General features: G+C 44.5%; 1 protein-coding gene, 2 non-coding genes and 1 pseudogene across 4 annotated transcripts; 2 read left to right on the top strand and 2 right to left on the bottom strand.

Annotated features, from left to right (window-relative positions):
- The first annotated feature begins 28,653 nt into the window (after positions 1-28,653).
- Positions 28,654-116,224, top strand: MTMR12 (myotubularin related protein 12). 2 transcript variants are annotated; one of them, XM_030813950.1, is made up of 17 exons: positions 28,654-28,905; positions 65,789-65,849; positions 68,418-68,560; positions 70,641-70,713; positions 71,600-71,730; positions 73,947-74,040; positions 79,797-79,926; positions 87,800-87,875; positions 94,347-94,453; positions 95,088-95,212; positions 99,592-99,670; positions 101,063-101,133; positions 104,215-104,387; positions 108,236-108,403; positions 109,427-109,588; positions 110,307-110,366; positions 112,984-116,224. In XM_030813950.1, the coding sequence occupies exons 1-17, from the start codon at positions 28,825-28,827 to the stop codon at positions 113,551-113,553; spliced, it is 2,304 nt and encodes a 767-aa protein (XP_030669810.1). In that variant the 5' UTR covers positions 28,654-28,824; the 3' UTR covers positions 113,554-116,224. The 2 variants fall into 2 exon arrangements, with proteins under 2 accessions (XP_030669810.1, XP_030669811.1); XM_030813951.1 differs by lacking the exon at positions 110,307-110,366.
- Positions 32,191-32,297, bottom strand: LOC115835814. Its single transcript, XR_004030823.1, has one exon. It is a non-coding gene; the product is annotated as a U6 spliceosomal RNA (small nuclear RNA).
- On the top strand, positions 108,485-108,595 carry LOC115835593. Its single transcript, XR_004030634.1, has one exon. It is a non-coding gene; the product is annotated as a U6 spliceosomal RNA (small nuclear RNA).
- A 5,041-nt stretch (positions 116,225-121,265) lies between the features above and the next one.
- On the bottom strand, positions 121,266-125,620 carry LOC100579773 (annotated as a pseudogene).
- Between the last annotated feature and the right edge of the window lie 18,559 nt (positions 125,621-144,179).

Raw genomic sequence — 144,179 nt, 5'->3', positions numbered from 1 at the left:
CCGGGGGGCGGAGCCTGCAGTGAGCCGAGATTGCGCCACTGCACTCCAGCCTGGGTGAAAGAGCGAGACTTCGTCTCAAAAAAAAAAAAAAAAAAAAAAAGAGTATTTTGTCATCAGCCAAATCGTGTATATATAGTTATCAGTATGTTAATTGGAATATTAAGCAAATCATAATATCCTCATTCCGTAAAGAATTTTTTTTTAATACTTTAAGTTTTAGGGTACATGTGCACAACATACAGGTTTGTTACATATATATACATGTGCCATGTTGATGTGCTGGGCCCATTAACTCGTCATTTAACATTAGGTATATCTCCTAATACTATCCCTCCTCCCTCCCCCCACCCCACAACAGGCCCTGGTGAATTTTATTGATTACCTGTAGTCTAGGTAATTTTAGTCTTCCTTTATCTTGCTTAGTGTAATAATATTGGGTGTAAAATAAAATCTGGAAATATGAAACAGTTATATTACTAACTTAAAGCCTGAATTTTTTTTTTTTTTTTTGAGACAGAGTTTTGCTCTGTCCCCCAAGCTGGAGTGCAGTGGCGCAATCATGGCTCACTGCAACCTCTACCTCCCAGGTTCAAGCCTTTCTCCTGCTTCAGCCTCCTGAGTAGCTGGAATTACAGGCAAGTGCCACCACACCTGGCTAATTTTTGTATTTTTAGTAGAGACAGGGTTTCACCATGTTGTCCAGGCTGCTCTCCATTTCCTGACCTCAAGTGATCCGCCAGCCTCGGCCTCCCGAAGTGCTGGGATTACAGGTGTGAACCACTGCACCTGGCCTGAAAAATATTTTTTAACATTAATTAAGCTGATTCTATGTTAAATACAAAGCTAATATATTCACCTCATTCTAATATAATCCCAAGTGAGACATGCTATTTAATATTAAAGAAATTGGGTCTTTAAAAGAGTTTGGAAAGGACTATTCAGTTTAGCAACAAACCTAATGTGAAAGCCTTTTTCTAAAAAGAAGCAACCTATTGAATAAAAGTATGAAAAGGTGATTAAATTGATTGTAGGAACTGATTACTCTAAAAATACATGAAGATTAAGAGTTCAGGCTGAGTACAGTGGCTCACGCCTGTAATCCCAACACTTTGGGAGGCCCCAGTGGGCAGATCACCTGAGGTCAGGAGTTCCAGAACAGCCTGGCCAACATGGTGAAACCCTGTCTCTACTGAAAATACAAAAATTAGCCAGTGTGATGGTGCATGCCTGTAGGCCCAGCTACTCGGGATGCTGAGGGAAGAGAATTTCTTGAACCTAGGAGGTGGTGATTGCAGTGAGCCAAGATCATGCCACTGCACTCCAGCCTGGGCAACAGAGCAAGACTCCATCTCAAAAAAAGAAAAAGAAAAATGAGAAAACTTGATGACACAGGGCTTGTGTTTTGACATGGTAACAATTAGCTAAAGCTGAGAGTAGGGGCCACTCCCTTTAGAAGATAAATTTTAGGCATAACCTGTTCTGAGCAGTTTACCACAGCCTCCATCATTTCCTATTTGTCTACCAGGCTAGCCCTGTTGGCAGTTGATTTTATTATATCTCAGACCCCAGACATTTTACCTATGTATTCTTCCAACTTTAACATGGAACCATATCTGCTAAGCTTCGGAAAAATCTCTAGTTATTTTCTATTCTAAATTTTTAAATTCTGTAATCAGGCATTTCCTATACATTAGGATATTTAATCCTCCTCTACTTAATGTAACAGACAACCACAGAGAAACACTTGTGCTTTCTTCACTGATTTTTTTCAAAAGAAATATCAGGAAGAAGGCCTGAAATTTAAGCAAGCTACAGCCTTAAGAAAATCCATCCTTTCATTGGAGAGACCAAATCCATTTACCTTCTTAAAATCTCAGTCACATTGGAGTAGCGTGCCTGTCATCCTGTCTGCTCTCTGGACTAAAAGAAAGAGGTAGAAGAAAGGGCATTGGGAGTTAAAGAAGAAGAAAACATAGATGAGCTAAAAGGAAAATAAGATATTTCTAGATGACAAAATTTTTAATTGTATTGTTACTGGAAAGGGGTCCCAATTTCTTGGATCTCACTCAAGAAAGAATTCAGGGCAAGTCCATAGAGTAAGGTGAAAACAAGTTTATTAGGAAAGTAAAGGAATAAAGAATGGCTACTCCATAGGCAGAGCAGCAGCCTGGGCTGCTCAACTGCTTATACTTATTGTTACTTCTTGATTATATGCTAAACAAAGGGTGGATTATTCATGAGTTTTCTGGGAAAGGGGTGGGCAATTCCTGGAACTGAGGGTTTCTCCCCTTTTTAGACCATGTAGGGCAACTTCCTGACATTGCCATGGCATTTGTAAACTGCCGTGGTGCTGGTAGGAGTGTCTTTTAGCATGCTAATGAATTATAATTAATGTATAATGAGCAGTGAGGATGACCAAAGGTCACTTTCATCACCATCTTTGTTTTGGTAGGATTTGGCCAGCTTCTTTACTGCATGCTGTTTTATCAGCAAGGTCTTTGTTACCTGTATCTTGTGCCAACCTCCTAACTCTTCCTGTGACTACAAATACCTAACCTCCTGAAAATGCAGGCCCGTAGGTCTCAGCCTTATTTTACTCAGCTTCTATTCAAGATGGAGTTGCTCTGGTTTGAATGCCTCTGACATATTTTCCCCCTGCCTTTTATAAGAAAACCCTTAATCCTGAGTTCTAGAGGGACAAAGATCCATCTTCTGTAACTTCAGGGTGAATAAGGGCAATGATATTCCTGCCTAACAAAGTAGGGTCTCTTATATTTGTGGTAGAGAGGCACTCAGTAAGAAAGCATCAGTATGGTGAGGGCCATTCATAACTTTGAGTTCCAACAAAAGGTAATATCTAGAAGATATTAATAAGTGTTCAATTTAAGAAAACATTCAGTAAGCTTATCCTGCATTCCTACACAAAGAGTACAACAGCAATATATTCCACAACAGTAAAGCAAAATAAGTAAAATTATCCCAAGTAAACTAAATAGAAGACTTTCCATGAACTGGGCAACTGTTGGAACCAAGCTGATACAGGGTTGCCAGCTGATTCCAATATGTGCCTAGAATTAGAATACTTATCCAGACTTTTTTCACAGTACCCATTCATCTCTTGTTTTTTCTAAGCTGTAGCCAAAGATCACTGGTTGGTTCACAGGAATAAGCAGTTGGTCTAAATTGCAGAATTAAAAAAAACTTAAAAACTACTGATGAGACTAGAATCTAATCACAGGTGTATTATAGTTCTTGAAACCTGATTTTTTCTCTTTCCAGTCTCCCATTTTTACTAAACACAAATCATACTAAGACCGATTTGCTTGCAAAAATAAGCTTTTTTTGAAAAGATAAATCAGGTAGAGAGAAAACAAATATAGTCCAAATTTTGTTCACAGGAATATACTTTACACAATTGTTAAAAGCTGTAAATAGCTCAAAAGAAAAGTTGTCTTGACTCTGAAAAACAAAACAAAGGATTAGCAATATTTTAAGCAAAAGGTCAAAAAAGATTACTTCAGTCTTCTATTAGTTCAGTCCATGCAGTTAACTCCTGTTGATATTCGTGAACATTTCAACTCTCCATGAGAGTCCTGAAAGTTTTTTCCTCTATTCTAATGTCACAGTCTTCAAAGTTGTCAGAAACCTGCATTCAACAGCACTTGTCAAAGTCCTATAGCTAATATACACCACCTTTTGAAGAGGATTAAAACAAAACAACAATAGTCTGTGGATGACAAAAACTCTTAGACCAGACATTATTTAAGCCACAATAGATTAGGAATTTTGGTTACCTCTATGGCACACAATAACTTTACATAACATAAGTATTAATAACACACACTAAGTCATATCAGAATTATAGAAGTTTCCCATAATTTTGGAACACATACCAATAATGTATTTATACAAATACAGTGCAAAGAAAGCCACCATTTCATATTTGGCAATGCTTCCTGTATGATTTTTATACCAAATAAGCCAGTCTCACCTTTGCATTAATGTACTATTAATGTTAAACCCAATTCTTAATAAAACCTTGGCTGGGTGCGGGGGCTCACGCCTGTAATCCCAGCACTTTGGGAGGCCGAGGCAGGCGGATCAACTGAGGTCAGGAGTTCGAGACTAGCTTGGCCAACATGGTGAAACCCCGTCTTTACTAAAAATAGAAAAAAGTTAGCCGGGCGTGGTGGCAGGCGCCTGTAATCCCAGCTACTCAGGAGGCTGAGACAAGAGAATCGCTTGAACCCGGGAGGCAGAGGTTACGGTGAGCCAAGATCACGCCATTGCACTCCAGCCTGGGCAACAAGAGTGAAACTCTGTCTCAAAAAACAAACAAACAAAAAACAAAAACAAAAAAACCATTAATTTTTCACAAACCTTCAGCTTTATCCTAACTTGAAACAATCATTTAACCCTTTAAGCAAAAAAAAATCCCACATTCCCATGCCTTCTTAAAATATTTTACTTGGGGCGGGTGCAGTGGCTCATGCCTATAATCCCAGCACTTTGGGAGGCTGAGGTGGGCGGCTCACGAGGTCAGGAGATCAAGACCATCCTGGCTAACACAGTAAAACCCCATCTCTACTAAAAATACAAAAAATTAGCCAGGCGTGGTGGCAAGCGCCTGTAGACCCAGCTACTTGGGAGGCTGAGGCAGGAGAATGGTGTGAACCCGGGAGGCGGAGTTTGCAGTGAGCCGAGATCACGCCACTGCACTCCAGCCTGGGCCTGGGTGACAGAGCAAGACTCAGTCTCAAAAAAAAAAAAAAAAAAAAAAAAATATATATATATATATATAAAAACCAAAAACACATTTCACTTTTCTTACACACCTTGCATGTAAAACTGTTTTTACTTCCCCAAAATTACTTAAGTCACATGAACTAAAAGACATTGCACCTTTTACTTTTCTGACAAAATATTTGAATTAAGCTCTCATTTTATAAGCCAATTAATCAGAGCTCTTTCATACATAAACAACACACACAGCACATATAAATAGGCAGACAGAAGAAGATCCAGTAGTTGTAAGATTTTTCATTTGCCAGTTTCTTTTCTTTCTTTTTTTTTGAGATGGAGTCTCGCTCTGTCACCAGGCTAGAGTGCAACAGCACGATCTTGGCATACTGCAACCTCCACCTCCCAGGTTCAAGCGATTCTCCTGTCTCAGCCTCTGAGTAGCTGGGATTAGAGGCACATGCCAACATGCCCAGCTAATTCTTGTATTTTTAGTAGAGATGGGTTTCACCATGTTGGCCAGGATGATCTTGATCTTTTGACCTCATGATCTGCCCACCTTGGCCATCCATAGAGCTGGGATTACAGGTGTGAGCCACTGCGGTTGACCTTTTTTTCTTTTTTTTTGAGACAGAGTCCTGCTCTGTCACCAGGCTGGAAAGCAGTAGTGTGATCTCAGCTTACTGCAACCTCCACCTCCTGGGTTCAAGCAATTCTCCTGCCTTAGCCTCCCAAGTAGCTGGGACTACAGGCATGCGCCACTACGCCCAGCTAATTTTTGTATTTTTAGTAGAGACGGGGTTTCACCATGTTGGCCAGGCTGGTCTCAATCTCCTGACCTCATGACCTGCCCCTGCCTCAGCCTCCCAAAGTGCTGGGATTATAGTCTTGAGCCACTGCGCCCAGCCAATTTTTTGTATTTTTAGTAGAGACAAGGTTTCACCATGTTGGCCAAGCTGGTCTCAAACTCCTGGCCTTAAATGATACACGTGCCTTGGCCTCCCAAAGTGCTAGGATTACAGGTATAAGCCACCTCGCCCAGCCTCATTTGCCAGTTTCTTAATTGGATTATGGGCTTCAGGGTAGAGCCCTTGGAGGGAAAGACCAGGAAAGCATACAGTTTCTATGACAGGCACAGCTGGAAGACAAAAACAGACCCCCAAAATGAAGGGTACCATTTTTATACTGAATCCTGGATCCCCAAAAGAGAAACACAACAGAACAAGACAGTGCAGATATTTTACCATGCATTTCTTTGAGTCTCACTCTGTTGCCGAGGCTGGAGTGCAGTGGCACAACTTCGGCTCACTGCTACCTCCACCTCCCAGGTTCAAGCAATTCTCATGCCTTAGTAACCGAGACTACAGGCACGCACCACCATGCCTGGCTAATTTTTGTGTTTTTAGTAGAGATGGCGTTTTACCATGTTGGCCAGGCTGGTCTCCAGCTCTTGACCTCAAGCAATCTGCCTGCCTTGGCTTCCCAAAATGCTATAATTAACAGGCGTGAGCCACCATGCCTGGCAACTTACATTTCATTGCAAAACAATCTGAAGCCAATTAGCCCATTCCCCATGGGAGTCTTATCTCTCAGTGTTGGGGTTGGGATATTGCCCTACCTTCCACGTGGCCAAGAGCATGCTTCTCTAATCCAAACGTACAAAGAGCTGAGTATCCTCCCATAACTGCCATTAGCCATCCCCAAAGTATATTTCCTACCTAGCTATTACACATCAAAGCACTCTCATTAAGTAAAATAATTTCTGAGGCCCAGCGCAGTGGCTCACACCTGTAATCCTAACACTTTGGGAGGCCGAGGTGGGCGGATCACCTGAGGTCAGGAGTTCGAGACCAGCCTGACCAACATGGAGAAACCCCGTCTCTACTAAAAATACAAAGTTAGCCAGGCGTGGAGGCACATGCCTGTAATCCCAGTTACTCAGGAGGCTGAGGCAGGAGAATCACTTGAACCCAGGAGGTGGAGGTTGAGGTGAGCCGAGATCGCGCCATTGCATTCCAGCCTGGGCAACAAGAGCGAAAACTCTGTCGCAAAATAATAATAATAATAATAATAATAATAATTTATGATACCCCCCAAAATAAAAACCGACAGATAACGCAAAGCAAAACAGAACAGAGCCTTAGATTTTGAGAAGGATCTATTCACTTCTAATTCCTGGGATTTCATGAGGAAAAAAGATGTTTTTCCCAAAATGGTCTGTAGCGCCTCCTCTGTTTTTCTCAAGGAGTCCCAGACTGTTACAGCTTGAATAAGCTGACTTTTATCCATAGAGCTCTTAAAAAAAAAAACAAGAAAGAAAAAGAAAAAGTCCTCTTTAATCTCTTATTGCCTGACTTTAGCCAGGCCAAACTGCCAATATTTCTGGCTATTGGATTTTACCAAAAGTAACCTCACAGGTTACAGCATTGGGCAGTTTCCATTGCTCTTCCCAGAAGGGGCTTAGAGCAGCCAATTTTGAGCTTGCAATGACTTTTAACTGCTCAAGATAATCTTTAGAGCTTACTATGACATGAATTCCAAATTTGTGGTCCACTGAATGGCAGAGACCAAAAGAAAGTACTGCCACATGGTTACAAACTCAAGCCACTCAGAGTGGGGTGGAATGATCTTCTGACCAGGAATTTCAGCATGTGGTCTCTGGGCAAGATCAAAGAGTGGACAATTGCCCTCAGTAATAGAAAAAAATGGAGAAAGGGAAAAAAGCATTGCTTGCAGCAGGATGGGGAAGGCAAGGTCAGAGAAACACTCACCCACTGCAGCAATGCTGAATCAAAAGTCAGACAGCCACTTGTCACTAGCAAAGAGATCTTCTCCAGCATCACATTAGCTCTCAAGTTTCCCCCTTTGGGAAGAAAAAGGTTCTCTATGTCCCATGATCCTGTACATGCCTAGTCCCATCACCCATAGGTGTCACTTCCCATTTTTGTCTATAAATCTTCCACCACTTGGCTGTGCTGGAGTCTCTCTGAATCTGCTGTTATTCTGGGGGCTGCTTGATTCGTGAATCATTCATTGCTCAATTAAACTCCCTTAAATTTAATTTGGCTGAATTTTTTCTTTTAACAGATAGTACAAGAAGTGGGTAATTACTTGGCTTGGATCCAGTGAGATGCCCCTTACAACTGACTGAATCAGAAAGAAACTGGTGGTAAACAGTAATATTACAGGGGGTGTAAGATTTGACTTTTAAAAATTCATGGGGATGTTTGTGTTCTACCCCTTTGTTTCATTTTTCTTATATGCTTAGGTAGGAAAAAAAATCATTGAATAAGTTAATCAAGGGCACCTGAGAGTAAAGCCAATATTTTAGATAAAAGTGGGATCCTTAATTTCTGGAAAACTGAGCTCCTTCTGACTTATACGTTAAACACAAAAAATAGCATAGTCTTACAGAAACGATGAAATCTTACTAAAGGTAACTTACAGTGGAACGTTCTGAATGAACCACAACAGACTGAAGTACATTTAAAAATAAAGACTCCCAAAAATTAAAATCTGCTAACCTTTTAACTTAGTTACTATCCCCATCTAAAGGAAATAGACTACAGCACCAACTGACTGACTTTGAATAAGTAATAGGGTACATTTTACCTGAGTAAAGGATGGCATCGGGTTAGAGGCCCTCCCCTCAGTAAAGTCCCTCTTGGTTAAAAATGGTTTAAAGATGACAGAGCCCCACCGGGGCAAGTTTGAGCCTTGCCAGTTTAATATTTGGTGCCTCCATGCAGCCAGCTGGGTGGCAACTTGCAAAATTGAGAGGCTTTTGCCTGTGGTTCCATGAGACAGAAAAATATTATTTTCCTTTGTGTTGCAGCTTGGCCCCCAGGGCTGTGGTGCAGCCAGCAGGTCACTAGGGCCACTTGGGGAAAGGGAACCCAGAAGCCTGACATGTCAGCAAAAGAGTAAAAATTTCTCACCAGTCAGACTTCTGCCTGTCTCTCCCTGTACGAACTGGTTGAATGAATGATAAAAATCATTATCTCCTGTGAAGTTTTGATTAATGAAAAAAAAGGATTTATGAGGCTATTTTTGAACTATAGCCAATCTGGTAAGCTTTATGTGTCTTCCTATATCGTTCTGTCATAAAAAGGAGTTCTTTAGGATAGAACATGGGCTTAAAACCCCATAAGCCCGCTGCTCAAGATGGCTCAACAAACTGGTTAATAACAAACCTTACTGAAACAAACAAACAAGAAAACTGGATGAGGTCTCCATCTTGTTTTATGTCCTTGGGAACTTGACCTTGTGACAACATGGCGGTACTTTCTCTTGGTCTCCACCTTCCAAGGAAGAAGAATTTTAAAGTTCATGTCATAGTTAACTCTAAAAATTACCCTAAGTAGTTAAAAGCCATTACAAGCTCAAAATTAACTACTCTAGACTCCTTCTGGAAAAGGCAATATAAACCACCCAGTGCTGTAACTCAGTAACTAAGATTTTGTCCTTTCACAGTGACAGCCCAGGTTCAATTCCTGACTTAGAAAATAAGTCCTTTCTTGTTTAATATCTGCATAGCCATTACCATTTGTTGATTGTCTTCCCCTTCTGTAACCATCTTGAATTTTCCTTTCTCAGAACACCTGTAAGGTTACTTGGTAAAGTTTAAAAGTCAGAAATATTGGCCATTTGATCTGGCTAAAGTAGGGTAATTTAAAAGAAATTTAAAAAGATTTTTTAAAAAGAGCACTATTTTTAAAAGTCAGCTTAATTAAAAACAGATATTCAAGCCCTAACAGCCTGAGACCCTTTGGGAAAAACAGGAGATGCTAGAGAGCCCGTTTTTGGAAAAACCTGTTTTCTTCATGAAATCCCCAAAATTGAAAGTGGATAGACTCCTTTCAAAATCTAAGTCTCTGATCTGTTTTGTATTACATTATCCACCATTTTTTACTTTTGGGGTTATCAGAAACTACTTTACATTATAAGAGAGATTTAGTGTGTAATAACTAGGTAGAAAATATATTTTTAGGGGTGTCTAATGACAGTTACGGGGAAACACTCAGCTCTACACATTTGTATCAGAGAAACATACTCTTGGCCACCCTTAAGAAGCATGGAGATGTCTCCAACCCCAGTGAGAATGAGACTCTCATGGGAGATGGACTAATTACAAAATGGATTGATTGGCTTTAGTTTGCCATATAATGAAATACATAGTAGTAACATTACACTGTCTTCTCCAGTAGGATTTCCCTTTGTAGGGGGATCCAGGATACAATATGAAAATGAGCCCCTTGGCATCCTGGCTAACACAGTGAAACCCCGTCTCTACTAAAAATACAAAAAAAATTAGCCGGCCGATGTGGTGGGCGCCTGTAGTCCCAGCTACTCCGGAGGCTGAGGCAGGAGAATGGCGTGAACCCCGGGGGGCGGAGCCTGCAGTGAGCCGAGATCGCGCCACTGCACTCCAGCCTGGGAGACAGTGAGACTCTGTCTCAAAAAAAAAAAAAAAAAGAAAAAAAAGAAAATGAGCCCCTTGGCCAGGCACAGTGGCTCACACCTGTAATACCAGCATGTTGGGAGGCTGAGGTGGGAGAATCACGAGGTCAGGAGTTCAAGACCAACCTGACCAACATGGTGAAACCCCATCTCTACTAAAAATACAAAATATTTATCTGGGTGTAGTGGTGGGCACCTGTAATCCCAGCTACTTGGGAGACTGGGGCAGGAGAAATGCTTGTACCTGGGAGGCAGAGGTTGCAGTGAGCCCAGATTGCGCCACTGCACTCTAGCCCAGGTGACAGAGTGAGACTCCATCTCAAAAAAAAAAAAAAAAGAGACCCTTAATTTTGGGGATTTGTTTTTGCCCTCCATCTGTGCCTACTTATTAGGCCGCAGAAACTACATGCTTCCGTAGCTGTTTCTTCCAAGGACTCTACCCAAAAGCCAATAATCCAATTAAGAAACTTAAAAATGTAAATTAAAAATATTACAGCTACTTAATCTTCTTCTGTGTAGTTACATATGTGTTGTGTGTATAATGTTTATGTAAAAGAGCTCTAATTAATTGGCTTAAAGAAAAATAAGTGCTTAAATCAAATATTTTGAAAAAAATAAAAACTGTAATGTCTTTTAGTTCACGTAACTTTAGTGCTCTTTGGGAAATAAAAACAGCTTTAAAGATTATTGACAAAATAAAAACATTTTGTCTAAATTATACAGATTGGATATTAGGTTTACTAAATGCTTTAAGGTCATAAACTGCTTCCTTGACTTTTAAAAATTGTTCAATTTGTTTTGGAGCTTTAGATTCTACATAAGGCCTGCAAACGTGGAATTAACAGTGCCCCCTAACTATACAAAGAAGGTTATAAAGAAAAGAGATTTTATATAAGAAAGACCTTGTATAATAAATTCTTGTCCTAAAATAAAATAACTGGTTATTTAAAAAGAGAGATGTTCAAGACAAGTCAAAGTCCAAACATGTCATAGATGGTCTGTGTAAGTCGTGAAAGGATTCATGAAAGGAAATTTATGCACCAAAAGTAAAAGTTGTTAAGAGTTATCAATAAAACATGTAATTGAGACTACTGGAGAAATAGGTTCATGTACAAGGTGTGAGAGGAAAGTAAAATATGTTTTTGGTAAAAGATTATAAAAAGGCATGAGAATGTAAATTTTTGCCTAATTTAAAGGATGAAAGGATTTTTAAATTAGATAACATAAGTCTAAAAGTTGAAGCAAATTGTGGAAAAATTAATCTTGTAAAAAAAAATTCTGTGTGTGGCCAGGCACGGTGGCGCACACCTGTAATCCCAGCACTTTGGGAGGCTTAGGTGGGTGGATCACGAGGTCAGAAGATCGAGATCATCCTGGCTAACACGGTGAAACCTTGTCTCTACTAAAAATACAAAAAATTAGCTGAGCATGGTGGCAGCTGCCAGTAGTCCCAGCTACTTGGGTGGCTGAGGCAGGCCAATGGCATGAATCCAGGAGGCAGAGCTTGCAGTGAGCTGGGATCATGCTGCTGCACTCCAGCCTGGGCAACAGAGCAAGACTCTGTCTCAAAAAAACAAAAAAATTTGTGTGTGAACATACTGACTAAATTTAAAGGTTATTATTTGGTTTTCCATAAATTGAACATTGAAAAAAAAACACAACAGGGTTTTCTTAAAAACCTGATTTACTCAGCTGGGCGCAATGGCTCATGCCTGTAATCCCAGCACTTTGGGAGGCCAAGACAGGCAGATCACCTGAGGTTGGGAGTTTGAGACCAGCCTGACCAACATGGAGAAACCCCATCTCTACTAAAAATACAAAATTAGCCAAGTGCGATGGCATATGCCTGTAATCCCAGCTACTCGGGAGGCTGAGGCAGGAGAATCGCTTGAACCTGGGAGGCGGAGGTTGTGGTGAGCCCAGATGGCACCAATTGCACTCCAGCCTGGGCAACAAAAGCAAAACTCCATCTCAAAAAAATCTTTCACAAAAATTGTAAAGGATTACAAAAGGTTTATAAAAATCTCACCTCATGGTCAAACTGATTAAGCATAATATTAAGTGTTTTAAACTTTTAACATCTTTAACAGACTCCCTCAAATCCAATTTCCTGCTTTCTCTCTGAGTTCAGCCTCACAGACCTTTGTGAGATGCTTCTTCTCTGACTGAGTGTGACAGTCTTTCCTCTGGGATGGGGAAAGTTGTTGTCCTGATGACATGAAGAGACCAGTAAAAAAGGAGAACGGAGCTTTCTAAAAATGAATGGATTACTTCTCTGCCCTTATGTGGTTCCAAACTGAGTTTCTCTTGTTATTTTCTTTTCAGCTGATGTACCACTGCACTCCAGCCTGGGTGACAGAGTGAGGCCCCATATATATATAGTATGTATATATACTATATATAGTATAGTATGTATATATACTATATATAGTATGTTTATATACTACATATAGTATAGTATGTATATATACTACATATAGTATAGTATGTATATATACTACATATAGTATAGTATGTATATATACTACATATAGTATAGTATGTATATATGCTATATATAGTATAGTATATATATGCTATATATAGTATAGTATATATATGCTATATATAGTATAGTATATATATACCATATATATAATATATATAGTATATATATATATACACTGAAGCATTATTGGCAAGTGTGCAACATTAAAAACAATTGAAATTGTCCCATAAGGACTTTAGTGAAATACAGCCCAATCACCTAAATTAATATATAGAACAGTAAGTCAAAAGGAGAGTGCTGGCTGGGTGTGGTGGCTCACACCTGTAATCCCAGCACTTTGGGAGACTAAGGCAGGAGGATCGCTTGAGCCCAGGAGTTCAAGACCAGCCTGGGGGCACAGTGAGATGTCATCTCTGCAAAAATTTTAAAAGTTATCTGGGCATGGGGGTATGAACATGTAGTCCTGGTTACTGGGGGACTGAGGTGTGAGGATCCCTTGAGCCCGAGAGGTCGGGGCTGCAGTGAGCCATGATTGTACCACTGCACTCCAGCCTGGGTGACAGAGTGAGGCCCCTTATATTAATTAATTAATTAATTAAAGGGGAGTGCCTCATTTTTAAATATTATTCCTTTTTCAATCCCTGTTACTCGAGAGATGTCAACTCCTCAGGAATGTTAGGTCAGGAAAAGACAAAATAACTATGTAGGCGAATAACATATGAAGAAATCTACTTTATAATGTTTGGTGAAAAAAAATCAGGTCATAAAACCAAGTGTAGGCTGGGCGTGGTGGCTCTTGCCTGTAATCCCAGCACTTTGGGAGGCCGAGGTGGGTGGATTGCTTGAGGTCAGGAGTTTAAGATCAGCCTGGCCAACATGGCGAACCCCATCTCTATTAAAAATTAAAAAATTAGCCTGGCATGGTGGCACACACCTGTAATCCCAGCTACTTGGGAGGCTGAGGCAGGAGAACTGCTTGAACCTGGGAGGCAGAGGTTGCAGTGAGCCAAGCTCGCACCACTGCACTCCAGCCTGTGTGGCAGAGCCAGACTCCATCTCAAAACAAACAAACAAACAAAAAAAAGGTGTAAATCGTTATTCTTTTTTGTTTGAATAGATATGAATATACATATAGACCATTATTCCCCAAAATGTTCTCGTGGTTACCCTGTGTAGTATGATTATGGCTTGTTTTGTTTGGGGTTTTGATTTCTATTTGATTAAAATTGCTAATATCTAGTTTCTAGTATTTCTGTAATTATTTTTCCTGCTTAATAGTGAATTAATTAATAATTCTTAAATAATGATGACTTAATAATTCTCTTTTTTTTAAAGCTGTAAGCTGGGCACGGTAGTGCATGCCTATAAGTCCCAGCCACTCGGAAGCTTGAGGCAGGAGGATGGCTTGAGGCCAGGAGTTCAAGACCAGTCTGGGCAACACAGTGAGACATTGTCTCAAAATAAAATATAACATAAAATTTAAATTTAAAAGGCGTAAAAATTACCCTAAGGGTAAATTGCAACATGCTTAAGGATAAATTGCAAACTTTTTAGCACGGTATTCAAAGCCCCACCAACTGTGGCTCCAACCTGTCCTTCTCGTCTTGTCTTTGACTTCTCCCTGTGTTATAACCAACAGTAACCTCCAGAGCAAAGTCCTTGCTCTCACCTCCCCACATATATGCATGTCCTGCTTTCTCTCTGAGTTCAGCCTCACAGACCTTTGTGAGATGCTTCTTCTCTGACCGAGTGTGACAGTCTTTCCTCTGCGATGGGGAAAGTTGTTGTCCTGATGACATGAAGAGACCATTAAAAAAGGAGAACGGAGCTTTCTAAAAATGAATGGATTACTTCTCTGCCCTTATGTGGTTCCAAACTGAGTTTCTCTTGTTATTTTCTTTTCAGTTGATGTCGTCCTACATGGGGTGAGAAAATAAATGGACTCCCCCCGCCACTCCTCCCCCTTTCTGGGCTCCCAGTTCAGCTAACCCATAAAACTTCTTTTCAGACAACTTAAACGTGTGTAAGACATTTGCGGCATCTGAGGTTGCCTTGTTTGGTGCTGTACTTGGCTGCTTTCAGAACCCATTCCAGAGGCCAGGTGAATGAATGGTGAATAGACTCCAGTGTTCTGGAGGGAGGTAGGGGGATAGGGAAACGGCTGATCATGAACAATGCCCAAGCAGAAAAGTTACTCTGTAAAATACAGAGATGTTTCTTTGCAGCTTAACAATTTCTATTGCTTATGTTCTCTTTTTTACCTTTGGACAAAAAGGATTTTTAAAAAATTTGTTTGATTACATTTTAACCCTGAGGCAGATGACCTTTACAAATATTAAACAGTGGGCCTTTCACAACCTCTGGTTTCTTTTACAGCCACCTGAACAATAAGCCTTTCAGCTCTTCAGTGAGTGGGAACGGTTAGCCAAGCCCAAAACAGGTCTGACTGCACTTTGAGCAAAGATCAAATATCCCAGCAGGGAGGCACACCTAGCCTGTTTTTATTTGAGAAGGTTCCCCCAGCCCCTAAGTCAGCAACAGCTTCCTTCTAAGATCATTAGGCTCCAAACACCAGCAGCCCTCCCCTGTGGAAAAGAGGTGTCTTCTCATTGTTCTTCCAGATTTTCAAACCCTATTCAGCCCTGAACAAAACTTGGAAGGAAGAGAAGATTGTCTCAGTGTCATCTTCCTTCAGCTTAAAGAACAGACAGGCTGGTTGTTCTCACCCTTCCCTGATCAGCTCAGCCCAACCAGAAATTCTCAGATCTAAACTTAATGCTTTGATCTCAGATAAAATCCAGAAGGGAGAACACATTATTTTTATTTGTGATGTGCAGCCTTTGTTTGATTGAATGACATGTAAAGCATTTAATTGTGTCAATCTTAATAATTTGAGACATCAACAAGCTTCTTCATTCCTCCCTCCTGGATGGAGATCATCCCTAAATCAGATGCCTGAACTTGACCTCTATTATCCTGGAATGAGTCAAGAGAAATTTAAATGGGGAACACAACAGGTTTTTCTAGCTGCTACTTCCCTCTTCCACACCCCAACTCTCCTTCCCTCCCAACATGACTGCGCACACATACACATACACACGCCATGATGGCTCTGAGCCAGGAGAGAGACAGGTCTGGAAAGAGCAGAGGGAGAAGGAGGTAGTGTCATTCCACTTATCGCCTCCCTACAGTTTGCCTGTCATTTGGGGGATGTAAGAGAAGAATGGGCCTGAGCCCTGCACCTCTGTCTGCGAGTTTTGTAGCTGGTAGACCTCCTGACCAACTCCCTCGACCCTGCCACACACGCACGCACACACATACTTGCATGCACACACACACACATGCACACATGTGCACACATGCACACGCATGGTATGGAGTGGTTGAAATGGAGCCATGGCCTTTCCAGGTGCTGCAGAGCTTGTCTCTATGTCTCCCAAGTTTTCCACGGCCCTCAAGTGAGACACAGCAAGTAATTAGGAGAGAGAGCCAAGGTGCAACTGGGAGGCCACCCAGCAGAGGAAATGAGCACACTGGTTCAAGGACATGGCATAAGCCAGCCAAAGGGTGAGAAAGGACTTAGCTGCATCTCTGAGGAAGCACCGAGCCAGCGAGCTGCACAGGAGCAGGAAGGAGTGACGGCAGGCCTGAGTTGGCACCCTCTGAGCCAAGCACCTTCCCTGCCAAGGAACGGACAAGCCCAGCCCTGGGACCCAAGTCAGGGAGATGGGCAACCCCACCCATCCCACCTCAGATAGAGGCTCTGTGCACTCCTAGAGCCTTCAATTCAGCCCAGAGGGGAGAGGGAGGAAAACAGAGAGAGGAGCTGGAAATGAACTGTGACTGGCTCATAAGGCCCGGATTGACAAAGAAAAAGCTCACAAATAACCGCATTCAGGCCGGGCGCAGTGGCTCATGCCTGTAATCCCAGCACTTTGGGAGGCCGAGGTGGGCGGATCACAAGGTCAGGAGATCGAGACCATCCTGGCTAACATGGTGAAACCCCATCTCTACTAAAAATACAAAAAATTAGCCGGGCATGGTGGCGGGCACCTGTAGTCCCAGCTACTCGGGAGGCTGAAGCAGGAGAATGGCGTGAACCCAGGAGGCGGAGTTTGCAATGAGCCAAGATCGCGCCACCGTACTCCAGCCCGGGCAACAGAGCGAAACTCCGTCTCAAAAAAATAAAATAAAATAAAATAACCGCATTCAGTTGCCTGCATCAGACCACTTGGCTTAGAATCAGGGTTAAGAAGTTACATGGTCAGAGTAAGTGTCAGGATGGCACTGACCAGCACTGTGATCCTGGGCGAGTTGTTTTACTTCTCCGGGCCCTGTGACCCCGCCTTCAAAATGAGTTTTCTCCCAGCCCTGGGAGTTACAGTTCTATAGCCCCCAGGTGGCCTGCAGCTCAAGCTGAGCTTCTACTCCATGCCTGATGTGGTTGTGGGCCCAGTAAGTGTGCCCAGAGGAGGCCTGGTGACAGAGGGAAGGGAAGAACCAGGCCCAGCCTCCTTTGTCATCTTCCTTTATCCTGTGCAGCTACGTGGGAGAATTTCCCAGTCTGTGCTGAGAATACCTTTCTTGTCACCACTTTTGAAATCGTCCTGTAGAGGGCACAGTGTCCTCGTCCCCGCGGCTCCCATGGTTCAGTCAAGTCCTGAAGGCTTTTCTGTCCATCTGTTGATCTACTCAAAGCACTGAGGATGTCACTTTGGTAACAGGGCATATCGGGCAGCGCAGGAGAGGCCTTTGACCGTGAGGAGCTCGCAGTAGCTCTCAAGAAGAAAAGACATGGACCTATTCCAGTCAATCCGAGACATATTCACGAGGACAGACTAAGATAGCAAACAGATTCTAGATGCTTAATAATTCAGAAAGAGGCCGGGTATAGTGGCTCAGGCCTGTAATCCCAGCACTTTGAGAGGCTGAGGCGGGCAGATCACCTGAGGTCAGGAGTTCAAGACCAGCCTAGCCAACATGGTAAAACCCTGTCTCCACAAAAATACAAAAATTAGGCATGATGGCAGGTGCCTGTAATCCCAGCTACTCGGGAGGCTGAGGCAGGAGAATCGCTTGAACCAGGGAGGCAGAGGTTGCAGTGAGCTGAGATCACGTCACTGCACTCCAGCCTGGGTGACAGAACACAACTCCATCTCAAAAAAAAAAAAAAAAAAAGAATTCAGAAAGAAGGTGGGGTGCGGTGGCTCACGCCTGTAATCCCAGCACTTTGGGAGGCTGTGGCGGGTGGATAGCTTGAGGCCAGGAGTTCAAGACCAGCCTGGCCAACATGGCGAAACCCTGTGTCTACTAAAAATACAAAAAGTAGCCAGGTGTGGTGGCACATATCTGTAATTCCAGCTACTTGGGAGGCTGAGATGGGAGAATCACTTAAACCTGGGAGGCGGAGGTTGCAGTGAGCCGAGATCATGCCACTGCACTCTAGCCTGGGCAACAGAGCAAGGCTCCATCTCCAAAAAAAAAAAAAAAAAAGGATTCAGAAAGAGTCTAACTCTAGATCACTTCCAACAGTATCTAAGGAAGATATTAAAAGAGGTGGTAGCATTGAGAGCAGACATTTGGATGGGATGACTTGGTGACCCACACCAAGACAGGCAGAAACAGAAAATGGTGAAGTTCTTGGTAAAGGCTCATGTTTTTATGTTAAAATTTAGATTATTTTAATTCCTACTATAAAATGGCTAATATTATCTTATACGACTTTCACCTCAGTTAAAAAAAGCTACATTGAGACAGCAAAAAAAACTAATTTATTTATTGTTGGGGCTAGGAAATAATTCTCCTGGCTCAAAATCCAAAAGTTTAAAAAGGGCATTTTTTTCCCAATAATTTCTCCAAATACCCAGTTTCCTTTTGTTTGTCTGTTTATTTATTTGTTTTGAGAGAGAGGCCTACTCTATCACCCAGGCTGGAGTGCAGTAGTGTGATCTAAGCTCATTGCAACCTCTACCTCCTGGGCTCAAGCAATCCTCCTGCCTCAGCCTCCCAAGTAGCTAGGACTACAAGCATGTGCCACCATGCCAGGCTAATTTTTGTATGTTTTGTAGAGACAGGGTTTCACAATGTTGCCCAGACTAGTCTTGAACTTCTTGAGCTCAAGCAATCCACCCATCTCAGCCTCCCAAAGTGTTGGGATTACAGGCGTGAGCCGCCGTGGCTGGCCCAGTTTCCCTTTCTTTTTTTTTTTTTTTTTTTTTTTTGAGACAGAGTCTCACTCTATCACCCAGGCTGGAGTGCATTGACACGATCTTGGCTCACTGCAAGCTCTGCCTCCTGGGTTCACACCATTCTCCTACCTCAGCCTCCCGAGTAGCTGGGACTACAGGCACCCGCCACCATGCCCAGCTAATTTTTTGTATTTGTAGTAGAGACGGGTTTTCACTGTGTTAGCCAGGGTGGTCTTGATCTCCTGACCTCGTGATCCACCTACCTCAGCCTCCCAAAGTGCTGGGATTACAGGTGTGAGCCACCACACCCAGCCCCAATTTCCCTTTCTAAAAGCAATGAATGTTATAGTTCCCTTTGTATCTATCCAAAGATGTTCTATGCAACTATAAAGAGATAGGTACCACTGTGGGAGGCCGAGGGGGGAGGATCACCTGAGGTCGGGAGCTCAAGACCAGCCTGGCCAACATGGTGAAACCCCGTCTCTACTGAAAAACACAAAAATTAGCTGGGCATGGTGGCATGTGCCTGTAATCCCAGCTACTCGGAAGGCTGAAACAGGAGAATCATTTGAACCCAGGAGGTGGAGGTTGCAGTGAGCCAAGATCGTGCCATTGCACTCCAGCCTGGGCAACAGAGTGAGAATCTATCTCAAAAAAAAAAAAAGAAAAAGAAAAAAAGAGATACATGTAGTCTATAATCCACCCATTTTTACAGACCCATACTGCTCTGCACCTTGCTTTAATCACTCACTATATCTTGGCTGTCATATAATATATGTCAACACTCTAAACACTTTATATTTATTAACTCATTCAACCCTGTGAGGTAGTTGCCATTATCATCCTCACAACCATCATTTTTGTAGGTGAGAAAATTGAGGTCCAAGAAGATAAATGCATCATTAAGGGTCACATATTTAGTAATTGGTGGAGGCAGGACTTGAACCTAGGCAGTCTGAGTCCAGAATATCTGCCTTCAACCATGAAACTTTACAACCTTTACACATGTATATCTGTAGGCTAAACTTTTAGAAGTCAAGGCCCTGAGACGATTTATTTATTTATTTATTTTGGAGACAGAGTCTTGCTCTGTCACCCAGGCTGGAGTGCAGTGGCCCAATCTCAGCTCACTACACCCTCAGCCTCCTGGGTTCAAGCAATTCTCCTGCCTCAGCCTTCCAAGTACCTGGGATTACAGGCACACGCCACCACACCTGGCTAATTTTTATGTTGTCCAGGCTGGTCTCAAACTCCTGACCTCAAGTGATCCCCCCAGCCTTGGCCTCCTGAAGTGCCGGTATTACAGGCATGAGCCACTGTACCGGGCTGTGAGACAATTTTTGATGTACATTGCAAAATTACCTTTCCTGTTGCCCCGTCAGTTGACACTCACACCCTAATGGGTGAGAGTCCTCATTTCTCCAGTCCTCACGGAGGACTCACTTAATATTGTAGTGTCAGTGGTTGGTTAGGTGCTCGTGATAAAGGAGACCATCCCTGCTCTTGTGAACTTCCAGTCTTATTAGGAGAGGCTAAGAGGTGAGTCACAGTGACCACTGGTAACCCCTACTTGATGAATACACCAACCAGGTCATTAACTTGTGCTTTGAAGAAGGCAGAATACAGATCACAAAGAGGAGGCTCCTCAGGTCTCCCACCGTGCGACTAGCTTAGGTTGTGTGTTTTGTGGGCCATCTGGAGCAGCCGCTGCCATCACACCAGCTGGGACTGGGGGCAGTACAGGCAGTGGCGGCAGGAATGGCTATGAGAGTGGCAGTGGTGGCAGCAGGACCCCTGTGTCCCTGAGGCAGCCGACTGCGCTCCCCCACCCTCATACAGCCAGGCAGAACCCACTCCCAGGCTCGGAGCCTCCACTTCTCTGGCCCCTGGCCCCGTGTTGCCACTCTCACCTGCCACCACCACGGGGAGGGTGTGGGGAGGAGGCAGACAGTTCCCAAAGCCCACCCCTCGGAGCACCCACCAGCGCCGGAGCCTGCTGCCCACTGGCTGGGGAGCAGCATGGTGAGGCACAGAGGGGCAGGCAGAGAGGGGCCCTAAGGCAGAGCTGGGCCTGGGGTTGTACTGCACTCTAGGGAGCTGGCAGGAGCCAGAAGCAGGCAGAAGCCCCACCCTCCCAGGAGTGGCTGCAGCCTCCCAGGTTGTGGCTGCGGACCCAGGCATCTCTGCACTTTTGGCGGGCCCAGGAAGGCCCCCCTTACCCCTGCAGGTGTCTGCTCCTGCTTCCTGGCCTCTTCCTGTTGTTGGCACACCCTCTGATCATGGGGTGGAGTTGAGGCTGAGCATGGGTGCTGTCACAGCCCAGCTGGGTGTGCACAGTCTTGAAGCAGCACTGACACACCAGCCCCTGCCACCTTGGCCCCCTCCAGACTTTGGGTACTGACAAGCATGGGAAAGAGGCCAAGGGGGTGCTGAGGACAGGCCCAGCACTGGCCTGCAGGCGCCCCTTGGCATGAATAGCCTGGGTGCCATGAACAGCAGCAGGAGGCAGGCAGGCTCCTGCGCAGAAGGGGTCTGGTCCCTGGTGAAGCCCCACCTTCAAACCAGGGAGGGCCTGAAGTCTGGGGGCTGGGCCACCAGGCCCCTGGACCAGAGGGGGAACTTGTAGTGCTTTTTCCTGGGCCCGCCCATGGCCTACCATGGACCAGTCAGCATGCACTTCCTCTCCTCTGAGGCCCATAAAGATGCCTGGACTCAGCCAGAGTCTAACAGAGGATGGAGAAATTATGGAAAACGACAAGGTGACCAGCTGCAGAGAGAAGTTATTCTCTCTGCTGACAGCAGGACACTTGTCAGGACGATCTGCACAGCAGAGAAGAGCTGTCCTGTCTGCTGAGAGCTAAACACTCATCGGGACACCCTGACTATGGAGAAGAGCTGCCCACTGAGGATCTCCTCTGAGCTATTTTATTGCTCAATAAAGCTTCTCTTCATCTTGCTCACCCTCCACTTGTCTGCGTACCTCATTCTTCCCGGATGCAGGACAAGAACCTGGGACCTGCCAAATGGTGGCGCTAAAATAGCAGTAACACAAACAAGGCTGAAACATGCCCCTTACCATATTGTGGGCCACAAGGAGGAGAGAAGAGAGAAGGAGAGAAGAGCTGTGGCCCTTCAGGGAGTCTAGACCTGGGAGCTACCCGAGCCAGGGCTGTGACTCCTGCTTTGGGGCCAGTGGTTCCTGGAGCCTCCAAGCTTCCAGGCACCGCCGCATTCCCTGGTGCTAGCTATGGAAGCTGCTTGCAGTGCACCTGGTTCAGCTGCAGCCTCACAGTGAGCTGGCACCTGGAGCTGCCTGCCGCACTGCAGCAGCCAGCATGCCTGACTGTGCACAGTGGCTGGATCCCGTGCTTGCTCACTCACACGCCCCTAGCCACTCTGCTCCAGACTTTTTGAAGGCATGGGATCGAGGCTGGTAGTGCAGGCCTTGAACCGCCTGCCAGGATGAGTGGGCCCAGGGGGCCCAAACCAAACTCAGGCAAAGGTGCCACCAGCCACAGAGGCTTCTGGCCAGAAAAGCAACATGCCCAAGGATCCCATAATAGTGTCAAGTTATCGGAATCATCACATTGCAAACTAACCTGACCACAAATGGATACTGAAAGTCAGGATAAAGTAATTATATGACACAGGATGATTTGAAAGATGGGAAATTTGGTGTCATGAACTAGAAATTTGAAATCTAGGGCGGGCCATGGTGGCTTACACCTGTAATCCCGGCACTTTGCAAGGCAGAGGCAAGAGGATCACTTGAGCCCAGGAGTTTGAGACCAGCCTGGGCAACACAGTGAGACCTCATCTCTACAAAAAACAAAACAAAACAAAAATTAGCTGGGCGTGGTGGCATGTGCCTATAGTCCCAGCTACTTGAGAGACTGAGATGGGAGGATCTTTACCTGAGCGCAGGAGGCTGATGCTGCAGTGAGCGATGATTGTACCACTGCACTCTAGCGGGGGCAATAGAGTAAGACCTTGTCTCAAAAACAAAAACAGGCTGGGCATCGTGGCTCATGCCTGTAATCCCAGCACTTTGGGAGGCCGAGGCAGGTGGATCATGAGGTCAGGAGATTGAGACCATCCTGGCTAACACGGTGAAACCCTGTTTCTACTAAAAATACAAAAAATTAGCCAGGCGTGGTGGCGGGCGCCTGTAGTCCCAGCTATTCATGAGGCTGAGGCAGGAGAATGGCATGAACCTGGGAGGCGGAGCTTGCAGTGAGCCGAGATCGTGCCACTGCACTCCAGCCTGGGTGACAGAGTGAGACTCTGTCTCAAAAAAAAAAAAAACAAAAAAAACAAAACACCAAACAAAACTATGAAGTTAAAAATCTAGTCTAAGGTTTGGGCCAGAAGTTAAAGACAAAGACAAACAATCAAACTTCTTTCTTTAACCAAGTCCCATAATTAATTAGCAGGGAGGAGTCACTTTGCTTTTCCTTCTGTAATCCCTGAAACTGAGTAAGTTATGTTCTACTTGGTGAGATCCTATAGAGCATAGCTATCACCTATTTAGTTCTTGCTGTGTACCAGACATCACCTGAATCAACTTGTTTAATCTTCCCAACAGTCCCTGTGATGGTTAACACTGAGTGTCAACTTGATTGGATTGAAGGATACAAAGTATTGATCCTGGGTGTGTCTGTGAGGATGTTGCCAAAGGAGACAACATTTGAGTCAGTGGGCTGGGAAAGACAGTCCCACCCTTAATCTGGATGGGCGAAATCTAGTCAGCTGCCAGCACAGCTAGAATATAAGCAGGCAGAAAAATGTGAAAAGAGAGACTGGCCAAGCCTCCTAGCGTACATCCTTCTCCCGTGCTGGATGCTTCCTGCCCTAGAACATCGAACTCCAAGTTCTTCAGTTTTGGAGCTCGGACTGGCTCTCCTTGCTCCTCAGCCTGCAGACGGCCTATTGTGGGACCTTGTGATTGTGTGAGTTAATACTTAATAAATGCCCTTTATATATATATATATATATATATATATATATATATATATATTGCATTAGTTCTGTCCCCCTAGAGAACCTGACTAATACAGTCCCCTAACCACCGTGAAGTAGTTATTATTGTTGTTGTCACCCTCATTTTGAGGTGAGGAAATAGAGGCACAGAGAGAGGAAGTACTTTGCCCAAAGACACAGAGATAAGACAGGGAATAGGCTGGGCTGGCTGCATCATTTGCAGGGCCAAGCACAAAATGAGAATGTGGGGCTCTGGCCAGGGAGTGGGGAAGTCAACCCCCCTTCTCATAGTGGATGGGTGACCCCTAAGGGACAGCTGCCTCTGCCACCCATGCCATATTTGGCAACTGGACGGGGGTGGGCAGAAGCCCCTGCCAGTCGCTGAGGCACTGCCAACCTAGGGCAGAGATAGCTGCCGCCTTAACCCGGAGACACCAGAGAGGGTCGGGGAGCTGTGCCTCACCCTGATCCTCTGTGAGACAGTGCCCAGGCACCTACCGGGAGGACGGATGGCAACGGCAGCACAGGAGGTTCCACCCGCCCACACCTCTGGGCAATGAGGCCTGGTTGCTGCCCTGGGTAGAAGTGAGCAGCAGTGTGGAGTTGGCTAGGCAGAACCACAGTGCAATGGGGTAGCAGGCACCCAGGAGGATAGAGGAGGGGCTGGTAGGTGGGGCTGTGTATGAGCTGAGGCGCCAAGACCCCTTGTGTGTGCCCCATTGCTCATCAACTGTTAACCTTCACTTAAAACACAAACTCAAAGATAAAATTACTAAGAAGCTCAAGGCTGGCCAGGCGTGGTGGCTCACACCTGAAATCCCAGCACTTTGGGAGGATGAGGTGGGTGGATCACAAGGTCAGAAGTTCAAGACCAGCCTGGCCGAGATGGTGCAACCCCGTCTCTACTAAAAATACAAAAATTAGCCAGGCACAGTAGCAGGTGCCTGTAATCCCATCTACTCAGGAGGCTGAGGCAGGAGGATCACTTGAACCCAGGTGGCAGAGGTTGCAGTGAGCTGAGATCACGCCACTGCACTCCAGCCTGGGCAACTGAGTGAGACTCCGTTTCCCCTGCCGCCAAAAAAAAAAAAAAAAAAGCTCGAGGCCAAAACTGCAAAGGATTAAACCCCAAGCCCCCTGCCCCCTGCCCTTTTTTTTTTTTTTTCTTGAGGCAGGGGCTTGCTCTGTCACCCAGGCTGGAGTGAGTGGCATAATCATGGGTCACTGCTGCCTCCAGGGCTCAAGTGATCCTCCCACCTCAGCCATTCAAGTAGCTGAGACTGGGACTACAGGTGCACACCACCATGCCAGGCTAATTCTTTGTATTTTTTGTAGAGACCGAGTCTCCCTATGTTGCCCAGTCTGGCTTCAAACTCCTGGACTCAAGCGATCTGCCTCTTTTGACCTCCCAAAGTGCTGAGATTACAGGTGTAATCCCACTGCACCTGGCCTCCGAGCCTTCTTAAGTATGAGATTCTGTGTGACTGCACTAGTTTCATGTCCAAAGAAGCCAGCCTTGGACATAGTCACATTTACTAACAACTATGGTGAAAGGTCATGGAAATTCAAAATACTTTGAAAAGTGAGAAAGGAAACATTTTCTCAGTGTCTAAAAATCTGCCCTGCCATTCTACTTAGAAAAGTGAAGACTGCTGCAAAATATAGTGATATTAGTCTTGACAAAGAAACGTATACTTTAACACTCCCATGAGGAATATCTTTTTTTATGAAGCCTTATTTTGTAACCATAATAGGTTTGTTGCCCAATGCACTGGACAAGTCAATACACCAAGACACCAGGTTACAGCAGTGAAAGAGGTTTAATTGTAGGGCTGCAAGATGAGGAGACAGGATTCTCTCATCAAATTCGTCTCCCTGAGGAGTCAAGGACTTTGGGGCTAGGGTTTTTTTTGGGGGTGGGGTGGGGGTTGAGACAGGATTTTGCTTTGTCACCTAGGCTGGAGTACAGTGACGTATCAGCTCACCGTAACCTCAAACTCCTGGGCTCAAACAATTTTTCCACCTCAACCTCCTGAGTACCTTGGACTACAGGCTTGCACCACCATGCCCGACTAATTTTTTAATGTTTCATAGAGACAGGGCCTCACTATGTTGTCTGGTCTGGTCTTGAACTCCTGAACTCAAGTGAGCCTCCTACTTTGGCCTTTAAAAGTACTGGGATTACAGGTGTGAGCTACTGCACCCTGCCTGGGGCTAGGGTATTTAAGGGTTTTGAAGTGGACCAAAGTGTGGAGATCATCAATTGGTTGAAAAGTGCAGGGCGAAGTCATGAGACAGAGAGATGAAGAAATTGTATTCTCACACTGATTCGGTTCGTGTGTGTGTGTGTGTGTGTGTGTGTGTGTGTGTGTGTGTGTGTTGGGGCGGGGGGCGGTCTTTAAACTGGTTGATGTCGGCTATTCTGCTGGAACTTAGGATCTGCCTAAGCAATTCTTAAATAAAACCCTTATGATTCCAGAGCCAGAAATCCTACCTATTGAAACAACAGGGATGCAAATGGTCAGTACCTAGTGTTACCTGAAGTTGAGTTATCAATACACAGAAGCAGGCCGAACTGCAGCCTGATTAATGCTTAGTTATAACTCTATTTCTGTGCAGAATTCTTCTCAACCTTGTAAGGATGGCCTCAACTTGGACTCCCCAAATAGAATTGACCACACTTTCATTGCGCTCCTTTCTAATTTGTATAATTATAATGCTAAGAACTTGGGATTTCGAATGAGACAAACCTGGGTTGAAATCCCAGCTCTCTCGGTGACTAGTTGTTGAGACCTGGCCAAATTACTTGCATCTCTGTTTTGTCACCTGGAAACAGGGACAAGGAAACTCAGTGGCGGCTGCAGCACAGCTATACCAAATAGGCTTACAGGTGGCAATCTAGCTGGAAACAGAGCTGCAGGACTTGTGTTGAAACTATGTTTGCAAAAGCAAGCACATTTGTTTTCACTAAGATTTTATATTTACTTGGAGTGTATTTGGGAAGGGGGAGCACATGGAGATTAAGAGGGTAAAAATCAAGGTCACCAATGAGAGTACTTAGCACAGTGCCTAATGCCTAAAAAATTAACTGCAAATATTTATCAGTTTTTTTCCACTAGATTGAATTTCTTAAGAGCTGGATTCTATCTTATTTATCTGCAACTAACAACGCTTGGCACCAAATGTAGAACTGAAATGAATTTTCTTTGCAATCTTGACTAAAAAACGAGGGTTTTAGCAATAACTTCGTAGAGTAAATAAAAATCTCTTAAGGGCTCTTGATATTCTTCCTGTTGGAAACACAAAGAAGGGAAAAGGTTTGGAAAAATGAAGTTGACAAAGTCTTTTATTATCAAACACTCAAACTTATTCCTTACTGCCTTGTTAACACTTGATTTGACACTTTTTTTTTTTTTTTCTGTTTGAGACAGAGTCTTGCTCTGCCGCCCAGGCTGGAGTGCAGTGGTGCGATCCTGGCTCACTGCAACCTTGGTTCAAGTGATTTCTCATGCCTCAGCCTCCCGAGTAGCTGGGATTACAGGTGCCCGCCACCATGCCAGGCTAATTTTTGTATTTTTAGTGGAGATAGGGTTTCTCCATGTTGGCCAGGCTGGTCTCGAACTCCTGGCCTCAAGAAATCCACCCGTCTCGGCCTCCCAAAGTGCTGGGATTAGAGGCGTGAGTCACTGTTTGTCTCATTTTTGTTTACATTTAAAATAATAAACCTTGAGGTCGGGCATGGTGGCTCACGCCTGTAATCCCAGCACTTCGGTAGGCCGAGGCAGGTGGATCATCTGAAGTCAGGAGTTTGAGACCAGCCTGGTCAACATGGTGAAACCCCCTTCTCTATTAAAAATACAAAAATTAGCGGCATGGCGAGTTGGCTCATGCCTCTAATCCCAACACTTCGGGAGGCCAAGGCGGGCGGATCACGAGGTTAGGGGTTTGAGACCAGCCTGGCCAACGTGGTGAAACCCCGTCTCTACTAAAAATACAAAAATTAGCCAGGTGTGATGGCAGGCGCCTATAATCCCAGCTACTCGGGAGGCTGAGGCAGGAGAATCGCTTGAATCCGGGAGGCGGAGGTTGCAGTGAGCCTCTATTACGCCATTGCACTCAAGCCTGGGCGACAGAACGACACACACACACACACACACACACACACAAAATTAGCTTTATGTAGTGGCGGGCGCCTGTAATCCCAGCTACTCGGGAGGCTGAGGCAAGAGAATCGCTTAAACCTGGGAGACGGAGGTTGCAATGAGCCGAGATCGCGCCATTGCACTCCAGCCTGGACGACAAGAGCAAAACTCCGTCTCAAAAGTAAAAAAAAAAAAAAAAAAACAAAAAAAAACCTTGAACCTCATCGATGTAAGTTGGGAACTCCTATAGCAAGATTCCATACATCCCATTTTTGGGCGTTTTATTCCAAAGACACAAGCAAAAGGAAGAAAACCACTGCCTTGAACCGCTGCTAACAACTTGGTGACTGCACGATCATTGGACGACGGTTTTATCCTCGCCATCCAATCGTCAGAAAGTCCGGAGAGAACGCTCTCTGGATTGGTTGGAGGAAACATCTCTCCAAGTGCACTCAAGAAGGGGTTGGGAGCCGGGGGTTCGGCCGGCAACGCCTCTGACCAATCAGAGAAAGCATGAGGGCGGGCTTTGCCGCAGGAAAGTGGTGAATCTCGGCGGGTCAGGCCCTCCTGCCGTGATGGGGGGCGTGGCCTCCAGTTGCGGTCTCCCGGCTCTCAGGGCCAGCGCGCGGGGTGGGCGGGGCCTACGGGCCTGGGCGGGGCGAGCGGTGTCAGCGGCGGAGCCGGATGCGGGCGGCACCGCGGCGGTCGCGGCCCTGGGGATGGGCGGAGCCCCAGCCGCTAGTGCTGGTGGCCGCCGCTGCTGCCCCAGCTGGCGCCCGAGCCGCCGCTTCTGCGTCCGCGCGTCGCTGCTTCCCAGGGCGGCGGTATGCTGGGGAAAGGAGTAGTCGGCGGTGGCGGCGGCACCAAGGCCCCCAAGCCCTCCTTCGTGTCGTATGTACGCCCTGAGGTGAGGGGGCGCCGCGCAGGCGGGGCGTCGGGCAGGGGCGGCCCGTGCGAGGGGCGCCGGGAGCCCCTTCCCTGCCGCGGGGAGTGCCGCGGAGCGCTTCCTGCCCTTGTGCCGGGCGATGGAGCAGCCAGGCGGGCTGAGGCCGCAGGAGCACGCTGGGGCCTCCGCGCGGGCCGGAGTGAGGACCCTGGCGCAGGCAGGCAGGTGCCCGAGCGCAGGGCCCTGTCGCTGAAGGCTGGCGGAGGGGCCCGAGCCGAGAAGGGATTCCCCGACCCGGAACGACCCTGGGGATTCTGGAGAGGACCTGGGGTTGTGGGCATTGCTGGGAGGGGTAGGGCCGGGGGTCGGAGCCCCCAACGGGGCCTGCTCGGATCCCGCGTGGGTCCGTCCTGCCTCTGGACTTTCTCAGTGAGCGCAGGAGCCCGCCGGCCTCCGCTGCCTGCGTCTGAGTGCCTCGGCTGCCGCTGGCGGGATGCCCTGCACCTACGTCCGCCTCCCGTCAGCGCTGCGGGAAGAAACGGGGGTCGGCCTGGCCTCAGCCGGTCTCTGCCTCTCCCTGGGGAGTTCTCCGCTGTCGCTTCTTTCTCCTCATCTCCTCACCATCATCCTTTCCACCCACTTCTTACTGTTCTGAATCTTCAGGTCAAGAAGTTTGTTCATTCATTCAGAAAATACTTCTTGAGCTCCTACTGTGTGTCAGGCACTAAGCGCTTGTGATAGACGTCAGTGAACAGGACAGAGATCTCTGCTCTCCTCGAGCTTATTTGAGGGGGAGAGGAGAAACAGGGTGAATTATAGATATTTAAGTAAATTATACGGTGTAGTAGGAGGTGATAAATATCGTGGGAAAGAAAAGAAATCTTTTTCCTCCTCGCAAAGGTGGCATTTTGAGCCGAGACTTGAAGATACGAGGGGTCTGAGAGAAGAGTCGTCCAGGTAGAGGGAACAGCCCCTGGGAAGGTCGTGAGGTGGGAGTGTGTCTGAAGGGTTGGCGGAACGTCAAGGAAGCCAGCATGGCAGAGGCCCATGGACAAGGGGGCAGTCATAGGAGAGGAGGTTAGAGAGATCAGAACTTGTAGGCCTTGCTCAGGGCTTCTTGAGCAATAGTTCTTAATCCAAATGCCTAATGAGATGCCTTCTCATTTTGGATCTGTGAAGGTTTTTTTCTGCCCTTCTCTCCAGCAGAAGTGCAGAAGCACCACCAAATTTGTTGCAGATGTCTTCCCACCTCTGTAATGCAGAAGCACGTGGGCTGTGGATGAGAGATCTGATCAGGGACTCCTTCTGTAAAGACCACCTGGGGCCTGAGGCATTTGCATATGTATCTTTAAATTCAAGATATGTGTGTTTTCTCCAGGGGAGAGTGCTGTTAAAATGGTTCTTATTTTTAGTCGTAGTTGTAAAATAACATTTCCTCTGTTAGCACTTGATGTGGAGTCAGGGTCATCTTAAAGTTTCAGCAGGCTTCCCTTGTAGTATCACATTTAAGCAATATGGTCAATTTCTCTTTGTGTCTTTTTAAAACATTTAAAAATTTAAAAAGGCCGGGCGCGGTGGCTCACGCTTGTAATCCCAGCACTTTGGGAGGCTGAGGCGGGCGGATCACGAGGTCAGGAGATCGAGACCACGGTGAAACCCCGTCTCTACTAAAAATACAAAAAATTAGCCGGGCGTGGTGGCGGGCGCCTGTAGTCCCAGCTACTCGGAGAGGCTGAGGCAGGAGAATGGCGTGAACCCGGGAGGCGGAGCTTGCAGTGAGCCGAGATCGCGCCACTGCACTCCAGCCTGGGTGACAGAGCGAGACTCCGTCTCAAAAAAAAAAAAAAAAAAAAAAATTTAAAAAATTTTTGTGGATATAGTAGGTGTATATATTTAATGGGATACATGAAATATTTGGGCTGGGCCTGGTGGCTGACACCTGTAATCCCAGCACTTTGGGCAGGCTGAGGTGGGTGGATCACCTGAGGTCAGAAGTTGGAGAACAGCCTGGCCAACATGGTGAAACCCTAAAATTAGCCAGGCATGGTGGTGCACACCTGAAATCCCAGCTACTCGGGAGGCTGAGGCAGGAGAATCACTTGAACCCTGGAGGCAGAGGCTGCAGTGAGCCGAGATCGCACCACTGCACTACAGCTTGGGCGACAGAGCAAGACTCCATCTCAAAAAAAAAAAAAAAAAAAGAAATCTTTGGAGACAGGCATACAATGCACGAATGGGGTATCCATCACTGCAAGCATTTATCCTTCGTTTATGTTACACACTATCCAATTATACCCTTTAAGTTATTTTAAAATATACAATAAATTATTGTTGACTGTAGTCACCCTGTTGTGCTATCACTTACTAGATCTTATTCTAACTATGTTTTTGTACCCATTAAACATCCCCACTTCCCTTTCCCCTGCTACCCTTCCCAGCTTTTGGCAACCATCATTCTGTCTCCATGAGTTCAAATGTTTTAATTTTTAGCTCCCACAAATAAATGAGGACATGCAAAGTTTGTCTTTCTATGCCTGGCGTAGTTCACTTAACATAATGACCTCCAGTTCTATTCATTGTTGCAAATGACAGGATCTTATTCTTTTCTATGGCTGAATAGTACTCGTGTGTGTGTACATTTTCTTTACCTATTTATGTGTTGATGATGGACACTTTGGTTGCTTCCAAATCTTGGCTATGGTGAATAGTGTTGTAATAAACATGGGAGTGCAGATTTCCATATACTGATTTCCTTTCTTTCTTCCTTCCTTTTTTAGAGACAGGATCTTGCTTTGTCGCTTAGGTTGAAGTACAGTGGTATGATCACAGCTCACTGTAGCCTCCACCTCCCGTACTCAAACTATTTTCCCAAGTAGCTGGGACTACAGGTGCATCCCAGAGCACCTGGCTAATTTTGAAATTTTTAGTAGAGGTGATGTCTTGCTGCCTTGCCCAGGCTGCTCTCAAACTCCTGGGCTCAAGCAATCCTCTTGCCTTAGCCTCCCAAAGTGCTGGGATTGTAGGCGTAAGCCACTGCGCCTGGCCCTGATTTCCTTTCTTTTGGGTATATACCTAGCAGTGGGCTTGCCGGATCATATGGTAGCTCTATTTTTAGTTTTTGAGGAACCTCCGTACTGTTCTCCACAGTGGTTGTATTGATTTATGTTCCCACCAACAGTGTATGAGGGTTCCCTTCTCTCCACATCCTTACCAACATTCGTTATTGCTTACCTTTTTTGGATATAAGCCATTTTAACTGGGATGAGATGATATCTCATACTTTTTTTTAACATTTAAAGATTTGTTAAAAATACGAAATGCTTCACAAATTTGCATGTCATCCTTGCACAGGGGCCATGCTAATCTTCTCTGTATCCTTCCAATTTTAGTATATGTGATGCCGAAGCGAGCACTCATTGTAGTTTTGATTTGTATTTCTCTGGTGATCAATGATGTTAAGCACGTTTTCATATACCTTTTTTTGCCATTTTTGTATCTTCTTTTGAGAAATGTGTATTCAGATCTTTTGTCCATTTTTAAGTGGATTATTAGATTTTTTTCCTATTGAGTTGTTTGAGCTTCTTACATATTCTTGCTATCCCCTGTCAGATAGATAGTTTGTAAATATTTTCTCCCATTCAGTGGGTTATCTCTTCATTTTGTTGATAGTTTCCTTTGCTGTGCAGAAGCTTTTTAACTTGATGTGATCCCATTTGTCCATTTTTGCTTTGGTTTCCTATGCTTGTTGGGTATTCTTTGTGTCTTTTTTTGATAGAGCCCTGGTTGAAGGCAACTGGTCTTTAAACTTTTCTCTTCAGTGAAATTAAATTACAAGTGGAAAGTCTTTGAAATGTGGCCAGAGTTCAAGAATGTTCAAATTCTTCATCCACCAAGTGCACATGTTGTAATTAGACATGTTTCTCTCTTTGCCCACAGTGCCTGATATATTTCCTTTGAGGGATAATTAGGGAAGGGGAGTGGTTCAGCCTCAAAATAAGCCTGAAGTGGTCACATTTTTCAGATCCTTATAGTTGGCAGTTTTGTTTTCTTGCATTAAAATAATGCTGTGCAAACACTATGCCTCTTTGTTGTAGTAGACTCTAAACATGTTTTGTAACAGAGGATAAGGCTCTGTTCTAAATTGTGGATGGTTTTTTAAAAGATAAGGGTAAGGCCGGGCATGGTGGCTCACGCCTGTAATCCCAGCACTTTGGGAGGCTGAGGTGGGTGGATCACAAGGCCAAGAGATCGAGACTATCCTGGCCAACATGGTGAAACCCCGTCTCTACTAAAAATACAAAAATTAGCTGGGCGTGGTAGTGCGTGCCTGTAGTTAGTTCCAGTTACTTGGGAGGCTCAGGCAGGAGAATCGCTTGAACCCGGGAGGCAGAGGTTGCAGTGAGCCAAGATCGCGCCACTGCATTTCAGCCTGGCGACAGAGTGAGAGACTCTATCTCAAAAAAAAAAAAAAAAAGGTAAGGGTAGGAAGGGGTAAAAAGGCAATGTATTTTTAAGTATATAGGTTTTGCCAGGTAATCATATTATGGGAAATGCAGGTGAGCAGCATTGAGGCATGGCTTATGTGCTTCTGAGAGCTCTGGGTCTGGTAACCTTCTCTTGGCTTACCCAGTGGGAGGAGTTCCTCAGGACACTTTTCTGAACTGTTCTCCTATTTCTACCCTGCTTTCCCTCATGTTGCCTTTCTGTGAACTGCCTTGGTGTATGTCATGCTGTTGCTTCTTTTTTTTTTTTTTTTTGAGATGGAGCCTCGTTCTGTCACCCAGGCTGGAGTGCAGTGGCATGATCTCGGCCCATTGCAACTTCCGCCTCGCAGGTTCAGGCTGTTCTCCTGCCTCAGCCTCCCGAGTAGCTGGGACTACAGACCCACACCACCACGCCCAACTAATTTTTGTATTTTTAGTAGAGATGGGGTTTCACCATATTGGCCAGGCCAGTCTCGAACTCCTGATCTCGTGACCCGCCCGCCTCAGCCTTCCAAAGTGCTGGGATTACAGGCATGAGCCACCCCACCCGGCCAACTGTTGCTTATTTCTTTGTATGGGTTTTGGTAGCTGGGAAATCTCAGTTTCTTAGACACCTGTTTGTTGGTAGATGACTGAGCTGCCAGAACAACCTTTATACCTAATGGTGTAATGATACCTGTACCTGGTGATAAGCTTGTTCTTGGCTGATCAGATAGGTTCAGCAGTGGTGGCCTTCAGTATGCCAGAGAATCTGTCAAGAGTCAGCACTTTGTGTTGGAAACAAAAGTGCTTGACTGGATAAAGTATTTTAAGATTATGCTTTTAAACATAGTAAGCTTATTTTTTTTCCTCATGATCAGAAAGGACTGTCATCGGACAGCGTAAAATGAGGACCAGTAGTTAACTCTGACTTTTAAAATTGGATTGCTGCCAGAGTAAAATGGATTCTTCTATCCTTGATTATTCTAAATCAATGAATGTGACAGTTAATACCATAATTTTGTATATAGGACCATAATTTAGGACCTTTGATTATGTTTTGAAAACTCTGCTCAGAGGGTTACAAGTTGGTAAAGCTAGTTAAGTGGGCAGCTGTTGGCTCTGAAAGTTGAGATGAACAGGAAGGAGAGATCTGGGGCCATCTTGATGGTACCTGATGGCTGGTACCTAAAAACATCGCAGCACCCCCACCCCAGCCCAGCCCCAGACACAGAGTGCAGAGGATGTCGGTGCCTCTGTGGGGGGACCTGCTCTAGGGAGGGATATGGTTATAGTTTGGGTACCAAATCCATCTTTCTTGTTAAATAAAACACCTGTTTGAATTATTTCATAAGCATTCTTTGTAGAAAAATAAGGTACAGATAAGCGAAAACATTTTTTAAAGAAAGATTATAAATATAAACAGCTCGGAGTGTATTCTGTACACTTTAAGCAGATATATGTGTAGGTATATATATTTTTTAACCAAATTGGGATTAACATTGCTGATCGTATTTTGTAATCTGCCATTTTCACCAAAAATGTATATTGTAAACATCTTTCCATGTCAGTTGCTATCCCACAATGTCATTTAAAATTAGATCTTTGAAACTAGCCAGGCAAAATTTAGCTTTCAGAGGATGGCTGTACTTGTACCCATTTTGTGGGTATTCCAAATAGGGCTAAAATATACTTTCTAAGAGTTTAGGTCAGTGTTTGACCTGAATGAACTAATAATAGTTAACGGGCACTTATTTGTGGATTTTTAGCTTTGGAAGAGAATTTAAAGATAATATACTCTGTCTCCATTATACTCATCCTCCATCATACAGATGTGGAAACTGAGGCCCTGTAAAGTTTAATGTCTTGCCCATGGACACAGTGTTATTGCAGAACAGAGATAAAAACTCTCTCCTACTAGCCAGCAGTGCCAGTGCTAAACCAGGGTCACGTGAGCTCAGGAAAGGTTTTATATAGATGTGGGAAGAAAAATCAAGAGAGATGAAGATTGAGAAGAGTAAAAAAAATATATATATATGGTGTTAATAGCTAATTTTTTATTTTTTCATTTATCCCTCAGGAAAAAATGCATTCTGTTGCCTAGTTCTTATTTAAGGCCATTTCTTTTGGTCAGGAGAAGTGAATATATGATCCTGTAGTCTTCCCAGAGATATGACTGTGGGTATATACAAAATAAAAATGAATAATTACTAGTATTTATTAGGCACTTCTGTGTTCCAGGAACTATGCATATCTCATTTTCCCCTTTCAACAAGTTTCATGAAGGGAATACTATTATTACCCATCTTTTTTGTTTTTAGATATGGAAACTGAGACTCAGAGAAGTTGAGTACCTGTTTAAGGTCATGGAGTTTGTGCCAGGGTTTAAACTAGAGCAGTCTGACCTCAGGTCCCATTCTCTTATTCTTACATTTATGAACGTAAGGAATATTACTAGTGAAACATGCTTATATCATGATTAGCCTTTGCACACTAGAGTACTTCCTTAGTAGTGTTCTCTAGTAGCAATTTCTTTTTTGGCTTTTGCTAGATTGTCAACCAGGTAACTGCCGAGCAGATACAGGGATCTCTTGGTTGTTTTCGTCTCTAGAGCTGGTGTTTTCGAAAGATAGAATTAATTAGTTCGGCACATATTTACTCAGCACTTGTGGTATCCCAGATTTTTTTTTTTTTTTTTTTGAGACGGAGTTTCGCTCTTGTTGCCCAGGCTGGAGTGCAATGGCCCAATCTTGGCTCACCACAACCTCCGCCTCCCGGGTTCAAGCGATTCTCCTGCTTAGCCTCCCAAGTAGCTGGGATTAGAGGCATGCGCCACCACGCCCTGCTAATTTTGTATTTCAAGTAGAGACAGGGTTTTTCCATGTTGGTCAGGCTGGTCTCGGACTCCCAACCTCAGGTGATCCACCTGCCTTGGCCTCCCAAAGTGCTGGGATTACAGGCGTGAGCCACCACGCCTGGCCACGGTATCCCAGATATTGTTCTAGGTATTGAGTGGGGATACATCAATTTACAGAACAGATGAAATTACTGGGATGATTTTTGTTGGACCACTAACTTTGATGTCTTTGGCGGATAGATGATAACAAGAAGAGATTGGCTTGTCTTAAACAGACCTCCTGCCTTAGTCCTAGCAGTAAAAATAACTTCAAAAACAAAGTCTAGATCCTTTGCCTTCTTTTTTTTAAGAATTCATAACGTGGCCAGGAGCGGTGCCTCACGCATAATCTCATCACTTTGGGAGGCCGAGGCGGGTGGATCACAAGGTCAGGAGTTTGAGACCAGCCTGGCCAATATGGTGAAACCGCATCTCTACTAAAAATACAAAAATTAGCCAGGTGTGGTGGCGGACGCCTGTAATTCCAGCTACTCAGGAGGCTGAGGCAGGAGAATCGCTTGAACCCAGGAGGCAGAGGTTGCAGTGAGCCGAGATCGCGCCACTGCATTCCAGCCTGGGCGACAGAGCAAGACCCCGTCTCAAAAAAAAAAAAAAAAAAGAATTCATAACCTTTTCTCCATTCTCAGCTAATTTTTTTAAATCTCCCAGAACTCACCCAGCTAATTTCTTAATTGCAGAATTTTCTCTTTGAGCGTGGAGGTCATTGGTAGGCCATCAGAAGACATTAAAAGTCCCTCCAGAGATGGTCACTTTCTTAGCTGTGGCTTTAGCCTGATAGTCTGTCCAAAGCTTCTGCTTTTTCTCTCCTGCCTGTGCTTCCTGCAGCATCTCCCTGAGTCTTATCCAACACCACACAACTTCTGCAGATGGAGCCTCAGAAAGCGTCATGACGCTCTCTCAAGCAGCACTTCCTGCAGCCTGATCAAACAGCTGCCACATGGACAGCCACTGTCTAAGAGCAGATACTTCTGCACCCTACTTCCAGCTCGAACGTTAAAATCAGGGCTACCATCAGAATTTTAGGCTGTGGGGACCCCATACTTAGAAGTTTAAAGTTCTGGATCTTTCTCTAAACATCTTAAACAGGATGTTGGGTGTTCTTCCACATTAAACCACCCTTTGTGATGGTGTGCTTTAGAGGAAATTCCATTATCATAAGGGCTAAAAAACTTCCTATTGCTACAAAAAAAATGTATACCTTATTATGATAAAGACAATATAGTAAAGTTGCAGAGTTTGGAAGTTAGAAAAATAAAATTACCAATGATGGTACCTTAACCAAAGCAATGATTCCATTTGTAAGTATGTCTGTGTTTTGTTCGTGAGTGTGTATCTCATATGGCTGCATTTATTTTCTTTCTGTTTTTTTTTTTTTTTTTTTTTGGAGACGGAGTCTCACTCTGTCGCCCAGGCTGGGGTGTGATGGCGCGATCTCGGCTCACTGCAACCTCTGCCTCCTGGGTTCAAGTGATTCTCCTGCCTCAGTCTCCCGAGTAGCTGGGACTACAGGCACGTGCCACCACGCCTGGCTAATTTTTGCATTTTTTAGTAGAGACGGGGTTTCACCGTGTTAGTCAGGATGGTCTTGATCTCCTGACCTCATGATCCGCCCACCTCGGCTCCCAAAGTGCTGGGATTACAGGCGTGAGCTACTGCACCCGGCTTATGGTTGCATTTGTAATTGTGTAAAAATTTATAGCCTACATGTGGTTGTCATATGTAAAGATATTATGCTTGATCCATATTGATACATTATATAGGTTAAGTTTTTCCAGTTAATACCCACTCTCAGTTTCTCATCAAGTTGTGCTTGTGACTTCTGATGTGTTGTGTTTTTTTTTTTTTGAGATGACAAAGCGGGCAGTGGGTTTGTAGCCATTGACAAGAGAACATGCAGGTTCTGAAAAGGGCTCAAGCTGAGATCTTGGCTTTGTTAGGATGATGCCCACGGTAGCCACCTGTGGGGGCCTACGTGAGGTTTATAAAAAAGCAGTGGTAGACATCCCTGGTAGATGGAGTTTTGATCAACTACAAATTCAGCAACATTGATAAGCCAAAGTTGTCTCAGCCTAGCACCCTGAGTTTATTCTCACTGAATCAAGTTTATGATGGATGAGTGCTATGTAAAAATGTCTTCTAAGCTTTCAAAATGAATCATTTGAAATAAACCTCTTGAGATTGGGAGGCAGGATTGAACTGAAATAATTCTTTTAACCTCTAATCTCCTGTTGGCTTTGGGAGGAAGAATAGGGGAGTTGGAAATAGAGAGGGATTCTGGGAGGGAGTACAGTGCTGGGAGAGATGGAAAGGCCCCAGGGCCTCACCCTTCCTTTATTCCCCTTTGCTTACCTCCTGTATCGCAACTCTAAGGAAAGCAAGAGTCAGTAGCTCTTCATACTAGCTGTAATGCCAGTTCCTTTAAGCTTCAGTTATATTTCCACCTCGCAAATGGGAATAATGATATGTCCATGTTATATAATAGACATGTATGAACATTTATTAATATCAAATGCCATTATGCATGTAAAGCCCTTAGCACAGGATACTTAGCATGTAGTTAACCTTTAAGAGATGTGGGCCATTATTGTTGTTATTCAGAAGTTTCGTCAGAGCCATTTGGATGGTTTCAGAAAGTGCTTAATCGTTAATCTTAAGAGTGCATAAATCTTTCCCAGCTAAGGTATTAATAAAAGGGGAGTATTTTGTTGTGATTGTTGCCATGTTGTCATGCCAGGAAAGTTCCCTGTGTGGTAACTCTTTCTTAGAAAATTTTTTGCTATCTCTAAAAGTTTCTTTTCCTGGTTCCTTTATACATTTACGAATGATTTGGTTTATTTAAAATTCCAACGTAATGAGAACACTTAGTTGTTGACTTTTTTCATTATTAACATTTGGCCTTTGACATTTTGCTAGTTTCATTGTGTGGACTTATTTTTCTTCCCTCTTCCCTAATTTTTTTTTTTTTTTTTTTAATACAGAGTCTTGCTCTGTTGCCTGGACTGGAGTGCAATGGCGCGATCTTGGCTCACTGCAACCTCCGCCTGCCGGGTTCAAGCGATTCTCCTGTCTCAGCCTCCCAAGTAGCTGGGATTACAGGCTTGTGCCACCATGCCCGGCTAATTTTTGTATTTTTAGTAGAGACGGGGTTTCACCATGTTGGTCAGGCTGGTCTCGAACTCCTGACCTTGTGATCCACGCACCTTGGCCTCCCAAAGTGCTGGGATTACAGGCATGAGCCACCGTACCCGGCCCCTCTTTCCTAATTTCTAATGGTCTCTCTTCAAAGATTAAATTTTGTCCATTTATCACATCTCTTTAGTGGTTCATTTAAGAGATGAGTAAATCAAATCAAGTACAATCATAACTAGCGTAAATAAAATCAAATTGTCTCTGAAACTAATACTCTCTGTATTTCAAAGGCAGTTGTAAAACCATGCTGTTTTGATTTCACATTTAAATGCTTTTCCTAAAATAATAGCCATCGCTTTTCCCTCTTGTACCCTGTCCTTCATTTCCTATAGTCCTGGCTGGTGCACAGGCTTTCAGAGGTGGCATGTGAAACCTCAGTTGTTTTGGGAAGGGAGGGATTTCAGCCGTAAGATAGGGCTTATGTATAAGTGGGGGCAAGGGAAGCCCTGGCCACAATGGTGAAATATGTTGAAGATGACCTTCCTCTTGTGACAGATTGCCAGCTCCTGTTTCAATGTTTTTTGTTTTTTGTTTATGTTTTTGTTTTTGTTTTTTTGCTTTTGCTAAGAGTTTTTTTGTTTGTTGTTTTTTATTTTTTGTTTATTTTTATTTTTATTCTTTTTTTTTGAGATGGAGTACGCTCTGTCACCCAGGCTGGAATGCTGTGGCACAATCTCCGCCTCCCAGTTTCAAGCGATTCTTGTGGTGTCTCAGCCTCCTGAGTAGCTAGGGTTACAGGCGTGTGCCACCACGCCTGGCTAATTTTTGTATTTTTAGTAGAGACGGGGTTTCACCATGTTGGCCAGACTGGTCTCAAACTCCTGCCCTCAGGTGATCCACCCACCTCGGCCTCCCAAAGTGCTGGGATTACAGGCATGAGCCACCACGCCCGGCCTTTGCTAAGAGTATTGAAATACTTGAGAATACTTGAAGTGAATGAGTCCTGTTTTTCAAATAAAAAAATCTGTGTTCCTCCAGACATAACATTGCATCCCTTGAGATCAACTTCGCAATGTGTCCCTGTCCTCGGAAGAAGTAATGATTCTCTTTCACTCTTGGTCTCCCCATGAATATTTGCCTCCTGTCTGTGCAAACCACTGGGAATAGCACTTTCCCTAGGGAGTCCGTCAGTCTGTGGTATGGGGTATCTTGTTAGTTAAAGAAATGACTCTGGGGCTCAGATCCCAGGGATGAGATGTTTGGCATCAGCAGGTGCTCCTGTTTTATCTCTGAGGGACTCCTGGGCTGGCCTCAGTGTTTATACTTTGTGCCTTCTCCTTTGATGCCCAAACGTATTCTCTTGGCCCCTCTTTTTTCACTCTTTACCCCTCTTTTTTCACTCTTTACCTACCTACCTACCTGTCATCTGTCTGCAGCCCCCAGCCCCACCCCAGCTTGCCTAGTTTAGCTTCAAGTTCACTTGCCCTACAAATCTTTTTCTTTCTTTCTTTCTTTTTTTCTTTGAGATGGAGTCTTGCTCTGTTACCCAGCCACAGTGCAGTGGCGAGATCTCGGCTCACCGCATCCTCCACCTCCCAGGCTCAAGTGATTCTCCTGCCTCAGCCTCCTGAGTAGTTGGGACTGCAGGCGCACGCCACCACACCTGGCTAATTTTTGTATTTTTAGTAGAGATAGGGTTTCACCATGTTGGCCAAGCTAATCTTGAACTTCTGACCTCAGGTGGTCTACCTGTCTTGGCCTCCCAGAGTGCTGGGATTACAAATGTGAGCCACTGTGCCTGGCCCTTACAAATCTCTTTATGCAGCTTTACCTTCTGCAGAAGAGAAGGGGCTGCTTTTTCTCTTTTTGTTTTAATGATCACTTTCTGCTACCTGCTGAATAAAGATGATCCATGCTAAAAGGGTAACAGGAAGGACCTGGTATACCTATAAGTAGTGCTCGAGGAACGCAGTAAGTATGGCAGATGTAATCTGGGTGGCAGACAGAGAGGGTATGGGAGCTCTGGGGTGCATGAGAGAGGCCCTCAGTGTGGTGTGGGTGTGACTGTCTCTGTGTCTGGTCCTATTACAGAGGAGCAACTGAGGAATAAACCAACTGCAGTAGGAGTTTGGGGATGGGAGCAAGGTGCCATAGCATTGTGGAAGAGACTTTGATTTTGGAAAGTTCTGATCCAGGCTCAGCCACTTGACGGTGACCTTAGACATGTAACTTCGCCTATCCGAGACTTCCTTTACTTACCTGTAACGTGAATAGGTGTCTTCCCTGCAGGCTTATTTAGAGGATGAGAAGAAATAAACCATATAAACCCAGCTAAAGACCTGACACATGGCAGATACTCAACAACTGCTAGATGCTGTTATTATTAATAACTTGAACTGGAAGATTTGTTATTTAAGCAACATTTTTATGTATCTACCATTTGCTAAGCACTATTAAAATTAGGAATGCAAAGAAACAGTCTGTGCACTCAGGAGCTTCACATTCTCTTGGGGAGATGGCTGGTCACCAGGGTTCTCTGCACAGAGGTCAGAGCTGCCTACTTATGAGGGAGGCATGCCCAGGTGCTCTGGGGGCACAGAGCAAAACCCACTGCAGAACCCGAGGCAACATCCAGTCTTATGCAAAAGCTGTGTAGGACTTGGAAAGGTCGACATTAAAGCAGGATTTGGTGTGGGGAGGAGGGGGATAATGTAGCAAGCAGGCAAGAGGGGTGTGAAAGGCTCATAGCTGTGTTGGGACTGGGTGACATCTTTCCTCATCCCTTATGTAAGGTGTGTGCACACGTGTGTGATAGTGAGAGAGAAGTCTTGAGGAATAGAATCCAAGGGGCGCTGCTAGGACCTGCAGGAGTATCTCCAAGATTCTATTGAGGAGTCCTTCTTTCTGTGACATGCTGCTGTACCATAGGTCAGTCTGGACCTTAGTGAGCCTGTGGACACCTCTCATCTGTCCCTGGTTCCTCTTGCCTTCTTCCTGCTCCAAGCCTTTTAACTTCTCCCAGCCCTTCCCCTAACTTAATGTTTATAGAGCAGTTTTGGAGGCAGTGGTAGAAGGGGAGGCACAGATGGCAGTGCCATGTGTCTCTGCAGCTGCTGTCAGTCACATCCATTAGCTTAAATCATAAAGCAATGACAGCCCCATAACTGCCACCTGACACCTTTTTTCTGCCACTTGTACATATCCCAACACAACAGTCTTTACTTTCAGTATAATGTGGTAGTTAAGAGCATGGCTTTGGTGTCACACAGGGCTTTCTACTTGCTAATGGTGAATTTGGGCTGGGTGTTTAACTTCTCTGAGCCTCAGTTTTCTGATCTGTTAGATGGGAATAAAATAAAAGTAGCCCATAAGGTTGCTGTTAGTCTTAAGTGATGCAATCTATGGAAAGCTGTTTATACAGTACCTGGCATGTAGTGAACATTTATTAAATGTTATTTAGTTGCTATTATTCCTCACCACCCCAGAAGCTGCAGCTGTGTGTGTGTGTGTATGCGTGTGTGCGCATTCATGTGTGTGTTCTTTGGGCCACCAGTGCAGGTCCTGATTGTGGCAAGACTTGACCTCATTTCCTTCCAGCATTGTTCTTCTCTGGCACTCTAAGTGTGTGTCTGGAGCCAGGCATGCTGTCTCTCTTATAGGACTGTGCCATACCCACCATGGGTACCTTTACAGTCTACCTAGAGGGCCTCCCTTCCTGCACAGTTTTCTTTTTCAGTGAGTCGTTTCCTGTAACAGTATCTTCGTCTGTCTCAAGGGCTTCTAGGAGGACTTGGGGTTTGGGCAGCATGTTAAGTCTAGAGCTTGATACCTGCAATTCAGCTTGGCTTCCCTCTCCTTTCAAGTGAGCCTTCCCAGCTTCTGCCAACAGCACCCTTCTTTCCCTAATCACTCATATGCCAAACCAGTCACAGCCCCCACTGTGCCCTTTGTGGGGCCCTCTGTGGTGATCCATCTGTATTTCCATGGCCACCTTCTGTGTAGCATCTCCTGGTGCGTGCAACCACCTACCACAAGAGCTTGACTGGCCTCTCCACTTCCCACTGCTCCCCATCTGCACCACCCCCAGATGCCCACACACCACAGCCAGCCTTCTGCTGAACGCGGCCTTCATGTTGTCATCTTCCCATTTAAGAGCCCTCCACGCTTCTTACCCCTTCCACTGATCCAAATCCTAACCAGCTTTCAAGGCACAGCTAAGATCCTGCCTGTTTCTGGTTCTGTTGAAGGAGCATTAGCTTGGATTTGGGAGGCCTCTGGCTCTAGCCATTTCTTTTCTGTGTGACCTTTTGCTTCCTGAGGCAGGTCCTTATCCCATCAAGCTTGCCAACCCTCTTTGGGTGTGGTTCACAGATAATAAGAGAACCAAGCCAGTTAACTGTTTGGTGAGATCAGGTCTGTGGGGTCTGAGGCTTATACTGGTATTTGGGTCCTAACATTTATTTTCTAATGTAAGTTTTATTTATTTATTTCTTTATTAGGGAGAGTTTAATGAGGTGTTGGGATTGTTTAAAGGCCTAGTGAATGCCTGGTGAGAGTGATCCTTGCTGAGAATTATAAATGAGTAATGTTTTCACTGCACTTCAAGAAATGATGAGCTGTCAAAACAGAGTGAGGAATTTAGTTTGCATCTTAATGAGCAGATACTCTCTTCCTTCAAAAAAAAAAAAAAAAACATGAGGTCAGGAAAAAAACAGTGTCTAAATGTGAAGAAAAGGATTTAGAATGGCCAAGTGAATTAGTATTGCTTAGCTGTTGGGGGTAATGAGTTGTCCAAGGTCATTGCCTGTTCCCCTGCCCTGGAGACTTGTTACAACTGAAAGGACATTTGTAGGTATTACTTTGTAATAGGAAAAAAGTTGAAGATTTGTGGTTGCCTAGGGTTAGGGGTACAATGTAAACAGAGGGATTAAGTGGGGAATAACAGGTCAGCTTTGGTATGAGGTGCTTTGCCTTAGAATATTCCTTTTGGGGTGATGAAAATGATCTAAAATTGCTTGTGGTGATGATTGTACAACTAAATATACTGAAAACCATTTCAACACTTTATATTGTTAAACATTAAATACTTTGGTGAATTACATGGTTGATAAATTATATCTTTTTTTTTTTTTTTTGAGACAGAGTCTCGCTCTGTCACCCAGGCTGGAGTGCAGTGGTGCAATCTCAACTCACTGCAAGCTCCGCCTCCCGGGCTCATGCCATTCTCCTGCCTCAGCCTCCTGAATAGCTGGGACTACCGGCGCCCGCCACCACGCCCAGCTAAATTTTTGTATTTTTTAGTAGAGACGGGGTTTCACCATGTTAGCCAGGATGGTTTTGATCTCCTGACCTCGTGATCCGCCCACCTTGGCCTCCCAAAGTGATGGGATTACAGGCATGAGCCACCACGCCCGGCCTTTTTTTTTTTTTTTTTAAGAGACAATGTTTTCCTCTGTCATCCAGGCTGGAGTGCAGTAACGTGATCATAGCTCACTGCAACCTTCAACCCCTGGGCTCAAGGGATCCTCCCACCTCAGCCTACTGAGTAGCTGAGACTACAGGCACGTGTCACTGTCCCTAAGTTTTTTTTTTTTGGTAGGGACAGGTTTTACTAAGTTGCCCAGGCTAGTCTCAAACTCCTGGCCTCAAGCAATCCCCACTCCCCCACCACCTCACCCTTCCAAAGTACTGGGATTACGGGCAAAGTGTAAATCGCCATGCCCAGCCAATTATACCTTTTTTTTTTTTTTTTTTTTCATTTCTTTTTTTGGAGACAAGGTCTTGCTCTGTTGCCCAGACTGGAATGCAGTGGTGTGATCTCAGCTCACTCCAGCCTCAACCTCCTGGGCTGAAGCAATCTTCCTACCTTAGCCTCCCAAGTAGCTGGGACTACAGGTACACACAACATGCCCAGGTAATTTTGTTCATTTTTTGTAGAAACAAGGTCTCACTATGTTACCCAGGCTGATCTCGAACTCCTGGGCTCAAGAGATCCTCCTGTCCTCGGCCTCCCAAAGTGTTGGGATTACAGACATTAGCCACTGTGTCTGACCTCAATTATATCTTAATAAAGTTTTCTTTTTTTTGAGACAGAGTCTTGCCTCGTCATCCAGACTGGAATGCAATGGCGTGATCTCAGCTAACTGTAGTCTCCACCTCCTGGGTTCAAGCAATTCTCCTGCCTCAGCCTCCCCAGTAGCTGGGATTACAGGCGTGTGCCACCATGCCCGGCTAATTTTTTTTTGTATTTTTAGTAGAGATGGGGTTTCACCATATTGGCCAGGCTGGTCTCAAACTCCTGACCTCAGGTGATCTGCCCACCTTGGCCTCCCAAAATGCTGGGATTACAGGAATGAGCCACCATGCCCGGCCTTGATAAAGCTTTTACAAAGACAGAGTTTAAAGTTCAAAAGTACTAAGCTTGGTGTCAGAATTGATACTGAGTTCTGGCTTTACCATCTAGTTCTGTGAACCTGGGTTCATTATTTAAACCCTTAGCGCTTCATTGGCCTTATCTGTAAAGTGGGGATGAAAATACCATACAGATTGTTGTTAAGATAAGTGACATAGGACATTGAAAGTGGACATAGTAAACTCCAATGACATATTTTTATGTGTTTAATTTAGGCATATATCATTGTGGATAAAAGATGCTTAGTCTGAAATGCTCTGTCGAGTTTCCAGATAGCCCTCTGAAATGAATATAGGTTGAGTATTTCTAATCTGAAAATCCAAAATCCCTTCCTTTGAGTGTCATGTTTGGATTAAGAACATTTAACCTGTCCATTTTAGGGCTGAGAACTGATTTGCATACCGCGTAAACAGCAGAATACTGAAAGACCAGGTACCCGGTTAGGTTTGTGTATGTGGTTTGTTACCTTGAGACCAGACGTTGTCAGCTAGCCTCTTACTGCATGTCTGCCTCCCTGGCTTCAGATGCTGTTCTCTTGGTTCGTTGTCAGAGTAATTGTTGCTTGTAACTGCCAAAAGTATATAGCTGGTGGAATAGAGCTGTGGTTAGCAGCAAAGCTGCCTCCTGTCATGCTTTCAGAAGCATGGGGAATGAGCCTGCTAGTCAGGCCTGCTCAGAGGGAGCTAAGCCCTCTGGCCAGGAGTGGGATACCAGCAGCCCTGGGAATCAGCTTCAGGAAATAAATCCTGTTTTGGTTTTTAGCTTCCTACAGCAGGATAGTGGATGGATTCATTCAGTCTTTAGTCTGTATTCTCAGTGAGAAAGCTCCAAATTAAAAGTCTGACCTTGACTATGCCCCTACTCTATTTGTGAGACCAGAATGTATTTCTGGAAGCCAGCTAAGGGAAGAATGTGACAATAGTTCAGTGATACTTGGCACTAATACACTTAGGTAGGAATTTTTAATAGAGCAGTTTCTTTAATTTCACAAGAGCTACGCATAGGATTGAAGAATATTATCAGGATCAAGAATTATTGTCTCTTTGTATGTTTTCATGTGCCCATTCTTTCAGCAGACTTACTGACAATTTACTGTCTTGTCAGGAATTATATGCTAGGAGTTGAGGCTAAAAATCCGTAAAGGTATAGCCTCAGCCCTCAGTTTGTATCATTGGTTGGCAAGACAGACAAGGTAAGAGACTCTTGCAGTTCAGCGTGAAAAGTACTATGCTTGGCCAGGTGTGGTGGCTCACACCTGTAATCCCAGCACTTTGGGAGGCCAAGGTGGGCAGATTACTGGAGGTAAGGAGTTCAAGACCAGCCTAGCCAACGTGGTGAAACCCCGTCTCTACTAAAAAAAAAAAAAATTAACCAGATGTGATGGTGGCCACCAGTAATCCCAGCTACTAAGGAGGCTGAGGAATGAGACTCTCTTGAACCTGGGAGGCAGAAGTTGCAGTGAGTCAAGATCATACCACCGAGCTCCTGCATGGGTGACAGAGGGAGACTCTGTCTTTAAAAAAAAAAGGAAAAGTGCTGTTCTGGAGGCATATACAGAGTGTGGTTTGGGTATCTAGCAATGGGGCACCTCAGTGTTCTGTTGGAGAGAGTTTTGACCACAGAAAGCCTCACAGGACCTGAACTGTGTGGACAGTGGATTTGACAGTGAGTTGGATGGACAGGAGTGGAGACAGTGGGTTGGGTGGTCCCAGTGGATGCAGTAGGGGCCAGTTGGAGGCAGTGCAACTGGCAGTCAGGAGCATGCGAGCTAGGAAATAATGGTGGCCCAAAGTCAGAGCGACAACAGGGATGGATAGACGTGGGCAATTTGGAGCAGAGCACAGGGTGTTAGAGGCAGGGAGTAGGTAAGAGTGACTCCCAGGTTTCTGGTGTGGCCAGCTGGGTGGCTGGTCCTGAACCAGAGCTCAGAGGAACAGATTTGGCAAGGGATGGTGATGAGCTGATTTTGAAATGTCAATTGAAGGATCTGAGGGACATTCTGGTGTGGGCAGCCAGAGGCTGTTGAGGTGTCCAGGCCTGGGGCTCTGAAGGCAGATCTGGAGTGAAGTACCACTTAGGGGTCATCAGCCTATATTGTTGAAACACTTTTGAGTGAGAGAGCTCATCCAGGGAAGACAGGGTTTGTGAGGAAGTAAGAGGACCCTGCCCAGAAAGGAGACTTGACCAACAAGAGCCTGAGAAAGTGAGTGTTGGCCTGTATTAGGATTCCCTGGAGGGACAGAACTAATAGGATATATATATATTTCTCTCCTATGTATATCTGGAGTTTATTAAGTATTAACTTACATGATCACAAGGTCCCACAATAGGCTGTCTGCAAGTCTGAGGAGCAAGGAGAGCCAGTCAGAGTCTCAAAACTGAAGAACTTGGAGTCCGATGTTTCAGGGCACGAAGCATCCAGCATGGGAGAAAGATGTAGGCTGGGAGGATAGGCCAGTCTCGCCTTTTCACCTTTTTTTTTGCCTGCTTTATATTCACTAGTAGCTGATTAGATTGTGCCCACCAGATTAAGAGTGGGTCTGCCTTTCCCAGCCCACTGACTCAAATGTTAATTTCCTTTGGCAACACCCTCACAACCACACCCAAGATCAATATTTTGTATCCTTCAATTCAATCAAGTTGACACTCAGTATTAACCATCACAAGTCTACCCCTTGTCAACTTGAACCCATACACATCTCCTGAGATCATACATAATCTTCAAATAAAGACAATAATAAGGTCATAATTATGCCTAACATAGTACAACTATCCTTCATACAACTGGAAACTCACCAATCCCCAACCCAAATACCATTACATAAAGTTAACAATACTTAAATGCTGATATGAAGTCAATAAATCTTATGTCATATGATAAAGGGAAAGGAAATAAAACAAATGTATATATGCACAAACATGTTTTAACAAAAGAAGGAGGAAATACTCATGACAAAGTTCTCATTTCTGCAGCTGGTCATGTGGTCATAGCTGGTATTGATGACTACCTTCTTCTACTACTTATTCTGTATTTCCCTTTCCTTCAGCAAACACCTCAGCAGGTCGTGGTTTTTTCCCTAGTGGAGTGACCCAAACCTTTATTCCTGTGGGGTCTGGACCATTTGTAGTCCTGCCTGGATTGGGCTGTTGTTGTTTCCCATTGACCTTAATCACAGGGCATGGTAATACTAAGAGACACCCTAATGGATCTCCTGTATTCCATGCATACTCTTCCTTACCTCCATTATGGAGAGTAGACTGATTTCATTTTGATAGTCCGGGTCAATCACCCTGGCCAACACTGTAACTCTCTTCTTAGCCTATTGACTTAAAGGTAGAAGGAGCCCAAAGTGTCCAGGTAGCAATCTTAACTTCCAGTTTAATGGAATTGTTGTGTCTCCTGGTGGCAGTGTTCCTCCCTCTGGAACTAAGACCTCTAGACCAGCACAACATAATGTCGCAGGAACAGGAAGCAAAAATTTTGCTAGTGGATCACTAGGGGTGATGGTGAGTGGTGCCACTTCCATTTCCACCCTTTAATTCCTGGACCCGTGAATTCTGGCTATGGGAGAAACAGTACCATATATTGAACGCTAATTCAGAGCATACATGGCCTTCTAGAGAACTTTGCCCCAGCCCTGCAAATTATTGTCACCTAGTTGGCATTGTAATTGTGACTTCAAAAGGCCATTACACCATTCTATCAATCCAGCTGCTTCAGGATGATGGGGAACATGATAAGACCAGTGAATTCCATGAGTATGAACCCACTGCCGCACTTCTTTAGCCGCAAAGTGAGTGCCTTGGTCAGAGGCAATGCTGTGTGGAATACCATGATGGTGGATGAGGCATTTGTGAGTCCACGGATGGTAGTCTTGGCAGAAGCATTGTGTGCAGGATAGGCAAACCCATATCCGGAGTGTGTATTGCAGTAAAGACAAACCTCTGCCCTTTCAATGATAGAAGAGGTCCAATATAATCAACCAGCCACCAGGTAGCTGGCTGATCGCCCTGAGAGGAATGGTGCCATATCGAGGGCTCAGTGTTGGTCACTGCTGCTGGCAAACTGGGCACTCAACAGTGGTCGTAGCCAGGTCAGCCTTGGTGAGTGGAAGTCCATGTTGCTGAGCCCATGCATAACCTCCATCCTTGCCACCAGGGCCATTTTGTTTATGGGCCCATTGGGTGATGACAGAGGTGGCTGAAGAAAGAGGCTGAGTGATGTCCACAGAACAAGTCATCCTATCTACTTGATTATTAAAATGCTCCTCTGCTGAGGTCACCCATTGGTGAGCACTCACATGAAGATAACAAATATCTTCACAGTTTTTGACCACTCAGAGAGGACCATCCACATAACTCTTCCCCAAATTTCTTTGTCACCAATTTTCCAATCATGCTTCTTCCAAGTCCCTGAACATCCAGCCAAACCATTGGCTACAGCGTATGCATCAGTATATAATCTCACATCTGGCCATTTCTCCTTCCATGCAAAGTGCACAACCAGGTGCACTGCTCAAAGCTCTGCCCACTGGGAAGGTTTCCCTTCGCTGCTGTCCTTGAGGGATGTCCTAGAAAGGATCTGTAGTGCTACAGCTGTCCACTTTCGGTGGTGCCTGCATATGGTGCAGAACCATCTGTGAACCTGGCCCTAGTTTTCTGTTCCTGCCAGCTGATCATAGGGAACTCCCCATGAGGTTATTTGTGCAGGCTGGGGAAGAGAAGGTAGGGTGGCAGGTGTGGAGATCATGGGCATTTCAGCCACTTCCTCATGTAACTTGTGCCTTCAGGACCTGCTCGAGCCCAATCACATATATACCACTTCCATTTGATGATGGAATGCTGCTGTGCACGACCCACTTTATGGCTAGATGGTCAGAAAGTGCCCAATTCATGATGGGCAGTTCAGGTCGCATGGTGACTTGACCCATAGTCAAACATTCAGTTTCTACCAAAGCCCAGTAACGGGCCAAGAGCTGTCTTTCAAAAGGAGAGTCGTTATCTGCAGAAGATGGCAGGGCCTTGCTCCAAAATCCTGGAGGCCTCCACTGTGATTCACCTATGGGGGCCTGCCAAAGGCTCCAAACAGCATCCCTATCTGCCATTGACACCTCAAGCACAATTGGATCATCTGGGTTTTGTGGCCCAAGTGGCAGAGCAGCTTGCACGGCAGCCTGGACTTGTTACAGAGCCATCTCCTTTTCTGGACCCTACTCAAAACTTTCAGCCTTTTGGGTCACTCAATAAATGGGCTGGAGTAACACACTCAAATGAGGAATATGTTGCCTCCAAAATCCACATAGGCCCACTAGGCATTGTGCCTCTTTCTTGGTTGTAGGAGGGGCCAGATGTAGCAATTTATCCTTCATCTTAGAAGGAGTATCTCGACAGGCCCCGCACCACTGGACCCCTAAAAATTTTACTGAGGTAGAAGTTCCCTAAATTTTAGTTGGATTTATTTCCCATCTTCTGGCACGAAAATGTCTCACCAGTAAGTCCAGTGTGTTTGTTACTTCTTGGATAATGTCATCAATATAATGGACCAGTGTGATACCTTGTAGAAGCAAAAAGCGATCAAGGTCTCTTCGAATAAGATTATGACACAAAGCCGGAGAGTTGATATGTCCCTGAGGTAGGACAGTGAAGGTATATTGTTGGTCTTGCCAGCTGAAGGCAAATTGCTTCAGGTGGGCCTTATGGACAGGAATGGAGAAAAAGGGATTTGCCAAGTCAATGGCTGTATACCAGGTACCAAGAGATGTGTTAATTTGCTAAAGCAATGAAATCACATCTGGTACAGCAGCTGCAACTGGAGTCACCTCTTGGTTAGGCTTACGAGAATCTACTGTCATTCTGCAAGATCCATCTTCTTCTGCACAGGCCAAATAGGAGAGTTCAACAGGGATGTGGGAGTCACCACTCCTGCCTTTCAAGTCCTTGATGGTGGCATTAATCTCTGCAGTCCCTCCAAGGATGTGATATTGTTTTCGATTTACTATTTTTCTAGGTAGAGGCAGCTCTAATGGCTTCTGTTTAGCCTTTTCCACCATAATAGCCCTCACCCTACCAGTCAGGGAGCCAGTGTGGGGGTTCTGCCAGCTGCTAAGTATGTCTATGCCAATTATGCATTCCACCACTGGGGAAATAACAGGATGAGTCTGGGGACCCACTGGACCCACTGTAAGTCAGACCTGAGCTAAAACTCCATTAATTACCTGACCTCCATAAGCCCCTACTTTAACTGGAGGACCACAGTGACACTTTGGGTACCCTGGAATCATTGTCAGCTCAGAACCAGTGTCCATTAGTCCCTGAAATGTCTGATCATTTCCCTTTTCCCAATGCACACTTACCCTGGTAAAATGTCAGAGGTCTCCTTGGGGAAGGATGAGAGAAAGATCCACTGCGTAAATTGTCGGTAATGTAGTGGGTCCTTCCTGAAGGGGACCCGGCCTCCCCTTCCTTCAGGGGGTTCTGGGTCTGTAAACGGGCTCAAGTCTGGAAATTGATTGAGAGGCCGTGATTCTCTGTTTTTATAATTCAAACTAGTCTTTTGTCCATTCGACCTGGAAGTTTTCTGTTTATATAAATTAGGTAGGAATGCAGTAGGCTTTCTATCAGTTTCACTTCTAGGAACAGCATGATTAATTAGCCAATGCCAGAGCTCTGCATGAGTCAGACTATTCTGATTGCTGCTTTATCTCTACCGTCCATTACAGTAGCTACGAACACCTTGTCTTTGACAGTTGAGTGCTGCCACTTGGCCCCTGCCACCCAGGGATCCAGTTATTCCCATTGTATTTATATTTTGTAGTGGAGTGATTGCAGTTCCCACTGTTAGATCTGACATACAGAGAAGAGCAATTACAGGGCTCTTCAATGTTGCAGGTGCTGCCCTCACAGATCTGTTTTGCAAAGCATTGATCAAGGATATATCTTCTGGACCCTCCCAGCTGGGATGAGTAGGTCTAAAGTGACTAATCCACTCCACCATCCCAATCTCCCTAAGCCTTTGGATCCCTTACTCTACATTAAACCAAGGGAGATCAGGCATTTCTAGCTCACTCATAGTGGGCCATCTTTTAATCCACATTTCAGCTAACCAAGCACATAAACCGTTAGAACCTTTTTTAACTCCCTGAGCTGCAACATTAAAAGCAGAGTCCCTACTTAGTGGGCTCAAATCAATAGATTTAGCCTGATCCAACTCTGTGTTCCTTCTACCATTATTCCATAGCCTTAATATCCATTCCCATGCCTATTCTCCAGATTTCTGTTTATAAACTCAAGCAGTTCTTTTTCAAGTGTAGCGTACCTCGTCACGGGTCACAATCTCAACCTCACCTCACCCACTGGGACTTTAGTCTAGTTATAGGTCTAGAAGCAAACAGGGGTGTTGGGGGTGGCTCCTGAGGAGAATCAGCATTATCTTACCTGGCAGCTGCCCCAGGGGAGGCCATCAGTGTTGCCTCAGGCAATGCAGAGTTTATCTCAGACAAAGGTGGAAAGGCTGATGGCAGTATGGGTCAGGGAGGGGATGTTGCCACTACTGGGGATGGGGAAGCTGTTCCTTCTGGCAAAAAAAGTTCATCAGAGTTTGCAAGCTCGGTGTCCCCAACTTCATCAGGGTCCTCCCACACATTCCCATTCCAAGTTGCAGGGTCCCATTCTTTTCCCATGAATGCCTTCACTTTAACAAAAGACACCTGGCGAGGCTGTGCATGCTCCTTTCGTTGCAGGTCAGCCACTCGCATGATAAGAGCTTGTATCTGTTTTTCCACAATTTCAGCTCTTTCTCTGCCAGAGATAAGACTCTCACTCAGGACAGTCTTAGCAGATTTGAGGCTCAGTATCTGCTTCTGAAGGCAGGAGATAGAATCCCTGAGTTCGTCATTTTCTTTCATCACTTTGTCCACTGAACTTAGGAGCAACCAACCAGCTTCATTATGTTCCTTGGTTCTTCACATATGGTCAAAGGTATTATATATAGAGTCACTAAACTCCTTGCCTCTCATGAGCGATGAATCAGGAGTGTCAAATGCGTTTGTTTTGCATATCTTTCTAAACAGTTCATGTCAAGGACTATCAGTGTTCTCTACTTCCATTAGCAGTAGAGTCCTTGGCATTTTTGGGTCTAATCATATTAAGCAGCCAACTCCACGACGAATGAAAGAACGCCATCCTTAATATTCTGTACCTCTAGAACCACTCCTGGCACCAAAATCCGTATTAGGGTTCCCAGGTGGACAGAACTAACAGGATGTATGTATGTATGTGTGTGTGTGTGTGTGTGTGTGTATATATATATTTTTTTTTTTTTTTTTTTTTTTTTTTTTTTTTTTTTTTTTTTTTTTTTTTTTTTTTGTTTTGTGTTATATATATATATATAAAGGGGAGTTTATTAAGTATTATATGATCACAAGGTCCCACACTAAGCTGTCTGCAAGCTTGAGGAACAAGGAGAGCCAGTCGAAGTCTCAAAACTGAAGAACTTGGAGTCTGATGTTTGAGGCCAGGAAACATCCAGCACAGGAGAAAGATGTAGGCTGGGAGGCTAGGCCAGTCTCACCTTTTCATGTTTTTCTGCCTGCTTTATATTCACTGGTAGCTGATTATATTGTGCCCACTCGATTAAGGCTGGGTCTGCCTTCCCCAGCCCACTGACTCAAATGTTAATCTCCTTTGGCAACACCCTCACAGCCACACCCAAGATCAATATTTTGCATCCTTTAATCAAGTTGACATTCAGTATTAACCATCACATGGCCATTCTGTCTGTAACTAATTTCTGCTCATTTTCAGGTCTCAGTATAAATGACACTTCCTGAGTGCAGCAGTCTTCTTTGACCCTTTCTGAATGTAGTTCAGTGTTTCTAAGTGTTCCCATTGTACCCTATATTTCCTCTAACATAGCACATTTCTACCAAGGCTGTCAGACTCCTGTGTTCTCTGGGGACTTAGGTGCTGTGTGTTGTGTTCATTCCTGTGTTTGCTGTGTGTGGAAGAGAGCAGGTGCATAAGAGATGATCATTCAGTAAATGAAAGAGCATGTGAACTCAAGGAGTGGAGCAGTGCCCAGGAGGAGGAGGCATGGTAGGCTGGGGGAGGCAGGTTGGATTGTGGTTGAGAGTATAACCCTCATCAGATAAACCCTTGTCAGGTAAAGCGTTTCAGGTAAAGGCTTGAGACCCACTTCTCTTAACCTGGCTTAGTCTCATTTTCATCTCTAAAATGAAACAATAATAGTAGTTAACTAAGCTCTGAAGAATAAATGAGATGATGTGTAGAAATAGAGATAGAATCTTTTATAGGCTTCTGGCCCTTACAGCACCCATTACTTAGCATTCTAGTTATTTTTTGTCATCTGAATTTCATGAGGGCAAAAGTCAGTCCTTTTTTTTTTTTTTTTTTTTTTTTGAGACAGGGTCTCACTTTGTCGCCCAGGCTGGAGTACAGTGGCACAATCACGGCTCCCTGCAGCCTCAACTTTCAACCAGTCCTCCCATGTCAGCCCCCTGAGTAACTGGGATAAGTGCATGCCACCATGCCTGGCTAATAAAAGTCAATTATTGTTCATCATTTTATTATTTATTTTTTGGAGACAGAGTCTTCCTCTGTCACCCACACTGGAGTGCAGTGGCATAATTATAGCTCACTGCAGCCTCCACCTGCTCCGGTTCAAGGTGATCCTCCTACCTCAGCCTCCTGAGTAGCTGGGACTACAGGTACATGCCACCATGCCCTGCTAATTTTTATATTTTTTATAGAAACAAGGCTTTGCCATGTTGCCCAACCTGGTCTCGAACTCTTGGGCTCAAGTGAGCCACTTGCCCTGGGCCTCCTAGAGTGCTGGGATTATAGACATGAGCCACTGTGCCTGGCCTTACTCATCATTTTATCCTTAGCGTTTGGTACTTAACATGTTCAGGAGCTATTTGTTGAAATGAATTAGTATATATTAGAGATGGGTCATTTTGCAACTCTGAGTAACCAGATGCACAACTTAAATATTGACTCTGGCCCATTGGAACCCTGTGATTTTGGGCCACTCCTCAGAAACATAGTTCTGAGAAGAGATCAGGTTGGCAACTCTTTTGATGCTGGACCAGCTGTGTGATACGGGTTCCAGTAGGTGTGTCTCCTTTGGGCTATAAGCTTGCTAAAGAATGGGTGGCAGTTCTCAAATTCTCATCTCTTGTCTGGCATAGACATTGCCAGAATGGGAGTGCTTCTGGCTCAGCATGGGTGAGGTTCTTAGATAATGTGGGGATAGTCACAGCTGTGGGTTCTGGGAATTGCTGATACTTGCAATGGGATCCAGAACAGATGTAGCCAGTTTCTTTTGATCTGTGGGAGAAAACTTGCGGAAACTGGAAGACTTATTTTTCATGTCTGCCTCTTTTTTACAAAATTAAAATAAATAAAAAGTAGCCATAACATTGGAGTAAATGTTGAAATAAGGAATTAACAGTGGCCGGGCAGGGGGTTCACACCTATAATCCCAGCACTTTGGGAGGCCAAGGCAGAAGGATCACTTGAGGCTGTCATGCTTCCCTCTTTTTTTTTTTTGAAATGGAATCTTGCTCTGTCACCCAGGCTGAAGTGCAGTGGCACGTTCTTGGCTCACTGCAACCTCCATCTCCCAGGTTCAAGCAATTCTCCTGCCTCAGCCTCCCAAGTAGCTGGGATTACAGGCGTGTGCCACCACACCTGGCTAATTTTTGTATTTTTAGTAGAGATGGGGTTTCACCATGTTGGCCAGGCTGGTCTCGAACTCCTGACCTCAAGTGATCCGTGCTGGGATTACAGGCATGAGCCACTGTGCCCTGCCCATGCTTCTGTTCTAATTGAATTTAAGCCCCACTGAGATATTCTAGTTTAGAAAACCTGGACGTGCTGTGATCCTGGTGCCAGCAGTTTTTGCCTTTCCTTTGTGCCATAATGGCAAGCTTTGTTGAAATTCAAATGGAGCAGCAAGAGGTGCTATGCAAAACACATAGACCATTTTTAACTGATGCATTTGTTGAAAATTTGCATAATTTTCAGAGTTAGTTTTTTAAGAAAAGTCTGTCAGCCTAACCAGTAGAACCAGTTCTGCTTGAGTATTAAAGAACTATACCTTTTCTGCCTTTCTGCTGCACAGTGAACGTGATAGTTAATGGAATCAGTGAGGGATGTTACCTCATGTTTCACAGCTGCAGAAGTAAGGTTGTCAACATCCACTAACTAGGCAGTTGGTAGGGACTGTCAGAGTTAAAGGCGCAGAGGCTTAAGGGCAACTCTAGACCCTTCTCTAAAACGAGTTTATGGTTTAAGAAGCTCCCACCACCCCAAAGAACAGGGATAGTACACCGGCAGCTCTCACTGGATGCTGATTGAATTGGCTGTTAGATCCTGGGATGTGCTAGGCCTATCTACTGCTGTCTCTGAAAAGGCTTCACGAGTAATAGTCTTTCCATTAAGCTTTAGAGGAATCCTCCCTTTTCCAGTGTATTGCAATATGAGTAGAGCATTTGGTGATGCCATCCATATTAGTGGCTAAGCCTAGCTATTTCTTTTCTATTCTTTTTTTTTGAGACAGGGTCTTGTTCTGTCACCCAGGCTGGAGCACAGTGGTGCAATCATGGCTCACTGCAGCCTTGACCTCCCAGGCTGAGGTGATTCTCCCGCCCCAGCCTTCTGAGTAGCTGGGACTACAGGCACATGCCACCATGCCTGGCTAATTTAAAAAAAAAAAATTTTTTTTTTTTTTTTTTTTTTTTTTGTGGAAATGGGGTTTGGCCATGTTGCCCAGGCTAGTCTCGAATTCTTAAGCTCAAGTGATCCGGTCCATCCACCTCGGCCTCCAACAGTGCTGGGATTACAGGCATAAGCTACCGTGCGTGGCCAAGATTATATACTCTTGAAAGGAAGCAAGAATTGCTCAGGCATACATACCAGTGTTATTCATAGTTAGAGCCTTTCCTGGAGTCCCACTGAACTCTCGAGTCACTTGGCTTGAAAATTAGAGACTCATGCCCTAGAGGACCCAGTGGAGTGAGTCATAAGAGGTAACTCTTTCAGTAGGTGTTGAGGAGCCTCAAGTTTCTTCTCCATGCATCGGGCCAGTGTCACTTAGGTTGGGTGTAGGTGTCTTTTGTTGTTGTTTTCCCTTTAGCTTCCTTTGGCCTCTCTATAACTCTCATTCGAGGCTTTCCCTGGTCACTTTGTGTTGCTCGCTTTGACCTGGTTTCAGGTGGATCTAGCAGGTACTTCACTGATCATTCTGCCTGTTTTTCCTTTTTCCTTTCATTCCTTCTTTCCACATGACAGTGTGGCATTGAATAAGAACGCAGACTAGGCCAGGAACGCAGACTGCGCACAGGGTTTGACTTTCACCTGTGCCACGTACTAGCAGAGTGTCTTCATCTGTAAAATGGAGACAATCATGGGTATAATAACTCTATTGCAAAGGTTTGCTGTGAGGATTAAATGAGTTAATGAATAAATATAAAGCTTTTTAGACAGTAGCTGGCACTTAGAGCCCAAGAAATGTTTATTATTCACTTCTCAACCTCAGTAAGGGCTGGCCCTGTACCCACTTTGGAAAAAGGAACTTCCGGTAGACTTTGGCATTCACAGATTGGACATCTGTGATTTCTACGGTCCACAAGTGACTCTTGGTCACAGTGTAGTAATTTGTAATGCCACTAAGAAAGAGATTATATTTACTTATTCAATTGTAAAGGTTGGAAAGCCTTTAATCACTCGTCCAACAGACTTGCCAACGAAGACAACAGCTTATACACATTCAGAATACAGCATGGTTAGGAGTAGGATGCACATAGGTGAATTTCAGGGGAACCCACTCCAAGATCCACATGTAGGACTCAGCACATCCAGATACGGGTGCTCTCATACCTTGTTGGTACCCACCTCTGCTCTCCTTCATTCAGCTATGTTCATTCTCCTGGGATCAACAAGCAAAGAATGGTACATCTGTTTTCTCTTAAGAATATTGAGATATATTAGCTCCATATTTGTCAGTTCTTTCTTTGTTTTTCTTGTGGAGTTGAAAAAGCGATTGTGAAATATAGAGGGATGAAGAGACTACAGACATTGCCAGTGAATACTCTCCATTCCGTCCTTCCTACCCACCCAAACAGGTAACTTGTGAAAATCAAATTCAAAGAAAAACTCCAATTAAACATATTTTTGAGGCAAGGATTTCTTTATGATTCTTAATTGTATACCCTGATTTTTTGGAGTCCTCTAGGTTATTTCTCTTCTTGGGACTGGTATGGATTTTTGTTTGAAGGGGGAAGCAGTTGATAGTGGTGATGATGGTATTTGTTTTTTACCTGAGTTGATTATCTGTAAGACTTGCAGAGTGTATATTTATAATTTTTTTTGAAGTGTTAACCAGAAAGGATTAGATACTCATGATGATTTTTATTTTTTATTATTTTATTTATTTATTTATTTATTTATTTTAGACGGAGTCTTGCTCTGTCGCCCAGGCTGGAGTGCAGTGGCATGATCTCGGCTCACTGTAAGCCCTGCCTCCCAAGCTCACGCCATTCTCCTGCCTCAGCCTCCGGAGTAGCTGGGACTACAGGCGCCCGCCACCACACCTGGCTAATTTTTTGTATTTTTAGTAGAGACGGGGTTTCACCAGCTAATTTTTTGTATTTTTAGTAGAGACGGGGTTTCACTGTGTTAGCCAGGATAGTCTCGATCTCCTGACCTCGTAATCCGTCCGCCTCGCCCTCCCAAAGTGCTGGGATTACAGGCGTGAGCCACCGCGCCCAGCCTGATACTAGTGATGATTGAGTACATTGTGGCACCTTAAATTCCAGTGCTCCAGTGGTTATATAGGTTTCTATTCTCAATTTGTTACCACCTTTTAGCAACTTGATCTACTGTCAACAAAATTAGTAGCTGAGAAAGCTTTTTTGTGTGTGCATGCCCAAGCAGGTCCTTCCTCGGATGTGGTCTCTTTTTTTTTTTTTTTCTTTTGAGATGGAGTCTTGCTCTGTCTCCCAGACTGGAGTGCAATGGTATGATCTCAGCTCACTGCAGCCTCCACCTCCCGGGTTCAAGTGATTCTCCTGCCTCAGCCTCCTGAGTAGCTGGGATTACAGGCGCGCACCACCATGCCTGGCTAATTTTTATATTTTCAGTAGAGACAGGGTTTCAGCATATTGGTCAGGCTGGTCTCGAACTCCTGACCTTGTGATCCACCCGCCTCAGCCTCCCAGAGTGCTGGGATTACAGGCGTGAGCCACCGCGCCCGGCCCAGATGTGGTTTCTTAAGAAAGCCATTGGTCTACTTTTTTGGTCTTGCAGAGGGTTCAAAGTGCTTTCTGTTGCAAAAGATAAGATGCATAATGACCAGACATAAATCATGGTGTGCTGCTAGAAGATAAATCCTATTGATAGAAAAATGCTATTTCCTTTTCCCTGGCTTCAGATATTCCTATGTAGTTAAAGTCTTACAGATTTAGGGCCAACTTCAGTGTTGCTAATTTCAGGAATTCCTCATTCACAGAAAAAAGAACTGTGAGACCTCCTGAGTAGAGTCAATTTAGTTTAATATGGGAAACAGGATTGGGAGAAAAGTAGAAGTTACTAGTCTCATGAAACAGATTTTTTTTTTTTTTTTTTAATGATAGAGTCTCCTTCTGTTGCCCAGGCTGGAGTGCAGTGGCGCGATCTCAGCTCACTGCAACCTCCACCTCCTGGGTTCAAGCTATTTTCGTGCCTCAGCCTCCTGAGTAGCTGGGATTACAGGCACACACTGCCACACCCGGCCAATTTTTGTATTTTCAGTAGAGACTTGGTTTTACCATGTTGGCCAGGCTGTTCTCAAACTCCTGGCCTCAAGTGATCCACCCACCTCAACCTCCCAAAGTGCTGTGATTACTGGTGTGGGCCACCACACCCTGCCGACAGATTCTTGAATAATTCCCCTGCTCTTTGTTTACTCATGAAAGGAAATCAAGCAGAAGCACAGATCCTGCTACCCCCAACAACTATAACAAATTACATTACCAAGTTACCTGCGTCACTGAAGTTATGTATGTATCTCTTAAAGCTCTCATATTAGGTAGTATTGTTTCCATTTTATTATATTGGAGGAAACTGAAACTGACAGTCAGTTTAAATAACATGACCAAAGTCGTGTCTGTGGATGCCAGAGCCATATTTGGACTGTGGCCCCAGGTCGGTATTCTTTCTGTTTTTAGTACATGCACAGAGAAAATATTGGAGAAACATAGAGAAAGACAAAAACTTAAATTATTAATACTATGCTGTATAAAAAATACAACTTTCTACTTAAAAAAATTTTGTTTTAAGATATACATGGATACCTACCTAATATGTAGATGCAAATTCATTTTTCTCCCTCAGATTTTCTGCTTAGCTGGAAAAAATGAGTATTAAGTGTTCATTCTAGAAAAGTAGGGCAGCTTTTAGGAAATGAAATGTCTGTGTTATGTCCTTTTAGCACTTTGGTGTCAAATGCAATGGAAAGAAATTGTTTTGGAACCTTTAGAGATGTTGCTTCTTAGAGTTTGTCCCTCTGGCTGGATAAAATTAATCTGAGAACAACAATTTCAGTTTTTTATTTAAAGCTGATAGGAGCATTTGTAAGCATTTTGACCTATGAGAGCTTCATTGTACCCCCACACACCACACCCCAATTCTTTTCAAGATCTTTCTGGCAGGGCCCTACCCTTTTTCTACCTCTCCTAAGGTGCCCCAGGATCATCACACATTTGAGATGATGTGCACTCTGAATGTGAACTTGGTAAGAATCCAAAGAATTGACTTTTCAAGAACCAGTGAAGTAAATACCACCAGGCTGCCTCTCAGCAAGTCCTCAGGAGTGGTAGTTGACTTTAACATCCATGTGCTTTTGTCCTGTATGTCCCCAACCCCTAGACTACGGACTGGTACTAGTCTGTGCCAGCACTGCAGGAGGTGAATGTCGGAGTAGGGGGCAGCAAGGATTACCTCCTGAATTCTGCCTCCTGTGAGATCAGTGGCGGCATTAGATTCTTATAGGAGCACGAACCCTATTGTGAACTGCACATGCAAGAGATCCAGGTTGCACACTCCTTAATGAGAATCTAAGTAATGTCTGATGATCTGAGGTAGAACAGTTTCATCCCAAAATCATCCCCTGCCCCCCTGCCAGGTCCTTGGAAAAATTGTCTTTCTTCCATGAAACCAACACCTAGCTCCAAAAAGGTTGGGGAATGCTGCTGTGTGTGACAGATCCTTGAACGTGAAGTACAGTTCTCCTAACGGAATTTTTCTGATTTGTTCTGATCAGTTTTGTAGTAAGAGTTTCCTTTACAAGCAAGGGATGCTACATTGATTTTCTCTTTCGCAATGGGAAACTAGAGACCATGTTTGTTAGAATTGGTACATAGCAGGGAAGAAGGTAGGCTCTGAGTTCAATGGGGCTTGCAGATCCTTGGTTAGTAACTTTTTTTTTTGAGACAGGGTCTTGCTCTGTTTCCCAGGCTGGAATGCAGTGGTGCAGTCATGGCTCACTGCACCCTTGACCTCCAGGCCTCAAGTGATCTTTTCACCTCAGCCTCCCAGGTACCTGGGACTTCAGGTGTGTACTACCGTACCCGGATGATTTTTTAATTTTTTTGTTTGTTTGTTTTGTAGAGATGAGTCTCACTCTGTTTCCTAAGCCCGTCTCAAATTCCTGGGCTCAAGCAGTCCTCCCACCTCGGCCTCCCAAAGTGTTGAGATTATAGGTGTGAGTTGCTGTGCCCAGCCATAACTTACTTTTTTTTTTTTTTTTTTTTGAGACAGAGTTTTGCTCTTGTTGCCCAGGCTGGAGTGCAAAGGCACAATCTCTGCTCACTGCAACCTCCGCCTCCCGGGTTCAAGCGATTCTCCTGTCTCAGTCTCCCGAGTAGCTGGGATTACAGGCATGCACCACCACCCTGGCTAATTTTGTATTTTTAGTAGAGATGGGGTTTCTCCATATTGGTCAGGCTGGTCTGGAACTCCTGACCTCAGGTGATCCGTCCACCTCGGCCTCCCAAAGTGCTGGGATTACAGGCGTGAGCCACCACGCCTGGCAAGGCCAGTCTCTTCTAAAGATACAAAAATTACCCGGGTCTGGTGGCAGCAGCCTGTAATCCCAGCTACTTGGGAGGCTGAGGCAGGAAAATCGCTTGAACCCAGGAGGCAGAGGTTGCAGTGAGCCAAGATCACGCCACTCCAGCCTGGGCAACAGAGCAAGACTGCGTCTCAAAAACCTAAAATAAATAAAAATAAAATTGTGCTTTGCCGGCCGTGGTGGCTCACACTTATAATCCCAGCACTTCGGGAGGCCAAGGTAGGTGGATCACCTGAGGTCGGGAGTTCGAGATCAGCCTGACCAACATGGAGAAACCCCGTCTCTACTAAAAATACAAAATTAGCCAGGCATGGTGGTGCATGCCTGCAATCCCAGCTACTCGGGAGGCCGAGGCAGGAGAATCACTTGAACCCAGAAGGCGGAGGTTGCAGTGAGCTGAGATCCCATCGTTGCACTCCAGCTTGGGCAACAAGAGCGAAACTCCGTCTCAAAAAAAAAAAAAAAAAGTGCTTTAATTTAGTTCTTTGTCAATGACACATGAGGACAACTCTCAATTATAATTTTTTTTTTTTTTTGAGACCGGGTCTCGCTTTTGTCACCCAGGCTGGAGTGCAATGGCACGATCTTGGCTCACTGCAACCTCCGCCCCGCCTCTGGGTTCAAGCAGTTCTCCTGTTTCAGCCTCCTGAGCGGCTGGGATTACAGGTGCCCGCCACCACACCCGGTAATATTTTTGTATTTTTAGTAGAGATGGGTTTTTGCCCATGTTGACCATGCTGGTCTCAAACTCATGACCTCAAGTGATCTGCCTGCCTAGGCCTCCTAAAATGCTGGGATTACAGGCGTGAGCCACCGCATCTGGCCATGAATTTTTAAATTACCAAAACACTCATAGCTTTTAACATGCAAGAATAGTTCCTCTTGCTTAAGCCCCAGACCAATACTTCAGAATCATCTGGGGAGCTTTTTACAAAATCAGAGAGCCAGTCTGCATCCCTGCACTGTAAGTCCGCAGGCTTTTGGATGCTGGAGAGTGTTTAGATAACAAGCTTCCCACGTGATCTGACCACACTGCCTCAGAGGGACTTGGTTTATTGGCATCTTAGTCACCTCCAATTTATACCATGCTCAAAAATGAGTTCTCAGGAAAAGCTCTAACATTCTTCTTCAGCCTCAAGATAGGCTGTACCCAAGTTTCTTCTAATGCCATATTTCAGTCTGAATTAACAAATTCAAAAAACTTCCCACCCAGAGCCTTCTACCAAAAAAAAAAAAAATCTGATTTTATTTGTTGACAAAACTGGTTGTGTCTTGTAGAATTTTTCACAGTCAGAATTTGACTGATTATATCCCCACTGTATTATTTGACATGTTTCTCTGTCCTAGTGTAGTGTTTCTGATAAATTGGCTGATTGCCATGGAAGTTCAAGGAGATTGAGGTTAGATATTTTGGCAAGAACACTTCCTGGATGGTGTGGTACACTTTATTAGGAGGCCCATGGTGCCTCTCTTTGTTATGTTAACCGCCATATATGATCATTGCGTTGGTCTATTAATTCATTAATGTTTGTAATTAATTATCTTTGAATATCCAATAAATATTGAGCCCCAAATAGAGGCACTTGAATATATTTTTACTGAGAAGCAGTGACCCAGAACCTGGCCTTGATTCTCTATTAGAAATGACTGTATCCCTTGGCACTGTCTTGTGGTTTTAGGTAACTTTGAATGGACAAAGAATGTTCCAGCTCTCTTTACTGAGCCCTGGTGTGCTATAGGTTAGCTGGATCAATACTGACTTGATACATTCATGTTTTCCTATTCTTACCTTTGGGCCTTATTCATGTGTCCATATTCTCTCAAGAACACATCATCTTTTGCTTTCAACCCTTGATCCTCACTGGAAGGAGAGGGGATCATGCTGTGGCGTGTTGTCTCTTTTCTTTCTTTCTTTCTTTTTTTTTTTGAGACGGAGTCTCACTGTTACCCAGGCCGGAGTGCAGTGGCATAATCTCGGCTCACTGCAACCTCTGCCCCCCAGATTAAAGTGTTTCTCCTGCCCTACCTCCCAAGTAGCTGGGATTACGGGCACTCACCACCATGCCTGGCTACTTTTTGTATTTTTAGTAGAGACGGGGTTTTGCCATGTTGGCCAGGCTGGTTTCGAACTCCTGACCTCAAGTGATCTGCCCATCTCGGCCACCCAAAGTGCTGGGATTACAGGTGTGAGCCACCACGCCGGGCCATCTCTTTTATTTCTGATTCTGTGTTTGAGCAGCCTTGCTTTGCTGTGTGACACTGCAGGTTGTTCCTTAGATAAGGAGAGATAAGGAGTGCCTACCTCTCCCCCCTACTTGGGACAGCTACTAGTTATCAGTCCTAAATAATTAGCTTAATACGTTAAATATCCATAACTTGGAATTTTCTGTCTTCCTTTAGTTAAAAACGTTTTTAAAAAGTATCTAGCTTGGGCCGGGCACGGTGGCTCACGCCTGTAATCCCAGCACTTTGGGAGGCTGACGCGGGCAGTTCACAAGGTCAAGAGACTATCCTGACCAACAAGGTGAAAACCCATCTCTACTAAAAATACAAACAATTAGCTGGGCGTGGTGGCACACGCCTGTAGTCCCAGCTACTCGGGAGGCTGAGACAGGAGAATCACTTGAACCTGGGAGGCAGAGGTTGCAGTGAGCTGAGATCGCGCCATTGCACTCCAGCCTAGCGACAGAGTGAGACTCTGTCTCAAAAAAAAAAAAAAAAGTAGCTTGTAACATAAACGGAAAGCTTCTGAGGGTATGTGATATTTTAGTGTGTATTCTGAAAGCATGGCTTAATGTTATTCATTTTAAACCCTTAAACAAAGAAAAATATCCTTTGCTCTTCTCTTTTAGGAAATTCACACAAACGAAAAGGAAGTAACAGAGAAGGAAGTAACTCTTCACTTGTTGCCAGGTAACTGCCATGTTAGCATAGTAACTCCTATGCAAGGCAAAGCCAATGATAAATTACATCATCCCTAGCCTTGCTATATTTAAACTCCTTTGTTTTCATCCTCTCACATATAACAGTAATGAATTGAACAGACATATCAAGGTTTTTAGTTCAATAACTGCACACCTGGGTCTGAGTATTACAACATCTGCAAAGAATTTTTCTTGTTTCCTCTTCCCCCAAACTGATGAAAATAAACCTGGAATATTCTCACTGCTTTCACAGGCAAATGAGGACTTTTTCAGGCCATTCTAATGGCCTCTTCCAGTATGCTGATCCCCAATCTTTATGCCGATCCCCAATCTGTAGGGAATTGAGGAAAACAATTCAACTGCCATGGCCTCCCAAGGCAACCATTCGTGGGTGGCTTTACCTCTTGGTCCATACCCACTTGTGCATGTGAGCACGTGTACTGGGGATGCTGGGGTTTACCAGCCCTGGGGCTGCCAGCACTTCGCCCTGCAGTTATTGTGAAGGAGCCTGGATTGGTTGAATATTTTTGAGATAGAGGACAGTGACTTTAGCTTAAGTTAAGTTTTAATCATTTCCACATTCAGGAATAGAAACTACTTGGTGGTGTATCCTCTCCATATATGGAATATTCTGTGATCCATGTATTTAATTCTTTTTCTACTTTCTTTTTCTTAATTCAAAATAGCTTTTTTAAAATAAGTTTTTTTAGGTACATTTCCCCAAAACAATACAGGCTTTATTCTGCCGCTTTTTATTTTATTCCAGTTTATTGAGGGGATATAAATCTGTGCAAGTTTCGAACTGATCCACCTAATTTGGTAAAAGAATTCTATAACTTTTTTTGATGTTTTTAAATGTCAAAGGCTTTTTTTCTATAATGATGACTTAAACCTTATCTCCTCTTGTTTTTCTCTTCTTGGGGTTATAGATTCGGAAATTTTATTTTTAGCTTAGCATTATGCATATTCTCCCCCCTCCTGAATTACTTCACAGTCTCATCTAGGTGTGGGTGTGCAGTGGTGAGTTCACAGTTAACTTCTCTGAGCCTAGTTTGACAAACTAGACAAAGATCATTTCTAGCTCCCAACTCTTGTGCTTCTAGATGCTGTGATCTGGTATAAACCAGCTGATTATGGCACAGCATGCCATGTTTGCAGAGGGCCTCACCAGGAATGTTGTATTAGCTAGTGCATGCTAATTTCTGGCCTCTAGTACGTGAGGATGGGACAGGGCTGGCCTGGTCTTGGGGAGAGCCTCACCGTTAAAAGGTGTTTCACGTTGGGAGGTGAAAGCACAGGAAGCCTTGCTTACATGTCTTCCCCCATGGACTTGGCAGAGACCCTTTTTCTGGGACTATTTTAAACCCTAATGAGGCCCTGTCTTCATTATTGCCTTCAAACTGTGATCTCTCGAGAGGCTGACCTAGTGACTGAGCCATCTTCCGGTATTTCCTTAGTGTTTCAGCCAGAGGTAATTAACCCCTTGAAAGATGAGGGAACAACACCATAATATGTGTCCCTTCTGAGTGTCTGAAACTGTTCGTTTTCGTATCGAAAGGTAGACTAAATAAATTTTGAGCCAAAAAGTAAATTTAAAGACCTTGAAGGAGCTATCAAATGGGAGATTCCAAGGAGAAGATGGTGATCTGTTGCATGAAAAGAAAAATCCTTTGGGTTTTTTTTGTTTTTGTTGCAAAACATTTATACTTAGTTTTTCATTTCCCCCATAGTCTTCTCTTTTGCCTGCCCCCATGAGCTCCTATGCTTCCAGGTGGCAGAGAATACTGACCTATTCCTTAATCCTCATCTTTTTGACTGCAAGGAGGGATACTTTCTGTCTCCAGGGGCTGCAGCTTCTCACGTCGGCTGGGTGCTGCAGATGGAGGAGGAGAGGTGACACATTGAAAGGAAATACGCCTAACTAAGAAAGAGAGGAAACACATTTTTTCCCCACAAACCTCTGACCTCTGTTTTCCTCCCAGCGTGGAGCCAGAACAAGGGTGGTCATGCTGTGGAAGGCTGCAGCACCTCTTGGATCTATGGAAGCTGCCTGGAAGTCCCATGGCCAGGGAGGCACTGCCACTCTCTCTCAGCACTTCCAGTATTAGAAGCTGCCCCCTCTCACAGGAAAGTAGGCTTGGGATCTGCGTTTTTTTAGGGCTGACTGGGGCAAGCCCATCTGTGTTGACTTAGGGTATTGCTTCTATGGAACATCTGCTTGGGTCAAAGTAATGAAAACACTAAGATTTCTGCGTGAAAGTGCAGCTCAGATCATTAGTACCTATTTGGAAATTTCCAACCAGTGAGAAGATAGAGAAATGTCCTGCATGGAGGTGTGTCTGAGCCATTTCAATTTCACTTCTTGGTGGTTTCCACTCTGCCTCATCTTCTCTCCTGTGTTTTTGCAGCTCCTGCCGTGCTGAAAAGTGTAAAGTTCTGAAGGCCCATGTTGTATTGTATACTTGTCCTTATGTAAATAGGGCTGGAAAGCCTTTAGTGTTTGCATATTGTATGTTCCCTGAGAACTCTAAGGAGGACCTGTTTTGGTTTCCACCAGGTGAACAGCTGCTTTGTGAAGCCAGCACAGTACTGAAGTATGTCCAGGAAGATTCCTGTCAGCATGGGGTCTATGGGAGGCTTGTCTGCACAGACTTCAAGATTGCCTTCTTGGGTGATGATGAATCTGCATTGGATAATGATGTATGTATGGGCTGCATTTGGCAGAGTTTGCAGGCAACAGTGTAGTTGTGGTTCTGTTGTCTTTTTTCCCAGCTTCTCAATTACTCTACCCCCTAACACACATAAACACAAAGGACAGAAATCCTGCATGTGTGAACTGCATTTGGTGAAGTTTGGGGGGAATAGCACAGTTGTAGCTCTGTTGTCTTTTTTCCCCCCAGCTACTCAGTTACTCCACTTCCTATCATCCCCACCCTCCCCACCACCCCACATAAATACACACAAAGGACAGAGTCCTTCTCATCACTGGCCTGCTCTCTGCCCTTCAGGATCTCCTTTCAGTGGCAGGACTGTTTAGAAATTTCTCACCCGTGCCTCATGTCATACTGGCTTGCTTTTGACCTAATGTGTTGACACTATCAACTTTTAATTTTCTTCTGTATTTCAGTGCAATATATATCACTCACTGGAATAACATCTTCCAAATATACTAGTTCCTCACGTTTTCTCTATACTAAGCTCTTCCTTAAACCCAGGAACTGAGTTCAGTAATGAAACCGATGGTGAATGCAGCCTTTGAATTTCGGTTCACTCTGTTTTTGTTTTGTTTTTTATTTTTATTTTTTTTTTGAGACAGGGTCTCACTCTGTCACTCAGGTTGGAGTGCCGTGACGCAGTCGTGGCTCCAACAATCCTCCCACCCCAGCCTCCCAAGTAGCTAGGACCATATAGGCATGTGACATTCACGCCTGGCTAATTTTGTTATTTTTGGTAGAGGCAGGGTTTTGCCATGTTGCCCATGCTGGTCTCGAAGTTCTGAGCTCAAGAAATCCACCCACTTTGGCCTCCCAAAGTGCTGGGATTACAGGCATGAGCCACCTCACCCGCTCACCTTATGTTTAATCTGAACCTAGTAGCAGTGGCCTTGTGAAATTTGTTCCTATTCATGAAGAATGAGCAATCAAGTAAGGAGACAACTGCCCATACCACTAGGAGAGCACCATATGTTAGTGGAAACCCAACCAAGGCACATGCTGGCCCCAATGTGCCAACTGTCCCAGATCACCCTTGTTTTTTAAACAGCAGCACCAGTACTGCCTCTTCCATCTGGCCTTGGGCTTGGTTCATAGTCCTGTACAAAGAGAGCATTCACCAGAAACTTGAATCTCTTGTTCTTCCTGAAGCTGACTTCAGGTAGCTCTGTGAATCCCCTATTCACATTTGTGTGGAGAAATGTTAACCTGTACATAACTTCCCCACACTTCTCAAAGTGATTGTGTATGGCATGGTGGGTTTGCCTAGGAGGGGCCCAGAAATGGCATGTTCTGGACCAGGCGTGGTGGCTCTTATCTGTAATCTCAGCACTTTGGGAGGCTGAGGCAGGTGGATTGCTTGAGCTCAGGAGTTCAAGACCAGCCTGGGCAACATGCCGAAATCATGTCTCTAAAAAAACACAAAAATTAGCCGAGAGTGGCAGAGTGTGCCTGTAGTCCCAGCTACACAGGAGGCTGAGGTGCAAAGTTAGCTTGAGCCTGAGAGGCGGAGGTTGCAGTGAGCCAAGATCACCCCACTGCACTCCAGCCTAGCCTAAGTGATAGAACTAAACCCTGTCTCAGAATGAATCTCAGGAGCTTTTCTCACACACTTCATTGTCCCTTTTTTAGGAATGTCGCTGCATTTCCCCAATTGTTTTTTGTTTTTTGTTTTTTTTTTTTTGAGACAGAGTCTTGGCTCTGTCACCCAGGCTGGAGTGCAGTGGTGCGATCTCGGCTCACTGCAAGCTCCGCCTCCCGGTTTCATGCCATTCTCCTGCCTCAGCCTCCCAAGTAGCTGGGACTACAGGCGCCCACCACCACACCCGGCTAATTTTTTGTATTTTTAGTAGACGTGGGGTTTCACCATGTTAGCCAAGATGGTCTTGATCTCCTGACCTCATGATCTGCCTGTGTCGGCCTCCCAAAGTGCTGGGATTACAGGCGTGAGCCACTGTGCCCGGCCCCCCATTTTTCTTAATATCCAAGTAGAGAATGGTGATTTACTCTGCCTATAAATGTCTAACAGTGTGCGGAGAAGTCACAGTTGTTTCTTTTGAATCTTCTAGGAAACTCAATTTAAGAATAAGGTTATAGGAGAAAATGACATTACACTCCACTGTGTTGATCAGATTTATGGAGGTAAGTATCTGTTTTTCCCTGGGGTGTTGGCAATGTTTGAGAGTATAGCTAATAATGATAATAATATTTTTATGACCGTTTATAATTTTTTAAAATTTTTTCACATATATCATCTTGTTTAAATCTGTTTTACAGATGCTAAAATTGAGATGTAAAGTGGTTTATATAAGGTCATTTAGCTAGAGGAGTTTGGACTTGAACTTGGAACCTGTTCTTTCTGATACTTCACACGACACCATTATATGCTAGATGTTGATCAGACTTTTTGATATCAGTTAGCTCTGTAGGTTTTACTTTATAGGCTGCTCTGATGAAAAGGTCTGTTGTATTGCATTAGGATGTCTTTTCTGCTGACTAAACAAGCCTCTCCTGCCAAGCCTCTCTCTGTTCCACTTCTCTATTTTTGTATTCGAGGCATCTTCAGAAATCATTCAGTGATCATTTATGATGTTCTCAAGACTACTAGGTGCTGAGTGGGTCCACATTCTGGGACAGTGAGGGGGTCTCAGGAGGAGTCCTAGCTGTAAACCCAGGAGTTGACTGTCATGAAAGCATGTCTCTAGTCATTTCCCTTTCATCTTTTATAAGCTCAGCTTTCAGAGTGGGTTTTCTTTGGGCCACTGGAATCAGTTCTGCCAACAGTGGCCAGTCTGTTTGTTCTTGTGCTTACTCCAGAGGAGTGAAGCACGCTGACTGCTCTCAGAGAGCCAGGGCCCCTGCTGGAAGAGATCGGGCTTCCTTTGGCAGTCACTTAAAAGTCAGGCAGCACCTTTCCTCTCATTCTTGGGAAGTATCCCTAGAAGTTGATCATCTACTTCGTTTCTTTAGCATTCACTTATTGCTGTGTAACATAATTTCCCTTCCTGATTTCATTGCTGATCTGTAGTGTTTGATGAGAAAAAGAAAACTCTCTTTGGACAACTGAAGAAATACCCTGAGAAGCTCATCATCCACTGCAAAGACCTTCGAGTGTTCCAGTTTTGTCTGAGGTACACAAAGGAAGAGGAAGTCAAAAGGGTAACTAGTTGCATGTGTTTTTAGGTTTTATTTCCCATCAGGTTTTCCCCACTAGCTCTAGTTTTTGCTTACGTTGCATGAAGGTTGAGGGGAGGCTTTCACTCTGTGAACTTGAAATTGGTTGTAATCCCATATTCTTTTATTAGAATGTGAAAAGTAATTTGATAAAGCATGCCTGTGTATCAGCTTGGCACATGCTACCTTTAATACTTCAATTGATAATGTTTTTATTCCTGGAGCCACTAAATGGTGGGAGGTGGTAAACCAGGTCAGGAGGCGGTAGGGGAAAATGAAGAAAGGATGAGACAGCTCAAAGTTTATCCCTATTCTCCCACCTCTGACAGTCTTTCCAAAAGACAGTAGTGATGGAGAATTCCAACTTCTATGAGTAAATGAGTTTACCTCTGGGAGGTAGTGGTTGTGCATCGAAAGGAGGAAGTATACAGGTCAGATGAGCAAAGCCAAATAATCAGACATGCTTTTGGAGACTAAGTAAATGTAATCTCCTGGTTGCCACAGCAAGTTGAGATATGCAACTAGGTGAACTTAGAAAGTGGTTGTATCAATTTGATGTTTGTTGTAATTTCCAAGGTTTTTTTTTTTTTGAGACGGAGTCTCACTCTGTCGCCCCAGCTGAAGTGCAGTGGTATCCAAGATTTCTCTTATTAAGATATTGATCTCGGACTTTGCCCTCTGATGGTATAAATACATCAGAGGAAACCTAGCAGGAGGCCTGTTCATGTATGTTGTCTTGGCTGCAGTGAGTTTGCACACTTAGTGGTAACTCTTTAATTTTCTTTAAGTAGTGTGGTAGTTCAGTTAGAATAATAAACATGACTGATATCTATTCTGAGCAGCAAAAGAATAGTATAGATATAGAAAATTGCCTGAGAAGGCAGAAACTTCAATTTGAACAATGGTTTTAGTCACTTAACCAAATAGACTTTAGTTTCACACGAAACAGAAAGCGTGATAGATTGATTTATCTTCCATAAGAAGGTCCTAAAGACCTCAACAATGGATCAGAATAGCTGTGTCTTGGTTATCATCCGATATCAGCTGTAAGTCTTTGACATGTCAGAGTTTTGGAGTATCTGACTTAATGTGGCACTTAGGTTTTTTAGCACTTTGTTTTTGAAAAATTAGACTGTTTTAAATTTTTCCCTAGAAATTCAGAGTTCTTAGAAAACCTGACAAACTGGGCTGGGCATGGTGGCCAATGCCTGCAATCCCAGCACTTTGGGAGGCCGAGGTGGGTAGATCACCTAAGGTCAGAAGTTTGAGACCAGCCTGACCAACATGGCGAAACCCTGTCTCTACTAAAAATACAAAAAACTAGCTGGGCTTGGTGGCACATGCCTGTAATCGCAGCTACTCAGGAGGCTGAGGTAGGAGAATCGCTTGAACCCAGGAGGTGGAGGTTGCAATGAGCAGCAAGAGTGAAACTCTGTCTTAATAATAATAATAATAATAATAATAATAATAATAGGCGGGCAGGGTGATTCGTGCCTATAATTCCAGCACTTTGGGAGGCTGAGGCAGGAGAATCGCTTGAACCCAGGAGGCGAAGGTTGCAATGAGCCAAGATCATGCCACTGCACTCCAGCCTGGGCAGCAGAGCGAGACTGTCTCAGAAAAAAAAAAAGTTACAAAAATAATAAGAGGCCAGGCACGGTGGCTCACGCCTGTAATCCCAGCACTTTGGGAGGCCGAGGTGGGCAGATCACGAGGTCAGGAGATCGAGACCATCCTGGTTAACACGGTGAAACCACGTCTCTACTAAAAATACGAAAAATTAGCCGGGCGTAGCGGCAGGTGCCTGCAGTCCCAGCTACTCGGGAGGCTGAGGCAGGAGAATGGCGTGAACCCGGGAGGCGGAGCGTGCAGTGAGCTGAGATCGCGCCACTGCACTCCAGCCTGGGCGACAGAGCGAGACTCCGTCTCAAAAAAAAAATAAAAAATAAAAAATAAAAATAAAAATAAACATAATAAAAATTTTTAAAAAAGAAAGAAAACCTGACAAAATGGTTAGCATCCTGTTGATTTGCCATTATTCCAAAAGCTAATGTCATAGATACAGATCTCAAATGAGAATTAATATGTTGTCCATTGGAACCCCTTTGGCATGACTGAGAACTTAGACACCTTGACTCTTGTCTCTGTTAGTGTTCATCTGTCAAAAGCATAACTATATCCATTGTTCGATTCTTTTTTAGATTGTCAGTGGCATAATTCATCATACCCAGGTTCCTAAACTGCTTAAACGATTGTTTCTGTTTTCCTATGCGACTGCTGCACAAAACAATACAGGTAAATATCTTGTGGGTTCTCATTTGAGGGTAAGCAGAAGCCTTCCAATTCCCACCTGAAGCCAGTGGGGGAAAACCCATCTATGGGTTGTTTTGTTTTTTCCTGTCTCCTCTACCAGTTGGTCACCCCTTGCTTGAGTGATTCATTCAGATATCTACATTTTCTTTCCTGTGATCTTTTTTTTTTTTTTAAAGATGGAGTCTCACTTTGTAGCCCAGGCTGAAGTGCAGTGGCGTGATTTTGGCCCACTGCAATCTCCCCCTCCAGGGTTCAAGCAATTCTCATGCCTCAGCCTCCTGAATAACTGGGATTACAGGTGCTCACCACCATGCCTGACAAATTTTTGTATTTTTTGGTAGAGATGAGGTTTCTCCATGTTGGCCAGGCTGGTTCCAAACTCCTGACCTCAAGTGATCCACCCACCTCGGCCTCCCAAAGTGCTGGGATTACAGGTGTGAGCCACTGGGCCAGGGCTTCTGTGATCTTTGTTTACCTTCTTTTAGGTTTGTTTGCTTACTTTTTGCAAGGGATTGTTTGGTTGCATCTTACGAAAGATAAGATCAAGGTCCAGATACAGTTGCTCATGCCTATGATCCCAGCACTTTAGGAAGCGGAGGCAGGTGGATCACGAGGTCAGGAGATCAAGACCATCCTGGCCAACATGGTGAAACCCCGTCTCCACTAAAAATACAAAAATTAGCTGGGCATGGTGGTGCGTGCTTGTAATCCCAGGTACTTGAGAGGCTGAGGCAGGATAATTGCCTGAACCTGGGAGATGGAGGTTGCAGTGAGCCGAGATCGCACCACTGCACTCCAGCCTGGCAATAGAACGCGACTCCATCTCAAAAAAAAAAAAAAAAAGAAAAAAATAAGATTAATGTATTATAACTAGGAATATGAGACTATAGGGAAGCAAAATTGAGAAAAGTTTAAAATAACCATGTTTGTCCCTGGGTTCTTTTTTCTATTTAAATACACTTGATTTTATTTCATGAGACCATAGAGAATTTCTTGCATTCTAGAAAGTTTTTTAACAGCCAGAGCATACTTTATAGCAAATATTTTAGGGAAAATGGGACAGTTATACATAAGAAAAGCACATCCAGCAACTAATTTAGTAAGACAAAACTTAAAGTTCCAAATGTTTTTCATTCAGTTTGGTGAAAAAGAGAGCAGTCTTTTAAGAACAAAACTGGTCATCTGAATTAGCCATTAACAATGCCTAGCATTGGACGTGTTTTCACAGATGTCTGTTTTCTTCCTCTTGTTCTTTCACCTCAGTCTGTTCACTTGTTCTGTCCATTACTCTTTTTTTTTTTTTTCCTCTCAGATGGAGTCTCCCACTGTTGCCCAGGCTGGAGTGCAGTGGCACGATCTTGACTCACTGCAACCTCCACCTTCCGGGTTCAAGCAATTCTCCCACCTTAGCCTCCCGAAGAGCTGGGATTACAAGCACACACCACCACGCTTGGCTAATTTTTGTATTTTTAGTAGAGATGGGGTTTCACCATGTTGGCCAGGCTGGTCTTGAACTCCTTACCTCAGGTGATCCACCCGCCTCGGCCTCCCAAAGTGATGGGATTACAGGTTCAAGGGCCCGTCCGTTAACTCTTTTTTTTTTCTTCGAGACACGGTCTTGCTCTGTTGCCCAGGCTAGAGTGTGCTGGCGTGATCTTGGCTCACTGCAACTTCTGCTTCCCATGTTCAAGCAATTCTCCTGCCTCAGCCTCCTGAGTAGGTGGGATTACAGGTGTGTGCCACCATGCCCAGCTAATCTTTTTGTATTTTTAGTAGAGACGGGGTTTCACCATGTTGGCCAGGCTGGTCTCAAACTCCTGACCTCGTGATCCTCCTGCCTTGGCCTCCCAAAGTGCTGGGATTACAGGTTTGAGTCACCTCGCCTGGCTCCATCCATTACTCTTAACATGAAGTTGATGTTTAGTGATCCTGAGTCCTATGTACTTTTTGTCAGGGAAGTGGCAGTTTTTTTTGTTGGTGGTGGGGTTGTTGTTTTTTTTTTTTTTTTTTTTGAGACGACTCTTACACTGTCACCCAGGCTGGAGTGCAGTGGTGGGATCTCAGCTCACTGCAACCTCCACCTCCCGGGTTCAAGTGATTCTCATGCCTCAGCCTTCCGAGTAGCTAGGATTACAGGCGCATGCCACCACGCCTGGCTAATTTTTGTATTTTTGGTAGAGACAAGGTTTCACTATGTTGGTCAGGCTGATTTCGAACTCCTGACCTGAAGTGATCTGCCCGCCTTGGCCTCCCAAAGTGCTGGGATTACAGGCATGAGCCACCGCACCCAGCCTAGCAGTTTCTTTTAAAAGCACACAAGGCTTTGTCATAAGGCTTTCTGGAAGGCAGAGTTGCTTTGTCACTATCTATTCTTTTAGTAAATATGTTTTGACTGCTTGCTGTGAGCCAGGCTCTGTGGGTATATGGAGATAAACAGGACTAAATCCTTGCCCTCAAGAAGCATAAAGTCAAAAAAAAAAAAAAACAAAAAAAACCGTAAAGTCATATAGGAGAGGAAGCTGAGTGATGTGTCCTCTGTGGAGGCGCCCACCCTCTGGGGGAGGGTGGACTATCAGGGGGAGAAGTCTGGGCCTTAGTAGATAGTGGAGCATCTGGTAGGCTTAAAGGAGTATTTTGGGCAGAGGGATTGGCGTGTACAGAGATGGGGCTATCTCAGAGAGCGTGCTGCATTTTGGGAGCTATGGTGATTTCATAGAAAAGGTATAGATAGGTTTTGGTGTCCATTTGACCTGTGTTCAAATCCTGGCCTTGCTGCTTTCTAGCTGTGTGATCCTGGGGATGACACTTAACTCTATTAAAATAAGAAAACCTCTGCTTTCTTATTTTAAAAATAGCAGCATTAAGTCTTGTGAGAATTATAAATTGTTAATGGATGGCACATAAGGTGCAGTCATTAATTGGGAGTTAATTGAGGGTAAAACTGCATATTATTGAGGACAGATTATGCTTAGAGAATTATACTGGCATAAAATACACTTCCTAGTAATATTAGGTTGAACATAAAATTTATCCCTTAATTCATTCAGTTTATCTTTGTGAATGACAGATTTTTACTGTAGCTATATATACAAGTGCTGATTAACTGGTTGCTGACTTAAGAGTTTGTGGCAATATGACATATACAAATATAGCTTGTTGATTACTATAATTTATATAAACATTTATTGAGTGCACATTTGCAAAATTGTATTCTATTTTCAGGAATTCTGATTTTCCTTGTATCCTGATTTTTGTTCTGTACCCAGCATAGGACACTTTCTCGGCCTGCCAACATATGTGGATCAGCATGCCAAAACCCTTACCTTGATCGACCTTGGCAGTTTCATTACCTTCTGGTGGCTTTTTGTGCCAGAGGCCCAGGATTTGTATTAATAGCATCTTTTTTTTTTTGAGATGGAGTCTCGCTCTGTCGCCCAGGCTGGAGTGCAGTGGCGCATCTCGGCTCACTGCAAGCTCCGCCTCCCGGGTTCACGCCATTCTCCTGCCTCGGCCTCTCCGAGTAGCTGGGACTACAGGCGCCTGCCACCACGCCCAGCTAATTTTTTTGTATTTTTAGTAGAGACGGGGTTTCATCGTGGTCTTGATCTCCTGACCTCGTGATCCGCCCGCCTCGGCCTCCCAAAGTGCTGGGATTACAAGCGTGAGCCACCGCGCCCGGCCAATAGCATCTTTTATTATGATTTAATTCCACTCTTCTTCTACTTCCTTCCAGCCCTCATTTGTTTTGAGAAGTAAAGTTTATAACTCATAGATGGTAATTGACCAAATAGCTTTTTCATTAGGGGTTTGTAGAGGTGGGTGTTTTGCAATTTGAATACCTTTAATTATTCCCTGGCTTCATAATTCACAAATGTGTTTTGGTTGGAAGGTCCTAAATGTTTATGACATGGCATTTTAGGGAAGGACTTCCTTGTATTGCCTAGAAGATGGCCTACTGTGGTAAATGGGAATGTTGTTACTACCTTATATCCATGGGGAATTTTTTTTTTTTTTTTTGGTGGGGTTTGGAGGGGCAGGATTAGAACTTTACGGAAATTTCTTTTATAGTTTCCTGGGTTTGAATCCCAGTTCCACCATTGCTTAGCTTTGTGACATAGGCAAGTTACTTGACCTTCCTGTGCTATATCTGTAAAATGGAGGAAATGATCTTACCTTTTGTATTATCTATTCTATAGGGTTGTGAGGATTGAGTTAATAAAATGTAATATAGGCTGGGCATGGTGGTACATGCCTGTAATCCCTGCACTTTGGGAGGCCAAGGTGGGTGGATCATGAGGTCAGGAGTTCAAGACCAGCCTGGCCAAAATGGTGAAACCTCGTCTCTACTAAAAATACAAAAATTAGCCAGGCATGTTGGTGGGTGCCTATAATCCCAGCTATTCAGGAGGCTAAAGCAGGAGAAGCACTTGAACCTGGGAGGCAGTGAGCCGAGATCGCGCCGCTGCACTCCAGCCTGGGCGAAAGAGCGAGACTCCGTCTCAGAAAAAAAAAAAAAAGATAATGTGCTCAGAACAGTACCTAATACCTAGTAAGTGCTATATAAGCACTATTATCATCATCATTATTCTTATTTTTGCTATGATCTGGTTTTATGAAAAGGAGCTGGGGTAGTTTTTGTAAACCCTTTGTTTTTCCCAGAAGGCTTGGTTTTTCAGATATGCAAAGACTTGAACTATTTGTGATAGAATTTGTGTATATACTCAAGACTACTGTGGTACACATGTAAATACCCAGCAAGCAGTGCTGTGGCTTGGGAGAAGACCAAGGACACGTCTGCTAGGCTGCAAGAGCGGTGCTCCAGGGCATTTTGTCCTAGCAGGTAGTGGCAGGGCTGGGTTGGGGATAGAAGTACATACCCATAACCATGATTCAGCCCTTGGCTAGCAGGCCCTGATCCTCACCATGGCTATCATCTGTTTATGGCCTTCAGGAACCAGTTGTCACACTAGACAAATCCTCTTACAAGCAGTGCATCTTCAAACTGAAGGAGGATTTACATTGAAGATCCTGAGATACTATTCAAATTAGTTGGCCGTCTTATGCACACATTGGCGGGGCTAAAAATATTTTGTCACTTCAGCATTTGAGCCAAGCCTGTCTTTTAGTGCTTCACATGATCTTTTTGTGTTATATAAATTAACTCATGGTCAGATGACTAGAAATGGAGCTATAAATTACTTTTCCAAGGAATGGAACTCAGTTCCTACAATGTAAAAAGACAGAGCTGGCCAGGCATGATGGCTCACTCCTGTAATCCCAGCACTTTGGGCAGCTGAGGCAGGTGGATCACTTGAGGTCAGGAGTTTGAGACCAACCTGGCCAACATGGTGAAACCCCATCTCTACTAAAAATACAAAAATTAGCCATATGTGGTGATGCATTCCTGTAGTCCCAGCTACTCAGGAGGCTAAGGCGGGAGAATCACTTTAACCTGGGAGGCGGAGGTTGCAGCGCGCCGAGATGGCACCACTGGCCACTGCACTCCAGCAGGGGCAATAGAGCAAGACTCCATCTCAAAAAAAAAAAAGAGACTCAGTCATAATTTTGGATTAATGACAAAAAATGGAACAAGGTTAGGATTAAGCAATCAATTCATTCTGCTTGGATAAAAATGGGCTTAGTGCAGGAAACCAAAACCTAAGGAAGGACTTTCACATAATAAAAGTACCAGTGCTTCATGGAAAGATTTTATTGTCTTTTACATTTTGTTCTCTTAGTCACTGATCCCAAGAACCATACCGTAATGTTTGACACACTTAAGGACTGGTGTTGGGAACTGGAACGGACCAAAGGCAACATGAAGTACAAAGCAGTGAGTGTCAACGAAGGCTATAAAGTCTGTGAGAGGTAAGCTTTCCAGGCTGGGCACATGCTGTACAATTCACCCATTGAAAATGTACACTGTTTTTTAGTATATTCACAGGGTTATGCAGTCATCACCACAGTCAATTTAGAACATTTTCATCATCCCAAAAAGGAACTCCATACCCATGGGCTGTCACTCCCCATTTTCTCTGAATTCCTCTCTGTTCCTCCCCATTCCTAGACAACCGCTAATCTACTTTCTATCACTATAGATGTGCCTGTTGTGAACATTTCATATAAATGGAATCATATCATATGTGATCTTTTATGACTTGCTTCTTTCACTTAGCATGATGTTTTCAAAGTCTGTTTGTTTTGCAGCTTGTATCAGAATCTCATTCTTTTTTATTGCCAAGTAACTTTCCATAATGTGGATATAGCACATTTAATTTATCCATCTATTAGTTGATGGACAATTGGGTTATTTTCACTTTTTGGCTCTTTGAATAATGTTTTTTGTTTTTGTTTGAGACAGAGTCTTGCTCTGACACCCATGCTATACCATGCTGGAGTGTCGTGGTGCCATCTCGGCTCACTGCAACCTTCTCCGCGGCTCAAGTGATTCTCCCACCTCAGCCTCCTGAGTAGCTGGGACCACAGGCGTGCACCACCATGCCTGTCTAATTTTTCTGCTTTTTGTAGAGATGGGGTTTCACCATGTTGCCCAGGCTGGTTTTGAATTCCTAGGCTCAAGCGATCCTCTCACCTTGGCCTTCGAAACTTCTAGGATTACAGGCATGAGCCATCGTGCCTGGCCATGAATAATATTGATATGAACATTCAATTATAAATTTTTGTGTAGATGTATGTTTTTATTTTTCTTGGGTATATTACCTAGAAGTGGACTGCCAGATCCTGTGGAAATTTGTGTTTACCCTTTTGAGGAACTTACAGACTTCTTCATAGAGACTGTTCCATTTTACATTCCTACCAGCAGTGTATGAGAGTTTCTTTCTCCACATCAATACTAGCTTTTTATTACGTACTTATTTATTGTTCATTTTAAGACAGGGTCTCTCTCTGTCCCCCAGGCTGGAGTGCAGTGGCGTGATCTCGGCCCACTGTAAGCTCCGCCTCCTGGGTTCACGCCATTCTCCTGCCTCAGCCTCCTGAGTAGCTGGGACTACAGGCGCCTGCCACCACGTCCCTGGCTAATTTTTTGTATTTTTAGTAGAGACAGGGTTTCACCCTGTTAGCCAGGATGGTCTCGATCTCCTGACCTCGTGATCCACCCACCTCGGCCTCCCAAAATGTTGGGATTACGGGCGTGAGCCATCGCGCCTGGCCTTTTTCTTCCCTCTTATTGAGCACTTCTTTTATTCATTCACCAAAAATTTTTGAGTGCCTACCATGTGCTTGGCAGTGTCCTAGCTATTAGAGATGGCAGCAGTCAACAGGGCACCTGAAAACCTCTGCCCTCTTGGAGCTATCATTCTGGAGGGAGGAAGATGATGGTAGAATAAAGAAGTAAATTATAACATGTTAAAAGATAAGTGCCATGGAGAAAAACAGATCCAGCACGTGGTTAGGGAGTGCTGGAGGCGATGGTGGGAGGGTTGGTCGGGAAGGTTTTGCGTGGTGGAAGTAAGGTTTTGCGTGGTGGCTTGTGAGCATAGTCGTAAAGGAAGTGAAAGGTTGAGTCAGAGGACACCCGAGGGAGGAGCATTCCAGGTGGAGGGAGGAGTAAGGGCAAAGGCCTGTGTGAGGAACAGCAAGGCGCCCAGGGATGGGGGAGGAGCAAGCTAGGGAGAGGAGTGGGAGATGATGGGCCCAGAGACTTTGATGGGAGGACAGTGAGAGGGAGGCTGAGCAGAGGCAGATATGATCTGACCTACATTTTTTTTTGAGACTGCGTCTCACTCTGTCACCCAGGCTGAAGTGCAGTGGCGCGATCTCGGCTTACCGCAACCTCTGCCTCCTGGGTTCAAGTGATTCTCCTGCCTCAGCCTCTTGAGTAGCTGGGATTACAGGCGCCTGCCGCCACGCCCCGCTAATTTTTGTATTTTTAGTAGAGACGGGGTTTCACAATGTTGGCCAGGCTGGTCTTGAACTCCTGACCTCAAGTGATTTGCCTGCCTCGGCCTCCCAAAGTGCTGGGATTACACGCGTGAGCCACCGCGCCTGGTTGACCTACATTTTTAAAGCATGACTGTATAATCTGTTTTCAGAAACTTGAATATTATCATTTTGGAACATACTCCCTAACACCCTGCTAACAGATTCATAAAACTTTGTATTTTTGTAGAGCTCTTTGTATCATGGTTCTGATAGGCCTCTTCAGTAATCAGTTTTGATTCTGATCACTCTCAATATTTATCAGGTTGCTGCCACTGGCCTCCCTCCCCCCAGCCCTGCAGCCCCTTCACAGTGTGAGCTGTGGTGGCAGTGGGGAAGGGCCTGCCAGGATCCTGACCCCCACCAAGGACCTCATTGTCAGCCACACCCTGTTCTTTTCTCTTTCCCGGTTTTAAAGCTTGAAAGGATAAAGCTAGCTCTTGCTCAGAAAGAAGTTAGAAACCCCTGCTCCTAGGAGATGATTGTTTGTAATAAGATGTTGATACTAACGTAAGTTCCCAGAATTGTTTTTAAAAAAAATCCTGCCACATACTAATTAGCTGGCATTTGCATAGGTGTTAGCATGTCAGAAATATACAGAAAAGCTGTGGTTTGTTTCCCCCCGGACCACTGTAGTCGCTGCTCCATGGTCTCCCCCATCCACTGGTGCTCCAGCATCCATTCTCCATGTCGCATGCCAAGCAGGCTACTCCACACGCATCTCATGGCACTTGTCTCTGGCTTCAGTGGCTTCCCGCTGTTCTTGGCATAGAACAGAGCCCTCAACAAGCACTCTCAAGGCCCTTCATGGTTTGACTGCAGCTTTGTGTCCCACCCCTCTGGCCATACTGACCTCCCTGCCACAGGTCTTACCCACAGGCTCCTGTCTGGAAGTCCTTTTAGCTTCTAGCTGCACAAGTATAATTAACTCCACTTCATCAGTCAGATCTTACCCCAGGTACTGCTTTTTTTTTTTTTTTTTTGAGACTGAGTCTCACTCTGTCACCCAGGCTGGAGTGCAGTGGTGTGATCTTGGCTCATTGCAACCTCCGCCTCCCAGGTTCAAGCAATTCTCCTGCCTCAGCCTCCCAAGTATCTGGGATTATAGGCGTGCGCCACCATGCCCAGCAAATTTTTGTATTTTTAGTAGAGACGGGGTTTCATCATGTTGGCCAGGCTGGTCTTGGACTCCTGACCTCGAGTGATCCGCCTGCCTCAGCCTCCCAAAGTGCTGGGATTACAGGCTTGAGCCACTGTGCCAGGCCCCAGGTACCACTTAAGTTGCGAGCTTTCCCAAGGCTAAGTCAGGTGTCCTTGTGAGTTTTCATTGCACTGTCTGCCCCTCTTCACAGCGCTTCCTGCAATGGCAAGTTCGTTGTTGTTTTGTATCATCATTTCGTTAATGTGAGTTTCTGCAACCTACAGCTCTATGAAGTTAAAGGATGCTGTTTTTGCCCATTGTTCCTGAGTACCCAGCAGGGTGGCTGGCTTCTAAGAGGAGCTCAATAAATAGGACAAAGAAGGAAAAGCCCCATTTGTATTTAGGGGGGACCTGCAGTCAGTTTGGGTAAGAACAAGGAACTGTCTACTTCACTTTCCCACAAGGTCAGAGCTGGCTATTCCAGTACCACAGGTCTCTTCCTTCTCTTTTTCATTCTCCTCCTAACCTTTCTCTCATCCCACTTCCCTGTAAACACATAGGATGGTATGTGGCCCTGTGGAGTATGTACCACACAGAGGGACCTAGGAGCTGTTGCTGGCACAGGAAGACATCGCTGTTCTGGGAGGTTGTGCCTGAGTAGATACACAACTTTCCATGAGTAAAGTCATCTTGTATTTGCAGGAACTGTTTACTTTGTGTTCTAAACTCATCTTAATGACTGAAATGACTACTTTCCAAGGAGGGAGGATTGATTGCTTGTATCCAATGGGAATGTCACAGTGGGGACTCCATGGAATCCACCTGGAGTTAAGTGGTCAGGAGAGGACACCCTCCACACCTCTCACTGACTGCAGTGCTCTTCGTCTCTGTACAACCTTCTCTGCTGGGTGATGGATGGGATATTTGCCAATACATTTGGTTCTGACTTTTTTTTTTTTGTGAAAGACCATCTATAAGAAAACTCACCAATGAACTAACAGTGTAAAATATTCAACCTCACTAGTTGGGGAAGACATGGAAATTTTTTAAAACCATGCGGCCCCAGTCCAGCTTTGTAGCATGAGCCACTGAGGAAGGAGCTCAGGATCTGGTTTAAACAACTGCACAGATGACTGTCCTGAAAAGGTTGAGAAACAGTGGCCTGTTTGTAAGCTACCATCTAGAGCAGTGCGTCTCCATTTAATGTGTGTCTAATCACTGGAGGCTCTTGTCCAATATTCAGAATCTGATTCAGTAGGTTGGGGGAGGCTAGAGCATCTGCAGTCCTCATCAGCTTCCAGGTCATGCTGCTGAAACTATGAGTAGCAGGATCTTCTGGAACAACAGTGTTCATCCCAGCTGCTTACCTGGAGAGCTTTTAAGCTTCTGATTTAATAGTTCTTGGATGGAGCCTGGACATTGGTAATCTTTTAATCTTCCCACTTGATTTGAATGAGCAGCCTGAGTTTAAGAGCAGTTGATGCTGGGTGCAGTGGCTCACGCCTGTAATCCCAGCACTTTTGGGAGGCCAAGGCGGGCAGATCACCTGAGGTCGGGAGTTCGAGACCAGCCTGACCAATATGGAGAAACCCTGTCTCTACTAAAAATACAAAATTAGCCGGGCATGGTGGCTCATGCCTGTAATCCCAGCTACTCGGGAGGCTGAGGCAGGAGAAGCGCTTGAACGCGGGAGGCAGAGGTTGCAGTGAGCCGAGTTCGTGCCATTGCACTCCAGCCTGGGCAATAAGAGTGAACTCCGTCTCAAAAAAAAAAAAGAGCAGTTGATCTGTGGAGAGGTTTTTACTTCAATGACTACACTTGAAAAAGGGATGCCTTACCAGTCACCCATTCAGGCAGACTTACAAGAAAATATTTCAAATACTTCAGAACTTCAGAAGGCAAACATTCTTCACAGTTTTGATGGTTTGAAGTGTCTTAGTGACCATTAGTTTCCAAACCTGGTTTTCTATCACAATCTTATTGGAACATTTTCTTCATTAATTACTTTTAAGATTTTTTGGTTTTGGATTTTTTTTTTGGGACAGAGTCTCACTGTGTCACCCAGGCTGGAGTGCAGTGGCACGATCTCTGCTCACTGCAACCTCTGCCCCCTGAGCTCAAGCGATTCTTCCAACCTCAGTCTCCTGAGTAGCTGGGACCATAGGTGCCCGCCACTATGCTCGGCTCAATTTTTTATATTTTATATGACTGCAAAAAACTTATATCTATATTTTATTTATATTTGTATTTTTATATTTTTAGTAGCTAGGGGGATTTTGCCATGTTGCCCAGGCTGGTCTTGAACTCCTGAACTCAGGTGGGATTACAATATGAGCTACCATGCCCAGTCCAATTTTTTTTTTTTTTTTTTTTTTTTTTTTTGAGACAGAGTTTTGCTCTGTTACCCAGGCTAGAGTGGAGTGGCGCAATCTTGGCTCACTGCAAGCTCCACCTCCCAGGTTCAGTGATTCTTCTGCCTCAGCCTCTTGAGTAGCTAGGATTACAGGCGCCCGCCACCATGCCCGGCTAATTTTTGTATTTTTAGTAGAGACGAGGTTTCACCATCTTGGCCAGGCTGGTCTCAACCTCCTCACCTCATGATCCACCCACCTCAGCCTCCCAAAGTGCTGGGATTATAGGCGTGAGCCACCATGCCCGGCCGATGATTTTTTAAATGCAAAATTTCAAGCAGTATAAAAGGAAAGAAGATATGATGAATTCCCATTTACCCTAAAGTACCCAGACTCAACAGTTATCAACTGATGGCCAATTTTGTTTTATCTGTACCCCCACCTGCTTCACCCTCTCTTGGATTATCTTGTGTTAATTTTAATTTTTTAAAGACAGTCACCCAGGCTTAAGTGCAGTAGCACAGTGATGGCTCATTGCAGCCTTGAATTCCCCAAGTAGCTGGGACTACAGGTGTGTGCCACCTTGTCCAGCTAATTTTTTTTTATTTTTTTGTGGAGATGGGGTCTCACTATGTTGCCAAGGCTAGTCTAAGCTCCTGGCCTCAAGCAGCCCTCCCACTTTGGCCCCCCAAATTGTTGGGATTATAGGTGTGAGCCACCATGCCTCGGCCTCCCAAAGTGCTGGATTACAGGTGTGAGCCACCGCGTCCAGCCATGTCTTACAAATTTTTAAACCCTTTCTCTGTCATCTTTTTAATCTTTTTTAAAAATTAATCAAGATTAAATGAGATTGGTAGGTTTGTTAAATTGCTTCCTCTATAGATTTTCAAGCCATCATATTTTTCTTGCAATATGTTGAAGAAACTTGACTGATAGTTTTCCACAGCCTGGGTTTTGATGATTGCATCCCCATGGTGATATTTATTTGTTCCTCCATCTCCTATGAACTGATCTACATCACACATGCAGCATGCATACAAACGCCATCGATTATTTTCCATTGTAACTTAACACCATAAGCACCTTATTTCTTGTGAGGCTTTATTTCAAGCTCTTTGATGGAAAGATGCTTACAGATTTTTACAGATTCACAGTGATAGAAACTTAGGCAGTTTTGGCCGGGCGCGGTGGCTCACACTTGTAATCCCAGCACTTTGGGATGCCAAGGCAGGCGGATCACGAGGTCAGGAGATCGAGACCACGGTGAAACCCTGTCTCTACTAAAAATACAAAAATTTAGCCGGGTGTGGTGGCGGGCGCCTGTAGTCCCAGCTACTCGGAGAGGCTGAGGCAGGAGAATGGTGTGAACCCAGGAGGCGGAGCTTGCAGTGAGCTGAGATCGCACCGCTGCACTCCAGCCTGGGTGACAGAGTGAGACTCCGTCTCAAAAAAAAAGAAAAAGAAAGAAACTTAGGCAGTTTTCTTATTAACAGAAACCTACATCTGCTGCCTGAGAGATGATGTCTCCATGTAATTTTGATCTTTCTACCATGTCCTACTACTTAACAAGTTTGTTCTTTTTAGAGGCTGAATTTTCTCCTATAGAGGTTGAAGTCCCACTGCTTGGGTTCAGGTCCCAGCTGCACTGTGTGCTAACTAGTTGGGTAACCAGGGAAGAGTCTTAGCAGAACTGTGTCTCAGTTTCTTTATCTGTAAGATGGAAATAATATTAATATATCTCGTAGAATTGTTGGGAGGATTAAATGGATAAGCAATGTTCAGTACTTATTGGTAAGTATATTAAATAAGAGGTGTTAAGTAATTAGAACAGTGGTTGGTACACAGTAGCACTTAAATGTTCTTGTCAGAGCACTTGATGAAATGTCTGGGCAGCAAACCTCATAATTGCTGTTTTTCCTATTAGTTTAACTGAAAACAACACAGATGCTTATATGGCTACTATATGAGAACAATACTCCCAATTTCAGAATTCGATGCTTTTAGGTATCATATTTTCCTATCCCCTCATTTTTGAAAGAGGAAACAGACCCAGAGAAGTAGAATAACTTACCTGGGGTTGTACAGAATCATAGGCAGAGCCACCATCTGAACTTAGATTCCCCACTGATTTGTCCAGAGTACTTCATGCCACACCGAGAGCAGTAGTTCCTCTGAGCTGGTTCTGAACAGGGAAATATGGTCCTGTCTGCTTAACTTTGCTTGTATTCATCGTATCCATTGAAGTTGAGCTTTCGTATTTTGTGAATTCAGTGTTGTACTAAAACTTGATGACATTTCTTTCTTCTAGATTGCCAGCATACTTTGTTGTCCCCACCCCTCTTCCTGAAGAGAATGTGCAGCGCTTTCAGGGTCACGGCATACCAGTAAGTGCCTCTGGGAACCCTAAGAGGCGTGGGTCGTGCATTGGTCTATCCTGGCAAAATGATCCTACTGAAAGCCTTGGCTTTTGTTCTAGAGTTTGTTTTCAGTCCAAGAACAATCCAAAAATATCTTAGGGACTCCCTAGAGGAGTCTCTGAAACGTGATTGGGACAGAGTTCTGAAGTTTTCACAAATGCACTTGAGTTTTTAGAAGAGACATTAACAGAGCCTTAAGAGGATCATAGATCTGTCTGGTGTTGAAAGCAAGCCCGGTTTAACACCTAAGTCATTTTGAACCTGAGCCAAAGCACACCAAGGGCAGTAGGATTTAAGCTTCTTTTTTGGCCCACACTGTTAATCTTCGTATGGGGATGGTGCTGTTTTCTCCCAGAGACAACATGGAGTGCTTCTTAGTTTTCACAGAATAGAATGGGATTGGAGCCATATTTAATGTGTCACTGATCAAAGAAAGCAAGACTCTGGCAGTTACTCCAGTTTCTAATTGGTGGTTGGGAATTGCCAGGCCTGCAGGGTATTTAGTAAGGAATGAGAATTATAAATAAGTGCTGTGCTGTGTGCACAGCTGGTTCACCAAAAGGGTTACTCCCATATGGGTGGAAGTATGGTTAAGCAGGGTCACATGCCCAGAAGCCCATGGAGGCCAAGCAGGTAATGAGTATGACCTTGCAGTGAACCAGAGGCCCTCCGCCTGGTCCCGGGGGACATCTTTTCAGTGCTAGGCAGTATATGCCACATGGGAATATGAGCCAAGTGTTGCCAGATGTCCTGATTTTTCAGGAGAAGCCATAGATACAGATTTTTGTTTTGTTTTTATTTTTGTTTTTTTTAGATGGAGTTTTGCTCTTGTTGCCCAGGCTGGAGTGCAATGGCCCAATCTCTGCTCACTGCAGCCTCTGCCTCCCAAGTTCAAGCAATTCTCCTGCCTCAGCCTCCCGAGTAACTGGGATTACAGGCACCCACCACCAGGCCCAGCTAATTTTTTGTGTTTTTAGTAGAGACGGGGTTTCGCCGTGTTGACCAGGCTGGTCTCAAACTCCAGGCCTCAGGTGATCTGCCCGCCTCGGCCTCCCAAAGTGCTGAGATTACAGGCATGAGCCACCACGCCTGGCCTAGATACAGATTTTTATGTGAGTTTTCCTGATTTCTAAATATATGCCACTGATTCAGATGTTTAAAAGCATGTTTTGGGGACAGAGTTGGTCACAATGAATAAAATTCGTAATTTTTAGTTCTTTATTAAGGACATTCTGAAGGGAAACTTTTTATTTTCTGCTGGTGTGGCAGCGAAGAGTACAGTGAGCATCAGTACAGTTGGGTGGCCCTGCCTTGATTGGTACTGTCACCAGCAATTTTACCACCACTGCTTTTGTACCAAAAGTCACCACGGTACATATGACAAATTATATCTTAGTATTATTATGAAAATAGCTGTGGCCTCTCAGACCACCTGGAAGGATCTTGAGACCTCCCAGGGTAGTGTATACTAGACTTCGAAAATGGATGCTTTAGAGTAATGAAAATGAGAGAGTCTATCTTTCAGTCTTTCATAGAGGGATCTAGAAAAGAGGATATGCTCTGTGGGAAGAAACAGAGATGAACTGTTCACATATGTAGGAATAGGCTGCTTCTCCATCCCTGCAGTATATGAAATGTAGATACTCTGCATTCTAGCCAGGCCTTGGGCCTGAGAAGTAGCAAATGTTCTGATGAGATTTGAGTGAGGAGCCTGAGGCATTACTTTGATAGAAACTGTGGGAAGTGCAGGGCGCAGTGGCTCACGCCTATAATCCCAGCACGTTGGGAGGCTGAGGCAGGCAGATCGCTTGAACCCAGGAGTTTGAGACCAGCCTGGGCGACAAAGCGAGACTCCATCTCTACAAAAAATTTTTTAAAATTAGCCTGGTAAGGTGGCACATGCCCATAGTCCCAGATACTCTGGAGTCTGAGGTGGGAGGATCCCTTGAGCCAGGAGTTTGAAGCTACAGTGAACTGTGATCATGCCACTGCACTGCTACTGGCACCTCAGAAAATGCTACTGGCAGACTCTGTCTCAGAAAGAAAAGAAAACTGTGAGAAGGTGTTCTCACTTAATTAGTTCTTCCTATATTTATACGTCCTAAAAGTTACAGTGGAGTTTGTGTGAATGGACAGCAAAAAAGTATTACACAAGATAGAATTTATACATCTACCCGGGAAACATAGAGCCCTCAATCTCTCTCTCTCTTTCTCCCTCTCTTTTCTTTTAACATAAAATTTTCATTTGACTGGAACATTAAGATCACCAGAAATGGTCTTAAGCAAATTAAAAGGTAATTTATTTTATATTTGAAATTGGTGAAATTATGTACCTTAACCTAGAGTACCCAATCCTTTTAAGTGTACACAGTACCACTATAGCCTCTTGTTTTTAGTTTTCTTTAAGACAGGCTTTCTCAACGTAGGCACTATTGACATTTTAGACCAGATAATTCTTTGTTGTAGGGGGCCGCTATTGTAGAATATATAGCGTCAGCACTGCCATTAGCATTTTCTGAGGTGCCAGTAGCACCCCATCCTGTGAGTTGTGACAGCCAACAAATATGTCCAGACATTGCCAAATGTCCCCTTGTGGGTGGGGTGGGGGGCACAAAATGCAGGTTGAAAACTCCTGCTTTAGGTGATCTGGACTGTTTTCTGTTTAGCATATGTCTCCTCTGACTCTTAAGAGACTTACAGAAAATGTGACAACTAGGTGATGTGAGTGTCCGTAAGCCCCTCTCTGGCTTCGTCTTTACCTTGTTCTTCTTTTCTCTCATTCCTATTAAACCTACTCATATTTATACTTATTCTCCGTGCTTATTTTTGTTGTTAAGAGATAAGAACATCAAACTATTTTCTCTTAAACCAGATATTTAACAGATTTGCAAAAACATAAAGCCGTTTATCTTCCTTTATGTTTTTGGGTGGAAAATGTTATTTACAGTAACAGGTAATTGGTAATTACTGTTTTAAAATGAATTAGTATTTAAAAGTTTCTCAGTTTTAATTTCTAATGTGGTAAATATCAATAGCTATAGCTTATGGGAACCACTGATCTGCAAGATTGCATGTACATACATTTTCTCTAGGACCTGGCATATAAGCACTCAAATCAATAGTAACAGGTAATTTGCACTAGGTGCATAGGAAGCTGAGATTGAAGAGATAGTTTGGGGCTCGATTATGAACAATCGATCTTTCATTTCATTCACAGAATCTTTAAAAATTGTGGTAAAATACACATAACATAAAACTTCCCATAGTGACGTCTAGTTTATTCTCAGTGTTGTGCAACCATTACCACAGTCTGTTCCAGAACATTTCCACGTCTCCATGCTGTCTACCCTGGCTTTTCACCCAGTCTGTTCTTCCCTGCCTTCACTTCTTTTCAAGGAAGACCTGTATAATTGGTCAGTTTATTCATGTCCTTGCCGCTATTCTAAAGGCTTTGGCCACTGTTCTTCAACCCTGAGTATCTTTTTTTTCCTCTGGGGCAAATGAACATTGTTATACATTATTCAAACCAAACAGCAAACTGTGCTTAACAGACCGTGAAAACCACTGGTGATGCTTTGTCCCGCCCAGCGGTATGCTATTTAACTCCTTTTGGTTCCTATATCATTGTTCTCTGCGTGAACAGGTTTTCATCCCTTTAAGTTTTTTGTATCATTCTTAACTCCCAGTGACGACCTTTTCCTAGTCCAGTGGTATCCAGGACAGCGACAAGAACTCCCTCAGCTTCCTTCTACTCAGCCTCGTGTTATTTCTCTTTGGGCTCCTGTTTCCTTCATACAGAATCTGGATCTCTGGGCTCTTGATTGCCTTGTTTGGAGCCCAGTTCCATGGGCCTTCCCTCTTCCGTGGTTGCCTTTCCCAAGTCTGTTCTGCTGTGTCTGTTCTTGAAGACATCCTTCTGTCTCCCTTAACCTGAGGCACTTCCTTAGTAGTCAAGCGGCTGTCTTGTTCTGCCTGTACTGCCAAGCATATTTAAAGAGTCTGTACTTGTTTTCTCTACCATTTCTTATTGCAACATGACTTCTACTCCCCACACACTGTGGACATTTCCCTCCCAGAAGTCCTTATGTCATGTGCAGCCCCAGTTCCCTACATGACTGCAGTGTTTGACTCTGATGACATTGTCTTTTAAGGAAACGCTGTACTCCCTTGGCCTGCTGACTTCCTTCATGGTCCTTTCCTGCTTACGCTGCCTTCTGCCTCAGATTGTAGATGTTCTATTAAAGCTGTGTTTTTGACTCTATTAAGAGAGGGACCTTAAAATGTACCGAATAATGAGTAATCCTTTTTTAAAAAAAACAAATAAGATTAACAGACTGTGATTCTTGCCTATGAAGTCACTCATACTAAGAATTCTGGCCCTCACAGTTCCCAGAGAGAAATTGCAGCAATAGAAGACTTTTTACTAAATTTCTGTGAGAAGCCTCTTTGACCAGGAACTTTGCTTTTTGCTATTTACTGTTTCGCGCAGAGAATAGTAAGAGAGTTGGCCCTTCATGCCTCAGATGAGATGAGACAGTTATGATTAGAAGTTATTACATGTGCCCCAGATGGAAAATGAGTTATAGTTGGATACACCAAGGGACTATGCTTTCTGCCCCTTCTGCTCCAGAAGAGGAGATAAAAAGGGTTAAGAACACTTAGTTTCTTAGAACTCACCATCCAGTCATGGCTAAGAGTATCTCCCCCTTTATCCAAGTGAGCTGTGCCAACTAAGGGGGGCACAATTGCCTGGGCACCAAAATTTCACCACCTTAGGCAGAGAGCTGAACACTGTATGGTGGTTTCTGCACATCACTTAGCATGGCATTGAGAAAGGGAATGCAAGAACAGCAAAGGGCCCTTTGATTATCTTACGTTCTAACACTTCCGCCTCATCATGAATCTTAAAGTGTGGCTTGGCCCCAAGAGAGGAGTTGTTGCTGTTTTCAGCAGTTCCTAAAGCAGTTCTGTGTCTCTCTGTCCTTGCTCTCTGACTGGGCTCATCATCTCCCCCACTGCAACAGGCCATCAGCTCCCATTTCTAGAGTGCCAGGCCTGTTTTCCTCTCATTTTAGGGGCCTCCTGAATATCTCCACATGGAGGTCCTGTTGATACTAGACACCCAATATGTGCTGATTCCATCACCTTCCCCAGAAATCCCGAACCAGTTCCCCTTTGTGATTTTCAAAGTGTAGTGCACAATATCACCTGGATTGTCATGCCGATCTCTAACTCTCGGTCTACGCCACTGCTAGCATATCCAATGCATGGTTTATACCTGGCAGATGAATGGCAAAAAGGTGCTCCCTCTGGGCAGCCGAATTATAAAAGGTCTTTCCTCCAGGTTTATCTTTGAGCCCAGGCCAATGGCTTGGTCAGCAAAGCAAGGGCTGGACCTTGGCCATCTCAAGCACTTAGCCAGGCCTTTATGCAGGACTTAAAGTCCACAACTGTACTCACCTGTCCAACAAGTCTGTCTTTCTTCTCCATTCTAGGTTCCACTGGCAGATTACTTTGCCCCAAGATCAGTTCTAATCTCCTTTTGTTCCTGAAAAACAAACAAAACCCCCCACTGTAACCTGAAAAAGCCTGAACACCTTAACCTGTTGCCAAAGTAGAAGAAAGCCTAAACAGCCTCGCCTGCCACTCTTGGTCACTCGTGTGACTTCTTTCTCCTTGCCTTGTTTTTGTTGTTCCTTGAAATTTCTTCGTTCAGTTATATAACACATTCTACCTTATTTTATATTCCTAAGCTTATTTCCCTTTTAAAACTAAGCTCTGAAGGTAGACACAGTGTCTTACTATCTTTGTGCCCTCTCACAACCTAATGTGGTGCCTTGCATTTCACAAGTCTTGAATTCAGTTATGTCAAATAGCCAACATTCCATTCTTCCTAGTGTGGATTTTCTCTAATGAGAGTTGCCCCCTTTTTGCCATCCATATACAACACAGCCTTTAGAGTCACACCGCAGCTACCTTTGTACAACTTGGGAAAGTCCTTCCATCTCTCCAAGCCTCAGTTTCTTGCTATTAAGGGGGATAAATAATCATACCCATCACAGAGAGTTACCATAACAATTAAATGAGTTAATTCATGTAAAATACCTGACATGTAATAAGCTGCACTTGAATGATAGCTACTATCCTAATAATAATAATGTTGTTGTTGTCATCATCTGGGTTACCAGCTGATGATAAGTCAAAAGGTATATGTTATACCATAAGTCTGTGTCTGACTACCTAGACCTGTTTATTTTTAAAAACTAAATCACTCTTTTTCATTGTGACTAAATACTCCCAGGCTTAATAAAGTTAGGTATGTCCAGCCATTTCATACTGGAGTTACAGATTTCCATGTATGCATTTAAATGCTAAGCTTATGTGTCCCCTGTTGGGTTGTGTTTATTATATCTGGTAAAGCTTTATTTGTTTCTACAGATATGGTGTTGGTCCTGCCACAATGGAACTGCCCTTTTGAAAATGTCAGCACTGCCCAAAGAACAGGATGATGGCATTTTACAAATCCAAAAGAGCTTCTTAGATGGGTCAGTACTAGTTCTACATTTTGTTCTTGTTCAGTTCGTGTTTTCCAAGAAGCAGGGAACAGCTCTTAGTAGTATGTCTATTTCTGTTTACCTACTGGTAGCTTAGTGCTAGGGGGATACAACTTACAGTGATCGTTTTGAGTTAATTTGAAAGGAGGCAGTATAACATAATAATTAAGAATGTCACCTGCATTGTTTTTAGAGGTGCATGCTAAAGTCTTCAGCGGGGAGGTGACATGATGTCTGTAATGTTAACAGTTGTCAAATTTAGGTCATGGTACATGTCACGATACTATTCTACTTTCTACATGTTTCAAATTAAAAAAACAAAACAAAGCAAAAAAAAACCCAAAGTAGATGAATTTAAAACAAAAAAGAAGGAATAGACTCAGTTACATTGCCTTGGTCCAAATCATTATAAATTGGATAATCTTGGGCCACGCAGTTTTACTCTATGCACCTCCATTTCCACACCCATTGACTGAGAACAGGAGTCCTGCAGCAATTGCCTGGTAGGTGAATATTAAATGGGAGAATGCCTACTGAGCCCTTAACACAGATTGTGGCACGTAGCAAATCCTTAAGCAAAATTTGTGTTTGCTCTTCTAATCTCATATTCCTTTTTGATACCTAGAATTTACAAGACCATCCACAGGCCACCCTATGAAATTGTTAAAACAGAAGACCTGTCAAGCAACTTCCTATCCCTGCAGGAAATCCAGACTGCATACTCTAAATTTAAACAGCTATTTCTGATAGGTGAGAAGAATACTGAGCAAAAACTTTTGTGTCATATGGGGAAAGACATGCCATGCAGATCAGGTGAAAGTTGGTGTCTTTTCCCTGGGTTCCTTATGTTAGTACGCAAAGCCCAGGACTGTGATGTCATGGAGCCAGGGGTCTGGCTGCCATTACCACACTTCCCTCTCCATCTCTCTCCAGGCTTCCCCCCATGCCTCCTTATTGTGGCAGTGATCACACAGCCACCCTCCTCTTCTCCCCTTCCTCATCATACCAGTTGCCCAGTGGTGAGCATTTTGGTTTCTTCCTTTAAAAGTTTTTGAACTATGTAGTATTTATATTTGTTGACTTGCAGTAATTTATAAAGTGAATAATGTTCGTTTTCCTCTGTAGACTTTTTCCCAAAGTGGAAATACTTTAATTTTTTCCCCTGATTGGGAATATACAGTTTCTAACCATATTAAAAGTTCTGCCAGAAATGTACAAAGTAGAAAATGAAATATGCCTGTCCCAGCTACCCCCAATTTTCCTGCCCAGGCTGCCTACTGGTGCCTCATATTTAACACTGCTCAGTCACTCATTGATTCTCTTCATTCTGGAATGAGTCTTTACGCTCTGAGATTTGTCATGCCTATAAGTAACTTTTCCTAACTTGGACATTGTTTTTTGAGACAGGGTGTCACCTCTGTCATCCAGGCTGGAGTGCAGTGGCATGACCACAGCTCACTGCAACCTTAAAACTCCCAGGCTCAAGTGATCCTCCCACCTCTGCCTCCCAAGTAGCTGGGATTACAGGCACACGCCTGCTCACCTGGCTAATTTTTGTATTTTTTGTAGAGACAGAGTCCCATCATGTTGCCCAGACTGATCTTGAACTCCAGGGCTCAAGCGATCCTCCCACTTTGGCATTGCAAAGTGCTGGGATTATAGGCATGAGCCACTGCCTGGACTAACTTGGACTTTTTAGCCTAGCAAATTCTTAACTGTTTTGGGATTCATTCAGTGACATTTACTGAGTTTCCATTGAACAAGGGGTTTTCAAAAAGTTCGTGGAAAATATATATTATGAAAAAACTATGCATGAATTCCAAAAGTTTTTTACCCCAAAATAACTCATACTGACTTATTATAACATGCCTGAGCAGGATCTGGTTTGAGGAGCTAAGAAGGGTAAGAAATTAGTTTGAAAACAGCCCCTATTAGAGCAACATGAATTCTGCTGAAATTGAAGCAAAAACAAATATTGAATTTATGGTGAAGCTTGGGTGGAAGAATGGTGAAATTATTGATGCTTTACAAAAAGTTTACAGGGACAATGCCCCAAAGAAATCAGCAGTTTACAAATGGACAACTCATTTTTAAGAATGAGCAGATGATGTTGAAGATAAAGCCTGCGGTGGCAAACTGTCCACATCAATTTGCGAGGAAAAAATTAATCTTGTTTCTGCCCTAATTGAGGAGGACCAAAAGCAGAAGAAACAATAGTCAACTCCATAGACATCTCAGTTGGTTCTGCCTACACAATTCTGACTGAAAGGATAAAGTTGAGCAAAACTACTCTCTGGGCGCGGTGGCTCACGCCTGTAATCCAGCACTTTGGGAGGCTGAGATGGGCAGATCACTTGAGTTCAGGAATTTGAGACCAGCCCAGCCAACATGGCGAAACCCATCTCTGCTAAAAATACAAAAGTTAGCCGGGCATAGTGGTGGGTGCCTGTAATCCCAGCTACTTGGAGGGGCTGAGGCAGGAAAATGAACCTGGGAGGCAGAGGTTGCAGTGAGCCAAGATCATGCTACTGCCCTCCAGCTTGGGTGACAGAGCAAGACTCCATCTCAAAAAAAAAAAACCTTCTACTCAATAGGCACCAAAACTATTGTGCCCAGATCAGCTTCAGATGAGAGCAGAGCTTTCAACAGAAATTTTAAACAAGTGGGATCAAAATCCTGAAGCATTTCTTTGAAGAATTGTAACAGAAGAAACATGGCTTTACCAGTATGATCCTGAAGACAAAATACAATCAAAGCAATGGCTACCGAGAGGTGGAAGTGGTCCAGCCAGGGCAAAACAGATAGGTCAAGAGCAAAGGTCATGGCAACAGTTTTTTGTGATGCTCCAGCCATTTTGCTTGTTGACTTTCTGACCAAAGCACAAAAACATCTGCTTATTATGAGAGGTTTTGTTTTTTCTGAGACAAATTCTCACTCTGTTGCCCAGGCTGGAGTGCAATGGTGTGATCTTGGCTCACTGCGATCTCCACCTCCTGGGTTCAAGTGATTCTTGTGCCTCAGCCTCCTGAGTAGCTGGAATTATAGGTGTGCACCACCACACCTGGCTAATATTTGTATTTTTAGTAAAGGCAAGGTTTCACCATGTTGGCCAGACTGGTCTTGAACTCCTTACCTCAAGTGATCTACCCTCCTCGGCCTCCCAAAGTGCTGGGATTATAGGCATGAGCCACCATGCCTAGCCATAAGAGTGTTTTAAGAAAGTTGGCCAACGCTTTTGTAGAAAAATGCCCAGGAAAACTTCATCAGAGGGTCCTTCTCTACTGCTCATTCCTCCTGTCAAACAAGGGCAATTTTGCAAGAGTTTTGATGGGAACTCATTAGGCATCTACCGTAAAAGTCTGATTTGGCTCCTTCTGACTTCATTTTCTAATCTTAAAAAATCCTTAAAGGGGGCTGGGCGTAGGAGCTCACGTGTATAATTGCAGCACTTTGGGAGGCCGAGGTGGGCGGATCACCAGAGGTCAGGAGTTCAAGACCAGCCTAGCCAACATGATGAAACCCCATCTCTACTAAAAATACAAAAATTAGCCAGGCATGGTGGCGGGCACCTGTAATCCCAGCTACTCCGGAGGCTGAGACAGAAGAATCGCTTGAAACTGGGAGGCAGAGGTTGCAGTGAGCTGAGATTGTGCCATTGCACTCCAGCCTGGGTGACAAGAGCAAAACTCCATCTCAAAAAAAAAAAACACAAAAATCCTTGAAGGGAACCCATTTTTTTTCCAGTTAATAACGTAAAATAGACTGCAATGACATGGTTAAATTCCCAGGACCCTCAGTTCTTTAGGGGGGGATGAGAGTGTCTTAAACTTGATGGAGCTTATGTTGAGAAATAAAGTTATATTTTTTATTTTCATCTTTTAATTCCATGTTTCCACATACTTTTTGAAGTCCCCTTGTATATACTAACTATGCTAGGCGTTGGTGATAAAGAGAAATATAACACCAAGAGCTTATATTCTTGCAGGGGAAACAGCAATGTATGACTCTAACTCAAACTAAAACATTACAATACATGTTTACTATTTAATCAAGGACACTCATTCTAGTTTTATTTCAGTCACTCAGGACTTTCAGGGATATCTGTCTTTTATTGATTTGAGTTTGCAACTTTTTTTTTCTTTTTTTCTTGAGATGGAGTTTTGCTCTTGTTGCCCAGACTGGAGTGCAGTGGTGCGATCTCAGCTCACCGTAACCTCCGCCACCCCGGTTCAAGCAATTCTCCTGCCTCAGCCTCCCAAGTAGCTGGGATTACAGGCATGGGCCACCACCCCCGGCTAATTTTTTTGTATTTTAGTAGAGATGGGGTTTCTCTGTGTTGGTCAGGCTGGTCTCGAACTTCTGACCTCAGGTGATCCGCCCACCTCAGCCTTCCAAAGTGCAGGGATTACAGGTGTGAGCCACCACGTCTGGCCTTTTTTTTCATTTTTTAGAAACAGGGTCTCACTCTGTTGCCAAGGCTAGGGTGCAGTGGCGCCACTATAGCTCACTGCAGCCTCAAACTCCTGGCCTCAAGTGATCTTCCTGCTTCTGGGATTATAGTGCTGGGATTATAGGCATGAGCCACAGCACCCAGCCTGAGTTTGCGACTTTTAAATGTATTGGATGTCTGTAAGATTTAAGGTTCTCTGTTTTATAAGGCATATAGGAGGAGTCGTGTCATGGTATGCTAGGTGGACGAACTTGTGCATGGAGATTCTAATGAAAGTTAAGCCTGACCCTTAGGCTTCCATGGCATCAGGATGGATCCAGTTGCATTTTCCACTTCTAGAATTAGCAGCCTGGATGTCAACTATTTCTGCCTAAAGCATGTTACTCTCTGTCGATTTACAGGATGAACCATGGCTTTGTGTATGTATTGTAGGAATTTCTTATTTCAGCAATAAAGATCTCTTTTTGGCCACCACAATTTTCTAGGGGCCTACAGCTCAGAAACCATTTCAGCTGAAGTTTTGAAATGACCCTTACTCAAAATAGAGTCCTGTGCCTGGATTCTGCAGTTTGAGTCAGGACTGTTAATCTGAATGACACAGTTGAGGAGCACAGGATTTTTGTGGCAAGTATGTCAGTGAACAATGACCTGACGTCTTTACTCCTTTTTCTTTTTTCAGATAACAGTACTGAATTTTGGGACACAGATATAAAATGGTTTTCTCTGTTGGAAAGTAGCAGCTGGCTTGACATAATCAGGTATTTCAAACCATTGTTTTACTCATGAATTTTATAATTGTCTAACTCAGGGTAGTAGATCAAACTGACAAATAATTTAACTGTTTGATATTTGACAGTTAAATATTCTTAGATCACATGTTCTACGGCTAGGTTTTATATTTGCTACTTATTTCTGTGCACATTTGATAGGAATTTATGAACATGCCACCTGCTTACAAGGAGATGTACTCTACAGAAAAGGCATTGAAAAAACACAGAAAGAGTGTGACAACCCAGAATTATTATTGAGGCAGCAGTGCTGGCCTCCAGGGAGGAAATTGAGGGTGAGAACAGGAGTGATATTGACTTTTCACTGAATACCTTTTTAAATCTTGTGTCTTATGCATATATTATCTGTGTTTTTAAAAACCATGATTAATGTCAGTTATTTTTGGTTTGGGAGTTAGGTTGAGAGTTCCAGAGAACAGTTACATTGCCTTTCCTACTTTCTATGTTGAATAGCTCTTCTCTGTTGCCATTAAATAGAGGATATGGCAGAGAAAGGTGCAAAACAGAAATGATGATCAGGATGAGAGAGTAGCTCTAATGCTAGGCCACATTTCAGGAGGGAGAGCAATGCTTCCTACTACCTCACACACATTCTCCCTCCATTCTGAAGTGAGTACTGTGGAAAGGAGCCTTGGCCCTCCAGACACTGAACTGTGCTTCAGACATCCTGCTACATGTCTCATAATTTGAATATATAATGGCAGACAGGGATAAATGTTATGGAAGCAAAGAACTCTTCTTTGTGCGGGGTGGGCAGAGAAGGGTGAGCATCTCTGGCCAGATGAAGAGTCAGGGTGTGGGAAGGGAAGGTGGCTGGGGGGTAGGAGAGGACACCTCTGCAAGCCAAAGACAGCATATGTGAAGGCCCCCAGTTATACAAGTCAAAGCTGGGGATAGCAGCAATAGTCGCAAAGGGAATAACGTGTAGAGAGAGACAAAAAAGATTTCTGAGCATATTGGAGTTTTTAGCCATTCTGATACATTCAGCAGGTCACCTTAAGTAAAGCAATCTGGACATGTCTCACATTCCCCCAAGTATGCATTTTTGTGAATCTTGCTCACCAGCAGACCCAGGCATGAGTTTTTAATGAGAATGTCTAGTTTAGAAATTACCTAGGAGCATTTTCACATGAATTTGAGGATTCCCTTCTGAAGTTTTTCAGTTTCTAATGGGAAGGAATAGATCCCAATATCTAAATAATGTAAATGGAAGTTAGTTTCTTTTCTAAAGGATTTTAGCATGGAAAAAAAAAATAAGACAAAAAGACTGAAGACCAAGTCGGACTATCTCTAAACTACGTAATGTTTATATTACCAAGCTCATGAACTAATGCCCCTTTTTCTTGTTTCTTTCCTGTTTAGACGTTGCCTGAAAAAAGCAATAGAGATTACAGAATGTATGGAAGCACAAAACATGAATGTTCTTCTTTTAGGTAATATATAGGAAGCACAAAGGATGATTTCCATTTTCCTTCACTTGAGATTCAATTTTTGTATATGTAGCTTTATGTATTTGGAAACAAAAGGAGTGAGTTAGTGTAGAAATCCTTCCTATTCCTTTCACCCTAACCTTGGAATCCTTTGCCTTGGATTTCAGTGTTAGAGTTTAAAACAAAATTCTTTCACTTTGCACTTGGCAGACCTATTCACAATCCATGAAGGAATTGTTGGTATCTTTACCAAAGCTCACATTTCTTAATGTTTGGGATTTTATTTTATATTAACTGAGTTTGGTTAAAGTTAAAATCTTTTTAGAATCCTTCTTATATAAAGAGATCCATGGATGACTTGGTTGTTATTTTTATATCTTTGTGGTTGACAACTTTATTCAGTTACCATAGAAACTTGGTGGCCTGTGAGTTCCTTTTCCTCAGTGGGCTTAACTTGCTGTACATGATGCAAACATTCAGAATGTGCGAAAGCAAGTGTGAACCACCATGCAAGGAAGATTGGTGCTGTAGCTAGTTACATATGAGCTAAAACATTACCTGCTGTTTAGAAATATTATGTTTCGTATAGCCCCACACTATAAATTAAGTAGATTGTCTCAAGCTTTATACCCCTAAGCTTTTATAATTCTCTGAAACTCTCTGTAACTGTTGGCCCTAGGTTTTAAGGGCAGCCGGGAAAATGTATCTTTCTGTGGCTTCTGTCCATCATATTGGCTGACCGACTTAGATTTGAATACATTTATTGAGCCCCTGCCATGTGCAGGGCTCTGTTCCACCTTCTAGAAGTTTGCAACCTAATGAGAGAGTTGCCTTAAGTGTGCTATTGAAAAAGACCTAACCAGCCGTGACAGAACAGAGCATTATTTGAGTACTGAGCAACTAATGAAGAGGAGGGATAAAGATTGCAGGTCTAAGAAACGGAAGGACTCAGGGCCAGAACACATTAATCACAGAGTTGCATAAAGTGAAATTTGAATCTTTGACTGATGGAACTGAGACATCCTTCACTCCTGGATGGACTACTGAATTGTCTCACCTCTGAAATCTCTTTTAGTCCCTCATTCCATTACCCACAGGAGTATCATTAACACCCTTCAGATCAAGAAGAAAGAGTTCCTTAAAATGAACTGTGGGGGGGGGGTAGTGTCGCTTGGGGGGGGGGGATCAGGTCAGAATGAGACATGGTGAAACCGTCTCTACTAAAAAAAAAATTAGCGGGTGGGCGGGCCTGTAGTCCAGCTCGGAGGGGGCAGGGATGGGGGGGGCGGGCTGCAGGAGCGAGATGAGCCTGCACCCGTGGGCAGAGGATACTTCAAAAAAAAAAAAAAAAAAAAAAATGAAACTTGTGGCTGGACACGGTGGCTTACGCCTGTAATCCCAGAATTTTGGAAGGCCAAGGCAGGCAGATCACTTGGGGCCAGGAGTTGGAGACCAGCCTGGCCAACGTGACGAAACCCTGTCTCTACTAATAATACAAAAATTAGTCGGGCGTGGTGCTGTGTGCCTGTAGTCCTGGCTACTCGGGAGGCTGAGGCACAAGAATTGCTTTAATCTGGGGGGCAGAGGTTGCAGTGAGCCGAGATTGTGCCACTGCACTCCAGCCTGGGTGACAGTGAGACTGTCTCCAAAAAAAACTTGTTTTGAAAACTGATAGCACTAGAAGACAAAAATAAAAATCTGTGTCTCTGTAACCCATGTCATCCCATAGTTGAGGCTTATTTCCTGGAGGGAGAAGTGTAAGCTTGGACCCATAGTGCTCTGTGATTATAGGGGTCAAGATGAAAGAGTTATCACAATATGAGCACCTCCCTAGTTACAATTCATTCTTTTTTTTTTTTTTTTAAGACGGAGTCTCCCTTTGTTGTTCAGGCTGGAGTGCAGTGGCGCGATCTCGGCTCACTGCAACCTCTGCCTTCCTGGTTCAAGCGATTCTTCTGCCTCAGCCTCCTGAGTAACTGGGATTACAGGCATGCACCACCACGCCCAGCTAATTTTTGTATTTTTAGTAGAGATGGGGTTTCACCATGTTGGTCAGACTGGTCTCGAACTCCTGACGTCGTGATCCACCCGCCTCGGCCTCCCAAAGTGCTGGGATTACAGGCATGAGCCACCACGCCTGGCCTACAATTCATTCTTAAGTTTCTCTAACGCCAATGATACTAGCACCATCCTCCTCATGGACATTTTTAAAAAATGACTCAAATTGCACCTATTTTTGTGAAAAAGAAACTTATGGGGATGTAGACCCTGACTTTTAGGATCTTAAAATTCTAAGACAAATGCACGGATAAAGATGTGTGGTTCTTTTGCTCTAAGTCTTGAATGTTAAACATGTATGTGAGTGGACTTTTCATCAGATGAGTTTTGGAAAGTGCATGGCAGGTGGGCATGTGGAAGTAGACCAAGGAGAGTTTGTCTCCTAGGCTAGGCAGGAGAAGCAGGCACCTCTGTGCCCCTCAAACAGAAAAGGACAGAGCCTTAGAGCTGAAAATAGAAATAATTTTGCTACAGTCAAGAAATATTAAACTTTCTCCAAAGTAGAGTTAGTGGAGGACTTAGGAGTAGAGGAAGGGATGTCTGAGGTGAGTTTGAGAAGCAGCTGAGCCGTGAAATAGTGAGTTTAGTGACGGAGGCTTCCACACCCCAGGAGTTCAGTGACGGAGGCTTCCACACCCTAGGAGGGAAGAGCTTTAGTCTTGGCCTGCGGAGCCTGGCAGGTCATCATTATGTGGGTGATTCTGCTGTCTCTGTGTGGCACACCTAGACCCCCACATGCTGAAAGTAGCTTTGTAATGCTGCATTTATTTATTCAGTATGCAAATCCATATTTAGTACCAGTGTATGCCAGAACCTGTACTAGACATGCTAGAGCAGTTCATCTCTCAGTCTGAAAACATAACCCATTGTTATTGGCTCTTGCCTTTAGGGAATAAGAACATGACCATTAATAGTAAACCTTGGTGTTGGGAATCCTACTTTTAACTGTGCAAGTGAGAGCATTCTGAAACTTTTTAACATTTTATGCCCTCCTTCCTCTTTGCACTGCTGCTGGGCCTCTCCTAGAGGAGAATGCATCCGACCTCTGCTGTCTCATTTCCTCTCTGGTGCAACTGATGATGGACCCCCACTGCAGAACCAGAATTGGTTTCCAGAGCCTCATCCAAAAGGAGTGGGTCATGGGTGGCCACTGTTTCTTGGATCGCTGCAACCATCTCCGCCAGAACGACAAAGAGGAGGTGAGTTCCCTCACTGCAGACTGTTTCCGTCATGGGGAGAACTACTGAATCTCTTATTTAATACCTGTCATCAGATGTAGGATTGCTGCTTGCAAAGTGTAAGCCGAACAGGTTTGTTAAGAAAACTAGGATCATTTCATTGTGTGATGACTTTGGATACTTTAAATAATAGTGAAACCTTTCCCAGAGGAAAGAGATATTAACAAGTATGTTCAGAGTTTTCTAAATTGTGTACACCAAGGGTGTATACATATTTCATAGTGGGAATAATATTTATTAATAAGACTTAAATATAAAGTAACTCAGTGAGGGAGACTCCTACCTTTTCTACAAAATTAGTCTTTGCAATAAATAGATATGCAGGGTGCAGGTTTTCTACAGAAAATATAGGTTGAACATCCCTTATCTGAAAGTCATGGGACCAGAAGTGTTTCAGATTTCAAATTGTTTTGGATTTTGGAATATTTGCACTCCATTACTGGTTGAGCATCCTTAATCCAAAAATTGGAGGCCTGGCATGGTGGTTTGCACCTGTAATCCCAGCACTTTGGGAGAACAGGAGTTTGAAACCAGCCTGGGCAACATAGACAGACCTCGTCTCTACCAAAAATAAAAATAAAATAAAATAAACTGGGCATGGTGATGCCTGACTACAGTCCCAGCTACTAGGGAAGGTGAGATGAGAGGATTGCTTGAGCCCGGGAGGTCAAAGCTGCAGTGAGCCATGATTGTGCCACTGCACTCCAGCCTGAGTGACAGTGAGACCCCATCTCAAAATAAAGTTTTAGATTTTGGAACTGAATGATTTCAGATTTTCAGAGTCAATTTTTTTTTTTTTTTTTTTTGAGACGGAGTCTTGCTCTGTTGCACAGGCTAGAGTGCAGTGGTGCAGTCTCAGCTCACTGCAGCCTCTGCCTTCTGGGTTTAAGCTTATCTCCTGCCTCAGCCTCCCTAGTAATTGGCATTACAGGTGTGCCACCATGCCTGGCTAATTTTTTGTATTTTTAGTAGAGATGGGGTTTCGCCATGTTGGCCAGGCTGGTCTTGAACTCCTGACCTCAAGTGACCCACCTGCCTCAGCCTCCCAAAGTGCTGGGATTACAGGCATGAGCCACCGCACCTGGCCATTCAGAGTCAATTTTCCTTGCACATAAACCTTTTTGAAATAAAGCACAGGGGCCAGGCACGGTGGCTCACACCTGTAATCCCAGGACTTTGGGAGGCCAAGGCAGGTGGATCACAAGGTCAGGAGGTCGAGACCATCCTGGCTAACACGGTGAAACCCCGTCTCTACTAAAAATACAAAAAATTAGCCGGGCATGGTGGCACACACCTGTAGTCCCAGCTACTCGGGAGGCTGAGGCAGGAGAATCACTTAAACTCGGGAGGCAGAGGTTGCAGTGAGCCGAGATTGTGCCACTGCATTCCAGCCTGGGTGACAGAATGAGACTCCGTCTCAAAAAAATAAAAATAAAAAAAGAAAGAAAGCACAGGGTTATGTTAATGCCATCTGTTACCAGGGCCTTAGTGGTAGCGTGGGTGGGACTGTCCCCACAGCCTCTTCTGCTTCTGTCTGGATTAATCGCCCCAGACCTGGACCTCCAAGTTAGCATTTTAGGTCACTTGGTGAAAATGAGTCCCCCAAATTGTGGTGTACATGTCTAGATGACAGCTGTACACACTCCTTTGGCTGCCTTATTGATGATTGGTGGAAGGAAAAATGAAAACACACAAACTTCCTTTAATCAACTCACCTGCAGCACTGACGTATGCTAGCAGTGTGACTTGTGGTTTTTCATACTCCAGGTAGTCAGCATGTCTGTCTGTGGTGCAGAACAGCTTAACACAGAATGCTGTGGGCACACAGAGCCATGGCTCCTGATCGTAAGGGCTTGGCAGATTCCTTGGGTGATCCAGGTCTCTCTCACTGATCAAGATGGTTTCTTTCAGGCCTGGCCTATACTCATCTGTGTCCCATTGAGATGAATAGAAATCACATCTTTCAGTCCTGGAAGGGACTTTAAGGAACTAATTTGAAAGGTTGACGGCATTTACATAACATGGGAGGCAGAGAGAACTGATACTTTGTGGAGATGAGTATGGTTGTTTTTTTCTTTTTTTTCTTTTTTTTTTGGAGAAGGAGTTTCGCTCTTGTTGCCCAGGCTGGAGTGCAATGGCATGATCTTGGCTCACTGCAACCTCCTCTTCCCAGGTTCAAATGATTCTCCTGCCTCAGCCTCTTAAGCAGCTGAGATTACAGGCATGCCCCTCCATTCCCGGCTAATTTTGTATTTTTAGTAGAGACGGGGTTTCACCATGTTGGTCAGGCTGGTATCGAACTCTTGACCTCAGGTGATTCACCCACGTCAGCCTCCCAAAGTGCTGGGATTACAGGCGTGAGCCACAGCGCCCGGCCTTGTTTTGTTTTTGAGACATGGTCTCTCTCTGTTGCCCAGGCTGGAATACAGTTGCACAGTCATGGCTTACTGCAGTTTCAACCCCCTGGGCTCAAGCAATCCTCCTGCCTCAGCCTCCTGAGTAGCTGGGACTATAGGCGTACACTACCATGCCTAGCTAATTTTTGTATTTTTTGCAGAGATGGGTTTTGCCATGTTGCCCAGGTTGTTCTCAGACTCCCAGGCTCAAGTGATCCATCTGCCTCAGCCTCTCAAAGTGCTGGAAATACACACATGAGCCACCGCGCCTACCCATATGTTTTTGTATATCTTGAGAAAAGGAGGACTGGCAGGCACCACGTCTAATGGGGAAAGAGTCTAAGGTCTAAGAAGAAACCTGATCTGCTGCTGTTCACCCAGCCCTTGGAGAAGTCACTCGTATTTTTTGAGCCTATTGCCCTGCCTATACATTGCAGTTCAAATATTTTCCACTCTATTTAATGATATTATGCATAAAATGAAGTGTGAAATAAAGTTGCTGTACAAATGTTTCTTAGCATCTCAACATGGATATATTGGAGTTTTGAAGGAAAATTGAAAAGAAACATGAGCCCTGTGTGAGACCCTGGGGACCGGCCTCCAGGCATCTCCAATCTTCCCTTTCCTCCTCTGTAAAGGAGAGACTAACATAGCTTCTCTTAGCCCCCTGGCAGGATCACTGGTGAATCAGGGAGGATAAGCGCTTTCTAAATGATAAAGCACACTAGAAACTACTCTCCCTGCTCATCAAGGGCTCACCCCGGGAGCTAATAAATGAGGCTTGTGGATTTGTAAAGATACATTTTGAAAACATTTTGAAACTCACTGTCACTGCTTCTCCCTTGTCTCCCATCCCCGTTGTCTTCTGGGCCCTCACTGCGGGGTGGACAGTGAGGCTTCTCCTTCCAAGTTGGTCTCCAAGACCAAACTCTGTCAGTTAGTGTGTGGGCAGATGAGGAATGGAAGTTCCCTCCCACCCCCCATAACTTTTTATTGACAAAATTCAAAGTAGCACTCACAATTAAGTAACATTTTTTTGGTAATACAGTATTACTAATGGAAGAATGGAATTTTTTTGGAGGAGTTAATGTTTTGCTTAATTGGGGTTCTAAGTTAGTGTTTTCTATTATCAGAATCAGTTGCAGATGCTCATCTGTAATACTGATCCATAATGAGGTTTTTACATATTTCATCTTTGAAATGTCTTTGACACAGATAGGCATGTAAATCGCAAGCATGTGATTTCAGTTGAGCGTATTTCTCACTTGGGATGGAATGGAGTATTCTGTGTTTCCCAGAGAATGAAGTCCTCAGAAGTGCTTATTCCACAGCTGTTGAGGTGGCTGCCCCCTGAACTCAGGATGGCTTGCTCTGGGCTCTGCCCACCAAGTAACGTATCTTGTTTTCATGCAGGTTCCTGTGTTCCTGCTTTTCCTAGATTGTGTCTGGCAGCTGGTGCACCAGCATCCCCCGGCATTTGAATTCACAGAGACTTACCTGACTGTTTTGTCAGATAGCCTGTACATACCTATTTTTAGCACCTTCTTCTTCAATTCACCTCATCAAAAAGATACTAACATGGTAAGAGTCCCTCTTAGGAACCTGTGTATTAAAGAGGCTTCTTCTCACAAGTAGGATGCAGTAATACTGTTGCTAAAAATGGTGCTCACTTGGCAGCACATACACTAAACTAAAGTTGGAATGATACAGAGAAGATTAGCATGGCCCCTGCAAGAGGATGACATGCAAACTCATGAGACGTTCCGTATTTTAAAAAAGATATTGAACACTAACTATATACCAAGCATTGGTCTAAGAGCTTCTTAGGTATTAATATTTACTCCTTACAGCACCCTATGGCGTATGCATTTTTATTATCCTGGAGGAAGCTGAGGCAAAAAAAGGATAAGTAACTCACCCATGGTCACATGGTAAATATTGGAACTGGAAGCAAGTGTTGAAGCTGGGGAATTAAGCAAAATTCAAAGCTGTCCGTTTGAAAGACAGTCAGACCAGATGTCCTCCCATTTTGCCTGATGCCTGGAACTCCTCTGTGAAGAGAATGGGAACCAGCAGAGCAGGGAAGCTAGCCTTCTCCTTCCATCTTAACCCTTTTGGCCCTTCCTGGACTGTGCCCCCAATTAGATAATCTCAGTGCTTCTGAGCAGCCTCCTGAGGGCTGCAGGCTTTGCTTGAGCTGGGAGGATTACCAAATCCCCCAGTGAAGTAGGAGCAACAGCCCTGCTTTCAGAGCTCAGCCTTGTGACTCACCAGCTTCGTGACCTTGGGCAGTTCAGTTTTCTGAGCCTTGGTTTCCTCAAATGTAAAATTGGAAAAACAACAGTTACCTCGCGAGGCTGTGGAAGCACCCAGCACAGCGGCTGGCACATAGACTGCTGGAAAGGAGGTGTCCTTGTTCTTGCCCTCCTCCCCCACCAAAAGCTTGTAGTGAATAACCACAGGTAGCCTCAGCCTTAAGTGCCCACAATTATTCATTCTTAGGGCACGGCAGGACCATGCTTCCTGGTGCCTGTGTCCAGAAGTATGTGTTTGCCTTCCTCAGCCCTCCCTGGAAGACAGCATGACCTGTGCTTGTTTTGGCAGGGTAGAGAAGGCCAGGATACACAAAGCAAGCCTCTGAATCTGCTCACCGTGTGGGATTGGTCGGTGCAGTTTGAACCCAAAGCCCAGATGTTGCTCAAAAACCCTCTTTATGTGGAAAAGCCAAAACTGGACAAAGGCCAACGGAAAGGAATGCGCTTCAAAGTAAGATGTCCACATGTCTAAACCCCCTTCAGCTGCCCAGACCCCGTGCATGTAATGATAAAAGGTACTTATGGATTCTGTCTGCCAGCATTTTCTACCCCTCGAAGCTGTCTGCAGAGTTGAGACTTGTGATGGTCAAATTGTCAAGGGCCATTAGAATCCTTTTCTTTCAGCAAATCACCTTTGCCCTGGTGCAACAGGCCCATTTGCCAAATGTCACTGTGGATGCTGCCGCCCTGGTCATACTCCATGGAATTGTGTCTTGTCCTGCCTGTGTGTGTGTGTTAGTAGAGTAAAAGGAACATTGATTGTGTGGGTTTTACTTGGCCGATACCAGTTCATTTATTATAATAAATAGTAAGACTTTTCTTAATGAGCTGTGCCTGTAAACCACAGGTTGCAAAACTGTCAAGGGCTGCAAAGTCTCTGTCACAACTACACCTCTACCATTGTAGTACAAAAGAAGCCTTAGTCTGCTCTGCCCATGGAGTAGCCATTCTTTATTCCTTTACTTAAAAAAAAAAAAAGGAGCCTTAGTAGGTGAACAAGTAGGCATAGCTGTGTTCCAGTGTTTATGAGAACAGGCACCAGGCCAGATTTGGCCTGAGGGGTGGCCAGTTTGCTGACCTATGCTATGAACCACAAATGTCAGAAACTCATTTTAGTTGATAATCCCTAAGTTCCCTAACTGATGAATTATTTAACTGACATTTCCTAGCTCTGTCTCCAGGCCCAGAATTTCTCCCCCACAGAGTCCACAAAGGAGAGAGCAGTGATGGTAAGTCTAAGTCAATGCGTGTCACTGCCTTCTTCATGCCATCCTTATCCTGCCTGATCTGGAGGGCTTCAGAAAGCCTGGCCCTTTCTGGTGTTAGAGTTGGTTCCATTCTAAAGAGGACTGGGGACCTGGGTGAGCCACGGCCAGCAGAGACGATGTTGGCTGCTGAACGACTCAGAACAGCCACTCTGCCCTTTTAGGGGCCGCAGGCCCAGGGTGGAGTTTCCCCTTTCTGGCTGAGCCTCTCCTGCCAGTTTGACCAGAATTGCCCTGAGCCCCAGAACAGCTTGGCCAGAAATTGGTTTTTCTTCAGCATGTTGCGCCCCCTGGTGGCTGCATGCACATTCTCATGAGCGCTGGATTGGCACCACAGAAACTGCCCTGTGCCGGAGTGGCAGGGGACCTCAGAGACAGCGAGGACAACGTCCCTTGTTTTACAGGGGGGAACCTAAGGCTCCCCCTTCCAATAATGGATTTCATTTCTCTCCTCAGACTTAGCTTTTCTAATCATCTCTTTTCCTTGGGAGATAGGGACAGACAGCCTAAGCTCCAGGAGTTGGCAGGTGGGAAAGGACTGAGCTGAAGGGGTGGAGAATTTCAGGTTGCACTAGCTAAATCACAGTTAGGACGGGGGCGACAAGAAACCTTGAAGCCTTTGGGTAAGAAGACCAGATATCAGGTGGGACAACGTGTTGAGTGGCCTGGTGGCCTGGGGGAAGTTCTGCAGAGACTCTGAGGAAGCAGGGGCTGAGCAGCATGTGGTGCTGCCGTGCGAATGCCACACGGGGGCGGGGGGACCCGTTCCAGTGTGCAGCCTCGGTGTCAGCCGCAGGCTCGGGCTAGGCTTTGGCCTGCAGAGCTGCTGGCATGTCAGCTGGTCTTGAGTGCTCCCTTCGCTTAGGAGATAGAGAGAAGGGGGCTTCCAGGACCAAGGGGAGCTCAATAGAGAGCCCAGGCTCTGGAGCCAGACTATTTGAACCACCTTTGGCACCGAGCAGGAGTGCCTTTGGCAGATTGCTTACTTCTGTGCCTTAGTTTCCTTGCTTGTAAAGTGGGGCAATAATAGCGACTTTGAGAATGAGGTGCTCAGTGAATGTGAGTACTGAGCACAGAACCGAGCAGGCAGGAAGCACTGGGTGGTGGTTCAGTGTAGTCCCTGCCCTGCCTGGCACATCTTCACGACGGAGAAAAAGAGAGGCCACTGAATCCTGGCCTTCATCTTTCCTGACCCTGGATGGAAAGTCAAATCCTGGTCACCTCCGAGTTGTGGTCTTGTGGATGGTTTTGCTTTCTTTTTAATATTTTTATTGTTATTCTGTATTTCATAATAAGGAAATAATTTTCTTTACAATAAAGAATATCTTTTTACAAGGAAGAACCACTGATGGAAATATGTTAGAGAGTTTTAGAGTGAGCCTGAAAATTAAGTTGTTATCTTTTCTTACTTCAAATGAACAGTAGCAAAAGAGCTGGACAAACAGCTTTTCCCCACATGTTTTTACTTCTGCTTTGGGCACTGGGGAACCCTCATGACCTTCTGACCACATCCATCTTTTACAACCCTTTTTTTTTTTTTTTTTTTTTTTTTGTGAGCCGAAGTTTCGCTGTCATTGCCCAGGCTGGAGTGCAATGGCGTGATCTCGGCTCACTGCAGCCTCTGCCTCCTGGGTTCAAGCAATTCTCCTCCCTCAGCCTCAGGTGCCCACCACCACACCCTGCTAATTTTTTGTATTTTTGGTAGAGATGGGGTTTTGCCATTTTGGCCAGGTTGAGGTTGGTCTTGAACTCCTGGCCTCAGGTGGTCTGCCCGCCTCGGTCTCCCAAAGTGTTAGGATTACAGGCATGAGCTACTGCGCCCAGCCTCACAACCCTTTCACAGTGCACCCCCAAATATAATACTCTGCTCTGGCCACAGAGAGAATGACCAAGGAGGGAAATATGAAAATGCTCTCCCATTTTCTACTCCATGCAGGTTGCCAGACAGGTCTTGTCAGCTTAGCTGGCTCATCACGTTTCTTTGCTCTCACTTGCCTGTTTTCTTTATCTAAAAGAATCTTTATGACTTAGGCTTAAACTCCCACTGGATGCCTGCTAAGCTGCTATTTCACCCATGCGATAGTATCTTCTGGTAGTTAGCAGTGCCTCCTTGCAGTCGTTCAGAATATTGTAGTGGTTAACAGCCTTAAAGTTCTCAAAGAAGAAACATCTTTTTCTCTTTAGAACATGAATAGGCCTGACCCACAAGTTCCCCTAAATCATTAAACTATCTTAACTTAAACAGCTTTTTCAGAAGTACTTTGTGTCCTGTGGTGCCCCTGTGACAGAGGAGGAGGGCACCAAAAGCTCCTTTCTCTGTGTCCCAGCATGCCTTTCTGCACAGCTGCCACGTGCACCTGCTTTCCCATTTGTTTCTGGCACAGTGTGCACCATGGGAATACACAGGAATACCCCACCTCTGGATGTCACAGTGTGTTAATGAGTGTGCATTCACATGGCAACGCTGATGTCTCTTGGAACTTGTTAAAGCAGGGTTATGCTCTTTTTTTTTTTATGGTAACAGCTGTTAACTGTGCTTGTTATGTTAACCAGCAATTTTTATTTGTGTTTTCTCTCAAAGCATCAACGACAACTTTCTTTGCCACTTACACAATCTAAGTCATCTCCCAAAAGAGGATTTTTCAGGGAAGAAACAGATCATTTAATTAAAAACCTTCTGGGCAAGAGAATTAGCAAACTTATTAATTCTTCTGATGAGCTCCAAGACAACTTTCGAGAGTTCTATGACAGCTGGCATAGCAAGCCCATGGACTACCATGGTTTGTTGTTACCGCATATCGAGGGGCCCGAAATCAAAGTCTGGGCCCAGCGCTACCTGCGTTGGATTCCAGAAGCCCAAATCCTAGGTGGTGGCCAAGTGGCCACTATGAGGAAACTCTTGGAAATGATGGAGGAAGTCCAGAGTTTACAAGAGAAGATCGACGAGAGACACCACAGCCAGCAGGCCCCCCAGGCCGAGAGCCCCTGCCTGCTGAGGAACTCTGCCCGCCTCTCATCTTTGTTTCCTTTCGCTCTGCTCCAGCGACATTCCTCTAAGCCCATCTTACCCACCAGTGGCTGGAAAGCTTTGGGAGATGAAGACGATTTGGCCAAACGAGAAGATGAGTTCGTGGACCTAGGGGATGTGTGACCTGTTTGTTGAGTGATTGTGAAAGAGGAATGTGGGAGATTGGGACAGCTGATCCCTGGATTCATGTCACGCTACAGCTAATGCTGGCCGGGTCCTTAGCCCAGCACTCCGTTGGAATAAACCTGGGCCTTTGGGAAAAGAGGTGGCTCTCATTATTTTTCATGATTCTAGAAGACTATGCAATTAAAACCACATCCGTAGTATTATTAATTGGAAGGAATTATTACTTGACCCGTAATAGGGTTGTGGCCGTTTTCTGATGCCTAAGTATTATACAGAGCCCACAATGGCCAGTTTACTACCAGAAAGGGCTTCAGTAAGATATTCTCGGACTTGATACTTTCTTCAGATCCTCTTTGTGCCAAGATAATTTATCCAGTCATTGGGAATAGTAAGTTTCTGTGTAACCCATCTGAATTATAGAAGCAAGTTCAGCTTTATGTATTTGTATGGCAAGTTGAAGATTCAGATAGAGGTATTAAGATGTGTGGCATTTACTTAAACCATCACATTTTTTTCTTTCTACGCCCCCTTGCCTGTAAAACACCTGGGAAGTTCCACTGGTGTCATCCATCCTGATGCTTCAGACCACCCTCCCTTCTTCACAGACCGTGTCACTTTGCCTGTGGGTGGGGGCTAGCCAGCCACCATCCTCTTTTCTGTGCTGCCAGCCCCAGGTCTTCCTCCGCCTGCTCCACACCACTCGCCGCTGTCCCTCTGCACTCCCTGCCGTGGTGTGTGTAGTCCCAGTGTCTCACTGCCAAACCTCTTGGTTACACTGTGGGGATCTGTTTCTTTGCCTGAGATCCTTCCTGAGGAGCTTCCGTTCCTCTGGAGTCTCCCCTTGTTTGGAACAAATCGCTTCGCCTTTTTCTACTTGCCTGCTGAGGCTTTGGAGCACTTGTGATTGCAGTTTTCTGCCGCAACCCCTGAGCCGAGTTCCTCACATTCTTTTACTTTATGGACTGATGGGATTGGGTCACTTTTGAATGTGGCTTTCATAGGAAAGCAGCTTAAACATAAATATCAGAAGTGATGATTATCATATGATACCTCAGTGATTTTAAAAGCCATAGAAGAAACTTGACTATGCCTGGTCACCTTGGATCTGCTGTCTAAATGAGATATATATATATATATATCTCATATATATATATTTTTTTTAATGCAGGAAAGTATACTTTGTAAGGAGCAGTTTTTTTTGTTCTCAGTGGAACCCTGTCAAATCTCATAAAAGAGGAAAAAAACAAAACTCATTAGAATGTTTTAAATTGAATGTTTGCCTTTTACATATGTTTGCTCTTCAGTATGGATCCCAATTTGAATGTTACATGTTTGGAAAAACTTTCAGTTGCTCAAGGGCAATAAGAAAATTTTAGGCTGGGTGTGGTGGCTCATGCCAGTAATCCCAGCACTTTGGGAGGCTCAGGTGGGCGAATTGCTTGAGCCCAGGAGTTCGAGACCAGCCCGGGCAACATGGCAAAACCCCCTCTACTAAAAATACAAAAATTAGCCGGGTGTGGTGGTGCATGCCTGTAGTCCCAGCTACTCGGGAGGCTGAGGTGGGAGGATCCCGTGAGCCTGGGAGGTGGAGGTTGCAGTGAGCTAAGATCGTGCCACTGCACTCCAGCCTGGGTGATGGAGCAAGACCTAGTCTCAAAAAAAGAAAATTGGAAACTATTGACTAAGAGAAGTTTCTAGGTTTGCACTGAATTGTCTTTTGTACATACGGTGAATTGTTTTGCTGTTCTCCCCACTCCATATTAATGCAGGAGCCAGGTTGGTCTGTTAAGATGAATAAAGGTTGAGGGGAGGGCAGGATTCGTGCATCTGGGGGCCAAACACATGTTCTGTCTTGATTGCCTTAAGAGTTACTAGCAAGGTCAGTGTTAGGCTTGCAATAGGGATTTTAAAATACACTAACTAGTTCCTTAGCTACCTTCACATACATTTTATAGGCCTTCTTAAATTAGCACTAACCTCCACTTCCTTCTCTGCCCCATTGCCTCCCAAATATGCTATGGAGCTATTTTTGTTACCACATTATAACGTGAATATTTATACAGTTGCCTCTTCAGGCTTCGTAATTTTCATTCCAAAAATGCCCGGTGTGATGCTTTACACTCTACAAAGTATGGTTTAAAGGCACAAGGTCATGGCCTTTGTCATAGCAGTTGAATGTGCATTGAAATATTTTTCTATGATTTTTTTAAAATTACAATAGAAAAATAAGCTGTTGTAACGTGTAAGGTCATGACAATTTTTGTATTTATATTTGAAATCAGATTTCTATAACTTGTATTTGTGTACAGAATTCTCAATGGATTTATATATTGTGAAATTTTTATCCGAGATTGGGATGTGGATTATGCTTAACAGTGAAAGCTGAAATGAGACCATTTACTTTGTTTAAAATGCTGTACTGTGCAAGTTTGGAAATGTAAATTAATTTACTGTATATAATATCTTGAGTTTGTTTATACCTCCAAGTTTTTACACTGAAGATAAACTAGCTTTAATTCAAAGCTTTTTTTTCTTTATAAGGGAATAAGCCGTTGAGCTAAACCTGTATACTTGTGCTTTTTATTTTCTGGATGCACAACGAAAGTTTATACTTGTATCTCACTGCATCATATCTGATTGCAGAAATTAAAGCACAATTTACAAACAATACTGTACTTGGTGTGGTTGGTATAACACATGGAGTAATCCCTTTCATTTTTTCGGGAAATACTGAGCATGTACTGGATACTTGGCCAGGCCAGTGGGGACAGCAGGGAAGAGTGCAGTTTGCGTTCTTGTGGGGCACAGGGAGGTTTGGTGGTGGGAACCAATAACCAAACAAATATTTAAAATCTCAGGCGATTTGCAGTTACATGTATATCACAGCACTATTCACAATAGCAAAGACATGGAATCAACCCAGGTGCCCATCAATGATGGATTGGATCAGGAAAATATGTACATATACACCATGGGATACTACACAGCTATAACAAAGAATGGAATCATGTCCTTTGCGGCAACATGGATGTAGCTAGAGTCCATTATCTTAAGTGAATTAATGCAGAAACAGAAGACCAAATACTGAATGTTCTCATAAGTGGGAGCTACACATTGGGTATTGGACATAGAGATGAGAACAACAGACACAGGGGACTCAAAATGGGGAGGGAGTCGGGGAAGGGTTGAAAAACTACCTGTTGGGTACTGTGTTCACCATTAGAGTGATGGGTTCAATTGAAGCCCAAACTTCAGTATCGCACAATATACCCATGTAATAAACCTGCACATGTACCCTCTGAATCTAAAGTAAAAATAGTAAAAAAATCTAGCTGGCACTGTGGCTCACGCCTGTAATCCCAGCACTTTGGGAGGCCAAAGCAGGCAGATCACCTGAAGTGTCGGGAGTTCAAGACCAGCCTGGCAACGTGGTGAAACCCTGTCTCTACTAAAAAATACAAAATTAGCTGGGTGTGGTGGCACATGCCTGTGATCCCAGCTACTCGGGAGGATGAGGCAGGAGAATCGCTTGAACCTGAGAGGCGGAGGTTGCAGTGAGCCAAGATCGCACCACGGCACTCCAGCCTGGGCAACAGAGGAGGGCTCCGTCTGAAAAAAAAAAAAAAAAAAAAAAAATCCTAGGTGATGATAAAATGCTGAAGAAAAAACAGGGTGGGGATAGGGTGATTAAAAGAAAAGAGTTTTTAACCCTGAAATCAAATATTATTACCTCTCTGCTTTTTGTGGGGATCCGTAAAATTAGAATTCTGTTACTCTGGAATAAAAATTGCTGGAAGAGATCTGAGTACATTTAAACCATGAAAGATAGAAAAAGGCTTTGTTTTTGCTTCCAGAGAGGTTAAGTGAGCGAGCACAGGGTGAGATGGCTTATGAGAGCAGGATTTGTTTCTAATTCGTTTTGTTTAATACTTAACTAGATTGAGACATAGCACTTTGTATGTTCTGAGAAACAAGGTTCATATTTCTTTGACCTTTCCTACCTACAGAGGAGACTTCCCACTCTGCTGCTTGTCCCCATCCCCCTTTCCTATCTGGCCAGCACACTACTATGTCCAGAAAGCTAGCTCTGAGACATCCCTGGAATTTAATAAGCTCTCATGGATGCCACGTGCTTTTCAGATGTTTTGCTTCTTTGGTGTTTGTATTAAATTCCCAAGTAGTAGTTGTGACCATAGAGTTTAGCAGCTTCTCGTCTTATTTTCCACATTTGTTTAGCTCTTGTACTTTTGGTGGACTTAGCTGTCTCTCATTCTTGATTTTGCTTGTTCCTTGATGTCCAGGTGAGGGCATGGAGGGACTTGGGGAGTAAAGAGTGGAACGTTCTCCATCCAGTGTGAAACAGGGTGGGGGGCTGGCTCCTGTTGGGAACTAGCCCCTGTGCCTTCATATCCCCTATCATTAAGGGAGTTGGAGGCAGAGGGGGCCTGTCTATAGCCTGTTCTCTGGCCAGGCGCGGTGGCTCACACCTGTAATCCAGCACTTTGGGAGGCCAATCACTAGGTCAGGAGATCGAGACCATTCTGGCTAACATGGTGAAACCCTGTCTCTACTAAAAATACAAAAAAATTAGCCAGGCATGGTGGTGGGCACCTGTAGTACCAGCTACTTGGGAGGCTGAGGCAAGAGAATGGCATGAACCCAGGAGGCGGAGTTTGCAGTGAGCAGAGATCACACCACTGCACTCGAGCTTGGGCAACAGAGTGAGACTCCATCCCTAAATAAATAAATAAATAAATAGAGCGAGACTGCATCTCTAAATAAATAAATAAATGAAGCAAGCAAGCCTGTTTTCTGAGCCCTTCCTGTGGTTGTGTGCTGGGCTTGTGTCCCACTGTGGCTCTAGATTATTTATAAATGCGTCCCTGGGGCAGGATAATTTGGGGCTGAGCACACAGGAAGCCCCTGCCCTGCTGCAGAGACAAGAGCTATAGAGATGCATGGCCTTATTGGGTCCACCTTCCACACACACACACAACACCCTGAAAAGTACTAGTATGAGGGTGGGAGAGGCAAGACCCTGTTTGTTCCATGGGTTTCAGTGTAACCAGGGATGTGTCCAAGTGCCTAAACTTGAGTTTGTTGATAATCAGGCTAGCTGTGGGTAGTTAGTGCAAAATCAGTGTTTTAAATATCACATATTGAAAAGTAATCTGTGTGGTTTTATGTCTAAAAACAGACATCTCAGCCTGTTTTGTGGTTCAGACCCAGGTTCTTTTCTTTTTAAATCCCCTATTACACTGTCTGCCCTTAGCAATTAAAGGATATGAAGTGTGTCATCATATGAAAATATGCACAGTAAGCTTTTTTCAATATATAATCTGTAGGTTCACACACAGTAAGCTTTTTGGACTTGTTTTTTAAAAACTTTCATTTTGCTAGCCAGTTTCATAAAGGGCTGTCTGGCCCTGAATGTTTTTATGAAATCCTGAATGGAGGGCTTTTCAAATTGTCTTCGCAGAAGTTTGGGGCCCAATGAATGTCGTGCTTACTCATCCCCAGCACTGAAAGGGCACAAGTGCATGCCATTCCTGGGAAGGAAAAGAATGCAGACGGATGGCATTTCATCCCTGGACTGACCCTGAGGACTCTGCTTGGAACGCTACTGCAGTAGCCTCCAGGAGAGGATGGAAAAGACCTCTCCTCTCTCCCCAGCTGATGGGGGTGGAGTGGGGTGGGGGGAAACAGTAGAGATTGGTGGAGGTGGGGCAGGGGTGGACTGGGAAGGGGCACAAGGGAATGTTCTGGAGTGATGGTAGATGGTAGCCTTGTATATCTTTTTTTTTTTTTTTTTTTGAGACGGAGTCTTGCTCTGTCGCCCAGGCTGGAGTGCAGTGGCACGATCTTGGCACTGCAACCTCCGCCTCCCAGGTTCAAGCAATTCTCCCGCCTCAGCCTCCCGAGTAACTGGGATTATAGGCACACACCACCACACCTGGCTAATTTTTGGTGTGTATTTTAAGTAGAGACGGGGATTTGCCTTGATCAGGCTGGTCTTGAACTTCTGACCTCAAGTGATCCACCTGCCTTGGCCTCCCAAAGAGCTGGGAATACAGGCATGGGCCATCGCGCCTGGCCAAATCTTTCTATTTTTTAATTAAAAAAACTTTTTTTTTTTTTTTTTTTTTGAGACAGAGTCTCCCTCTGTCGCCCAGGCTGGAGTGCAGTGGTGCGATCTCGGCTCACGGCAAGCTCCGCCTCCTGGGTTCACGCCATTCTCCTGCCTCAGCCTCCCAAGTAGCTGGGATTACAGGTGCCCACCACCACGCCCGGCTAATTTTTTGTGTGTGTGTGTATTTTTAGAAGAGACGGGGTTTCACCGTGTTAGCCAGGATGGTCTCCATCTCCTGACCTTGTGATCCGCCCACTTCAGCCTCCCAAAGTGCTGGGATACAGGCGTGAGCCACCACACCCAGCCAAAAAAAAAATTTTTTTTTTGAGACAGGATCTCATTCTGTTGCCAAGGCTGGTGTGCACTGACGTGACCACAGCTCACTACAGCCTTGACCTGCATTTTGTAGAAATGGAGTCTCACTATGTTGCCCAGGCGGGTCTTGAACTTCTGAGCTTGAGTGATCCTCCTGCCTTGTCCTCCAGGAGTGGTGGGTTTGAAGGTATGAGCCACCATGCCTGGTTCTGACTCTCTGAAGCCAGACTGCCTGAGTCTGAACCCCTGCTTTGCAGCTTACAAACTGTAGGATAACATCCCTCCATCTCCCTTTCCTCATCAGTAAAATGGCACCATGCCCGGAACCCACCTTACTGGGGAGTTGGAGGGTTAAGGTTAAGTGTCTATTACAATGTAAATATTCAATACATGGAGCTATTATTGTCTATGTGTGTGGTCATTTACATACATCATGTAAACAGAGGGATGTGTGTGAGTCTGTGTGTGTTTAAACTTAATCTCCACCCCAGGAACAATTAACATTTGAAGTATCCTAAACAGGAACCCAGGTTCCAAAGGTGGCTACATAAGCACTTCAAATGTTTTCAAAATCTATCCCAGAAGGTTTGTTTGAGCAGCACATGGAATGTTAAAAATCATCTTTCAAAGGTGCAATGAGTGGGTACTTGAGGTATGTGGTTGGCTAGAAATATCAAAGAGGCCTCACTCTCACACCTACAGGATATACAAATCCATCAGGCCCAGCAGTATAAAGACATCGGAGCCGAGAACAAGGCCTAAAAACCCTCCACATCACCAGATGGACTGCAGGGTTAGCTGGTCCTGCTGTCTCATTGCATCTTTTTGTTTTTGTTTTGAAAAAGGATCTTACTCTGTCACCCAGGCTGGAGCGCAGTGGCACAGTCATGGCTCACTGCAACCTCCGTCCCCCGGGCTCAAGTGATCCTCCCACCTCAGCCTCCCTAGTAGCTGGGAGTACAGGTGCGTGCTACTGTGCCCGGCTAATTTTTGTATTTTTAGTAGAGACAGGGTTTTGCCATATTGCCCAGGCTGGTCTCTAACTCCTGAGCTCAAGTGATCCACCTGCCTCAGCCTTCCAAAGTGCTAGGATTACAGGTGTGAGCCACCATGCCCAGCCTGTATCTAATGTAAGAGTAAAACTTTCATGCAAGGTATCATGTGGAGGCCTGAGGACAGACAGTGGGAATCTTCCACAAAGCCTAAGAACAGGAAATATGACTATTTTTTTTCTTTTGAATTTTTAATGACCAAAACAAAGCATCTAAAACCGCAGCCTCTAGAAGAACCACTTGTTCTTGCCTGTCTTATATCTCTCTTCAAACTTGACCTTGGCCTCTTGTCGGGCCTTGCATTTAAGAGCAGGGTCTCTGAAGACATTCTTATTGATGACAGTTTTGTCTAAGGGGATATCCACAGAGTACCTTGTGGCCATTAGGTAATTGTAGTTATAAATTTTCACAAAAGACTTGATCTTTGACCTCTTGGCGATCTTCTTCTTGCCCATGGCAGCTGTCACTTTGAGGGGATAGCGGTCAATTCCAGCCACTAGAGCATGGCTGAAGGGGGCGATCTGAGGTGCCATCATCATTGCTCTTCACAATGACGGGTTTGCGTCCAGAGTAGCGTCCAGCCAGGACAAGCACCACCTTCCCAGGTTTCATGAATTTGCCCATTTTGGCAGCAACCACTCAGGCCTACAGCAAAAAGGCGGAAATTTTGGGCTGTTAACAAAAGTCCAAGGTGCCCGCTGTCACTGTAAAACACCACTGCTGGGGAGGTGGTGGTGATGGAAGCAGGGAGCTATAGCCCTGTCTGCCTCTAACTGCCAGAAGCTACTGACACCAGAAGGACATCACTATTGCCGAATGGCCAAGTTGACTTAGGTCAATCTATGACATCCTACAGATTTACTGGAAATTCTATCATAATTACATTATAGTTGATTTACTGGATATTCATGGTTATATCTGGGGGCCTCCTTGCTCATTCCTTAGAGCTGTGCGGGAGCCCAGGACATATGAATTCTGCCGGTGGCCTTCTGTCCACCATGGCTGCTGCCTAGGAGCGCTTTGCCTGAGGTCTATATGTCTTAGTTTGGATTCCCCCAGAAGCAGGCTCTGGATCGAGGATTTGGGTGCAAGTGGTTTATCTGGGCAGTGTTCCCAGGTACCACTGTGAAATGATGGGGAACAGAGACAGGGAAAACAAAGAATCACGAATACAGTAATGAACGAGTGACCATGTGGAGCATGTTTGGAATAGTCCCACAGGAGAGTAAGGAAGTTGGGGTACTGACAACAACTCCTCTCCCCACTAGTCCAGGGCGGGTTGCTCCTGGGAATCTGTTGGTGTGTGCAGGGACTGCAAGAGATGTGGGCAAGGGACCGCCTACTGCAGTCCATAGGGTCCGCTGGGAGATGGACAGCCTTCCTGCCACAGCAAGTTTGGGGACAGCATCTCTGACAAAGCCTCCAAGACAGGCACCTGGCTGGCTTGGTCTAGCCTAGCCAAGCACACTGTGTAACAATCCCCCACCCAGGGGCCAGGCCTCTGCAACATGAGGTAATGCCCAGATATTTAGCTGCTCATCCAAGGGGGTGGTACATCAAAATAAGAAAACAGCCAGGTGTGGTGGCTCACACCCGTAATCCCAGCACTTTGGGAGGCTGAGGCAGGCACATCACCTGAGGACAGGAGTTCGAAACCAACCTGGCCAACATGGTGAAACCCTGTATCCACAAAAAATACAAAAATTAGCCGGGCATGGTGGTGGGTACCTATAATCCTAGCCACTCAGGAGGCTGAGACAAGAGAATCGCTTGAATCTGGGAGGTGGAGGTTGCAGTGAGCTAAGATCGTGCCACTGCACTCCAGCCTGGGCAACGAGAGTGAGATTCCATCTCAAAAAAAAAAAAAAAATAGTATCATGGCTAGTTCAGGGTCTTGTCTTTTTAAAGCGAGACCCTTTAAAAAGGGTCAACAGGCTATCGTTTTTTTTAGTCAAGGCAGAATTTTTAAATGTGGGGCTGATAATTTTTGGTTTCCACAAATTCTAAGTAATAGTCTCCCTCTTCTTCTCTGAGGCAGCTACAGTTTCTTACCTGTTTATTTTAAAAGAGATTACAGTGGCTTATGCCTGTAATCCCAGCACTTTGGGAGGCCAAGGTAGGTGGATCACTTGAGGTTGGCAGTTTGAGACCAACCTGGCCAACATGGCAAAACCCCACCTCTACTAAAAAATACAGGCTGGACGCTGTGGCTCACGCCTGTAATCCCAGCACTTCGGGAGGCCTAGGCGGGCGCATCCCGAGGTCAGGAGATCGAGACCATCCTGGCTAATCCGGTGAAACCCTGTCTCTACTAAAAAATACAAAAAAATTAGCCAGGTGTGGTGGCAGGCACCTGTAGTCCCAGCTACTCGGGAGGCTGAGGCAGGAGAATGGCGTGAACCTGGGAGGCGGAGCTTGCAGTGAGCCAAGATCGCACCACTGCACTCCAGCCTGGGCGACAGAGTGAGACTTGGTCTCAAAAAAAAAAAAAAAAAAATTAGGGGCCGCATGCAGTGGCTGTTGCCTGTAATCCCAGCACCTTGGGAGGCTGGGGGAGGAGTGGATAACCTGAGGTCAGGAGTTTGAGACCAGCCTGGCCAACATGGTGAAACCCCATCTCTACTAAAAATATAAAAAAATTAGCCGGGTGTGGTGGTGGGTACCTGTAATCCCAGCTACTCTGGAGGCTGAAGCAGGAGAATTGCTTGAACCCAGGAGACGGAGGTTGCAGTGAGTCAATATGGTGCCACTGCACTCCAGCCTGGGTGACAGAGTGAGACTCTGCCTCAAAAAAAAAAAAAAAAATTAGCCAGGCGTGGTGGTGTATGCCTTCCTGTAGTCACAGCTACTCGGGAGGCTGAGGCAGGAGACTCCCTTGAACCTGGGAGGCAGAGGTTGCAGTGAGCCAAGATTGCACCACTGCACTCCAGCCTGGGCAACACAGCGAGACTCCAAAAAAAAAATATATATATATATATATATGTATGTGTGTGTATATATATATGTATGTGTATATATATGTATGTATATATATGTATGTGTATATATATGTATGTGTGTATATATATGTTTGTATATATATATCTCAATATGTAATATATATGTATGTATATATCTCATATATATGTAATATATATCTATATATCATATGTCTTATATATCTATATATCATATATATAATCTGTAGGTTCACACACAGTAAGCTTTTCTATAAATATATATATATTTTATATATATATCATGATATATAGATGATATATATATATATGATTCCCAACATTTAACCATTTTGAACCAGTACGACACTGCCAACATTTGACCACTCTTTACTACAAAAATGACATTTTCATGTGGTTCAAATTAAACATATGAATTTGAGATTGGGCAGGGGTATTGTTTATACCACATCTCTTTATCTTGCTTTTTTTAGTCTGCATTGTCTCATGGAAATTGCTCTGAATTGAGGTGGAGTTCTAATGCATTTATTTGTTTATTTATTTATTTAATTTATTTATTTTGTTTTATTTTATTTTATTTTATTTTTTTTGAGACAGGGTCTTGCTCTGGCACCCAGGCTGGATTGCAGTGGTACAGTCAGGGCTCACTGCAGCCTCAACTTCCCAGGCTCCAGCGATCCTCCTACCTTGGCCTCCTGAATAAACTGGGACTACAGGCGCGCACCAGCACGCCTGGCTCATTTTAGTATTTTTGGTAGAGACGGAGTTTCACCATGTTGCCCAGGCTGGTCTTGATCTCCTGAGGTCAAGCAATACCCCCCCTCCTCAACCTCCCAAAGTGCTAGGATCACAGGCGTGAGCCCCCACACCCAGCCTCTAGTGCATTTTTCCACGGCTTCTCAAAGGGCATGTGCAGGGAATTGTGACAGTCTTGTCTCAAGCCCATTCCTCACTAATGCTTTCAGCTCCCTCCTACCTCAACAGAAACTGCCTGATTTCTCCCCAGTCCTGCTTGTGGGCTGCCTGTGCCTCCCCTTTATGAAGGGGCATCATTCTTAGATTCCCAAAGCCTGGGGGCCAGTCTAAAATGCCCTTCCTATTTCTATGAGGGAATCGAGTTTCATCCTGTCTTGGGGCTTCTAGGTATGGGGCTGATTTTCCAGAACTCTTGAAGATTTGACCCACACTGCCCCTTGCTTCATAGGAAATGGCAAAACTAACTAGATGATTATGTGATTCAATCCTTAATGTGGAGTTGGAGTTTTTATAAAATTAAAAAAAAAAACAAAACTCTGCACAATGCCTTGAATATACAAAGCACCTCTACATTCATCTCAGTTCAAGTCCTGCCAAGCCTTTGAAGCACAGTAACATTCTTACATGTGCAACACCACCCCCAGATCGTTCACACTACAGAGCACTATTCAGGAAAGAAATGTTTCGTGATTTTTTTTAAAAAATGAGTGAAAAGCCAAAAAATTAAACAGCCTCTGTTTATAGTAGGTGGTAAGAAAAATGTAACGTAACACATACCATTCCCTGCCTTTTGCATAACCAGTTTGATGCATAGTTCTACTGTGCGAGGAGATTCAAAACTTGCTGGTTTTCTTCGTAATAACATAGCACATGCCAGGGAATAAGGGCTCAGTGTGTTCTAGGCACAAGGAGAACTTATTCTGGACTGACTCAAGCAGAAAGGAGCCAAATTGTCAAGACAAAGAGCAGCTTAGACGCGTGAATGCCAGCGCGACAGCCATGGCTGCTCCGTTCAGAGATGTAGTTCTGTGGTTAGGCCCCAACGGCTCGCATTTTTGGGTGCTCCTCTGCTTAAATCAGGTGGTTGAAGGTATTCGTGGCTCTCAGAAAGAACAGGCTGGGGAGAGGGAAGTTGTCCCGCAGCTGCAAGTTTCTTTGAGGCCTCTCTTTCCATTTTGGCTGCTGGCCAAATATTCATTTTAACTAGGGACCTACTGTAGGACACAGAAGTGATTGCCCAGGCGTGGTAGCCCTGCTGTCTAATTTTCACTCAGTAAATACATGCCGAAAAAGCTAATTCAGGAGGGTGAATTTAAACCATTAGGTTCGAGATTTGTTATATTATTATAAAAAATCATCTTTAATATTTGTGGATAGAGCCATCACCAGAGATAAAAAGGGCAGTTTGGGCCGGGCATGATGGCTCATGCCTATAATTCCAGCACTTTGAGAGGCCAAGGTGGGAGGATTGACTAAGGCCAGGAGTTCGAGACCAGCCTAGGCAACATAGCGGGACCCCATCGCTACAAAAACAAAAACAGAACTAGCTGGGTGTGGTGGTGCAGGCCTGTAGTCCCAGCTACTCTGGGAACTGTGAGGTGGGAGGACTGCTTAAGTCCGGGAGATCGAGGCTGCAGTGCACAGAGATTGCACCATTGCACTCCAGCCTGGGAGACAAAGCAAAACCCTGTCTCCCAAAATAAAAACCAATAAAAAATAGATAAAAGGGCAGTTTTATTAATAAAGAAGATAGGAAAGAAACTCCTTCCAAGCACTGCGGATCTAACCCAGCACTGTCAAAGGAGGCTGTAGCTCCGGCTCCTCTTTCTGCACCAGTCCAGGCTGCATGGCGCGTGGCCCACCATTCTCCCGCAGTCCTACCTGTTCCAGGGGAAGTCTCGGCCTCCTTCTTCCCACACCCAGGCCCTGTACCTATGCCCTCCACCCTCCCAACCCCCCCTCTGTTATCCCTCAGGAGCCTTTTGCTTTCTATTATGTTCTGTTTCCGAGTCCTTTGGTCTCTACAGACCCCGCCCGTTCAATGTGCCCTGGTCTAGCCTATCTCAAAACAAAATGCATGCCTGGATCCTACCTTCCTCTTCAAACTACACTCCCTACCCCCATTCCCTGTCTTCACCAGCCGGACAAACTTATCATTTATTTATTTATTTATTTTAAGAATAATCTAGCCGGACACAGTGCCTCATGCCTGTAATCCCAGCACTTTGGGAGGCTGAGGCTGGTGGATCACCTGAGGTCAGGAGTTCGAGACCAGCCTGGCCAGCATGGTGAAACCCTGTCTCTACTAAAAATACAAAATTAGCCGGGTGTAGTGGTGCATGCCTGTAATCTCAGCTACGTGGGAGGCTGAGGCAAGAGAATTGCTTGAACCTAGTGGGTGGAGGTTACAGTGAGCCAAGACTGTGTCACTGCACTCGAGCCTGGGCAATGAGAGTGAAACTCCGTCTCAGAAAAGTAATAATAATAATAATAATAATAATAATAATAATATTTTTATGTGTTTATTTTTAGAGATGGGGTCTTGCTATGTTGCCCAGGCTGTACTTGAACTCTTGGGCTCAAGGGATCTTCCCAGCCTCCTGAGTAGGTGGGACTACAGACATGCACCATCGCGCCTGGCCAGCCAAACTCCTTAAAGCAGTGGTCCCCAACCTTTTTGGCTCCATGGACTCATTTCTCAGAAGACAGTATTTCCACAGACCAAGGAAGAGTGGGGGTTGGGGTGGATGGTTTGGGGGTGAAACTCTTCCACCTCAGGGCCGGGCGCGGTGGCTCACGCTTGTAATCCCAGCACTTTGGGAGGCCAAGGCGGGCGGATCACAAGGTCAGGAGATCAAGACCACGGTGAAACCCCGTCTCTACTAAAAAAATACAAAAAAAAAAAATTAGCCGGGCGTGGTGGCAGGCGCCTGTAGTCCCAGCTACTCCGGAGGCTGAGGCAGGAGAATGGCGTGAACCCAGGAGGCGGAGCTTTCAGTGAGCCGAGATCGCGCCACTGCACTCCAGCCTGGGCGACAGAGCAAGACTCCGTCTCAAAAAAAAAAAAAAAAAAAAAAAGAAACTCTTCCACCTCAGATCATCAGGCATTAGTTAAGATTCTCATAAGGAGTGTGTAACCTAGATCCCTCGCTTGCACAGTTGACGATAGAGTTCCCGCTCCTATGAGAATCTAATGCTGCTGCTGATCTGACAGGAGGCAGAGCTCAGGCAGTAGTGCTCCATCACCCGCCCCTCACCTCCTGCTGCACGGCCCGGTCCCTAATAGGCCACGGACTGGGGGTGCCTTAAAGAGTCACCTTCATTTGAGTTTTTACTGCCCCATGTCACACTCACTTGTCAGTCCACTCCAGGCCACCAAACCCAAAGGACAGTGTTCGGGACAAGTTCTCAGCTTGTCTATCAATTAGAACTGAGTGTGACAAACCAGGAAGGAGAGAATAGACAAGGGAAGGCTCCTGTCAACGTCTGTCAGACCCAGCTTGGCTCCCTCCGTGGCCAGCTCTGTGGGCCACTGCCTTCTTGAACGACTCTCTTCTCCTGGTCTCCATGATCTTGTACTTCCTGGTTTCCTTTCCGTCCCTCTGGCTGCTCCTTCTCGGCCTCCCTGGGAGAATGGTCTTTCTCCCACCCTCCGTCGATCTCTGTTCACTCTTCTTTTCTTTTTTTTTTTTTTGAGACAGTTTCGCTCTTGTTGCCCAGGCTGGAGTGCAGTGGTGCCATCTCGGCTCACCGCAACCTCCACCTCCCAGGTTCAAGTGGTTCCCCTGCCTCAGCCTCCCAAGTAGCTGGGATTACAGGGATGTGCTACCACACCCGACTAATTTTGTATTTTTAGTAGAGACAGGGTTTCTCCATGTTGGCCAGGCTGGTCTTGAACTCCCCCCAACCTCAGGTGATCCACCTGCCTCAGCCTCCCAAAGTGCTGGGATTACAGGCGTGAGCCACCCCGCCTGGCTGTGTTCACTCTTAAACCTCTTCCTGGTGGAGGTGGCCTTCATTACTTCGTGTGCACAAATGACCTCTAAATTCTTACCTCCTGCCTATACACAGATGACCAACTAATCTCATCTCCTGCTTCGACCCATATCACAAGACTCGAATGTCTAAAAGCACTGCAAACTCAACACATTCAAAATTAAACTCATTTTATTCTCTCCAAACTGGCTTCTCCTTCAGAACTCTGTGTCATAAAATGTGTGTGCCGTTCGCTCAGTTGTCTAAGCTAGAGATCTGGGAACTATTCTAGATGTCTTTTTTCCCCTCACTCCCTAGCCCTAATTGACCCCCAAGGTCCACTGAGTCCACCTGCTGCCTGTCTTGAGTCCTTCCACTTCTCTCCATCCCACTGTCACCACCCTGCCGTCCTGTGCTGTCACCTGGACTCCTCTATCAACTTCTCTGATCGCATCCTTCCTGTTTCTCTCCAATCTGAGCCCCACTTTGCAGCCAGAATCTTTCTAAAATGCCAACCAGATCATGCCACTTACATACAATTCTTTAAGCCTCTAGTTGCCCTTAGGATAAATATGACTCCTCAGCCCCTCAGGTCCCAGACTAATAGGACCCTTCATCACTTGGCCCCTGCCTGCTTCCACATAAGAAAATCAATGATTAGAAAAAGCTTGAGAAAGGAACCCAAGGATAGAAGCTACGGTGCATTCTTCAGCATCAGTTTTCAGGCAAGTAAAGGGGGGTCTCATGGTAAAGCAATATAATCAGACCTTGGCTTTGACCTTGTACTTTATCTCAACTTTTATACTAACATAATACTAGTTTTATTATAAATCTTTTATCTAGTTTATTGCAGCACTATTTATAATAGCAAAGACTTAGAACTAACCCAAATGCCTATCATGATAGACTGGATATATACACCATGGAATACTATGCAGCCCTAAAAAAGAATGAGATCATCTCCTTTGCAGGGACTTGGATGAAGCTGGAAACCATAATTCTTAGCAAACTAACACAGGAACAGAAAACCAAACACCATGTCATGTTCTCACTCATAAGTGGGAGTTGAACAATGAGAACATATGGACACAGGGAGGGGAACATCACACACTGGGGCCTGTTGGGGGTTGGGGGCAACGGGAGGAAGAGCATTAGGACAAATACCTAATACATGCAGAGCTTAAAACCTAGATGATGGGTTGTTAGGTGCAGCAAACCACCATGGCACATGTATACCTATGTAACAAACCTGCACATTCTGCACATATATCCCAGAACTTAAAGTAAAATAATAACAATAATAAACAAAGAAAAGATTTGGGAACCAAAGAACTAACTGTTGGGACCTTCAAGATGCAGACATTTAATTTTATATGTGTCAATGAAGTATGCACGAAAAAGACAAAGATGAAACAGTGTGTAGTATTAGGAAAAATTGTCAATATGACCCAGCAAAATTCACAAAAAGAAAAGAGAGAAACTGATTATTTGGTTTGCACTAAAATGGACTAATTATGGGTTATTTCTATAAACTGCCAGTCATGTCTAGTTACCCTATGGCAAAACAATGATTATCATTAAACATTCAACCATTAAAAATAAATAAATAAATATTTTATCTATTGAGAACTCCTATTTTATTTGTTTATTTATTTATTTTTAGAGATAGGGTCTTGTCATGTTGGCCAGGCTGGATTCAAAGTCCTGGGCTCAAGCAAGCCTCCCACCTTGGCCTCCTGAGTAGCTAGGACTGTAGGTATAGTCTAGCTATGCACCTGGCCAGCAAAACTTATATTGATGTCGTTTCTCTTGCAGTAAGTATCAAGAGGGGAAGTTGAAATACCCGTTTGTTGACTAGATATTACATATAAATACTTGAGTATTTTAAAAAGTAGTCCATGAAAGGTGCATAGTACAATGTTGGTCATAGGGAGTGCTTAGTAAATGTTGACTTTTTTTTCTAAAAACTATTTTTATTTCTAGAACTACTTCCTTGTGTTTGGTAAATGGTAAAGGAGAAAGAAAGAGTGGCTTTTATCAATGATCAGTTTTCCAAGGAAATTACATTACGCAAATACTTTATTCTTTATCTCATTTAATAGAAATCAATGTCGCCCCTCCATGTTAGCCATTTTTTCTTTCCTATTAATTACATCACAGATCTTATTCTCAGAAATAGATCAGATCAAACTGAATTTTTCTTTGCACTCATACTACAAGAATACATTTACAAAAATCTCATAAACACAAATCATCATAATCATAATAATTATACAGTGGGCCGGGCGCAGTGGCTCACGCCTGTAATCCCAGCACTTTGGGAGGCCGAGGCGGGCGGATTGCCTGAGCTCAGGAGATCGAGACCAGCCTGGGCAACACAGTGAAACCCTGTCTCTACTAAAAATACAAAAAATTAGCCGGGCCTGGTGGTGGGCGCCTGTAGTCCCAGCTACTCGGGAGGCTGAGGCAGGAGAATTGCTTGAACTCGGGAGGCGGAGGTTGCAGTGAGCCGAGATCGCGCCACTGCACTCCAGCACTCCAGCCTGGGCCACAGAGCGAGACTCTGTCCCCCCCCGCCAAAAAAAAGTCAAAATTCTAGTTTAATTTACATAAATGCATAGAAAAGTAGCAGGAAAACATTCCCAAATGTTAAGATAAGTTATCTCAAAGCAATGGATTTATTGGTCATTTTTTTCTTCTTTTTATATATTATTTTATTTTTATTGACACATTAGATGTTCATATATTTGGGGTTATATATATATTTATTTATTTATTTGAGTTGGAGTCTCGCTGTGTCACCCAGGCTGGAGTGCAGTGGCTTGATCTCAGCCCACTGCAAGCTCTGCCACCTGGGTTCAAGTTATTCTTCTGCTGCAGCTTCCTGAGTAGCTGGGACTACAGGCACTTGCCACCACACCCAGCTAATTTTTGTATTTTTAGTAGAGATGGGGTTTCTCCATGTTGGCCAGGCTGGTCTCAAACTCCTGACCTCAAGTGATCCACTCGCCTCAGCCTCCCAGAGTGCTGGGATTACTGGCATGTGCCACCACACTTGGCCTCTTTATATATTTTTTAATTGAACTTTTTCCCTACAATGAACTTGTGAGTTAGCTATTGATTTTTTTCCCTTTGGTTGCAAAAGAGAGAAACCCAAATTGATTATGCTTTAACCAAAGGGAGAAGTTATCATGAGGATCCTGTTCTATCTCAGAAACTCAATGACAGGAAACAGCAGGGCCTGCCCAGTTACTGGAACCAGAAATGCAAATGCTGCCTACGTTCTTTCTCCATCCCAGGGGCTTCTCTCAGTTTGTTTACTCTGTTTCCTCCCCACTTTCTCTCTGCATCAGTTTTCCCTGGTCCAAGCGAGGGAAAATGTGCATCTTAAAGCCCCTGACTTAAAATGTATAACCCCGGACTTTCAGGTCTAAACCTCCAGAGTAAGGATTGAGAGTGTCTCAGCTGGGATAGGTACACGGCCCTGAGCCAGTCACCTGCAGACGGGCAGAATCATGGCGCACTGACATGGCGGCTTCCATGGTAATCGTGGTGTGCATGTGTGTGTGTGTGTGTTCTGTTCTGTACACACACATACATGTACTGTCCACACACACACACGTATCCCACACTATTTACAAAGCAATAGTCTTCACAACATGGAACTTTATTAAAATTAGAAAAAAACATTTTAAAAATCTCATAAATTGTTTATGATAACATTGTAAATCAGCATTTATTTCTACCTCTCATTTTTAAACACCTAAACTCATACTTTTTTTTTTTTTTTGAGATGGAGTCTCTCTCCCTGTCACCCAGGCTGGAGTGCAGTGGCTCGATCTCGGCTCACTGCAACCTCCATCTCCCGGGTTCAAGTGATCCTCCTGCCTCAGCCTCCCAGGTAGCTGGGATTACAGGTGTGTACCACCATGCTGGCTAATTTTTGTATTTTTAGTAGAGATAGGTTTCCACCATGTTGGCCAGGCTGGATAATATACTCATTCTTAATTAGTGGTCTCACAAATTCTCTCTACTAGTCACAAAATGTAGAGAGTATCTTCTTCAACCGTGTCATTTTAGAGAGGATAAACTCAAGCCCAGAGGGGTGAAATGACTTGTCAAGCCACCTCCCAAGGGGGTTCACAGAATGTCCTATCAGCAGCTTTCGTGCCAATCGCATTTCTTCTCCCCTGCCCAAACCACCCATCCTTCCTTCACCCTCTCCACACCGAGCGTGGGCCCCAGACTATTCAGAACAAAGTCTTGAAGCACAGTGGACCTGGTGGTCCCACAGCACTGCTGCTCTATTCAGCTGCATTTCCTGGACGCCCACTGGGTCTCTTCAGTCTCTTTTCGTGCATAATTAACTCTAACTCACAGATCATAGGCAGGGCAAAGGTATACTGGATGGGGGTAGGCGTGTTCCAAACAAAGGGAGCCTCCTACCTCCAAATGTTACAGATTGTTCATCTGGGAGTCCAAATACCTGAACATATACCTCCATGTATGTATTTTTAGTAGAGATGGGGTTTCTTTTTATTATAACATTTTATCAGCAGGATGGAGACCAGGCATGGTGGCTCGCACCTGCAATCCCAGAACTTTCAGAGGTCAAGGGAGGAGGATCGCTTAACCCAGGAGTTTGAGACCAGTCTGGGCAACATAGGGAGATCCCATCTCTACAAAAAATTTAAAAAATAGCTGGGCAGAGTGGTGCACGCCTACAGAACCAGCTACTCAGGAGGCTGAGGTAGGAGGATTGCTTGAGCCTGGGAGGTCAAGGCTGCAGTGAGCTGTGATCATGCACCTGCACTCCAGCTGGGCAACAGAGCAAGACCCTGCATCAAAGAAAAAACAAAACAGGATGGCAAAAATGCTAATTAACAGGAAGAAAAAAAATTACTCGGTAGGGCAGACGGCCTCTAACATGGCTCCCAGGGTTCATGGCTGTGTAATCTTCTCTGTCTTCTCTCCTTGTGTATGGGTGAGCCTGGTCACTTGCTTCTAACAAATAGGACATGGCAAAAGTGATTAGATCACAGAAGACTGTGACATCTCTCTCCCTTTTGTGGAGCCCTTGGTTCGAGAAAGAGAAGCTGTCATTTTGTAGAGCTGCCCTATGGAGAAGTCAACGTGGCATGAAAGTGATGTCTCCAGCTGACAGCCATTGAGGACCAGCGGCCTCCCAGTGGCCGCATGAATGAGCTCAGAAATGTATCCTCCCCCATTTGAACAGTGAGCCAGAATCCTGGTCTACAGCCCCACACCAAACCTTGATTGCCATTTTGTAAGAGATCTGGAGCCAGAGGATCTGGTTAGGCCATCCCGCTTCACAAAAACTGTCCCACAGAAACTGTGAGATCATAAAAATTGTTTGGTTGTTTTAAACTACTAAATTTGGGGGGTAATTTGTTATGTAGAACAGTTGGCTAAAACACTTAGCAGCCACCTCATGTTGAGAACATGTCCGTAAATTTCATGAAGGAAGGTTACTTCTTTTTTTTTTTTTTTGAGACGGGGTCTCACTCTGTCACCCAGGCTGGAGTGCAGTGGCGCAATCTCGGCTCACTGCAAGCTCCGCCTCCCGTGTTCATGCCATTCTCCTGCCTCAGCCTCTCCAAGTAGCTGGGACTACAGGCGCCCACCACCACGCCCGGCTAATTTTTTGTATTTTTAGTAGAGAAGGGGTTTCACCGTGGTCTCAATCTCCTGACCTCGTGATCCACCCGCCTCGGCCTCCCAAAGTGCTGGGATTACAAGCGTGAGCCACCGTGCCTGGCCTGGAAGGTTACTTCTTGCTGAGCTGGAGACTAAGCTGAAAGCGAAATTTAAAGTGGAAAGATCTTGCAAGAGCTGACAGATCTAGCAGAGCTGTGCCTACACATCTGGTGGTAGGTAATTTTGCCACAGTCCTTAGTAGATCACCAAGGATTTCCTAATACAAAATGTAATCTATTTTTATTTTATTTTTCATGATGCTTTTGGAAACATGGTTCTTTTTAAGGAAATGGGTGTGCATTGAAAATTATTTTTGTGGCCAGGCACGGTGGCTCACGCCTGTAATCCCAGCACTTTGGGAGGCCGAGGCGGGCGGATCACCTGAGGTCAGGAGTTCGAGACCAGCCTCAACATGGAGAAACCCCGTCTCTACTAAAAATACAAAATTAGCCGGGTGTGGTGGTGCATGCCTGTAATTCCAGTTACTCTGGAGGCTGAGGCAGGAGAATTGCTTGAACCTGGGAGGCGGAGGTTGCGGTGAGCCGAGATCGTACCATTGCACTCCAGCCTGGGCAACAAGAGTGAAACTCTGTCTCAAAAAAAAAAAAAAAAGAAGAAAAAGAAAATTATTTTTGTTTTGTCAACAGAATTGTTAAATAAAATATGAGTCACTGGGCATGGTGGCTCATGCCTATAATCCCAGCACTTTGGGAGGCTGAGGCGGGAGGATCATTGGAGTCTAGGAGTTCAAGATCATCCCGGCCAACATAGTGAGACCTGTCTGTACAAAAAATAAAATATTAGCTGGCCTGTAGTTATTTCCAGCTACGTGGGAGGCCTCAGCCCAGGGAGGTTGAGTTTGCAGTGAGGCATGATCACACCGCTGCACTCAGCATGGGTGACAGAGTGAGACTCTGCCTGAAAAAAAAAAAAAATTATGAGCCTGTATCTGTAATTGTTTAGGAAAAATGAATTTCCTCCATTTTCAGCTAACACAGATGTTTTTGATCATGGTAGCATATTGTAGTTATCAATAGCATAAACTCGGACCCCAGACTACCTAGGTTCTAATCCTGGCTTTGTGACTTTCTAACAACTCTGGGAAATCAATTAATCTCTGTTTACCTCAGTTTCTCCAGCTGGAGAATGGGGATAATAGCGGTATGTACCTCATAGGGATTTTATGAGGATGACATGAATTAACACATTTAAAGTTAGCCTGAGCAACGGGCAAAACCTTGCCTCTACAAAAAATACAAAAAATTAGCTGGGCGTGGTGGCACACGCCTATAGTTCCAGCTACTCAGGAGGCTGAGGTGGGAGGATTGCTTGAACCCGGGAGGCAGAGGCTGCAGCGAGCTGTGATTGCACCCCTGCACTCCAGCCTGTGCAACAGAGTGAGACCCTGTGTCAAAAAAAAAAAAAAAAAAGCTTCGAACAAAATAGTGTGCAGCATATAGTTAGTGCTATGTGGGTTAGCTGCATGTTAGGAGAAGGTCAGAGAGGCACCCTGGGTGAACCAGTTTGCAGAATTTGCCCTAGGAACACTGCACCATGCAGTGAAAGTTCATGTAGCAAACACCCTCCCTTCCAAGTGCTGCACAGACTATAACACCTTAAAGTTTACACAGAAGAGAAACCGTGCTTCCTGTGATTCCAACTTTGGAAAAACTCGGTCATGAGTATTTTAAATAGTTAATGTGGCCAGGGACAGTGGCTCATGCCTGTAATCCCAGCACTTTGGGAGTCCAAGGTGGGTAGGTCACCTGAGGTCAGGAGTTCAAGACCAGCCTGGCCAACATGGTAAAACCAGTCTCTACTAAAAATACAAAAAAGTTTAGCAGGACATGGTGGCAGGCAGCTATAATCCTAGCTACTTCAGAGGCCGAGGCAGGAGAATTGCTTGAACCCGGGAGGCGGAGGTTGCAGTGAGCGAAGATCATGCCATTGCACTCCAGCCTGGGCAACAAAGCAAGACTCCTGTCTCAAAAAAAAAAAAAAAAAGTTAATGGATGTGATTTCTTTCCTGTGTAATGCTTTTAATTTGTACACCATCATAAAAGACACTACAAGTATTTTTTGTTTTGTTTTGTTTTGTTTTGTTTTTAAGACAGAGTCTCACTCTGTTGCCCAGGCTGGAGTGCAGTGGACTGATCTTGGCTCCACTGCAACCTCCACCTCCTGGGTTCAAGCGATCCTCCCGCCTCAGCCTCCCAAGTAACTGGGACTACAGGTGCCCACCATGCCTGGCTAATTTTTGTATTTTTAATAGAGATAGGATTTCTCCATGTTGGCTAGGCTGGTCTCGAACTCCTGAACTCAGGTGATCCGCCCACCTCAGCCTCCCAAAGTGCTGAGATTATAGGCGTGAGCTCGGCATAAGACACTGCAAGTATTAGTAGCAGAGCAGGGCCCCGAAGGACTCCTTGTTCCCCTTCCCCCACCTCCCTTTACTGAAGCTCCTCTGGGAAGAAGAGTCTGTGGAGAGCAGGGCAGAGACAGAGCCCCCTGCTCCCTGGGACGGCCCCTGAGTCCCCTGAATATGTGCAGAGGAACGTCAGCATTCCTGCCCTCCAACCCATAATGTTGACTTGGGAATCTGTGAGTAGAGGAGACCTATGTCTCACTCCCCATTGGTAGCCCCCAAAAGGGCACATTTCGTAGAATTCCCCACACACCATGGAAAGGGCTGGTAGGGTAGATGATGGGGTGGCAGGGCCGTGAGGCATATCATAAGAGAAGTCCGAGGTGGTCTAGAGTGGCAGGGGAGAAGAGCAAGATGGTTTCCATACCCCCAAGGGTGGTCTGGAGGAGCGGAGAGAGGGTCAAGGAATCCGAAGGGTCTTGTGCAGGACAGGGACACGCAACCGCAAAGGCCAGGAGAGAGCCGCCTTCTACTTTTCTCTCATCTGGTCCTGAGGTCTTCCTCCAGAGAGTGGCTGTAAACTCTAGCCGAGCCCTGATGGGTCTTCAGGAGATTTGATCACGATGTTTATGATGTGACTTTTAGGACACTCCTCTCAATTTTAGCAGCTGACCGGATGCCTGTGTCCAACTCTACCGGCCGTCCCTCTCACAGGATAGACTTGTTTATCCTGGCAGACACCCTTGCGGCTCTTGTCTGACCTCTGTCCAGTTTATTCCTGCCAAGACCACCACTCCCTAGGAGAGCCCTGGCCAGGAAAGAAGCTGCGTTCTGCGTGGCAGTTAGGTGAGACGTAAAAGTGACATCTCAATGAAACACATGAAATAACAGAAGTAGTTTATGACTTACAGATCCCAGAGGGAAGCGGGTGACTGCCTCACACACAGGGCTAATGGAAGGAGGGTGCCATCTTGGGACACGTGGGCTCCATCAACAAGTGGGGAGCAATAGACAGAGAAACCTGTGGGCTTGGGCTCCAGGATGTTCCTCAGGTGAGTTTCCTGCAGGGAGTTCTACCTGGCAGTTAACAGCAAGCAGGTGGCAGATCCCCGGAGTCACAATGGGACTGCAGCATATGTACAAAGTGCAGCGCGGGGATCAGTGGGACCAATGAAGTGGGTTGTATCCTGTTGTCCCTGGGAGGGAGTGGTCACCAGGTAGTGGTTGCATAAGGCAGACATCTGGATCCATTGCATTGAGGAACTAGGCAGAGGCAGAAAATGGGAAACTGGCCGGGCACAGTGGCTCATACCTGTAATCCCAGCACTTTGTGAGGCCGAGGTGGGCGGATCACAAGGTCAGGAGATCGAGACCATCCTGGCTAACATGGTGAAACCCCGTCTCTACTAAAAAATACAAAAAAAATTAGCCGGGCGTGGTAGTGGGCGCCTGTAGTCCCAGCTACTTGGGAGGCTGAGGCAGGAGAATGGCATGAACCCAGGAGGCAGAGCTTGCAGTGAGCCGAGATCAGGCCACTGCACTCCAGAGCAAGACTCTGTCTCAAAAAAAAAAAAGAAAAGAAAATGGGAAACTGTGTCAAGGGTGACTAAACCTTGCCTCTGGTATGGGGAAGTCCACTTGTGTTCACAAGGAATGCAAAGTAAAATTATAGGAATTCACTACAAAGCTCCTTTCTCATGCCACGTCTTAGTATGGTTTAAGAGGATCTCCCCTTAAAGCCTATATGGGACTCTAAAAAGAAGTGGGAAAACCCAGAAACGACTGAAAACATCCTGAATTGACAGTTTCACCCAAATTGACTAAAATTAAGTTTTCATACAAAAGCAGAGAGAAGGCTTTAGATAGAAATCAAAGGCTGGGCGCGGTGGCTCATGCCTATAATCCCAGCACTTTAGGAGGCCGAGGCGGGTGGATCACTTGAGGTTGGGAGTTCGAGACAGCCTGGCCAACATGGTGAAACCCCATCTCTACTAAAAGTACAAAAAATTAGCTGAGCATGGTGGAGTGTGCCTGTAATCTCAACTGCTCTGGAGGCTGAGGTGGGAGAATTGCTTGAACCCAGAAGGCGGAAGCTGCAGAGCCGAGATCTTGCCATTGCACTCCAGCCTGGGTGACAGAGCCAGACTCCATCTCAAAAAAAGAAAAATAAATAAATAAATTAAGTCTAATTATAGACACACAAGATTCTGTTTTTGCACACCTAATTTTGTATTCTGGATAATAAACTGGCAGGCTTTACTTAGTCATACAAGTTGAAATGTGGTTGGAAAAACCATAAATTATACATGAAATGTTCATTATTTAAGAGGCTAAAAAATTCAGATTAGCATTTCTTCACTAGTTCTATTTGGACCATGTGTGGATTTGGTGCGATGCTGGGTGGATATTTCCCTAAAGTATCATCAGCATTTCTAAGCACACATTTCCACCCAACAACTGATTTCATCTACTGGAATGATTTCTCTTGAACTAACATTAGTATTCATGAAATAAAACAAAAAGTCTTAGCCATAAGTGTAGCTGCTCTTTGGAGGGCAAAATCAAATGGTTGTGTGCAAATAAAAATTAAATTTTAGGCCGGGTATGATTTTGAATAATTCCAAACATGAAGAAAAGTTGCAAAAATAATAGAGAACTCTCATATGGCCGTGATTCAGATTAACCAATTTTTTTTTTTTTTTTTGAGATGGAGTCTCACTCTGTCACCCAGGCTGGAGTGCAGTGGCGCAATCTCGGCTCACTGCAAGCTCCGCCTCAAGGGTTCGCACCATTCTCTCACCTCAGCCTCCCGAGTAACTGGGACTACAGGTGCCCGCCACCACGCCCAGCTAATTTTGTTTTTGTATTTTTAGTAGAGACGGGGTTTCACTGTGTTAGCCAGGATGGTCTCGATCTCCTGACCTCATGATCCACCCGCCTTGGCCTCCCAAAGTGCTGGGATTACAGGCGTGAGCCACCGTGCCCAGCCCAGATTAACCAACTTTTTTACATTTTGCCACATTTGTTTAATTATTCTCTCTTCTTCTCTCCCTCCTTATTTATTTTTTCCAAACCATTTGAGGTTATAAAGATCATGCCTTTATTATACTCTTAATACTTCAGTGTGTAGCTCCTAAGAACAAATATAGTTTCTTACATAATCCAAATACAATTATCAAATCAGAAAATTTAACCTTGATACGTACTTTCACCTACTCTATAATCCATATTCCAATTTTGTCAATTATACCAATAAAGTTCTTTACAGCAACCCCCCAGTCCAAGTTTCAACCAAGGATCACATATGCCTGAAGGGGTCATGTTTCTCTAATCTTCTTTAATCTGGAATGGTTCTTCAGAATTTCTTTCTCTTTCATGACATTGATATATTTAAAGAACACAAATCGGTTGTTTTATAGAATGTTCTTCAGTTGGGCCTGCCTCGTGTTTCCTAGTGACTTAATTCAGGTATTTGGTCCCCTGCCAAACTATGAAAAAAGTGATGTTATATTCTTTTCAGGGTACCTGGAGGCACACTGTGTCAATCTGTCCCTGGGTTAATTTTAGTCACCTGATCCCAGTATTGTCCAGTTTCTTCACTGATGAGTTACTATTTTTCTTTTGCAACTAATAAGTAATCTGTGGAGAGCCACGTCAGGACTGACTAAATATCCTGTCTTTCATCAAAATTTATCTCCCTAGATTTAGCAATCAATGCTATTTCTTGCCCAATTTTTGGCTTTGATGGTAGCAAAACAGTGATTTTTCAACTCCATTCCTTCCCTCCACATGTATCAATCTAATGTACATCTCACTATAAGGAAAGCCCACCCTTACTACCTCCATCTATTTATTTACCTACTTATTAGCAGCCTGAATTGATGATTAATTTTTTTTTTTTTTTTTTTGAGACGGAGTCTCGCTCTGTTGCCAGGCTGGAGTGCAGTGGTGCGTTCTCGGCTCACTGCAACCTCTGCCTCCTGGGTTCAAGCGATTCTTCTGCCTCAGCCTCCGAAGTAGCTGGGATTACAGGCACGGGTCACCATGCCTGGCTAATTTTTTTGTATTTTTTTTAGTAGAGATGGGGTTTCACCGTGCTGGTCAGGCTAGTCTTGAACTCTTGACCTTTTGATCCACCCGCCTCGGCCTCCCAAAGTGCTGGGATTACAGGCGTGAGCCACCGCGCCCGGCCTGATGATTAATGTTTTATTCAATAAGTTGTAATCCTTTACTGTCCTGATTTATTTTTAGCTCAAAATTATCCCAGACTTGGCCAGCGAGCTCTCCTTCAAACTAGCTCTTGTCCTTTTGACATGTCACCATATTTTCCTTCCCTTCCCCTTCCCTTCCCTTCTTCCCTTCCCTTCCCTTCCCTCCCCTCCCCTCTTTCCCCCTCCCTACCCCACTCCCCTCCCCTCCCACCCAGTCCCCTCCCCTCCCCTCCCTCCCTTCCTTCCTTCTTCCTTCCTTCCTTCCTTCCTTCCTTCCTTCCTTCCTTCCTTCCTTCCTTCTCACTTACTTACTTTCTGGCATATCAGGATGTTCCTGTGTTCCTGGCTAACCTCGTGCTTTTCCTGCCCCAGCCCCATATCCAGCCATTCTTCCAAGGAGTCCCAATTTTTTTTAAAGATAGAATAGGACTTAGAAAGACATGGGTGCATCTCTTGCATTTTAAATGAGGAACTCATTGACCCCCAAAAAACATTGCTCATGATTGAATTGTTGGTATTCTGTCAGGTTAAGATTGTATTTTTTGTTTGTTCCAAAATAAAGTAGAAGTATCCTTTGCCATTTCTTCTGAATATAAAAGCAACATATATTCACTATGAAAAATTAAGAAAATAAAAGCTAAGAACATATTAAAAATCACCTGTTGTTCTATCACTTAGCGTTAACCACCATGAGCTATTAATGGTGGTGGTTATCATTAGGCAACTGTAATACTTCCCAGTATGAATGCACCAAAAGTAATATATTTCACCAAAATACAATCGTTGGATATTCCCAGTTTCTGTGTGCGTGTGTGTGTGTGTGTGTGTGTGTGTGTATTTATTTTGGGTAAAGTCCCAGAAATGTAATTGCTGGGTTAAAAATGTATGCATATTTATAAGCAAAGAAAATGTGCTCAACATTATTAATCATCAAGGAAATGAAAATTAAAACCACAATGAGACAGTGCCTTCATGTTTCCATGAAGCATGCTCATAACGCTCCACATATTTTACATATTTACACAAATATGTAAAACATGTTAAGCCAGCAATACCAGTTGTTGGCAAGAATGGAGAGCAATGGCCAGGCGTGGTGGCTCACGCCTGTAATCCCAGCACTTTGGGAGGCTGAGGTGGGTGGATCACCTGAGGTCAGGAGTTCGAGACCAGCCTGGCCAAAGCGGTGAAACCCTATCTCTACTAAATATACAAAAATTAGCCGGGCCTGGTGGCGGGTGCCTGTAATCCCAGCTACTTGGGAAGCTGAGGAAGGAAAATTGCTTGAACCCAGGAGGCAGAGGTTGCAGTGAGCCGAGATCGTGCCCCTGCACTCCAGCGTGGCAACAGAGCGAGACTCCTTCTCAAAAAAAAAAAAAAAAAATGGGGAGCAACTAGAACTCTCTATGCCACTGGTAGAATTGTAAGTCATAATAACCACCTGTAAACACACACACACACACACGCACACGCATAACTGAGCTACTTCCATGGAAATAATTTACCTGGGGTAGGAGAAAAACAAAAGTGATAATTGTGGAGTGTTATGAGCATGTTTCATGGAAGGGGACAGGGAGGGAAGTAAAGGATGGTAAATAGTTTCAGAAATGAAAGATGGAGGGACCTCCTTGCTTCCATCACACCACTTTGTTACTCTCCCTACTTTACTCCTGATGAAATAGCACAGTGGAGAGACCACGGGCGCTGGACACTGGTACCTCATCTTGTCTAGTTCAGTCATTTAAATCCCATCAGGCAAAGAACTGATCTCTTCAATCTCATCTTTCTAGATCTTAATTTCATATCATTCCTGTCTTAAGGTTCAACCCTTAGTTCAAATTCTAATGGCCTTTATAGGCTTATTTTCCTATTGCAGACCAAAAACATTCCTTTATTTTTGAAGTGAGGCAATCTGAAAGATGCCTGTTAATGAACAAACAAACCACCATTGAAAAGAAACTTTTTGGCTGGACGTGGTGGCTCATGCCTGTAATCCTAGCATTTTGAGAGGCCGAGGCGGGTGGATTGCCTGAGCTCAGGAGTCCAAAACCAGCCTGGCCAACATGGTGAAACCCCCGTCTCTACTAAAAATACAAAAAAAATTAGCCGGGTGTGGTGGCGCACACCTGTAGTCCCAGTTACTTGGGAGGCTAAGGTAGGAGAATTGCTTGAACCCAGGAGGTGGAGGTTGCAGTGAGCCAAGTTCACACCAGTGCACTCTAGCCTGGGTGACGGAGCAAGACTCCATCTCCAAACAAAAAAAAAACAAGAAAAGAAACTTTTCTCATGAGGAACAAGTGGGAGATGTCAGGTCAGTGGTAACTGGGACAGAATTGTCACCCCGGCCCCTTAAAAGCTTGGTTAACGATGGGAGCACATCTCAGAATGGTGGGTGTGTCTTTGATGTAGCTGGAAGAATTGCCATTGTTTTACTAACATGTTAGGTGCAATGCAATTCAGTGTGTAAGGCCCATCTGACAAGGGTTTATTTATGTTTCTCTTTGCCCAGTGGTCTGGCCTTTGCAGAAAGCAAACCTACCCATTTCTCCCCTTTCCCCTTTTACTGAGACAAATCAATAAATAAAAATAAAACTGGCAGGACGGACCAAAAGGCTGAATAGAGCTATGATTTCAGACTTAGCTAAGGCTGTATTACCTCAAAGTGGGTAATGACCTTTGGAAGAGATATTAAAGTTTCTAGGTCATGAGGCACCCATTAGTACAATCAGGCAAATGTATTAGAAGATGCTAATAGGATAAAAGAATCAATAATGGGCTGGGCACGGTGGCTCACGCCTGTAATCCCAGCACTTTTGGAGGCCAAGGCAGGTGGATCACCCTGAGATCAGGAGTTCAAGACCAGCCTGGCCAACATGGTGAAACCCCGTCTCTACTAAAAATACAAAAATTAGCTGGGCATGGTGGCAAGCACCTGCAAACCCAGCTACTCGGGAGGCTGAGGCAGGAGAATGGCTTGAACCTGGGAGGTGGAGGTTGCAGTGAGCTGGGATCATGTCACTGCACTCCAGCCTGGGTGACAACAGCAAAACTTCATCTCAAAAAAAAAAAAAAAAGAATCAATGATGCTTCCAAAGGTAAGTGCTGTTGTCTCCAGGGTGGCTGTCTACAGTGAGAGATGACTAATTC

The sequence above is a fragment of the Nomascus leucogenys genome, chromosome 6 (assembly GCF_006542625.1).
Source record: "Nomascus leucogenys isolate Asia chromosome 6, Asia_NLE_v1, whole genome shotgun sequence".
In the NCBI taxonomy this organism is placed as follows: domain Eukaryota; kingdom Metazoa; phylum Chordata; class Mammalia; order Primates; family Hylobatidae; genus Nomascus; species Nomascus leucogenys.
Note: the sequence above shows the minus strand (reverse complement) of the source record. Positions and strands in the feature narration are given on the sequence as shown.

Coding starts and splice junctions, on each gene's coding strand:
- MTMR12 (XM_030813950.1), top strand. CDS start 28,825: ATGCTGGGGAAAGGAGTAGTCGGCGGTGGCGGCGGCACCAAGGCCCCC. Junction 79,927..87,799: donor GGCTATAAAGTCTGTGAGAG/GTAAGCTTTCCA, acceptor TCTTTCTTCTAG/ATTGCCAGCATACTTTGTTG. Junction 95,213..99,591: donor TAAACAGCTATTTCTGATAG/GTGAGAAGAATA, acceptor TTCTTTTTTCAG/ATAACAGTACTGAATTTTGG.